General features: G+C 43.7%; 3 protein-coding genes across 7 annotated transcripts; 1 reads left to right on the top strand and 2 right to left on the bottom strand.

Moving 5' to 3' along the window:
• Window positions 1-81,070: 81,070 nt before the first annotated feature.
• On the top strand, window positions 81,071-82,021 carry LOC136521884 (glycine-rich RNA-binding protein 2). The gene is made up of 2 exons (XM_066515658.1): window positions 81,071-81,283; window positions 81,448-82,021. Exons 1-2 carry the CDS (start codon window positions 81,170-81,172, stop codon window positions 81,781-81,783), a joined length of 450 nt encoding a protein of 149 aa, XP_066371755.1. The 5' UTR covers window positions 81,071-81,169; the 3' UTR covers window positions 81,784-82,021.
• A 362-nt stretch (window positions 82,022-82,383) lies between these two features.
• On the bottom strand, window positions 82,384-87,245 carry LOC136521866 (ADP-ribosylation factor-like protein 2). Of its 4 annotated transcripts, none has more exons than XM_066515645.1 (5): window positions 86,484-87,100; window positions 86,203-86,313; window positions 84,566-84,728; window positions 84,031-84,111; window positions 82,384-82,666 (listed from the first exon to the last, which is right to left on the bottom strand). In XM_066515645.1, exons 1-5 carry the CDS (start codon window positions 86,546-86,548, stop codon window positions 82,529-82,531), a joined length of 558 nt encoding a protein of 185 aa, XP_066371742.1. In that variant the 5' UTR covers window positions 86,549-87,100; the 3' UTR covers window positions 82,384-82,528. The 4 variants fall into 4 exon arrangements, 2 of the variants coding, with proteins under 2 accessions (XP_066371742.1, XP_066371736.1); XM_066515639.1 differs by adding an exon at window positions 87,107-87,245 and having other exon boundaries at window positions 82,572-84,111; window positions 86,484-86,590; XR_010775703.1 differs by lacking the exon at window positions 82,384-82,666 and adding an exon at window positions 87,107-87,121 and having other exon boundaries at window positions 83,965-86,313; window positions 86,480-86,590.
• Window positions 87,246-101,253: 14,008 nt separating this feature from the next.
• On the bottom strand, window positions 101,254-106,303 carry LOC136521853 (ADP-ribosylation factor-like protein 2). 2 transcript variants are annotated; one of them, XM_066515619.1, is made up of 5 exons: window positions 105,475-106,303; window positions 104,855-104,961; window positions 104,574-104,684; window positions 102,546-102,704; window positions 101,254-101,542 (listed from the first exon to the last, which is right to left on the bottom strand). In XM_066515619.1, the coding sequence occupies exons 2-4, from the start codon at window positions 104,917-104,919 to the stop codon at window positions 102,590-102,592; spliced, it is 291 nt and encodes a 96-aa protein (XP_066371716.1). In that variant the 5' UTR covers window positions 104,920-104,961; window positions 105,475-106,303; the 3' UTR covers window positions 101,254-101,542; window positions 102,546-102,589. The 2 variants fall into 2 exon arrangements, with proteins under 2 accessions (XP_066371716.1, XP_066371724.1); XM_066515627.1 differs by having other exon boundaries at window positions 104,855-106,303.
• Between the last annotated feature and the right edge of the window lie 19,482 nt (window positions 106,304-125,785).

Raw genomic sequence — 125,785 nt, 5'->3', positions numbered from 1 at the left:
AAAGTTAAATACCAACGTTAAAGTGATATTTAATCCAAAAAACAAAGTTCATAAAATTAACAGTCATGGAGAGCGCGATGTCGCAGGCTCACAAACTCTACTGTATAGATCGTTCCGTGAAGCGACTAAGATAGTATTTTATATCGACAGAAAGAAATCTCCGATATCCATTTCTTTCGTGCACCATAAATCCACGAATAAGTTCCGCCGCATCTCCATACCATCCTATATACATGTAAATATAGTGCCTGTCACATGGGTAATTATGCGTGTCTTGAAAAATCTCACATAAAACCTTAAACAATGTTATACTCATCGTATAAATATGTGTGGCTTTAGGACTATTTCACGCAGACATATAATGTAGAATAAGGTATCCACTTGGGTGTCTGTGTCAAGATTCACCATCAGCAATATATAGAAATACTAAAATAGTAATATCATAGGTATTATTATTGCAAGCAACGGTGATTCTAACTTAGTTAACCATCTATATCATCTGTAATGTTTTTTCATGGATGAATTTCCATTTGAAGATATCCTCGTTCCATCTAGGAATATGTACATTCACTGCGGCTATGTACTGTAAGTTAAATCCAAGAGTGTGCCTAGCATACATCAGCACTGATGTGTCTTTACATCACTTTTCAACAGGTCTAGAGTCAGTCACATATGTTCTTGTGAGTTTAGAAACTTCTATTGTTATCTTTCTAATATTATGACAATACGAGAGATAGCCCCACACATGATTTTATTTCAACATACCAATATGGGGTAGCAAGCAAAAACATTTACAATGAGTACATGGCACAATATGCAAGTCCATTATATAGCGAGTCCATTACCAAATTAGGCATTAAAAAATCAATCCTCAACTAACATATATCGAGCAGGGTTTATAAACGTGGTTAAAACAATATAGTGGCTCATTGGATGATCTCCTTGTGCCAACCGTGGTAAAGGGTGAAGGCGGTGCAGTGGTGCACTACTATTTTTTCTCTTTCAAAATTGTCTTTCTGTCAAATAAGTGGTTTCATAGTATTATTTTAATTTGACAGGTAAGGTCATTGCCCCATGTTTCATTAATGGAGTTTGCTGGTCCTTAGGAGCACATCAGCTAGTCTTCATATACATGAATTAAACAAGAATAAATTTAACTCCAAATTTCCCAGTAGCCTAGTACGTTAGCAACACAGTTAGTCTTCGTATACATGAATTAAACAAAAATAAATTTAACCCAAATATCCCATAAGCACTGCTAGTTAATAAATCAATCTTGTAAGAACCAAATCTAGTTGGAATTTGAGTGCCACAACCACATACCTCACTGTGGAATTTGTAGGCTGGCGTAAATCCATAAATAACTTGCAATGCCTTGAAGCAGATTAAAACATTTGATTTGTGATACAATTTGATATGTCCGCCAGTGTGTCCGCATAGCTGGTCATGATCTGTCATTTTGACAAGCTTGACAAGCTTGCATAGGCTGCGGTTGCAATCGGCAACCTTAGTTTTAGAAAGGGATAATAGTAAAAATGGTTGCACAAGTAAAAACAAGGACATAACAGTGAGAAATTAATGAAACAAACAAAAGCAAATGAAAACCGAGTTAGATACATATTAGTAAATCTGATGATTAGCACATTTGTATTACTCTCAGTATGTTAAGAAGCTTCAATTTGACAATGAGAAAATTAATATACACCCTCTCCAACCAAACCAAATATATATAGCTCAATGCATCACAAAATTTCACCTCTACCGAAACAATGAATCATAAATAGTCAATCCATTCTCTAGTTAATTTTTTAAAGTTACTACCAAAATCAGAAGTACCTTTAGAGGTAGATTTCAATTTCACTCACAGGAACTATTGTGAGCTCATAGATTGGGTCCTAGCAAGGGCATCCTTGCTGCTTTATGATTGGAGATGTGAGCGACCTTGCTTGCAGGGTTGACCTCCTTCCAGGTTCATGCTGCGTTAGCCTCCTCGCCCAGGGCCACCTTCGATGCGTCCTCCCCGAGGTTACAGTTGCAAACATTACATATTACTTTTTTTATGGACACTAATGGCACTAGATGTCTGGACATTCTAGTAAAAAATGAAATATGTATTTGTATAAAACCAAAACCACTATCTAAAGCAACATTTTGAATTAGATCAAATTCAATACTTATCTTTGTGTATACGTACCTTTTCTGCGTACAATTTTCATATTCATTATACTAGGTATTAATAGAATAACCGACATCTTGACATGAAGTTTTAAAGGATAGCCACAATACAAGAAACTACAGATTCGCTAGTGTATTCCACGGCTGAACCATGTGGTGGAGATAGTAGTTAATGAGAGGGGTGAACTGGCATAAACATATGTTCTAAATCAAGAGGGCTAATTTAGCATCTAGTTATGGGTAGTCATTTTAACAAACACAGCAGGTAGAATGTAGCTTACACTGCACTTGGCCACGGCCGGGTTCATGCTGCAGCGGCTGCCCGCCTCCTCGTCCATGCGGAAGAATGGAAATGACAAGCCTGGTATGTGCCATGTCAGCACATGTAAACAATTGGTCTAGTACAAATTAAAATTATATATGACCATACACGTATAAGATATCATGAATATCTCCACAGGACACACTCCAAGCCAACGATAAAATCATCTAATGGCCCTGTTCAGCTTACCTTATATCCGGCTTGTTCGGCTTCTTTTTTCAGCCGAAACAGTGTTTTTCTCTCACAACATTTCAGCCAAAACAGTGTTTTCAGCCACTTTCGGTCAAGTTTCAGCGAGCCGAACGGGGCCAATGTTGCATAATCAGAAAGATACTGAGCATTCCTTGATTTCTTTCATTAATTTTCACATTTATGCAAAGCTGACAAAACAAGCTGCACACTTCAGTTTCATGATGATAAGATAAAAAACACTACGATTTTGCACTTTTTTCCTACTAATAACAGTAGGCGAACCACCTCATCAACAAACCTGCTCGAGTAAATCCCCTGAACTAAGAATGAGACTTAATTGGACATGGACATCGAATGGAGCCAATTCATTGTAAAATAGGAACATCACAAGAAAATAGAGGAAATTAAACTGAATCACTGTACCTTACCTTTGCCGACCTCAAGGTAGGCCCTCATGGTGCTAGGCTGCTGCTTCCCATCAACCATCCTAGGTAGGATTGGGAGCCCGCATGCTGCCGTGTGCTCTTCCTCACCTGCTGCTGCCTCGTCCTCCTCGATGCTGCCAATCTCTGGCGCTGATAGACTGACAGCTCCTCCTCTTCTTCCACCCGTGCTTGTCCAGTAGGTCCAAGTCGCCTTCCAGCATGGTTCATATACCAATTCGTCCAGCATGCCCGAGTCATCATCGTCGCTAGGTCCAGCCATGCCGCCGACACGATGAGCGCTAGGACTACGAGCAGCAGAAGCGCCCCAACCCACCGTGCCCACCTCATGCTCAAAATGCATGGCGCCGTAGCCTCCCTTCCCTCCTTGGATATCTCCTTTCCACTCCTCCGAGATATAGATCCAGTAGAGCCAGCCCGCACGAAGCATCACCGCCACAACGGTGATGAGGACATCACTCCTTTGGATGTACCAGCTGATCCTCCAATCGTCATGCAAGGTCCAATGACCCGGGCTCGAATGCGTCAACTCAATTTACAGGTGAGCTCGTTCTTAAGCGATCCTTTTCATACTTTTGAGAATAGACTACTACCTAATGATGTTATCTTGCTTAGGAACATTGGAGAGGGTCAAGAGGGACTAAGAGGACGTGGAGGAGGTGATGATGACCAGCAAGGACGTCCAACACAAGCCGGAGGCCCAGTCCAACACGAATTTGAGTCTGCCTCGGCCTCTAGGACCAGTCTGCCTTAAACTGGTCGGCCAGGACGCATCCGGACTCCGTTTTCGATGATCCACATATGGATGGAAAGCTAATTTGATAAGGAAGCCAATCCAAGTGGTTTCACATCAAAAGCTATTCGGAATCAACAGGAATCGTCGAAATAAGTCAGCATCCAGAATCTATCAGGGTGCTGCGACACCTTCTTTTGGGCCGTTGGGCCTTGTAACGTGTTGGGACACCTTTAGGACATGAAGAGGGATCCTTGAACGTCCCTTAGGCTATATAATCAGTAGCCACCACCTACATTAGGTTTTGGGTTTTGCTTAGATTAATCTGTTAAGAACAGTTTCGCCGTTCATCGGTTTGTGAGACCCCAACTTCATGAGTTTAATCATTCATCTGCAAATTGGTTGCGTTCTTTCTTGTTCTTGCTTGTGTTCTTCGTTGCGTAGGCAGGGATTAGCCTTCTTGGTGAGGGTCCGTGACTCGGTTGATAACTAGAGGAGCTGTGGTGCTAAGATTGCAGGGTTCGATCTTTTGATCTAAAGCCGGATCGGTGTGTCACTCTCCGCCACAATGATAGTTACCATCACCTGATGGAAGATCAGGATCCCCGTTCCCATTAAACGGGATCGAAGGGATCACAGCAAGGTGGACGGGAGGCATACGCCGTGATGCCATAAGTAGCACGGAGGCTAACGGGGCAGGGTAGGGTCAGGGCTCTTGGAGCGGTGGCTCGAGGGGAGGGAGAAAGCAGGCATCGATGTAGGCGATGGCGATGACTGCCGCCTGAGATCGATGACTGCTGCGATGCTGATTGGCCTTGAGGTTTCCTTTTGGGTGGCTAGGCATGAGGTTTCACTTTTGCGTGCTCCAACGATGGCGGTGTTTGCGCGAGCTTTCCTTCTACGTGCGCATGTGATCGCGGGATGGAGTCGTGGTATCGCACGTCGTCGATAGAAAGGCGACCCCAATAAAAGTCGCATGAAAAAATTGTCTTACTTTTATTCTTTTTAGTTGTAGGATAGTACATGTTGCGAGTAGACAACTTATAGTAGTGTAAAATTGGCGAGGGCAATTTGATGCTAGCTCCGGTGCTAGTAGCCTCACCATCTCCAGCAAAGAACCTACAAGACACCAATGTCAGTCTTCCAGGTGGCAAAAAAGGAAAACAGAAAAGACAAGAAAAAAGGGGAAAAATGGAAAACAGAAAAAACAAAAACAAAAGGAGAACCGGGACAACAAAATTACGCGCTAGGTAGGTGTCGAACCTATAGCCTTCTGCTTAGGGAACAGATGCTCTATCCACTGAGCTACAGGCGCTTGATGCTCATTGTGGTCACCGCAACGAGTAAAATTTATAACCTTTGACAATAGTAACTCTACATACCAATGTCTTTTTTTCTCGATCGGGCGTTTAACCCAATTTTCATTAAGAGGAAAGGAGGCAAAGTGCCAACGTTACACAAGCAATCCACAACATTGGTGAGGGTCCATCGTTAGTGAATCACAACACTCCTAACTACTAGGGTTTCAAATCAAAATTACATCTTAAACAAATTGCACGACCTAACACTAGCGGGACGAATGACACTAGAGGCCCATCGTTTCCGGCCCAAAAAGAGGACTTGCATCGCCTCCCACATCGACGGCGTCAAGGGCAAGGTGAAGACCGTCTGGAACTCATCAAATGACGCCTCGTAAGTGAAGGGTCGAGATGGCAACTAGAGGGGGGGTGAATAGTCTTTTCTAAAACTTAATCGCGTCGGCTAATGATGAGGACATCACTCCTTTGGATGTACCAGCTGATCCTCCAATCGTCATGCAAGGTCCAATGACCCGGGCTCGAATGCGTCAACTCAATTTACAGGTGAGCTCGTTCTTAAGCGATCCTTTTCATACTTTTGAGAATAGACTACTACCTAATGATGTTATCTTGCTTAGGAACATTGGAGAGGGTCAAGAGGGACTAAGAGGACGTGGAGGAGGTGATGATGACCAGCAAGGACGTCCAACACAAGCCGGAGGCCCAGTCCAACACGAATTTGAGTCTGCCTCGGCCTCTAGGACCAGTCTGCCTTAAACTGGTCGGCCAGGACGCATCCGGACTCCGTTTTCGATGATCCACATATGGATGGAAAGCTAATTTGATAAGGAAGCCAATCCAAGTGGTTTCACATCAAAAGCTATTCGGAATCAACAGGAATCGTCGAAATAAGTCAGCATCCAGAATCTATCAGGGTGCTGCGACACCTTCTTTTGGGCCGTTGGGCCTTGTAACGTGTTGGGACACCTTTAGGACATGAAGAGGGATCCTTGAACGTCCCTTAGGCTATATAATCAGTAGCCACCACCTACATTAGGTTTTGGGTTTTGCTTAGATTAATCTGTTAAGAACAGTTTCGCCGTTCATCGGTTTGTGAGACCCCAACTTCATGAGTTTAATCATTCATCTGCAAATTGGTTGCGTTCTTTCTTGTTCTTGCTTGTGTTCTTCGTTGCGTAGGCAGGGATTAGCCTTCTTGGTGAGGGTCCGTGACTCGGTTGATAACTAGAGGAGCTGTGGTGCTAAGATTGCAGGGTTCGATCTTTTGATCTAAAGCCGGATCGGTGTGTCACTCTCCGCCACAATGATAGTTACCATCACCTGATGGAAGATCAGGATCCCCGTTCCCATTAAACGGGATCGAAGGGATCACAGCAAGGTGGACGGGAGGCATACGCCGTGATGCCATAAGTAGCACGGAGGCTAACGGGGCAGGGTAGGGTCAGGGCTCTTGGAGCGGTGGCTCGAGGGGAGGGAGAAAGCAGGCATCGATGTAGGCGATGGCGATGACTGCCGCCTGAGATCGATGACTGCTGCGATGCTGATTGGCCTTGAGGTTTCCTTTTGGGTGGCTAGGCATGAGGTTTCACTTTTGCGTGCTCCAACGATGGCGGTGTTTGCGCGAGCTTTCCTTCTACGTGCGCATGTGATCGCGGGATGGAGTCGTGGTATCGCACGTCGTCGATAGAAAGGCGACCCCAATAAAAGTCGCATGAAAAAATTGTCTTACTTTTATTCTTTTTAGTTGTAGGATAGTACATGTTGCGAGTAGACAACTTATAGTAGTGTAAAATTGGCGAGGGCAATTTGATGCTAGCTCCGGTGCTAGTAGCCTCACCATCTCCAGCAAAGAACCTACAAGACACCAATGTCAGTCTTCCAGGTGGCAAAAAAGGAAAACAGAAAAGACAAGAAAAAAGGGGAAAAATGGAAAACAGAAAAAACAAAAACAAAAGGAGAACCGGGACAACAAAATTACGCGCTAGGTAGGTGTCGAACCTATAGCCTTCTGCTTAGGGAACAGATGCTCTATCCACTGAGCTACAGGCGCTTGATGCTCATTGTGGTCACCGCAACGAGTAAAATTTATAACCTTTGACAATAGTAACTCTACATACCAATGTCTTTTTTTCTCGATCGGGCGTTTAACCCAATTTTCATTAAGAGGAAAGGAGGCAAAGTGCCAACGTTACACAAGCAATCCACAACATTGGTGAGGGTCCATCGTTAGTGAATCACAACACTCCTAACTACTAGGGTTTCAAATCAAAATTACATCTTAAACAAATTGCACGACCTAACACTAGCGGGACGAATGACACTAGAGGCCCATCGTTTCCGGCCCAAAAAGAGGACTTGCATCGCCTCCCACATCGACGGCGTCAAGGGCAAGGTGAAGACCGTCTGGAACTCATCAAATGACGCCTCGTAAGTGAAGGGTCGAGATGGCAACTAGAGGGGGGGTGAATAGTCTTTTCTAAAACTTAATCGCGTCGGCTAACCGATACAAGTGCGGAATTAGAACTATCGGTCTAGCCAAGACTATACCCCACTATATATGTTCACTAGCACCTTGCAAAGATAACAATTATGCAACAAAGGTGCAGGGCTAGTTAGAGCTCTCTTAAACAATTCTAGGAGCAAGGTTACACAAACCTATGCCACTAGTACTTTAAGCAACAAGGGAGCTCCTACATATGCTAGTAAGCAAAAGCACAAAGCTAACTAAGCTCACTAGCAATGCTCAATAACAAGGCAACCAATGCCTAATTAGAGAGCGCAAATACTTAGCTACACAAACTAAGCAATGTGACTAACAAGGTTACTAAAACCAAATTAGCCACGTAAGGGAGCTACTTCTATGCTACACAAGCAAGAAGGTAATTAGCAAGCTACACAAGCTATCTAATTACAAGAGCAACTACACAAGCTTAATATGTATAAAAGTAATTGTAAGCTTGTGTAATGGGGATGCAAACCAACGGGAAGAACAAAGTTGACATGATGATTTTTCTCCCGAGGTTCATGTGTTTGCCAACACGCTAGTCCCTGTTGTGTCGACCGCTCACTTGGTGGTTCGGTGGCTAATTAGCATCACCCGCTAAGCCTGCACGTCGGGCGCCACAAGAACCTACCCCTTGAGTGAGGGTAGCTCAATGGCACGCTTTACTAAAGTTGCTCTTCGTGACTCCTACGGGGCGAGCACAATGCCCCTCACAAGCACTTCTCCGGAGCGCCGCACAAGCTTCTTGCGCGCTTCGATGGAGACCACCACCAAGCCGTCTAGGAGGAGGCAACCTCCAAGAGTAACAAGCACCACCGGCTTGCAACTCGATCAGCTAGTGCCACTCGATGCAACCTCTCGATGCAATCGCACTAGAATCGCCCACTCACACAATCGAATGATCACTATCATGTATATGTGTGATGGAGGACTCCCAAGCACTCACAAGCATGGACACTAAGTCCCTTGAGGAGCTCCACACCAGCCATGGCCGAATGCCACTTCTATTTATAGCCCCAAGGGCTAAACTAGCCGTTACCCCTTCACTGGGCAACGGTTGGGCCGACCGGATGCTCCAGTCGTGTTGACCGGATGCTGGACCTCAGCGTCCAGTCGCCCGCAGACGGCCACGTGTCCCGGTTCCAACGGTCACTTGACTTGACCGGATGCAGCAGCTTTCAACTGACCGGACGCTGAACCCCCAGCGTCTGGTCATTTCTAGTAAGGTACCGACCTCGACTGGACATGTCCGGTCACACTTGATCGGACGCAGCCAGCGTCCAGTCACACTCCAGCTTCTACATCACTGTACGTCAGACTGACCGGGCGCAGCCAGCCAGCGTCCGGTGCATTCAGATCCAGCGTCCGGTCAGTTGACCGACGCCAGCATCTTCGCGACTAACTCGTTTTCACTTCTAACTTCTTCACCCTTGCTCAAGTGTGCTAACCACAAGAATTTGCATCCGGCGCAATAGAAAGTAGGCATTCCATTTTCCCAAACCCATCTCACCCCTTCAAACACCACCTCCTTTGTAAATGTGCCAACACCACCAAGTGTACACCACCATGTGTATGTGTGTTAGCATTTTCACAATCATTTCCCAAAGGATGTTAGCCACTCAACTTGCCACGCCACTTGATCCTAGCGACAATGCAAAGTTAGATCACTCGAGTAGCACTAGATGACCGATATGCAAACAAGTTTGCCCCTCTTGATAGTACGGCCATCTATCCTAAACCTGGTCATAAACTTCTCTACACACCTATGACCGGTGAAATGAAATGCCCTAGGTTATACCTTTGCCTTGCGTATTCCATTCCATCTCCTTCAATGTCGATGCAACACATGCACCAACACGATCAACAATGATATGATCCACTTCATATCATCACATGATCATATTGGTTCATCGATCTTGACTCTACTTGCTCTTCACTGTTGCCATCGTCCATCGGCGCCAAGTCTTGCTCAAGCTTCACCGCCACGCGGTCCATCACTCCAAAGCCTTCGACTTGCCCTTCATGCTTGCAACCGGTCCATCAAGCCAAGTCTTGTCTTGATCTTCTCCACCTTGATCACATGACTCAATGTCATGTCTCATGTGCATTTAAGCTCCTTCATCATCACATGTGTGAGCTTTGCAACATCTCTGAGCCATTTTCACCTTCATGGCATATGTTGCTCACACACATGTACCTATGGACTAATCACCTATGTATCTCACATAAACATAATTAGTCTACCTAGGTTGTCACTCAATTACCAAAACCAAACAAGGGCCTTTTAGTAAGGAAGTTGCGTCTCCACCTCCACTTCAAGCCGCTTCATCATCACCTTCCTTGCTTGCGCCTTCGGCTTTGGCTCCCTAAACTTGCTCTTGGCAGCAAGCCGAGCGCTCCTCTTGGGGATCAGGTCCTTGTCCTCGATCGCCTGTGCCCACATAGCCCTAGTGATCTATAGGCGTGGTGGTGATGACATGATAAGCTATGACAAGGGTTTTCTGAAGTTGGTGATGAAGTTATCAATCGGCATCGCCGGTGCCTTTGGGGCTAGGGTGTCAAGCCCTACATCCACGAACTCAGAGTTCTTGGCAAGGGGCGAAGAGGAGAACCCAGCCTACTTCATCATGATGGTGGGTGGTGAGTGGGCTGGCGAGCTTTGGCCAGAGCTGCACTCATCACTACCAGGCGATGAAGAGGTGGTCGGGCCATTTGCTCGTGATACTGGAGGCATGACCGATGACCGAGCAACGAGCTCTATGTGATAGAACCATCCAATTTATACAAGATCAAGTACGGATGTCCCTGTTTAACATGTTGACGTGCACATACTTTCACTTAAATAAACCCAGTAGTCCACCGAGTGTCATGAAGGACCTCAGTAAATCCATATCACAACCAAGATCGCATGATTAAGCAAATACACATCAAATACACAGAGTTGCTGCAAAAATAATGGTTACAATGAGTTCATAAATAATAATACAAGTTTAGGTTTCAAAACCGATTAGTGAAAACAATATAGCTTTCAACTTATTACAATAATATAAGTTCCAAATATATTGCTATCATACGTGATATCCTCTGTCAAAAGCATATAAATAAGAACACTATATAGAGTCGCCGAGGCCACCGGTGGTTAGCCACCATCTTCGGCAGACCGAGAACTTAACCTACAACATGGTGGGATAAACCCTAAGTACTCGAATGTACTCATCTAGACTTACCTATCATAAACCAAAAATAAAGTGACACCAAGGATCATACAAGGCTATATAAGTGGAGCTAGACACCATTTTTCATAAAAGCCACTAATTAAGCTATACATTTTATAATTCAGTCACCAAGTTAATTATAGCTATTCATCTCTAGATTAGCAACTAACCTGTGCTAAATATGTGGTATATCATTTAGTAGCAAAACAATAGTAACCATAGCCGGTGTAAGATTTGCATATTCATTAGAACCATCATATTCCATAATCCAATTACTACGATGAAGAAGCTTCGTCAAGTTTCTCACTATCCGGGAGAGACAACGATTCGAATCGATTGCAACTAGCTAGGTAGTTATTCCTAACACAAACCCACACTTCCCCCATCGGGGTCATGTTGGGTCACCTTTGGTACAACTCAGGTCTACATTTCGTGGGTTCAATCAGCGCTGCACAACCAAGGACAATCAGCTGCTAGGATGTTCTGGCCCAGCCTGTCCTTGGGCTAACGTCTGGCTCCCCGCACATCCTTACTACCATCAAGAGTGCGCACTTTGACAGAACGAGGCCTAGCCTGAGTTGAGCTACTCAGCTTCGCGGTCAGAACGAGTTATCTGGCCAGCTAAGTGAGAGGCATGCATTCAAAATAACAAGAGGGCCTCCAACGATGCGGTCCTTAATCAACACAGACGAAATCACATGAGTCAACCTACACATAGACTCCACCCGACCTCTAGTTACATTACCCCATGGTTCTATTCCACGATAGCAAATATAGTCAACCGTGCTCTGATATCCACCTATATCTCGCAGGTGACAGGAAATCACCTGACTTCTACCTGTCTAAGCATTGCTAAGCATATATTCGATCTTGGACCTATATAGGGTTAAAGGTAGATATATCTAGACAAGGTAGTTCTATGCATTAAGTGTTTCCAATCAAGTCCTATAACCTGATGCATCAAACATAAAGGACGCAAGTTATATTTATAAAAACATAGGAGGCTTAGAATGCTCCGGGCTTGCTTAGGATCCAACACAAAGTCAGTTTAGTTAGCTTGCACCATCTTGAGGAACATCTTCCACTCTAGGCATGCACTCTAGGGGTCCTTCCATCTTCAGGATAGGTCCACCAACACCATCTTCTGGTTTGACTCCATTATCACATGCTTCACGTCCACGCGTTGTGCAGCTAGCGCACCTAGATGAGATGCAACAATGCCAGTGCATGAATGCAAAGAATTGTAACATTAGATGCATCATATAAAAACATTCAAGATAAGTATAAGATTACACCTCAAGACATATGCACTTAGAGAGCAAGTCATTTAACTAACTATCACTCAAGTCTAGCATAGGGGTAGCAATCATAACAAGCATGACACACCAGTTAACTCAAGTCAAACTATTATAAGCATTTAAAAATCAAGAACTAATTAAGCCTAGCATCACATAAGAACTAGGGCTACGGTGAATGACACCAACATAATTAAAGCTCTAGCAAAACATGCATCAAGATCATTTTATGGCAACATGCATACATGACCATTTATTAGTTACGTGCTCGACCAATATTATATAACACATTTATAAGATACCTAAGATAGATCAATTTAACTCTAGTAGTTTCATGAGCTAACACTAACAAGCATACAAAGCAATGCAAAGTGAAGAAAACAACTTTCGGTACATGCTCAGATTCTGGGCAGCAGCACAGCAGTCACTTATTTTAACCATAACTAGAGCTATAGGCATCAAACAAAGGTGATACTAGACATTTTGGAAAGCTTAGGAAATTGTCTACAACTTTATTATTTACACCTAGAGCTGATTCAAAGGTTAACAAGGGTGAAAACACTAATAAGTCAATCTGCTCAAACTAGGACAAAACTGACATGAACTTCAGAAATGCATAACTAGAGTTTTAATCATCCAACTATCAGTGCAGGACCCACGGGATACCCCGCAAGGAAGGAAGAAGACCTAGTCTAACTAGGATTCTTCCCCTATAATCTTAGTAGCAGTGTTACTCCATAATCCTACTAGGAATTCTCATTGTAAACTGACTAGGACTCTGACCTCCTGACTATATAAAGGAGGACAGGGCTTCTTAGATAGAGAGTTCAATAGAACAATTGTACGACACAACGCTTTATAATCAATCCAACGCAAAAGCTAACACCGACTGGATGTAGGGCTATTACTCGATCTGCGATCGAAGGTCTGAACTAGGATAAATCGACTGTCTCTTGTGTTAACCATCAAGTTCTACATACGCTGAAACCCGAACATACTGCCTCGAGTACCCCTGTGGCAGGCTATCGGTGGTCAAACATCGACAGCTGGCGCGCCAGGTAGGGGCTTTCGGCAACTTTGCATCCAAGAGCTTGATGGACCTTGACAACATGATCTTCTCGAAGGGATCGACCTTCATCTTCGGTTCATGGATCTGCAAGGCAGGCGATGATAGCAAGCTCCAAGGCCATCTCCTTGAAGATTCAGATCATCATCAGGACCATCCTATTTCGACGATAATGATAGATCAGCTTGCCGGAAGATTCGCACAGCTCAATCCGACTCAGTTCTCGCAAATTCACGTGTCCGATTCAAACTCAAGTTCCGCTTCCGAAATGAAGTCTTATTCGAGTTCTTTCAAAAAACCGAGTTCTTTTCTGACAAAGCTCTGGGACATGATGTCAACCTATCAAGAATACTACTCGGAGTACACCCAGAATACTTCAAAGAAGTCGGGTCTTTTTCTGTTCGGACTCCACAACATGGCAACATCCTATCAGACATGGCACGAAGGATCCACTTATCCCATGCTTAGAATGCCACTGAAGGGAGCCCAGGAAGGTCTCGTTTTAACCATAACATCTCAAGACTGCACCATTCACTGGCCAGGTACCATTCCTGAGGATGACAACGCCCAACTAGTCGATGACATGACAACATCAATTCTACCCTACCAAGAAGGAGATTCCATCTATGACTTTGAGACCTCTACTGAAGTCATCAATAGCTCTGCCAGTACGAAAATCAACGACGATGACAGAACAACTCATGCTAGAGAAGTACTCATGATTCACCATCCTCGATCACCATTGATCCCCCTAGAAGCACCCGACGTAAGGTCTTTAGATGAATCCAAGTCCAACATATCACCATTTATCCAAGGACACGATGGTGAGACTGAGAGCCAGAGGCAAGCAAGAGAAAGAAAGAACAAATTGAAACAAGGATGACAACGCCATGCGAAATAGAGGAAAGACACTTGGATCAAATATGAATCAGACCTAGCCGAGTACAATAGAAGAAAATCAGAATGAGAAATCAAAGAAGGACAAGTAGTGAATACACCCTATGATAAGATCCGGGAAGCACTAGAAGAACTCAGGGCGACCTCGCATCCTAATGAGAAACAAGAACAGCTTCGAGATTTCCTTCGATCAACAGTCTTTAAAATGAATGATGGAAAAGCAACATCTCATGAACAGTAAAATCAAAATCAAAGGAAGTCTGCTTTTGAAAGACTAGGACCAAGTGGAAGTCACAACGGAGGAAGCCGAAGAAATCACAGTCAAAATAACCGAGTCGAGCAACCAAGAAAGGACAGAAGTAGAGCACCTACTCGGACAGCCACATAAAACTACTCTCACCAAGACAACGGTTGGCAAGAAGGGGGCGCAGAATCAGAATATACAGAAGTCAGAACACACGATAGATTTCCCTGTTTTGCAAATAGACTCGCTTCGATTCGACTACCTCACAAGTTCAAACCATCCAACCACTCCAAGTACGATGGCAAGACTGAACCAAAGCAATAGCTCAGGATTTACTCACAATCGATTGAATTAGCCGAAGGAGACAATGACATCAAAACCTTGTTCTTCCCCATGGCCCTAGAAACCATGCCGCTTCAATGGTTTGACAAATTAAATCCCAGATCAATCAAAAATTGGGAAGACTTACAAAGAGCTTTCTATGAAAATTTTATGGGAATTATTACACATCCAACACCCACACAGAATTAAAAGGACTCAAACAGAAAGGGTGTGAAAGTCTCAGGAATTACTATCGACGATTTGGCAAACTACGAGCTCAAGTACATGACATCACACAACGAGAAGTAATTGAAGCTTTCTCTCACGGAATCGTGGCTAGGTGGCAATTCCAAGACTTCTGCAAAGAAAACCCAAGAAATAACGAAGAATTCAGAAGAACAGTAGAAAAGATGATTACTGCAGAAGAAAAAACAAGAGAAAGATTCCCGGAAAGGAACAACAGAGACAACCCGGATAGGCAAAATCCTCAAAACAATAGACATTAGGAGAGAAAGCGAGGTCTAGACAATATGGTAGCAATGGCTGACAAATCAAAGAAATTTACCAAGCCCAGAAGATATGACGACATCGAGAACATGCGTTGCCCTTTGCAGCCCAACGGGAGGCACACCATCAGAAATTGCTACACCTTCAATGAAAGGTACACTAGAAAAGATAACAAGGGAAACAATAAAGAAGACAATCAGAAAAAAGAAGGAGACAACCATGATGACAAGGGATTCCAAAAATCTAGAGGGACAGTAGCAGTAATCTTTGCCGGGATTCCAGACTCCAGAAGCAAACATCAAGAAAAGCTAGCGCTACGAACAATTATGGCCGCAGAACCCGCTACACCAAGATATCTCAACTGGTCAGAGTACCCAATCCAATTCTCAAGAGAAGACCAGTGGACCAACGTAAGAAACACAGGCCATTACCCATTGGTTCTAGATCCAACCATTGCCTACATGACTATTACGAAAGTACTAATCGACGGAGGAGCAGGACTCAACATCATATTTTCAGAAACTCTAAGGAAGATGGGACTATAACTCGCCGGGATGATCACACCAACAAGCACACCTTTTTATGGCATAGTACCCGGCAAGGCAGCAATGCCACTTGGACAAATCACTCTACCAGTTGCCTTTGGGACTCCCTCGAACTACCGCACAGAGTTCATCAAATTTGAAGTCATAGATTTCGATTCCTCATATCATGCAATTCTTGGGCGCCCGACACTAGCAAAATTCATGGCAATACCGCATTATCCGTACCTATTGCTTAAGATGCCAGGGCCTAATGGAGTTCTTTCTCTTCAGAGTGATTTAAAGTGCGCATTTGACTACGACATATAGGTGATCCAAATCACAGCAAAGGCATAGGCAAACGATGGAAGAAAAGAAATAGCCACTATCGCTGTAGAAACAAGCCAAGAAGAACTAGAGATACCGGCTAAGAGACCAAGCATCCTAGCACCACCAAAAGAAGCCAACGTGAAGCAAATCGACCTAGGCACCGGTGATCCCACAAAAATAGCAACCATCAGTGTCCACCTATCGGCAAAATAGGAACTCGCGCTCACCAACTTTCTTTGGGACAACAAGGACATCTTTGCTTGGAAGCTGGCCGACATGCTAGGGGTCCCAAGAGAGTTGGCTGAGCACAGAATTGATATCAATGAAGGCTCGAAGCCTAGTAAAGCAACGACTATGACTGATTCTCTCTCCGACTAAGAAGGCATCAATTAAAAAGGAAATTACAAAACTAATGGCAACTAGATTCATTCAGGGAAATTCTCCTATCCGGATTGGCTAGCAAATCCAGTTCTAGGTACAGAAAAAGAACACAGACGAGTGATGCATGTGTGTTGACTACACAGATCTCAACAAACACTACCCAAAAGATTCGTTTGGGCTACCATGCATTAATCAGATAGTTGATTCAACAGCTGGATCTGTCCTATTATCTTTTTTTGATTGCTATTCTGGGTATCACCAGATCACATTAAAAGAACAGGACCAAAGCATGACATCTTTCATCACTCCGTTCAGCGCTTACTACTATAGGACCATGTCATTTGGACTTAAGAATGCTAGAGCCACTTACCAAAGAGCCATCCAAACATGCCTCGGTGATCAGATCAACAAAAACGTAGAAGCATATGTGGATGACGTGGTTGTAAAAACAAAGAACCCAGATACACTGATTGAAGACTTAAAACAAACCTTCGAGAATCTAAAGAGGCGGAGGTGGAAATTGAACCCAAACAAGTGCATATTTGGAGTTCCCTCAGGACAACTACTCGGATTCTTGGTCAGTCATCGTGGAATCGAAGCAAGCACCAAGCAAATTCGAGCAATAATAGAGATGGGCCCTCCTCAAAACATCAAAGATGTACAAAAACTAATAGGCTGCATGGCGGCACTCAACCGTTTCATATCAAGACTCAGTGAAAAAGGGTTGCCTTTCTTTAAACTACTAAAGAAGACAGACAAGTTTGAGTGGACGGAAGAAGCCAATGAAGCTTTCAAAAAACTTAAAGCATACCTCACCTCCTCACCAGTCCTCACACCTCCAAAGAAAGACGAAGACATGATGCTATACATTGCAGCAACTACTACTGTAGTTAGCACGGCAATAGTAGTGTAGTTAGCACAGCAATAGTAGTGGAAAGGGAAGAAGAAGGGCGTGTGTATAAAGTACAATACCTAGTATACTACATCAGCGAAGTGCTATCAGAATCAAAAATCTGGTATCCACATGTGCAAAAACTACTCTACGCCCTACTGATCACTTCACACAAGCTTCGTCACTATTTTGAAAGCCACAAGATTACCGTGGTGATAGATTTCCCACTAGGAGACATCTTACACAACAAAGACGCAATAGGACGCATATCTAAGTGGGCAGTTGAACTCGGTGCTCTCAACATCGATTTCACCCTGTGGAAAGCAATTAAATCTCAAGCCCTTGCTGATTTTGTTGCCGAATGGACAAAAATTCAACAACCCATATCAAGCGCCATCCTTGATCATTGGAAGATGTACTTTGATTGATCACTTAAGCTAGGCGGAGCTGGTGTAGGCGTCCTCCTAATTTCTCCAAACGGAAGACAACTAAAGTATGTCCTTCAGATATTATGGCAAGCCACCAACAATGAAGCAGAATATGAAGCTCTCATACATGGGCTAAGAGTGGCTATTACCCTCAGAATCAAGCGACTACTCATATATGGCGATTCAGCAGTAGTCATCAACCAAGTCAACAAAGATTGGGATTGCACTAAAGAAAACATGGGTGTTTACTGTGCTAAAATCTAAAAACTCGAAAAACACTTCCAAGAACTAGAAATTCTACATGTCCTACGGGATTCCAACATTGCAGCAGATGTTCTTGCCAAGCTTGGATCCAACAGGGCAAAGGTCCCACCCGGCGTATTCATAGAGGAGTTATCAGCTCCTTCTATCAAACAACCCGGTGAGACAACCACAGAACTCACAGCCAAAGGCAACCAGATTCTGGTGATCAACACTTCATGGACACAGGTTTTTATTGATTACATCAAAGAGAATAAGTTGTCGGCAGAAAAACAGCAAGCCACACAAGTCACCCGCAGAAGCAAGAATTGCGTCCTAGTAAGAGACAAGCTATACAGAAGAGCCGCATCATCAGGAGTACTCCTAAAATGCATCTCATTTGAAGAAGGCAAACAAATCCTAGACAAAATATACTTAGGCTATTGTGGAAATCACGCCGCTTCAAGAACACTAGTCGGCAAAGCATTCCACACTAGTTTCTACTGGCCAACTGCTTTGAAAGACACAGAAGAACTTGTCAGAAGATGCAAAAGTTGTCAGATGTTCGCAAGACAAGCTCATGTGCCAGCCCACAACCTCATCTGCATTCCACCCGCTTGGCCTTTCTCCTGCTGGGGGCTGGATCAAGTGGGACCTCTCAAGAAAGCAAAGGGTGGTTTCGAGTACATCTTTGTAGCAATCGACAAGTTTACCAAGTGGATCGAATACAAACCACTCACAAAATACAGCGCAACCAAAGCGGTCGAGTTCATCCAAGATATTATGCACCGCTTTGGCATGCCCAATCGAATCATCACAGATTTGGGTTCTCCCTTCACAGCTACAGAATTCAAAAGTTGGGCACAGGATTATGGCTTCAGTATAGATTACGCATCAGTCGCACATCCAGAAGCCAACAGATAGGTAGAAAGGGCTAATGGACTCATACTAGCCAAATTAAAACCAAGATTATATGAAGAACTAGTAGACTATGGATCAAAATGGATCGAAGAATTACCCAAAGTTGTATGGGGGCTACGGACTCAAATAAGCAAAGCCACCGGAATACTCACCTTTCTTCCTGGTATATGGATCAAAATCCTGTACTACCCGCTAGACCTGATCTGGACATCACCAAGGATAGAACAATACGACAAAGGAGAAGTAGAACACACCCGAAGACTAGAACTCGACTAGCACAGAAGAAGTCAGAGTAAACTGCTACCCTGCAATCAGTGAAATACCTCTAAGGACTAAGGCGCCACTACAACAAGAATATACAAGTCTCGATCATTACAAGTCGGAGACTTAGCACTAAGAAGAATACAAAAAACCGACGGACACCACAAGCTACTCAGTCCATGGGAAGGTCCTTTTATCGTCACAAAAGTCATCGGACCAGGCACATACAAGCTCATAACTGAAGATGAAAAAGAAGTCAACAATACATGGCACATGAGTCAGCTACGAAGATTCTACGCATAAAAACAACTCAAGGGAGAATATGTATACAAGACACAAGAGATCAACGTTCATGATCAACAAAGATACCGCAATGTATCATTGTAACACATCAATATTCATGATCAATAAAGATGATTATCTCTCGACAAACATGTCTCATGGCTCTATCAGAGTTATTTCTTAAATGCAAAATGGCTGAAAATACGCCTAAGCATCCCGGCCGAGAGCAAAATAGTTGAAAAGACACTTGAGCCCACCGATGAGGGTAGCTAACAAGCTAACACCCTGAAATAAAATGCAAAATGGCTGAAAAGACGCCTGAGCATCCCGACTGAGAGCAAAATAGTTGAAAAGACACTTAAGCTCGTCGATGAGGGTAGCTAACAAGCTAACACCCGAAATAAAATGCAAAAATGGCTAAAAAGACGCCTAAGCATCCCGGCCAAGAGAAAAATAGTTGAAAAGACACTTGAGCCCGCTGATGAGGGTAGCTAATAAGCTAACACCCGAAATAAAATGCAAAATGGCTAAAAAGACGCCTGAGCATCCCGGCCGAGAGCAAAATAGTTGAAAAGACACTTGAGCTCGCTGATAAGGGTAGTTAACAAGCTAACACCCGAAATAAATTGCAAAATGGCTAAAAATACGCCTGAGCATCCCGGCCAAGAGCAAAATAGCTGAAAAGATGCTTGAGCCCGCTGATGAGGGTAGCTAACAAGCTAGAACCTGAAATAAAATCAAAACGACTAAAACTAAGCCTAGGCATAGACCAGAGCAATATCAAAAGCAAGACCCTCCAGCTACTTGTACCAAATAGCAAGAGGCTTGGGGGCTACACTAGAGATACCCAAGAATGCAAAGATCTACATATAACGAGTTGTTTATAACTCGATGGATCAAGAAAGGTCGTCAACACAAAGATCTACATATAACGAGTTGTTTATAGGGCACAAGAGAAGGCTAGACAAGCACTCGACAGATCAAGAAAGGTCGTCAACACAAAGATCTATATATAACGAGTTGTTTACTTGAACAGAAAAGTACTCGACAAATCATCCGAAGAATAGGCAGGGCATTTAGGCAAAGAAGACATCAACAAAAAAGACCTTCATTCAAAAAAGAAGTATAATGTCATATTACAAGGCACGGGCATAAAAGTCAAATACATCAAGCCTCATCATTAGGAGAAGGGAGAATGATATTAAGATTATCTACTATCCTACTAGCTAAGTCTTCAACTTTAGGCTCCATCCTCTCAACAGCATCGATGTATTCTTGACTATCAGCTTCCTCTGCTATCTTGGACAAAGGAGCCGCTTGGAGCAAGAACCCGACTTGGGCCAGAAACATTCTTGGTACACAGTTGAGCGCACCTCTTCACAAACTCTTGGAAACAAGTCAGAATTCGAGGAATCAACTGAGCCCAAGATTGCCCAGTCATCCGCTGGAGTTTGAAGAACATTGGCTACTGAATGAAAGGATTTCCACAAAGCCTTCTAGTTTTCAGTAGCCATCGCCAACCTGCTAGACAAGTCTTCAATGGTTTTCTAGGCCTACACAAGATCTCTATCAGCTCCACGCCTAATCAACTTAGCAAGTGCAAGTTCCTCTTCAGCATGAGTAATTACCTCCTTAGCCTTGTTATGACTTGTACGAACAAGAGTCTTCATTTCTTCAACGCCCTCTGAGAGCTTCTGCTTTTCAACCCAGAGAGCTGGATGAAGCAGTAGACAACAAGTCAGCAGAAAGGAAAGTTTGAATACAAAAAGAAACAAAAATATCCCTCAATGCCGTTGCACTCCTTCATGGCCTCTAAGTCCTTCACGGCCTCCGAGTTCTTTCGAGCCTCCTAAAGAGCGGCATCCCTCTACTTCTCGATTTCAACAGCCTGGGCATGAAGAGATTTTTCTTCATCCTGATGCGTTTGATGCTCAGCTTCCATCTCAGCCTAGAGGAGATCAAGATCAGCTTTCAGGGTGCTCACTTCTGAAGATAACTTTTTCTCGTTTTCAGACAAGAAAAAGAAGCCGGTATGATCATGAGAGAAGGACCGAGCAAAAAGATACAAAGAAAAACAAAGAATAAGGACCAAAGAAAAGTGAACATGCAAAGAAGGAACAATGAAAAAGCTTACCTGGAGCTTTTCTCCAAAAGAAGTCGCAAGGGACGACAAGTTTCCCCAGGCAGCAGTTAATTCCGATAGCCGATGAGTGGCATCGAACTGCTGCACCACATCATCAGCAAAAGGCGAACCGCCGGAGGCAAGAGAAGGAGAAGGAGAGGCCAGTCGAGGCGAAGAAGGAATGACCAAAGTGACCTCCCGAGAAGTCAAGGCCAATCCCTCAGAAGGACCCGACGCAATGGCCACGGTCACCTCCAGGTGGCCAAGTCTGCGGCGGCACCGTCACTAGAAAGCTTCGTAGCACCCGTAGCCACCTCACCAATAGTATGCTATGAGTCTTGAGGCTCGGTACTCGGTGGCACGATGGAGGGCTGAGAAGAAGTCGATGAAGAAGCAAGAGAAGACAAAGGACTGAAAATTGATAAAAGAAATCGCCGATGAGAACCAGAAAAAAGGAGAACAGAAGCAAAAAGATGAAGCCAGAATCTACTCACCCAGCCACCTTCTTCCTTGCAAAACCAAAAGAAGACCTCGTAGGGGGGACCATGGTGGCAAAAACATCCCCGCCACTTGGCGATAGGAGTGGTATAGCCGATACTGGAGCCCCGGAAGAAGCTAGGGCTGGAGCCGCAGAAGAACTCGGCACCGGAGCTATGGAAGAACTCGGTACCAAAGCTACCAAAGAACTTAACACTGGAGCTTCAGAAGAAGCCGGCGCGGGAGCCTCAGAAGAACCCATACCCAATGTCCGGTTACTTCAAAAAGATCAAGACTAAAAGTCAAGAGAAAGATGAGAAATTCAATGGAAGGGGAATATGAAAACAACTCACCGCCGCATGATGAGGGGTACTTCATCATCCTCTCCCCCCTCGGTCTCAACCAAGGCCACCAGAGCACCTGCTGAAAAAAAGAATAAAAGAACTCGGTTCAAGATAAAAACAAGAAAACAAAGGGACAGAGAGTATAAAATATGCTCACCTAAGAGCATGCTAGCTACAACTGGAGTACCTAGAAGAGTACTTGGCTTGCGAGACTTCTTGGAAGCAGGCAGGCCAGATGAAGACCCATCCGTTCACCCCCTCTTTAAGACACTATGAGGACCACGGGGGACTAGACGAGGAATATATTCTTCATATACATCAACAAATCCAGAAGAAACTCTAGGAAGCGCTGTGGAGATTGGGAACTTACTGGTTGTGAAAGCTCTAGCAAGTTTCTCCCCAGTTTTCACCACGGCAGGGAGAACATCAAGAGGGATCGGGTCAACAAAGTTGCGCCCAAACTCCTACGAAAAAGAATAAAACAACAAGACAGGGAAAAGTTAAACAAAAATGGATACAACAAGAATACATAAAGTACCCAAACAAAGAGAAAAACAACTTACAGCTGGAGGCGGGTTGTTGGCAGAAAACTCAGAGACAGTAAGCAGGACAACGCTTGCTCCTTTCAGCATCTTCTAGAGATGCTCGAGTACCTCCTCATCGGTCAGCTCAAGAGCTAGGACCATGCGTGAAGGATCCTCAGCCCTAGAGTACTCGAAGCCAAGGTGCTCTCGCTCCTTTAAAGGCTGAACTCGGCGACGAAGAAAACTCGAGACAATACCGAAACCGGTTAAACCCTGCTGTTTTCAGCATACTAATCCTATCAAGGAATGGCTAGATTGCCTGAACCTCAGTAGGCAACATAGGGTTCTTATCCCATCGGTCATTAACCATGGGACCAGATCTAGAGTGGATAGCAAGGGAAGGGATTAGATTGGTGGCATAAAACCAGTCGGCATGCCAATCTCTTACAAAATCGACCAGGTCATAGTCAAAGAACTTGCTCTTAAGACCCTGGCGAAATTGAATCCCACAACCACCAAGAACACTAGTTTCTTCATGGCAGGGTTGGGGTTTCAGGCAAAAGAAGTAGCAAAATAGAGAAAGAGAAGGGGGGATTCCAAGGAAAGCTTCGCAAAGATGAACAAAGATAGAGAGGTGAAGAACTGCATTAGGAGCAAGATGGTTCAAGCAAATCCCAAAATAGCTGAGAAATTGATGAAGAAAGGTAGAGGCGGGAAGGCAAAGTCTAGCACGATTGAAAGAGACAAAAAGAACAATCTCACCAGGACTTGGAGCAAGGACCCGATGCTCGCCTAGAACTCTCCATTCAGCAAAAGCCTTGCTCTAGATCAAGCCATCGCTGACAAGCTCGCGGAGCTACTCTTCGGTGGTTGTTGGAGTCGACCAAGACTTCTGGGCGGCCCTTATGGCAACAAACTCCTGATTCTCAATCACGGAGAGTGATGACTCCTCGTCCATGAAAAAAGACTAGGACTTACTTGCAGTTTTCTTCTTACCCATGTACTAAGAGAGGCAAAAAGCAATTAGGGGAAAAGAAAGCCTAGACAGCGGTGCTAAAGACAGCGGCAGCAATGGCGATGGCGGAGGGCTAAGAGCTAGGGTTTGAAGGCTAGAGAAAGGCAGTAAAGAAAAAGAGGATGAAGGGTCTTTAAATAGATTTTACAGCATTAAAAACAGCCCACCAGGCTCGTTAAAGCACCGTGTGAGAACGCAATGGTCCATTTACTGACACAGCTAAAATGACAGAGGGCACAAATCCACACAATGGTATAATTCAATGGGCAGATTTCAGACTTATCCATCCAGCACTATTGCGGAGTTATCAGATAACTGCAAGAACAACCTATCAACAAAGAAGAAAAGAAGGGCAACTTCACAAGGAACATAAGAACTCGGTTCTTACGGAAAGAACTCAAGAATATCATGAACAACCGGAACTACAATAGAAAAGTAAATAACAACTCAGAAGACAAGAATCTTTCCATTACAAGCGATTTCAAAAATAGAAGATTACAAATCTTACAAGACCCAACGTACTCGGTACCACGAAAAGCAAAGTAGCAAAGAAGAACACAGACATGGCTGGGCTCTGGAACAACTATGTGTCCCAAATTTCTACTTAGAAGGACAAACTGCCATCGGCTACACTGTTTTCTTCAAAGGACGGATGCAGTGCATCCAAGAAGGAAATCAGCACCATGGTAGGACAACATGGAGCAGAGAAGGCCGGCAAGCATCTGTCTACCCAAGACCAATGTGATGCTGGATATGGTGTTGATCTGCACTGGACAGTCTTAAGACAGGCGACGAGGATCAACCCAGAACTGCTAGATGAAGGAACGAAGTCCACATCACAAGACTTCCTCCAACTACCGCCACGTACATCCTGGTACATTGCTGCCGTGGGATTAGCCTACCTCTAATCCCTATCACAAGACTTCCTCCAGCTATGACAAGACACACATGAACTACGAAACACGCCCGGGGGCTGCTCTACTTCACAAACTACCATGTTAGTGATCACAAAGGTTTCAACAGAATGTTCAATGGATGAAAGCAAGCACTCCGAGAGGGTGTGGTGCACATGGACTAGGAGTACCAACAAAATAAGCCTAACAAAGGATATAGTGAAAAGATAGGACTCAATAATGGAAGACTCAGGCGAGAGGGAATAGTACTCGAAGACGGGCATATTTGGAAGAATATACCGACACAGTACAACCCATGAACAAAAGGCATTCACACTCAACCACCACCATACAACTACATTTGACAACAGTAGACTACCAGAGAATATGCCAAAACCCTGCTTCCAAGTTCTTCCTGAACAAAACAACCCGGATATATGCTCGGGGGCTACAAAAGGAGAGGTATACAGTTTTATCAAACAACTCAGTTTCAAGATCCTCCAACTTTTTGTTCCAAATAGCAAGAGGCTCGGGGGCTACACTCAGTGAGTGCACTTTTTTCTCCAAAAAAGCGCACACCACTCAGAATGCTTCTTCAAGATAGACACGTCAGGGCCACAAGACAAAAAGAACCCGAACATAGCTAAATCAGAGCCCCTTTTTCAACAAAGAAGTCGGGGAGCCTTTTGATGAAGAATCAGGAAGGTTACAAAAAAGACCCTCAAGCTCTATGTGCCAAACAGCAAGAGGCTCAAGGGCTACATCCATATGGGAGTACTTTTTTTCAAAAAGGTACACACCATGCAAAGATCTCATGAAGTGCTACATGGTTTCAATCAAGAAAGCACTCGAACGACGCTTGTTCCTGCTCAACAAGACTTGAAGGAACAAGACGAGGCTTCCAGAACTCAACCATGAAGTGCTTAGGGGCTTATTAGTGCGGGACCCATGGGATACCCTGCAAGGAAGGAAGAAGACCTAGTCTAACTAGGATTCTTCCCCTGTAATCTTAGTAGCAGTGTTACTCCATAATCTTACTAGGAATTCTCATTGTAAACCGACTAGAACTCTGACCTCCTGACTATATAAAGGAGGGCAGGGCTCCTTAGATAGAGAGTTCAATAGAACAATTGTATGACACAACGCTTCATAATCAATCCAACGCAAAAGCTAACACCAACTGGATGTAGGGCTATTACTTGATCTGTGATAGAGGGCCTAAACTAGGATAAATCGACTGTCTCTTACGTTAACCATCGAGTTCTGCATACGCTGAAACCCGAACATACTGCCCTGGGTACCCCCGTGGCAGGCTATCGGTGGTCAAACATCGACACCAACAAACATGATTCTTAACTTTATTTAAATCTTATTAAGTTACTTATAACTTTCTTATTATTATCTTAAGATGATTCTATAGCTAACAAGGTTAAACAACCCAATAAAGACATCTCTGTCCAGATTTAGACAGAACCTATCATTCCACTTTGAATAGCAATAACTAGAGTTCTATACCACTAAAAGTAGTGATCTTAGATATTTTAGAAATATTAGGAAAAGCACTACAACTCTACTATTATCACCAATACATGATTCTATGTTTAAATAAGTCAAACTAATACAATCATTCAGATCTGTTTAGAGGACATGCAAAAGCTGACAGCAAACTTGTAAAATCTATAACTACTAAACCTAGCAGGCCTAAAATCATGAAATTTTAGAAAAAAGCAAGATAAGTAAATTATATGCAACTTTTGTATTCAACATATCTATAGAAAACATCATTTGCATCACGAAAATATCACCACCATAGAAACTATACATGCAGTCATTTTCAGCACATAAGCAAAAATGGATTTTCACTTGATTCTATAACAAGGTGACATAAAAGCACATCCAACACATAGATCTAAGCCATCATGAGGAACCCATACAACCTCATCTCAAACCAACACATTACATTAGCATCACAAGAACCATGTATAAACATCTAATAAGAAAAGCACATGCTCCTTCAAAGTTTAATTAACATGCAACTAATAAAAAGGTGATGTTGCAAACATTCTAATTTGGAGACTAGGTTTTTATGAGAGAGATATTATAACAAAGCATGGATACTATAATTTTACATGCTCAAGTTTTATAAATTAATTATTACATACAAAACAATTTTTAATTGCAAATAAGCATGTGAGAGCAAGACAAATCTAAACCTCCACATTTTCTATAAACACACGACCAAATTAGATTTGCTTAGGTTACCACCACACTATGCAAAGGCAATGAAACAACACTTTCCATTTTTTTACAGCTTTATGATATTTATCAAGCATTTACAACTACTTATCAAGCATCTAGCAAGATAAAATAATAACTCAGTAATACATGCACAAAAAATCATGAAATTTTAACCAGAGCTCATGCATCACACACACACACACACACACACACACACACACACACATATATATATATATATATATATATATATATATCCTACAATTAAAATTTCATGCCATTTGGATCACTACAACTTCAGATATGAGAATAACAAGCAAAACAAGCTAAAATTGCCTATTTAACAAGATTAAGTCAAAACATTATAAAAATAGTACACAATTAGCATGTTTAATATTTTTATTAGCTATAGTATGTAATCACAAGATTAACACAACTATAATTACCATTTTTGGACTTCTATAACTCAAGATATGCATCCATCCAACTTAAAAGCATTTTTAAAAGCACTTTTCAAGAAAAAATAAAAACAGCTAGAAACTTTCTAATAACACATATCATATTATGACTCTATTATGTAGATCTACTTTCAAGGATTCCAAAAAGTATTCATTTGCTATTTTATGATTTTTCTACAGTTTATTATGATTTTCCAAAGTTTTAGCTCAATTAAAAGCAACAAAGGAGAAACACATTTGCATCAAAGATCCTGAACTTTCCTCAAATACCGATTCCAGCGAATAGGTCCTTCTAGGAACTATTCATATGAGTCATAGACCTTGCAAATAGGCCCTTTCCTTTCTTCGAATTCTTGCATGAGGTCCTTCTTCTTCTATCGAAGAACAGAGCAGAGCGGGCGGCCGTGGCTTTGGGATTCTGGCCTGTGGAAAGGCCGACGACGGTGAGGAAGGGGGCGGCTGGGCTCTGGCCATGGCTAGCCATGGCCATGCCTAGCCCTAGCCTTGGTCGGCTATAGCCAGGAGCTGCTCGGCTGCGGCAGCAGGCAGTGGCGACGGACATGGCTTTGGCGGCGGCTGTGAACAATGGCAACGAGGGATAAGGGAGGACGCGACGATGGAGCCGGCAGTGGCCTTAACTGGGCATGGCTGCATTAGGGTGCCCAGTGGTGGGAGGAGTGAGCAGGGTTGATGAGCTCTGCTCGATCGGACCGTCTAGTGGTGAGACCGAGAGAAAGAGGGAGGGAGAGCGAGTGAGCTAGAGAGAGAGAGAGAGAGAGCTAAGGGCGCTAGGTCTCTGTTTTCTCGAGCGGGGGGGAGAGGTGGTGCACATGCGAGAGCACAAGGGAGCTATGTGGCCTATGGCACCTGCATGCGGTAGGACGACGGTGCTGCTTCCTACTAATCCAAACAGTCAAGGGATTAACTAAAACCGCCAACTTCGCCATCTTCTATCTCCCAGGCATATGCAAAAGTGCATGCTTCAATCATTTGCGCGAGGCGAAATCCGTAGCATGTGGCGGCCGCCCCGGATGCTGTACTTGCATAGGTTTTCTTTCACCGCCTCACATGCAGAAGCGGAATAAAAATCAGGAATCTTGCCATCGAAACCCAATAGAAAATGGGGGAGCGAGCTGCGCGCATGCGAGGCTGGCTGATATGTGAATATGCGCCTCATGCAAGCTGTAGGGGTGGGTGATCACACAATCTCGAGGGTGGACAGCGCCGAAGATCCCATGCATTACCAGCGTCAGAGGCATCATTCCATGTCCGAGCGTAACTTATTAGGGTTGATTTGCAATGCGGAAGAAATTATTTGGGTTAATTTGATGCATGGCGAAAGGGCATGTAGCTCAGGGGTTACAAGAGCTACAGTAACATGCCCTGGGTTCTATTCTCAGTGGGAGCGAATTTTTTAGGATTCTCCTGTGATCACGGCGCAAGAAGCAAAGTTGTAGATCTTTGTGAGGTGAACACCATTAATTTAAGGATCAAGAGCTAACTCGGTCTAGATTTGGAGATACGGAATCTTGAAAGGAGGATACCCAAAAACAAAACTCTAAATTTTGGTTCTAGGCCGACTGAAACGACATTCTTCTCCCTCTTCCAACTCCTAATTCGTTTAGTTGTGACACAAGCTGTAGTAACCAAAGTTGTAGAGCTACGCGAGATCAACAACTTTGCTTAAAGGGTCTTGGGCTGGTTCGGCATGGTTACGAAGATACAAGCCTCCAAAGTAGGGTATACAAAACTGAAAATTGAATTCAGTTAAGGGCTGAATTTAAGAAACTTTTTGCTATTTTTGTAATAACTTTTGAAAGTCCAAACGTGCTCCAAAAGTGATGAGACTTATTCTGTTGTTTTCTTCATGAAGTGTACTTCAACTAATATTAAGGAATCCAATTGAGCTATCACACAATTCTAGAAGATAAAAATTCACAAACATAACATCTCGCTGCTATCAATCAGGGACTTACGAAAAATCCTGGAGGGACCAAAACAACACTGTATCCCAACTTGAGGCCACTATTTGAGCCACTTAGAAGTTGAATTAGGGCTTGGTCCAAAAATAAAGTTTGTTGTATTCCACTTAAACTTCAACTTTTATGTAAGGTCAAACTTCATATCTGGTTCCAAGATCATTGTTTCATCTTGGTCAAAGCAGTATCACGATAAACCCTAAATTATAGTTTTAGACCGATTGAGGCATTTTCTTGGCATTTGCTCAATATGAACCCTGCATAACTTTTGTTATAGAGTTCAATTAGAGTCATTTGGGTAAGGTAGAAAGGTTTGGTTGATATCCCAAATTCTCATTCACCTGATGAAGCAATTCAAGAAAGTTATAACTTATTATTTCATGTGACTTTTTGATTCCAAACTTCATGAAACTTTTCTAAAGTTCACTATAGATGCATGTTGATGTAATATATATGAAATAAGCATGTTTTAACATTACTCATGCATAATCTTAACAAGGGTCCACATGTAAGCAATGGTGTGTTGTCCTAAATTTAAGTTGGGCTCATTTTCATTGATTTGACCTCAACACCTTCATCACCAATTTCAGAGATAAGGAACTAAAGCTCCTGATTATCTCTTGATCTGTCATGTTTGAGCTCAAACCCACTGCCTAGCAAGTGGCTAACACATGGGGTGTTACACTCTGCCTCCAACATCATGGGGTCCTGGCATGAACTCAATGCTGCACGTGTAGTCAGGCACAAGGAGCTCGGTCCCATCGGCACCACCAAAATCATGCCCATCTACAGCACCTATTGACCTGACCCTAGTAGGCATAATGGATCTATGGCAGAATTGTCTGAAATAACATGCTTATGGAGTTGCTCATCTTCCACCAGATACTAAGCACCCTGAAAGCATGCTACAGCGGGCGGTATCCATCAGGGCACACCCCAAGGGAGAACCTGAAAGATCCACATTTTTCTCAAGGATCCAATAATGAGAATGAGTTATAATATAGGTCCAGTTTCATACATTAGAGTTTCTTAAAAGTACATTATTACAATACCAAATGACAGAGTGTAGAATGATAAACAGCGGAATTTAAAGTAAACATCTAGCGATAAGAATGAGGATTCGTCTGAGCCCACCTGAAGAATCCTCCACACAAGGGTACTTCTCATGCATCACCTACAATAGGGGTAAATAAACCCTGAGTACACAATGTACTCGCAAGATTTATCCGACTAGTGGGAATAATTTTCTGACTCCAAGGAATATGATAAGCTTTATGGTTTACTGGTTTTCTTTTAGCAGAAAGCCATACTAATAATGAGTCCTTATTTATGTTATTATCATCAGCTATATTAAGTTATTATCTATCTAGTCTATATAAGCACATGTTATACTTTCAAGCAAGAGTTGAGCAATCAGTTCCATTTCATCACCTTTCATCTTTCAGTTCTTACTACGGTGCTAAACACGAAACAAGCCATACCGGATCACAAGGCAATTCACGAATCAATGTGTCCAGCTAGGTGCCTTGAAAACACATGCTCCGCTTGTACCCTAGGCACAAGCAGGACTAACCCATCGTGCTCCTATCCTGGGTGTCTAGGTCCCTGTCCAAACTTGGACTACAAGCCCCCACTCCTGAGTCCCAGACTTAGTGCAGTTCAAGGACCTCTACCATCCCCGCCTCCCATCAGTCGGTCCGAAAAGAGCTGGATCCACGACAAGAGAGCAACAAGTCTTCCCTACGCCCATACCCAAGTATGTTCTCAAGACAATAAATCTGTGACTTGCCCATGATGTCTTATGCAATGACTGGTCCTTAATTGACATAGACAGGGAAAAAGTGTAACCGAGCTATGCCCTGTTGGCCGCAGGACACAACCCCTTACATCCCACCAGTACGTAAACCATATCTCTACCCGGTCACCATTTTTCTTTCCACTATTTTATCATGAGTGATCATATTTATCACCTATTTGCGAGTAATGGCAGGTTACTCACGCTACCGATATCCTAATCATAGCATCTACTCGACCTACACTAGTAGGACTCATGGGTAGATATATTTATGCATGTAGTTTCCATAAAATGCATGTAACTTAAATGCACATCATATATATATATATATATATATATATATATATATATATATATATATATTCAGTGATCATAAAAATAAGGGTTATGCACCGAGGCTTGCCTTGGGTAGGCGACTGGGTTAGTAAGGTGAGCACCAAATGGCTTCGGGGCTCCCTCCTGCATGAGGATCTCCTTCCTCGTACTCCTCAATGACTTCATCATACTCCTATTCATCGATGGGCATGAATTCTATCAGCTCGTGATCTGCATGCATGAAATGATGATGCAATACTTAGTAATCTAGCAACAGCAACTCTTAAAATAAAGTACCTCTGTCTAACTACTATGCAAGTGCTATCGACCATGGTACTAAGTTATCTATTGCTATCAATAACAAGTATGAAGCATGACATTCATTATTATAGCAACTACAGCTATCCTTACTCCTAATGTTGATTTACTGCTATATATAATAAAGTAAGGATAATAGCTACTCTACTTATCAACCTACCCTAGGGCTACAAAATTTATAGCAAGCAAATAATAATCTAAGTGAGCCTACTATAAAATTTTCATAGCCATATTTATCACCAATCTACCACAAAAATTCCTACAATTATTAATCCACATAATATTAGCTCTCTAGTTTTGAATTTATGACCCAATCCTTGTCATAAGCTAACTGTAATCTAACTATACTAACAAGTAGATGGTATTTTTGTGAACCTAACAAAATTAGTCTCACTATTTTTGGACAACTACACTATTTACTACAATTTATCAAAGTTTAGCTAGAAATTAAATTGAATAAACGTTCGTGATTCACTGAAGAATTGAAAAATGATTTCCCGCACGGCCCAGTGAGCGACAGCTTGGCCCACCCTGGCTTCTCGCCCACGTGCACACATAGCCATTGGCGCGGCCCACTCAATGTCGCGCAACATGGCCCAACGCAGGTGGCCCACAGCGGAGCCACACGCGTCTGGTGCATTAGCGAAGAAGCCCCCGCTATTTCCCCTATTTGCACAATTAACTTGAGCACTATTACGCCGAGTCATAGGTTTTTCACCTACCACCCTCTCCTTTCCCTTCTTCTCTACGACGGCGTCCCCTGGCACCCATGCGTGCACCGACACGATGGCACAAGCATTGGGCAGCTATGCCTGCCCCACTCGACCCTCAATTCCTATCTAAGGGGCCAATAACCACCTTGATGTCAACACGCAGCAGTTGGAGGTGATACAGTGAACGATGACATTGTCCCAAGCTCCCTCCCCGGCAATGGTCCTCTCCCTACGACGGCAGATACGTTCCCGTGAGCCACAACATCGACAGTGCGAACTAACTCACGGATAGGCAATAGAGACTCACCCTGAGCTTACCGGCCATGGTGTCTTGACCGAAGGCTGCTCGAGTGGACCTGGCCATGCACACCCAATGGGCCTTGCAATGGTGGCGATGCGCACGACTGCGGTGGCAACACTAGGCAGGCCGCAGCAGGGCGAACAAGGGCACGCACGTGCCCAAATTCGGATAGCGATTTTGATTACCCGAAATTAGTTTGGGTAATTCGGGTAATATCCCCCGATACCCAAACTACCCGAACTACCTAAAGATTTATTGTCTTTGTATTCATCATGTGTTGTTAGCTGAACCATTTAACTTATCACTTTATTAGAATATAATTCTCTCTATTTGAATGAGTGACTGTAATATATTATTCTCTACAAATTGCTATTGAAATTCTATACAAATTGCTGCTGAAATTATGTATAGATCGTTACTGAAATTCAGTAGAGTGGACTGGACGAGCTTCAGTGTCAAGGAATTGGACAGCGGTGGACGTGGTGGTAAGGGGAATTTCATCGGCGTGCTGTGGGTCCTTAAAATGGCCGACGATTGACAGAATCGTACCATATTAGGGCTTGGCATAGCCGGCAACAGCAGTGGATGCTTTCGGCATGTGGACTAATGTACTCACTCTATCCCAAGGCATAAGCAATCTCACTGCTTTGGGCCAACGCTTATTGGTTGTTGTCACGGTGCGGGCCCCAGCGAACAAAGGAGCCGGGGAGAAGTAGGGCACGGTTGGTTCGACACCTATTGCCACAGAGGCTGGTGGGGCAGGGAAGATCGTGGCGTAGCATGGCAGCGGACACGGATGCGCTAGCGAAGTAGGTAGCCACCCCACGTGCGTGCAGCCGTGGCGGGTCATAGGAGTAGTGTCGGGCGGTGGTGATGGATGGCGCGAAGCACGATCTAGGTGTCGTGCGACGTGACAACAAGACAAAGCTGCTAGGACCCAGGTGCAGTGTGCGTGCATGCGTGGTGAGTGCCGGGCAGATACGACTACCCGAGCTACAGCATGGGACCTGGCGGCAAGTCTGGCAAGTGCATGGCAGGGCATGGGCGGCATCCTAGACACGGCGCGTCAGCAGTGGTAGTGCGAACTGCACACCAACGTATGGTGGCATGCGGCCGTGGCCAGCAGTGCAAGGACCACACGCACATACATTGCTTGCACAAGGGCGTGTGAGGTCGAGATGGCGGACTAGAGGGGGATGAATAGTACTTTCTAAAATTAATCGTGTCGGCTAACCGAAACAAGTGCAGAATTAAAACTATCGGTCTAGCCAAGACTACACCCCTTTATTTATGTTCTCTAGCACCTTCCAAAGATACTAATTAAGCAACAAAGGTGCCAGGCTAGCTAGAGCTCACCTAATCAATTCTAGAAACAAGGTCACACAAACCTATGCCACTAGTACTTCAAGCAACAAGGGAGCTCCTACACAAGCTAGTAAGCAAAAGCACAAAGCCACCTAAGCTCACTAGCAATGCTCAATAACAAGGCAACCAATGCCAAATTAGAGAGTGCAATTACTTAGCTACACAAACTAAGTAATGTGACTAACAAGGTTACACAAACCAAATTAGCCACGCAAGGGAGCTACTTCTATGCTACACAAGCAAGAAGGTAACTAGTAAGCTACACAAGCTAACTAATTACAAGAGCAACTACACAAGCACAATGTATATGAAATATAAATACAAGCTTGTGAAAGGGGATTGCAAACCAATGACAAGAACAAGGTTGACACAGTGAATTTTTCTCCCGAGGTTCACATGCTTGCCAACACACTAGTCTCCAGTTGCGTCGACCGCTCACTTGGTGGTTCGATGGCTAATTGGCATCACCCACCAAGCCCACACGTCGGGCACCGCAAGAACCTACCCCAAAAGTGAGGGTAGCTCAATGACACGCTCAACTAGAGTTGCTCTTCATGGCTCCCTACGGGGCAAGCATAATGCCCCTCACAATGTTCTTCTCCGGAGCACCTGCACAAGCTTCTTGTGGGCTTCGACGGAGACCACCACCTAGCCATCTAGGAGGTGGCAACCTCCAAGAGCAACAAGCACCACCGGCTTGTAACTCGATCACCTAGTGCCACTCGATGCAACCTCACGATGCAATCACACTAGAATCACTCTCTCACACAATCGAATGATCACTATCAAGCATATGTGAGATGGAGGGTTCCCAAGCACTCATAAGCATGGACACAAAGTCCCCCAAGGTGCTTAGCACCAGCCATGGCCTGAGACCACCTTCTATTTATAGCCCCATGGGCTAAACTAGCCGTTACCCCTTTCACTGGGCAAATTTCAGGGATGACCAGACTGCTCTGGTCAGATCGACTAGATGCAGAACCTTAGTGTCTGGTCGCCCGATGCTTGCCACATGTTATCGGCTTCAAATGTTATTCACCCAATCTCAATGGTCAAGTGATGACCGGACGCAGCTGCTCAAAGTGACCAGACACAGCAACTCCAGCGTCTGGTCGTTTCCAGTAAGGTACTAGTCATGACCAGGACGCGTCTAGTCAGTCATGATCAGACAGTAGCGTCAGCATCCGATCCTTCTCCAACTTTTCTATGTCACCTACGTCATCAGTACGTTCAGCCTGACTAGACGCACCCTGTCAGCATCCTGGTCACTTTCAACGCCAGCATCCGGTCAAAGACCGAATGCCTAGCATGCTCTCTGTAGCCACTGACCGAACGTAGGACCCCTAGCGTCTGGTCACCACATGACCAGCATCTGGTCCACTCTGTGAGACCCTATGTTTTCTATATAGGGCATTGATGGCACCAGTCGGACTGTCCGCACTACATATGATTTTGGACAAGTACCATAAACCCAAAATGGTAGTATTAGCTCCCCCTACATATGTGCTAGAGTGTTTGTTTTGAAGCTCACACATATGCATAGATTGAAATTGTGGGAGAGTAATTACTACTAAATGATGCTAAGGTGTATAGAATAAACCTTTGAAGCATGATACCAATTGGAGTTGCACCTTTAAGTTCATCCTTAGCACCATGGTTAGCTAGATATCACTTGGAAATAAAAGCACTAGATACCTTGTGAGATCAACATTAAAAGCAAGGTACTAGCATTACTTGAAAAACATACCAAGTGTCTAGCTATCATCGTATGCATGCTAGTTATCATTTCATCAATCAAATTCTACAACTAGCATACACCACACAAGCATACATATTGAATTTAAGAACTTATGCAATGCAAGCAAGCACATGAATATGCACATAACAATTGCAATCAATGAAAGTTCATGAGCTTGCTCCCCCTAGTTGTGTGCTTCTCTTGTCCAAGAATTTTGATCCATATCTTTTCTTCAATGTTGCTCCCTCTTTCTCCATGTCCATGTCCTACCTCTACTTTTTTGAGCTTTCATATCTTATATCTCCCCTTTGTACAATCTTAATCTCAAAGCTTTCATATCTTTGTACAATCTCTCCCCCTTTGTCATCAATTTCTATAAAAGGTGTGCTTCTTGTTGATGCAAAGGTATGCATTTGAGGTAGATGGTTGAGGCTTGAATCTTGCATTTTTATGGACATCACTTGATTGTTGGAATGACACCATTTGTAAATACCACTTGTAACTTGTACCACTTGTATCTTGTGTAGGGCTTCTTGAGATACCACACATAAGATTTTTGATCTTGAGATCAATTTATGGGACACCTCCCCCTATGTGATAGCAAGAGTCATCCATTTGATACACTTGAGCTCTTGTAGGTGAAGGATGCATTCTTCATTTGATGATCACTTAAAGTTGGGGATCACTTGTGGAACCATCGTCTTGCATGATTGATACCATGTGTAGATATGATATCACTTGAAATAATTTTCTAGTATGGAACCACTTGTTGGATTTATCAATAAAAACCATTTCTTGAACATTTGCTATCTTCATGAGTACCACTTATAGGATATCACTTGTGAGTTGATCTAGACATCATTTGTAGATTCTTGATGAAATGCTTGAGTCTAGATACCACTTGAAACAAACAAACTAGATATCCATTTGTATTGTTGTCTTGTGCTTGTACTCTTATCACTATCATGAGTTTCTATGGTTGACTTGAACTAAATTGATTTGCTTAAGCTTCCAAGTCTGGTTTGAACCAATAACAAGCTTCTTCACACCTCTTGCAAGGGTTATCTTGCCAATGTTGTACTTGTCACTTGTTAGCAATCCAAATTAAGTCAAGTAATTAGTTTTACTAGCTCATGAACAAATTCATATACTAACCACTAGATCAATTTATCATTCAAGCAATAGTGGTAGTCTATAAATTTAAATATTTCATTTGTTATGCATGATCCTATGAAGCATGTACTATATGCACTAACTGCATACTAGTAAGGGATGAAATGATCATGCACATTACAATGATACCTTTGCTATGTTGGAGTAGAGGATAGTCACATAGATTCCTAATTCATTACTCCAATAGCAATGTGAAGTCCAATTATAAGCCTGGTGAAGACCAATAGACACCATTTGAATTTCACTCTTCACCCATATGAAATGAATACCACTTATGATCAAGTGCACTTTCTTGTTGTGGTTGGGTTGCCTTTATCTTTTGATCAATGCTTGCATGAGAGCATCAACGTGAGAATACCACTTGAAATATTATGACTAGCTCTCTTTTGGGTGTTGCTTGCTTTTCTTGATCAACCCTTTTGATTACTTCAACTAAGCATCTCAAATGTTACTCAAATCATCACTTCCATGTTAGCCTTTCAAGTACCACACTTGGTTCACCTACACATAGGCGGCAAGCCCCTACACTAGGAAGAAGTGACCTCTCTCCAAAAACCATCCTTGATACTCACTTGAAATAACTTGATTGATTGATCCAAGTGATGGACTTAACTTGATGAGTAACCTTGATTCCTTCTTTAAGTCCTTTTCTTTCTACCAAATGATCTCCAATCATATCTAGAATTTAAATTTCATCTTCAACTTGAGTTTGATCTTGATCTTCATCTTGAGTACCAAAAGTGTGCAAAGTACACTCTACAATCAAATGGCCTTGTACTCTTTTCTTTTCATGCTTCTAGATGATCTCAAAACCAAACTTAGGTGCCTCAATTACTTATAAACATGTTTCCAACTTGAGGACCTTTCAATCAAAGTGACTCTAGATCAATCCAACATTTGTCACTTTTCTGACATATTTTGTACCCTTCAAAGGAATAAGCATATTTCCCAAAGTACAAATCCAAATATCACAAAATTTGGTGGAGGTCTGCATTACTAAGTTATCTAGTAGCTGTAAAAATTTGAGATTCATTTTACTTCTAGATTACTACCAGATTTTAATTCTTCCACCACTGCTACATGCTGAAAACCGCTGCACTATAGCTGACAAGATCCACTCCAAAACTGAAGCATTTCTTATCCAATTCTCATGAAAATTTTACAGCATATTATACCATAAGTCTAGAGCATGTATACCAATTTTTATGTCAATCCAATAAGTTTTGTTACTCAAATATGGCTAAGATCACAGCTAACTCAGATTTTCAATATAGGACAGATTTCAATCACTTGAGCTATACTTCATCAAATATGAATCAAACTTGAAACTAACTCATTTGAATACTTTCACAAGGCATAAATCCATTCAATCCACTTACTAATTATCATCTTATGAACTTATCCAACACAAATCAATCCAAACTTGACTACTAATCAATTATCCATTCAATCATCTCATAGCAAGCAACATTGCATATTTATCCAATTCAATCAACTCATATGCACCCAAATGAAATGATCAACAAGAGATATACCTTGGTTAGCTCATGATCATCCAACTAGCAAGCCTCAACTCAATTATTTGCAAGTCATCAAATATATCCAATGAATCACCAACAACTTGAATTATAGCACTTGTATGTTGATAGCACTTGGACTTCACTCAATTTTCACTTGGCATTGGGTTTGGATGCGCACTAGGCTTCATATCTTGACTCAACATATGATGATCAATATGAAATCAATTGAATCAAGTCTCCAATGCTGATGGTACCTACAATCTATCATCCACTTTTTGATGGTACCCAAACAAGTTTAGGGTCCTCTCAAGTTAGGAGCAACATACTTAGGTATAGCCTTAGTATGAATAGTGGGATGTTCTGCAATAGCAACCATAGAGGTACCATTATCATCCTTCCTAAGCATATAATCATCATCAATTGAAATAGGCTTAGAAGTTTTACCGAGGGGACATGAATGTGCCATGTGTCCCCTTTCTTGGCATGAGTAGCACTTTCTCTTTGATTGAGCCTTCTCTTCCTTGCTCATATGGTGCTTCTCATTGCCTTACCTCTCATGGATTGCTTGATCCTTCTTCTCAAGCTTGGTAGGACACTTAGAGGCAAAGTGTCACAAACTTCCACACTTGAAGCACTTGATGTGAGCATAATCTTTCTTCTCATCTTCATTCTTGCTCATCATCTTGGTATCTTGAGTTTGCATTGGATGCCTTGCCTTTCCACCCCTTCTTGTTTTTTCTTCTTTATCATCAAATCACCACCATCTTCATGGTTGATTTTGATTTGCTCTAGGGGTGTCTTCTCTTGCTCAACTTAGTGGCTTTAGGTTGGGGCTTCACTTGTTGCTTCACCAATTGCTTGGTTGGGCACATTGAGGTAAGATGACCCCAAGTGTGGCACTTGAAGCACTTCACATGCCTTAGCCTCTCTTCTTCTTTCTTCAACTTGAGCTTTTCTTCATTGGGGCAACCATTTGCAAGATGTCCCACTTTATGGCACTTGAAGCACATGAAATGAGAGAGCTTCTCTTGTTCTTGCTTCTTCATCTCTCTTTCATATCTTCTCTTGCCCCATCTTTTGCCCTTGATCTTGCTCTTGTTGAAGCCAATGCCACTTATGTCATTTTGGCTTTCTTGATGATTGACTTTGCTAGTCTTGAAGCTGACTCCACTCTTGTCACCAAAGTTTCTTTGAGTCTTCAATATATGCTCAAAGGTGACTTAAGAGTTGTAGCACCTCTCTAATTTGTTGCTCAATTTCTTCACTTGTTCATTGAGCTCATTGTTCTCCTTCAAAAGGTTAGTCTCACAAGACATAGAAGTAGAACAAGCATCTATATGCGAAGAACATTGCATTTCTAATAAACCATCACAAGAGGTGGATACATGCTTCTTGCCTACATCACAAGGGTTAGCAACAATTTTTTTATTGATCAATTGATCCATGTGATGAGCTCTCACTATTTTTAAGTTTCTTTGTTAACACTTTAATGAGAGAATCATGTTGTTCTAATAATTCATCATGAGATTCAAGTAGTGTCTCATGATTCAATTTTAGCTCATCATGTGAAGATTTGAAAGCATCAAGTAATTTCTTATGTTCTTCATAAGAGTTCTTTAGAAATGAGTTTTTCATTTTCTAATTTCAACGTTTTAGCTTTCTCATTTTCTAAAGACATGGTCATGCTAGTAAGTCTACTAACAAGCTCATCATATGAATCAACATGATCAACCACATTATCATTTGATACCTTAGTGTCACCTTGTGACATGAAGCAATGTGGTGAAGTAGGAGATCTTGTAGTAGCAATGTCATCCAGGCATGATCCATCATCATAACCATCAAATGTGCATGGGGTAGCATCATCATTTGCAACACTTGTGGCATCATCATCATCCTTGTCAAGTGAACTTGTAGTGAATCGATCATCATCATCATCACTTGACCATGAGGTGGAGCAATCTTTCACAATCACCAAATTGTGATCATGCTTGACACACTCATGCGTCTCCTTCTTGGGCCTATCCTCCTTCTTGAATTTGCCATCATCCCATGTGGAGGACTCACCGAAGGTGTCCTTGATGGACTCCCATATCTTCACTGAGCGGTTCCCTGTATAGTTTACTTGTTTCATCAAATCAAAACTCAATGCATCCATTAGAAAACAACAAGCATGTGCATCAAGTTTATAGAGAATTCTTTGAGCTTTGGTGAGATTTCTATGGTCCAAGACATGAGTGAGACCACTAGTGACAATCCACCAAAACTTAGGTCCCTTTGCATGAAAATGATTACGCATGTGATTTTTCCAAAGTGCAAAGTTTGTGCCATAAAAAATGTGTCTCACAAACATCTAGCCCACTAGACGCCATCCTCTTGGGTCGGTGAAGACCACAAATGAGAGACCTAGCTCCGATACCACTTGTGAGGTCGAGATGGTGGACTAGAGGGGGGGGTGAATAGTTTTTCTAAAATTAATCGTGTCGGCTAACCGAAATAAGTGTGGAATTAAAACTATCGATCTAGCCAAGACTATACCCCTTTATTTATGTTCGCTAGCACCTTCCAAAGATACTAATTAAGCAACAAAGGTGTCAGGCTAGCTAGAGCTCACCTAACCAATTCTAGAAGCAAGGTCACACAAACCTATGCCACTAGTACTTCAAGCAACAAGGGAGCTCCTACACAAGCTAGTAAGCAAAAGCACAAAGCCACCTAAGCTCACTAGCAATGCTCAATAACAAGGCAACCAATGCCAAATTAGAGAGTGCAATTACTTAGCTACACAAACTAAGTAATGTGACTAACAAGGTTATACCAACCAAATTAGCCACTGCAAGGGAGCTACTTCTATGCTACACAAGCAAGAAGGTAACTAGTAAGCTACACAAGCTAACTAATTACAAGAGCAACTACACAAGCATAATGTATATGAAATATAAATACAAGCTTGTGAAAGGGGATTGCAAACCAACAGGAAGAACAAGGTTGACACAGTGATTTTTCTCTCGAGGTTCACGTGCTTGCCAACACGCTAGTCCCCGTTGTGTCGACTGCTCACTTGGTGGTTCAGTGGCTAATTGGCATCACCCACCAAGCCCGCACGTCGGGCACCACAAGAACCTACCCCAAAAGTGAGGGTAGCTCAATGACACGCTCAACTAGAGTTGCTCTTCACGGCTCCCACGGGGCGAGCACAATGCCCCTCACAAAGCTCTTCTCCAGAACACCGTACAAGCTTCTTACGGGCTTTGACGGAGACCACCACCTAGCCATCTAGGAGGTGGCAACCTCCAAGAGAAACAAGTACCACCGGCTTGCAACTCGATCACCTAGTGCCACTAGATACAACCTCACGATGTAATCGCACTAGAATCGCTCTCTCACACAATCGAATGATCACTATCAAGCATATGTGAGATGGAGGGTTCCCAAGCACTCACAAGCATGGAAACAAAGTCCCCTGAGGTGCTCAGCACCAGCCATGGTCACGACCACCTTCTATTTATAGCCCCATGGGCTAAACTAGCCGTTACCCCTTTAACTAGACAAATTTCAGGACGATGGGACGCTTCGGTCAGATCGACCGGACGTAGGACCTCAGCGTCTAGTTGCCCGATGCTTGCCATGTGTTATCGGCTTCAAATGTTGTTCACCCGATCTAAACGGTCAAGTGATGATCGGACGCAGCTACTCAAAGTGACCGGACGTAGCAACCCCAGCGTCTAGTCATTTCTAGTAAGGTACCAGTCACGACCGGACACGTCCGGTCGGTCACGATCGGACGTAGCGTCAGCGTCTGGTCCTTCTCCAACTTTTCTGTGTCACCTATGTCACTGTACGTCAGCCAGACCGGACGCACCCATTCAGCGTTCGGTCACTTCCAGCGCCAGCGTCCGATCGAAGACTGACGCCTGCATGCTCTCTGCAGCCACTGACCGGACGTAGGACCCCAGCGTCCGGTCACCACGTGACCAGCGTCTAGTCCACTCTGTAAGACCCTATCTTTTCTATATAGGGCATCGATGGCACTGTCAGACTGTCTGCACTCTACAGACGAACACTCCACCGGTGGAGTTCAAACCCTTTGCCTCCGTTCCTTCGTCGAGTTGATCCACATCAACTCCAACTTCATCTCCTTTATAAATGTGCCAACACCACCAAGTGTACACCACCATGTGTATGCGTGTTAGCATTTTCACAATCATTTCTCAAAGGATTAGCCACTCAACTTGCCACGCCACTCAATCCTAGCGACGATGCAAAGTTAGATCACTCGAGTGGCACTAGATGATCGATATGCAAACAAGTTTGCCCCTCTTAATAGTACGGCCATCTATCCTAAACCTGGTCATCAACTTCTCTAACACACCTATGATCGGTGAAATGAAATGCCCTAGGTTATACCTTTGCCTTGTGCATTCCATTCCATCTCCTCCAATGTCAATGCAACACCTGCACCAATATGATCAACAATGATATGATCCACTTCATATCATTAAGTGATCATATTGGTTCATCGATCTTAACTTCACTTGCTTTTCACCAGTTGCCTTTGTCCATCGGCACCAAGTCTTGATCAAGCTTCATCGCCACGTGGTCCATTGCTCTAAAGCCTCTGACTTGCCCTTCATGCTTGCAACCAATCCATCAAGCCAAGTCTTATCTTGATCTTCTCCACCTTGATCACATGACTCAATGTCATGTCTCATGTGCAATGAGCTCCTTCATCATCACATGTGTGAGCTTTGCAACATCTCCAAGCCATTTTCACCTTCATGGCATATGTTGCTCACACATATGTACCTATAGACTAATCACCTATGTATCTCACATAAACACAATTAGTCTACCTAGGGTTGTCACTCAATTACCAAAACCACACAAGCACCTTTTAGGGCGGCAGTGAGGACGTGACCAGCGTGATGGCACACGCTGGGTAGGCCAGCAGTGGCGGTGACCACGGCCAGCGCTGGCTCTGTTCAAAATATGTGACTTGCACACTTTTTAAAGCTATCAAAAAATCCTACCCGAAGGTCCAAACGCCAAACCACTTCTTCTATACTCTAGTGGGTACATAGAGCTATCGACCTAAGCCACGACATCTTGCCACTTCTTAAGCCTATTGTGTAACACCCCAGGTGTTTGTCACTAGTTAAAAAATGGGTTTAAGCTCAACCATGAATGTTAAGTGGTGTTGGAGATGTCAAGGTCAAACCTATGGAAATAAGCCCTAACATAAACTCGGATATTGCACCCTTGCTTTACATATAGGCCCTTTTAAAGATATATGCTTGGCTGGTGTTATTGGAATATATTCATGTGTCTCACATCAATATCCATCTATATGGATCATTGGAAAAGTTTCATGAAGTTTGGAATCAAAAAGTCACATAAAATGATGAGTTATATCCTTATTGGAATGACTTTACTAAGTGCTTGAATTGCACTATTAAGTGAATGGAAATGTAGGTCATCAACTAAACCTTGCAACCTTGCCCAAATGACTCTAGATGAACTCTACAACAAAAGTCATGAAAGATTCATGTTGAGCAAATGTCAAGAAAATGCCTCAATCGGTCAATAACTCTAATTTAAGCTTTACAGTGATGATACTTTGACCTATATTGACCAACCACTTACAGTGATTACATGGAGTTGCACCTTAAATAAAAGTTGAAGATTGAGTAGAGTAGAACAAACTTTGTTTTTGGAACAAGAGCCAGATCAACTTGGAACTAAGTCAAACAGAGGCTCGAAAATTGAATCAGTGGCTGTTTTCAGACTTAGAATTTTTCTAAGTCTGGAATTCATCGTCGTCGCCATTGGCGTCTCGCGTTCTCTGAAATTCGTTAAGCAAAGTGAGCAGGTCCCAAAATAAAAGTTGGAGTATACATGATGGAGAAGATCATGTATGAAGATGACACTCAGTTGATTTCATTTTGCCCATCAATTTCTGGAGGTTGTTAATCGCCGTTAATGCACTAACACTGCCATCTTGGAGTGATGTTAACCACTAATCTATTGCCCCAATCGCTATGATCCCTTAATAAAGTTTGTAGATTGTTAGAAGTGGAACAATTTTTATTCAAGGGTCATAGCCCAGTTCAGCACGCAAGCATCCCTTTCACGGCCTCCAAGTCGAGCACCGCGACGCGCGCCACGTGTTCGACGAAATGACATCGTGGCAACCATGCATAGAGCACGCCCCGCCATGGCTACCGCATGTCCAAGCTCTGCGCCATGCATTGTCTCACGCCTTGCTCCTCCAAACTGAGCGCCCGAGCTCTCCGCGTCCACTGGCTCTCTCTAGAACTCCCTCGCGCACGCCTTCACCCCCTCCGCTCTGCTGCCGCGGGCGCCACGGCCTTGGCTGCCATTGCCAAGCGGTAGAGCTTCTCCCAACCACCGCCTAGCCCCTTTGTGGTGCCATGCCTTGATGCTCGCTCCACCCCGTCGCCCCCTTCTCCCTTCTCCACCATGGCACGCGTGCTCGTTCGACCCAACACTGCCGACCGCTCGTCGCCGTGGGCAGCCATGGGCGTAGCCCTCCCTGCGTGTGTGGCTAGGCATAGCAGGTCCCTGCTAGCCGAGACCAGGCCAGGGTGTGGCTAGGGCATGGCCACGGCCAAGCTGGCCAGCCCCCTTGCCGTGGTGCCCTTTCCCTAGTCGACCGGTGCAGCCGCTGGCTGGTCCGACGGCCGCAGCACCCCTCTGCCTCTCGTCTGCTCGATCTGTAGAAGAAGAAGGGTCTGATCATAAATAGAAACTTTTTAATGTGTTCACTTTGTAAAATAGCCAGACACAAGAAGTTACATTTACGGGCTTGGTTGATTTGAGTAAAGTCCAGGGTTCCCAACGCAAAAGCGTTTTCTTTTCGGTTTAATCTTTTAATGGCAGATTTTTGTGCTGAACTTTGAAAATTCATAATAATTAGTATAAAAATCGTAAAATAGTAAATGAGGACTTTTTGGAATCCTTATAAAATTTTCTATGCATTAGATCTATAATATGACATATTTTAGTTTAAATATTTTGCTGTACTAATAGATCTAGACAGTTAGGTTCTTAATACTAGCTATGTCTTGTCTTTTTCATAACTGAAGTTTTGGTGCTCAAATAAATGTGAAATTTTTATGGGGTGTTACTCTGGTGATGTTTGATGTCTGGTAAAAATTTCAGAAGTTTAGGCTTGATGGTTTAAGAGTTATAAAAATGACAAATTCCCTGTGTTGCTTTGCTCCTATCCTGAATAAGTCTGCATGTTTGAATTAATTGGCCCAGTTAAGTTGTGAATCGTGTCTGGGTGATAATACATGAGTTGTAGTACTTTTCATAAGCTTTTCATAAAGATAAATATCATGATTTTTGGTTAAGTAGATCTTGAGTTATACTTGCTTAAATCTCTGTGGCTGTTTCTGCCCAAACCCAGAGAGGGTTTCCTTGCTCTTACTGGGGGGCCTTCTTAATAGTAGAATTAGCTTTAGGTGTTTACAACAAAGTTGTTTAGAATTTGATAAGCTTTCTAAAAAGTCTAGAAACATATTTATTGGACATGTATAACTCCATTTATAGCTGTTTAAAATGGCATGTCAGTTTTTGTCTATGTTTTGGACAGAGATGCAATTATTGGATTAATTGACCCTTCTAACTGTAGAATCATTTTAATATGAGAATAATAAAGTTGTAGGTAACTTCCTAAGCTTTTCAAAAAGTTATGGTTCATGTTTGTTGGAGATCTAGAACTCCAGTTATGCTTCTCTGAAGTTCCTATCAGTTTTCTATACCACTGTTGTTGGATTGCATTTGCAATTTTGCTTGTGCAATTAATTTCGTGGTGTAAATGATGTTTGCTATGGTTGTAGTGAATACAAAAGTTGTAGCAAATTCCATGGTCTTGCTTTTGTTCAAATTGTAAGGCCATAGGACTGATAGTGTAGGAGTTACATGACCTTTAAGTCTTTGGTCAGGTTTTGATTGTATTCTGAGCAGATCTGAAAGATGCTAGTGTTTGATCTAGTTAGGATTTGAATGAGCTTTTGGTGATAATAACAAAGTTGTAGATAATTCATGTATCTAGCTTATGTTAAAATTTGGTGGTATTTGGCCTTGTGGTTTGTGAGTTATGCCTGTTTAAATTTGGGTTTTAGAAATGGCTGCTCTCTGTTAATTGTGGGCCAGTTTCTGTAAATGGGTATATTTGACTTAGTTAACTTGAGAATAATGCTAAGATGATTAAAGATGAATTGTATAAAATTCCATAAGATTTCCAAAATGTCTTTTTGCAAGTCATTTGGATTTGTGTAACTCCAGTTATAGCTAAATCTTGTAGCTGTTGTTTGTATGTCCAGAAATTGGCAGATTCCAATTATAGTGTTTGCTTGTATATTGTTAAGTGTGACTTATGCCTTGAATGATGACTGAGTTAGAGCACCTGAGATCTTGGGAAACTTGTGTCATGCTTGGTGTGGTCGTCTTCTTTGCCATCTTAGCATGATAGAGTGTGTGATGTTTAAGTTAAGCATCGCAAAATCTTAAGTGTGTTAGTGTAAACTATGCTTGTCTTGCTTGCTATTTTGTGATGCGTCTCATGGTACTATTCTTCATATTTATGCACTTGTATATTGCATCTCATCTAGGTACGCTAGATGCACCACATGAAGGATGTGATGTTGGAGCCAAACCCGAAGAATTGGTTTCGTGGATATATCCCGAAGATGGAAGGACTAAGCAAGTGCTAGGACCAGAGATGTCACCATGACGGTGCAAGCTAACTAAATTGACTTGTGTCGGATCCCAGGCAAGCCCCAGAGCATATTAAGCCTCTTAATTTCTGAAATGCAGTTAAAGTATTATTGTTACATATATATATTGTTGCATTAAGTTTAGGTGTTGGATGCAAACACTTGCTGCATTGGTTATCCAATCCTTGTCCAGATATTGATACCCTGAATCCTATGTAGCTCAAGTTTGTGTAGTGCTTAGCCCTACTTAAACGCGGTAGAAGTCAGGTGATTTCCTGTCACCTGTGAGATATAGGAATATACATATGGCACGGTTGGCTATATTTGCTATCGTGGAAAACAACCTGGCTTAATTTGAAATGAAGACCGGGCGGAGGCTTACCGGTTTGCAGTGACTCCGTCTGTGTCGCTTAAGGACTGAATCTTGGAGCCTTTCCTGTTCATGTTGAACGCATGCCTCTCTCTTAGTTGGCTGGGTCTGGAAACCGACCATGAAGCCAAGTAGCTCACCTCAGGCTGGGAGTCGATAAGTATAAAGTGCGCCTCGAAAGGAGCCGTAGGCGTGAGTCCAAGGGCAGGTGATTTAAAAGTCCTAATCGTCCTGGCAGAAGGGTAATCCCTGAGAGTGCTGGCGCTGATCGAACCTGCGAATTTGGTTCCTGAGTTATCCCAAAGGTGACCCACGGCTACCCTTGCAAAGTATGCCAGGGTGAGAGTTAGGAATACCCCCTCAGCTGAGTTGTAATTCGATTCGAGTCGCCGTCTCTCCCGGTTAGTGAGAACTTGATGGGCTTATCTCCAAAGTAGATACACTAAATAACATAATGGTTCAGAAATGATGATATGATGATGACAACCTGATTATACCTGCTATGGTTAATATTGTTTGCTCCTAATAAGTGAGTGCTCTAGTACAGGTGCTAATCTAGTGGATAGGTAAATGATGATAAACTTAATGCAAAGTTTAAATTGGTCACTATATTCATAAGCTCTTTTATGCAACTGTGTCTAGCTAGCCTACCTCATAAGCCTTGCATGACCCTTGGTGTCCTTTATTTCTGGTTTTGACGGGTAAGTCTAGCTGAGTATATTCTCGTACTCAGGGTTTATCCCACCATGTTGCAGGTGGAGTTCTCGACCTGTTGATGATGGTGGCTAACCACCGGTGGGCTTGGTGATTCTATACTTACTTCTCATCTATATGCTTTTGTCGGATGATGTCACTTATGCTAGCAATGTATTGGGAACATATATTAATGTAATCTTTAGAAAGCTATATTGTTTTCACTAATCGATTTTGAAACCCAAACTTGTACTTTTAATTGTGAACCCATTTGTAATATTATTTCCGCTTCAACCCTGTGTATGTGATGTGTATTTGCTTAATCACACGATCTTGGTTGTGATGTTGATTTACCGAGGTCTTTCGGGACACTCGGTGGACTACCATGTTTATATGAGTGAAAGTATGCGCGTGTCAATGTGTTAGCGGGGATAGCCGTACTTGATCTTGTATAAATTGGGCGATTCTGTTACATATTGCTCTACAAAAATTGCCAAACATGGCTTCATCGACCCATTTATAGACTTACATAGAATGGCTAAACCTCGAACAGTTTCACGTTGAATTCCAATTCTGACCTACTTGATATACTAGCTAGCGAACCTCGTCCTCGACCGCACATATTTCATCGTCGACTATGAAGTTTGGGCTACCCAGTTTACTACGTTCCGCCGATGCGTTCCACAGCATTTCTGTCCGATAAAAATTCATTTAAAATCCTAAGTGATAATACGAGACACAAAATATAATCTTTGTTTCATGTTTCAACTGAACGTTTCAAGCTCCAAATATTGATTTATACTCTATATTACACACATTTACACACAAGTTGATGCTCATGCAGGGTTTTTAGTAAAAAATGTACAACGTAACACCGAGAGTGTTACAAATCTACCCCCTAAAACAAAATCTCGACCCAAGATTTCCTGTGCCTAGTGTGAGAAGGAGATATGAATTACATTTTGATGCAGCAACTAACTATCTGAACCAGATAGGAGGTGGGGATAATGCTTCAATAGGTAACTCTCTTGCTCCCATGTGGCCTCATCCTCTAAATGATTTTGCCATTGCACTTTGTAGAACTTTACCACATTGTTTCTGGTTACTCTTTCTTTTTCATCTAGGATTTTGACAAGGTGCTCAACATAAGTCAAATCTGGCTAGTGGGGAAGCCCTTCAATTTCCACAGCTTCATCTAGAACCTGTAAACATCTCTTCAACTGAGATACATGAAACACATTGTGTACCACAGATAAGATATCAGGAAGCTAGAGATGATAAGTAATAGGGCCACACCGCTCCAACACCTGATAAGGACCCACATATCGGGGGGCTAGCTTGCCATGGATACCAAACCTGATGCATCCCCCTCATAGGAGACACCTTGAGGTACACATAATTCCCAACTTCAAACTCCAAAGGCCTTCTTCGCTTGTCTACATAAGCCTTCTATCGGCTTTGAGCTGCCTTCAAGTGACTCTCAATAATGCCTACTTGCTCTTGAGCCTCTTTGATGAATTTAGGCCCAAAGTACCCACAGCCTCCCACTTCAACCCAGTTGAGTGGTGTCCTACACTTTCTTCCATATAGAGCTTCAAATGGTGCCATGCGGATGCTTTCTTGGTAGCTATTATTGTAAGATAATTCAGCTAACTTTAGACATTCATCCCACTTCTCAGGAAAAGAAAAGGCACAAGCTTTCAACATATCCTCGAGCACCTAGTTCACCCTTTCTATTTGGCCATCAGTCTAGGGGTAATAGGTTGAACTACGGAGGAGACTAGTCCCAAGACACTCCTGGAGCTACTCCCAAAAATAGGAGACAAAAACAGATCCCCTATTAGAGATGATTGTAAGAGGAACTCCATGTAGGGTCACAATCCGATCAAAGTATATCTCAGCATACTTCCTGACTGTATATGAAACCTTCACCAGAATAAAATGAGTATACTTTGTGAGATGATCCACAATGACCTAGATAGAGTTATAGCCCTTGGTTGTGTGGGGTAAACCCACAATGAAATCCATGGAAATATCTTTCCATTTTCCACACTGGAATGGGCAAGGGATGCAAATATCTTAGAGTATGCATGTGATCTGCCTTAATTCTACCACAAGTGTCGCACTCTGTGATGTGCCGAGTGATGTCCTGCTTCATGTTGGGCCACCAGTACAAGTGGTGCAGATCATGATACATCTTGTTGCTGCCAGGATGAATAGATAGCTTTGAATAGTGAGCTTCATTCAAGATCTTTCTTCTCAGCTCCTCACTGAATGGAACCAACAGCCTATCCTTGTATCTTAATACACCATGCTCATCAACACTAAAGTGAGGACCATGCCCTTCGGCAATCAATTTCCTGATGTGGGGAATTTCTTCGGGGTCTTCCTTTTGCTCCCGAATAATCTACTCCCGCAATTCTGAGGTCAATGCAATGTGAGCCAACACCTCTGTGTGGTTGAGAGACAAAGGTGTTTCCTCAACCTGGTGTGACTTTTGGCTTAAAGCATCAGCCACTACATTGGCCTTTCCTAGGTGATAATGGACTTCCAAGTTGTAATCCTTTATCAATTCTAACCATCTCTGTTGCCTCATATTTAGCTCAGACTAAGTGAAAATATACTTGAGGCTCTTGTGATCTATGAAAATATGCACTTTATTGCCGAACAGATAGTGCCTCCAAATCTTTAGAGCGTGGACAACAGCAGCCAGCTCTAAGTCCTGAGTGGGGTAATTCACCTCATGCTTTTTCAGTTGGCGCCAAGCATAAGCTATTACACGCCCATCTTGCATAAGCACACACCCCAACCTTGTCTTTGAGGCATCACAATATACATCAAAGGGTCTATCAATGTCTGGTTGGGCCAACACAGGAGCAGTAGTTAGAAATGTCTTCAGAGCTTGAAAGGCTTCTTCATAGGTTGGGCTCTAGTCAAACTTAGCTTCTTTTTAGAGTAGCTTTGTCATTGGCTGGGCTATCTTAGAGAAATCCAGGATGAAACGCCAATAGTACCTAGCTAGACCAAGGAATTGGCGAATCTGGTGCACAGACTTGGGAGACTTCCAATCCAACATATCTTGCACCTTGCTAGGAACTACTGAAACGTCGTCAGGTGTCAACACATGCCCAAAAACTGCACTCGATCTAACCAAAATTTACACTTGCTAAATTTAGCATAAAGCTTGTGTTCCCTTAGTCGAGACAGTACTATCCGAAGGTGTTGGGCATGCTATTCATCATTCTTGGAATAAATCAGTATATCATCAATGAATACTACCACAAACTTATCCAGCTCTGGCATAAAGACTGAATCATTAGGTACATGAAGAAAGCAGGAGCATTGGTGAGACCAAAAGACATCACTAGGTACTCATATAGCCCATACCTAGTAGAAAAAGTTGTCTTTGGTATATCCTATGGTCTGATCTTGATCTGATGATAACTTGATTGGAGGTCAATCTTCGAGAACACCTTGGCACCAGCTAGTTGATTGAACAAAGTATCTATGTGGGGCATAGGATACTTGTTCTTAATTGTTACCGCATTAAGAGGGCGGTAATCCACACATATCCGCAGAGTACCATCCTTCTTCATAAAAATGGCTAGGCAACCCCATGGTGAAGAACTAGGACGGATGATACCTTTTTCCATCAACTCTTCTAGCTACTTCTTCATCTCAGCCAATTTCCTTAGAGCCATGTGGTATGGGCATCTAGAGATAGGAGCAGTGCCGGACTCTAGCGTAATGGAGAATTCTACCTCTCTATCTGGTGGCAACCCAGGTAGATCTTCGGGAAAAATATCTGGGAACTCACACACCACAGGGATGGGGGTAAGATCAGGACAGGCTTTAGTATGGGCAGCAACAGGTAAGACTAGATCTGAGGGTACAAATAGAGACATCCTATCCTTAGAAGAAGGAAGCCATAACTCGACACTTCTCCACTTCATATCCAATACTACCCCATACACCCACAACCAGTTTATTTTAAGAATAGCATCAATGCCTTGCCTTGGTATTACCATGAACTATAGGCGGTAAGTGTGGGTGGCTAATACCAAGCTTACTGTGTCCATTTGGGTATTGATGAACATTTGTGAACCTACAGTACAAATTCTATAGGCATATGGTATAGCCATAAGTGGTAAGTTGTGTCGATCCACAAATCCCATGCTCATAAAGGAATGCGATGCACTAGAATCGAACAACACATAAGCTAGAAGGGAATCGATGGTAAACATACTAGCCATCACCGGTTTCTGCTGCAATATCTGCTCAGCATCTATGAAATTCACCTGTCCAGATCTGCTAGGCACTTTCCTCTTGATCATGGCCTGCTTCACTAGCCTAGAGTTTGTTGATGGTTGAGTAGACTGAGCTGACTGATTCTGGGGACACACTCAGGCATAGTGGCCATCTTTGCCACACTTGAAGTAAGCACCAGGCTTGTTTCTAAATCCCTAGTGAGGTGGAACCTATTGTCCCTGAGGCTACTAGGGCTGCACCTACTGAGTGGGTGCACGGTGCTATGTGGAAGAAGTCTGAGAAGTCTATTGGGGCTACCGAAATAAAGGCCCGCTAGATGATTGATAGGGCCCCCGCCGGACAACCTATACCTTCTAAGCATGAGCGTGGCTAGAAGACCCTGCAGCTACCCGCTTCCTCTTCCACTATGCCTAGGACTCTCGCTGAAAACCCTCCATGGTAATGGTCGCGTTCATTAGTGCCCCGAAGGTCTGATAGTTCACCGTGTACAGCTTCTCCTGAAGGATGGAAGAGAGACCACGAAAGAAGCGATCCTTCTTCTTGTCGTCAGTGTCCACATGAATGCCAACATATTGGGATAGGTGACTTGAACTTATTAACATAATCCATCACTATCATACTCCCTTGACGTAGCTCTAGGAACTCAGTCAGCTTCTGGTTGATGACACCAGCAGGAATATAGAACTCTCTAAATGCTATGGTGAACTCCTAGGTTGCCAGATGATCTGGCTGCTACATGGCATGGAAGGTATCCCACCATGCACTTGCGGACCCCAATAGCTACTGTGCTTGCAAAGCACACTTTATGCTCGTCGGCCACATTAAGCAACAGAAACTTCTGCTCTAGGATGCAAAGCTAGTGCTCCACATCTAGGGGCTCATCTATCAGGCATGAAGGTGGGCAGGTGGGTCTTGAGGAAGTCTTAGTAAGAGGAGGGCCCCTCTAGGACGGCGGGCACCACCCTCGTTCCCACCATTGCCCCTGTGGCCTCCATAGGTAAAGCCCGTGATAGCTTGTGCCATGATCTCCATGGCATGGGCTATCTCTCGGTGAGTAGCTAATAGCTCCGCCATCATCTCTGCGTGGGTCATCGGAGGCGGTGGATGGCGGAGGAGGAGCCAGAAGTGGAGCCCTATGGCTCTCCCCATTATGCTCATGGGCCTAGCCACTCTCGCCTTGACCCTCGTCAAGATTGTGAGCCACCCCAATACTAGTGCTCCCACGTCCTAGACCTTAGATTCATCTGTAAGAGATAGGAATCATTCATTTAGAACATCCTTCCTAATCAGAATAAGGAATTGGAGAAATGGCAGCACATTTAATTAAAGCATTCTTTTCATAAATTCTATCACTTTACTAATCCAATTATACGTGTAGGGGGGATTTTAGTTTAAGTAAAATGCTATTATCATGATACATGTATCATCCTATACGTTCACTCAAGCCGGAATATAGCGGCATTCGTAAAAAAATTTGGCACATCGCACACTCACTTTTCGTATGCTAGACTGATTTCTTACGCAACATAAGTTAGTGTACCTATAGAAAATTGATTAGATAAGACCAATGCCGCTATCCTAGATAGACCATATTGCTAGGGCTTATACTTATTTAACCAAATTAATCGTATCCTACTTTTCACAAAACTTTTGTTGGTCAAAATTTTAAGTAATGAAAAAGAATGATGAAACTCATAACCATTATTGACTCTGGTACCATCTATGGAAGAACCGCCCAAAATAACATGCTTACAGAGTTGCTCGTCTTCCGCCAGACACTAAGCACCCCGAAAGCAAGATACAGCGGGCGGTATCCGTCGAGCACACCCCAAGGGAGAACTCGAAAGATCCACATTTTTCCCAAGGATCCAATAATGAGAACTGAGTTATAATATAGGTCAATTTCATACATCAGAGTTTCTTAAAAGTACATTATTACTAATACCAAATGTCAGAGTGCGGAATGATAAACAACGGAATTTAAAGTAAACATCTAGCGATAAGAACGAGGATCTGTCTGAGATCACTAGAAGAATCCACAACACAAGGGTACTTCTCACGCATCACCTGCAATAGGGGTAAATAAACCCTGAGTACACAATGTACTCGCAAGACTTATCCGACTAGTGGAAATAATTTATCGACTCTAAGGAATATGATAAGCTTTATGGTTTGCTAGTTTTCTTTTAGCAGAAAGCAATACTAATAGTGAGTCCTTATTTATGTTATTATTATCAGTTGTATTAACTTATTATCTATCCTAGTCTATATAAGCACCTATTCTACTTTCAAGCAAGAGTTGAGCAATCAGTTCTATTTCATCACCTTTCATCTTTCAGTTCTTAATATGGTGCTAGACACGAAACAAGCCATACCGGATCGCTCAGCGATTTGTGAATCAATGTGCCTAGCTGGGTGCCCCAAAAACACACGCCCCTGCTTGTACCCTAAGCACAAGCAGGACTAACCCATCACCCTCCTATCCTAGGTGTCTAGGTCCCTGTCCAAACTTGGACTCCAAGCCCCCACTCTAGAGTCCCGAACTCAGTGCGGTGCAAGGACATCCACCATCCCCACCTCCCATCAGTTAGTCCGGAAAGAGTCGGATCTATGACAAGAGAGCAACAAGTCTTTCCTGCGCCCATACCTAAGTATGCGCTCGGGACAATAAATCTATGACTTTCCCACGATGCCTTATGCAATGACTGGTCCTTAATTGACATGGACAGGGAAAAAGTGTAACCGAGCTATGCCCTGTTGGCTGCAGGACACAACCCCTTACACCCACCAGTATCCAAACCATATTCCTACTCGGTCACCATTTTCCTTTCCACCATTTTATCATGAGTGATCATATTTATCACCTATTTGCGAGTAACGGCAGGTTACTCACGCTACCAATATCCTGAGCATAGCATCTACTCGACCTATACTAGTAGGACTCATGGGTAGATATATTTATGCATGTAGTTTCCATAAAATACCTGTAACTTAAATGCACATCATATATATATATATATATATTCAATGATCATAAAAATAAGGGTTATGCACCGGGGCTTGCCTTGGGCAGGCGACGGGTCAGTAAGGTCAGCACCAAATGGTCTAGGGCTACCTCCTGCATGAGGATCTCCTCCTCGTACTCCTCAATGACTTCATCATACTCTTGTTGGTCGACGGGCATGAATTCTATCAGCTCGTGATCTACATGCATGGAATGATGATGCAATACTTAGTAATCTAGCAACAACAACTCTTAAAATAAAGTACCTCTGTCTAACTAGTATGCTAGTGCTACCGACCATGGTACTAAGTTATCTATTGCTATCAATAACAAGTATGAAGTATGGCATTCATTATTATAGCAACTACAGCTATGCTTACTCCTAATGTTGATTTACGCTATATACGATAAAGCAAGGATAATAGCTACTCTACTTATCAACCTACCCTAGGGCTATAAAATTTACAACAAGCAAATAATAATCTAGTGATCATACTGTAAAATTTTCATAGCCATATCTATCACCAATCCACCACAAAAATTCCTACAATTATTAATCCACATAATATTAGCTCTCTAGTTTTGAATTTATGACCCAATCCTTGTCATAGCTAACTGTAATCTAACTATACTAACAAGTAGATGGTATTTTTGTGAGCCTAACAAAATTAGTGTCACTATTTTTGGATAACTACACTATTTACTATAATTTATCAAAGTTCAGCTAGAAATTAAATTGAATAAACGTTGGTAATTCACTGAAGAATTGAAAAATGATTTCCCGCACGGCCCAGCGAGCGACGGCTCGGCCCACCTCGGCTTCCCGCCCACATGCACACATAGCCACCGGTGTGGCCCACTTGGCGTCGCGCGACGCAGCCCAACGTAGGTGGCCCACAGTGGAGCCGCGCGCGTCTATCGCATTAGCGAAGAAGCCCCTGATATTTCCCTTATTCGCACAACTAACCCAAGCACTATTACACCCAGTCATAGGTTTTTCATCTACCACCCTCTCCTTTCCCTTCTTCACCACAGGCGACGTCCCTCGACACCTGTGCGTGCATTGGCGTGATGATGCAGGCATCAGGCGGCTACGCCAACCCCACTCGACCCTCCAATTCCTATCTTAGGGGCTGATGATCACCTTGATGTCAACGCGCAGCGGTTGGAGGTGATACGGTGAATGGGGACGCTGTCCTGAGCTCCCTCCTCGGTGATGGTCCTCTCTCCTACGACGGCGGATGTGTTCCCGTGAGCCACAACATCAACAGCATGAACCAACTCATGGATAGGCAATAGAGACTCACCTCGAGCTGATTGGTCGTGGTGTCTTGATAGGAGGCTGCTCGAGCTGGACCTGGCCACACACACCCGGCAGGCCTTGCGATGGCGGCGATGCTATGACTATGGTGGCAATGCTGGGTAGGCCACAGCAAGGTGAACTAGGGCATGCACATGGTAGAGTGGAACGGGGCGAAGCTTCAGTGTCAAGGAATTAGACATCGGTGGACGTGGGTAAGGGGAATTTCACGGCGCTGTTGTGGGTCTTAAAACAGCCACCGCTGACAGAACCATCCAAATTAGGCTTAGCAATGGCTGACAACAGTAGTGGACGCTTTCGGCGTGTGGCTAAGTACTGACTCCATCCTAAGGTATACATAATCTCACTACTTTGGCTGACGCTGCTTGTTGTCACGGCATGGCCCGACAACAGAGGAGCAAGGGAAAGTAGGCACATCGGTTCGGTGTTGTCACCGCAGAGGCTGGTAGGGCAGGTGAGATCATGCCGTAGCGTGGCAGCGGACACAGATGTGCTGGCGAAGTAGGTAGCCGTCCCACGTGCGTGTAGCCATGGTGGGTCAATGGGAGCAGTGCCGGGCGATGGCGATGGACGGCGCGTAGCACGACCGGGGTGTCATGCGACGCGACGGTGAGGCAGAGCTACCAGGACCTAGGTGCAGTGTGCGTGCATGCATGGTGAGTGCCAGATAGATATGACCGCCCGAGCTATAGCGCTAGACCCAGCGGCAAGTTCGACCGGTGCATGGCAGGGCACGGGCGGCGTCCTGGGCACTGGCGCATCAGCAGCGGTGGTCCAAACCATGTGCCAGCGCCTGGTGGCAGGCAGCCATGGCCAGTAGTGCAAGGACCACATAGTGGACATTGCTTGCACGGGGGCGGCTATGAGGATGCGGCCAGTGTGATGGCGTGCACTAGGCGGGCTAGCAGCGGCGCTAGGCCAAGCAGTGGCGGTGACCATGACCAGCGCTAGCTCTGTTCAAAATATGTGACTTACATGCTTTTTAAAGCTATCGAAAAATCCTACCCAAAGGTCCAAACGCCAAACCACTTCTTCTATACTCTAGTGGGTACGTAGAGCTATCGACCTAAGCCACGACATCTTGCCACTTCTTAAGCCAATCGCTCTACAAAAATTGACAAACATGGCTTCATCGACCCATTTACAGACTTACGTGGAATGGCTAAACCTCGAACGGTTTTGCGTCGAATTCCAATTCCGACCTACTTGATATACTAGCTAGCAAACCTCATCCTCGACCGCACATATTTCATCATTGACTATGAAGTTCGGGCTACCCACTTTACTATGTTTCGCCGATGCGTTCTATAGCATTTCCGTCTGATAAAAATTCAATTAAAATCCTAAGTGATAATACGAGACACAAAATATAACCTTTGTTTCATGTTTCAACTGAACGTTTCAAGCTCCGAATATTGATTTATACTCTATGTTACACACATTTACACACAAGTTGATGCTCATGCAGGTTTTTTAGCAAAAACTGTACAACATAACACCAAGAGTGTTATAGGATCCAAGCATTGACGCTGGTCATGCCCTCTGAAATGCAGTACACCGAGGAAAGGTGCGCCCAAACCTCCACCAGCAAGACAACAGTCTAATTCATACTGACTAGCGCGACAATAACAAGGGAGAGGTCCGCATCAGCCGGAGTGAGCTATGCATTTCTTGAGATGATGAAGACCTCGATCTTGGGATGATTGTCAGTGTCACCCACGGGTGGTGAAGGCTACAGTGTGTCATTGTGGTGCTACGGCAGCGACGGTGGTAGCGTGGTTGATTTCTACACGCAAGGAGGCATCAATGGAGCTGGATCTAGGTTTGGCATAGCATGATGTTCTGGCAACATGATGGGTTGCTTATGTTCAGTGAGATGACACATCATTAGGGCACCCTAACTGTCCTCGATCACCAAGGATGAGGACCTACATGGCGGCTACCGACCTTGTCTGCACGCCCTAGCCCGATGCTTGGTATCCTGGCAGCAGAGACAGTAGGATGGGGAGCGACACTGGGTGGTGATGTGGTCATGCATAAGGCAGTTGAAGCAGAGACCCACGAGCGCCGGTGGGATAGGGCTATAAAAATAGATGATCTGAAGTTACTAGCTTTTACTTGAGACCGAATTCTTGTCAATACACCGAAGGCAAAGTACTTTAGATAATGCTACTTGGATTCCTCCCAAAGTAACAATGTTGTCTTGGATCTTCCCTAGAATATACAATACCTTGTGGGAGCCAATAAAGGAAATTCTCCATATAAAGTCAGCCACAAAAGGATGTGAAAGTTTAGAAAGTTGTCCTGTTTCTAATAATCTTGTGTGCTACTGCTATTTACATTTTATTTGGAATCAAGTAACAACTTACATATGGCATTCTTGTGGAGCTGTAAGAAGCTAAGTGCTATCTTAGATATTAGAAAAACTAACATGCTTATCTCCCCTTGAAAAGTCTTTCACCCTGAATCTCGGGACGAGATTCTGTTAAGGGGGAGGGTTGTGACACCCTAGGTGTCAATTTCAAGTTAAGCAGTGAATTAAGTCTAATCTAAACAAGTCAAAGGATGATTGTGAGCTTTAGTTTAACACCTGACAAGTGGTGACAGAGGTGGAGTCAAATTCTTTCAAATATGACCTAACTTAAACTTTTCAAAGGCAAAGACAAAACTCTTTTGTTTAAAAGTAAATTTTATTTGAAAATGTGCATGAGTAGTTTTAATCATGTCTTCTCATGTGCATCACCTAATCATGAACATATCCTGGTCACATGAGAAGTGCATGTTGTTTTGGATCAAAAAGTTATAAGAAATGATAATTTCCGCTTTGCTTAAAACACTTTTGTTAATTGAGTAGAAACATGTGATGTCAACTAAACCATGCATTCATGTTTAAACAACTTTAATTGAACTCTTGAACAAAAATTAGTTAGGGTTTAATTTTGAAAAATGTGAAGAAAGTGCTTAAAAATATCTAAAACCCTAGCTTAAGCCTTTCTCATGATCCCTTTTTGCTTAATTTGTAACTTTGCTTTTTATTCAAAATATGAAAGATTTGTCTAAATAAAAGTTGTAGAGTAGGTCATGTTCTTGAAACTTTGTTTCTACATCATACTCTGTTTCAGCTTCTAAGTGCTTCAAACAGTGACTGAGTTGAATTCAGTGCTATTTTGAACCTCCTAATTTTTTTGTGAATAACAGTTAGCAAGTTCAATGTTTGGGAATTTATCTAATCAATTTTCATAAATAAAATTTGTGCAACTTTGCTTCTATGAGTTGGTGTGATGTTTGTACTTTGATATTGAGCTAATGGTTGGATTATTTGATCAATGTTTAGCCACTAATTAATTGCTCAAAGTAGTTAATCAATTATGTTTTGTAACTGAATTTGCATTCAGTTTCAACTTCCTATTTTCAAAATTCAAGATCTTTCAAACCAGTGAGAGTTTGAGGGTGATCCTTAAAGAAAAGTTGGAGATCAGAGAGGGATGATCAACTTTTATTAATGGAGATCATCAAGTTTATATATGGAATCCACAGATAGAGAGGGAGAAAGACATGCTATCATTTTGCTATAGTAACACCGGTGAAAGGTCCTAATGGCTAGAGGGGGGTGAATAGCCTAATAAAAATTTCTATAACAACACTTAGCAAACCGGTTAGACAATTATGAGGCAAAGCAAGTATTGCGCTAGCCTACTAAAAAAGCAAGTCACCTACCACAATTCTAGTTTATATAGTTTCTATCCACACAATAGCTATGACACTACACTAAGTAAGTGTGCTCTGAAAAGCTAACTAAAAAGCCACACTAACCAAACTAACAAGCACTCACAACTAGCTACACTAAAGAGCTTGACAACTAGTTTGCGGTAATGTAAAGAGAGTGAGCAAGAAGGTTATACCACCGTGTCAAGGAAGGAGCCAATCAATCACAAAAATGAATCATAATGAAGACCAATCACCTCGAAATCAAATGATGAACATAATGATTTTTTTATCAAGGTTCACTTGCTTGCCAGCAAGATACTCCTCGTTGTGGCGATTCACTCACTTGGAGGTTCATGCACTAATTGGCATCACACGCCAAACCCTCAATAGGGTGCCGCACAACCAACACAAGATGAGGATCACACAAGGCATGAGCACTTCACTAAAGTACCTTTTGTCTCTCCGCCGTGGAAAGGTCAAGAACCCCTCACAATCACCACGATCAAAGCTAGAGACAATCACACCCTCCACTCGATGATCCTTGCTGCTCCAAGCCATCTAGGTGGTGGCAACCACTAAGAGTAACAAGCAAATCCCACAGCGAAACACGAACACCAAGTGCCTCTAGATGCAAACACTCAAGCAATGCACTTGGATTCTTTCCCAATCTCACAAAGATGATGAATCAATGATGGAGATGAGTGGGAGGGCTTTGGCTAAGCTCACAAGGTTGCTATAGTTAATGAAAATGGCTAAGAGAGTGAGCTTGAGCCAGCCATGGGGCTTAAATAGATAGACCCCCACGAATAGAGCCATTGGGCTCCTCACTACACTAAACACAGGACTGACCGGACACGTCGGTTAGATTGACCGGACGCTGGACCTCAGTGTCCGGTCGTGCAATGCATGCCACGTGTCCCCTCTCTTCAAATACTGAGTGCCCGATCCCAATGGTCAAGAGATGATCGGACAGCGCTGCTGTGAAGTGATCGGACTGCTGGACCTCAGCGTCCGGTCGTTTCTAGTAAGCATCCAGAAATGATTTTTCACGACCGAATGCGTCCGGTCATGCTCAACTGGACTCACTCAGCAGTCCGGTCACACTGGCGTCTTCCATCTGCACTGCCACATTAGCATGACCAGACGCAACCCTCCAGTGTCCGATCACTAAGTGACCCAGCATCCGGTTAGAGACCGACGCCAGCATCTTCGCAGCTTCCACTGATCGAACGCACGACTCCAGCGTCTGGTCACTGCGTGACCAGTGTGACTAACTCCTTTTCAACTCTATCTTCTTCACTCTTGCCCAAATGTGCCAACAACCAAGTGTATTACCTTGTGCACATGTGTTAGCATATTTTCACAAATATTTTCAAGGGTATTAGCACTCCACTAGATCCTAAATGCATATGCAATGAGTTAGAGCATCTAGTGGCACTTTGACAACCGCATTTCGAATATGAGTTTCACCCCTCTTAATAGTATGGCTACCGATCCTAAATGTGATCACACTCACTAAGTGTCTTGATCACCAAAACAAAATGGCTCCTACCATTTATACCTTTGCCTTGAGCCTTTTGTTTTTCTCTTTCTTCTTTTCAAGTTCAAGCACTTGATCATCACCATGGCATCACCATTATCATGTCTTGATCTTCATTTGCTTCACCACTTGGAATGTGCTACCTATCTTATGATCACTTGATAAACTAGGTTAGCACTTAGAGTTTCATCAATTCACCAAACCCAAACTAGAGCTTTCAATCTCCCCATTTTTTATAATTGATGACAACCCTTTCACAAAGATATGAATTGAAATTCATTTGAATCCATGTTGCTTGCCCAAGCATATTTACCATGTGTAAAAAGATATGGACAAGTTTCATGAATCCCATATGGTAGCAATTGCTCCCCTCTACATATGTTCTAAGAGTTTGGATTGTAGCTTGCACATATGCTTAGATAGGAAATATAGGAGTCAATGTCTACCAAATGATGCTAAAGTATAAAAGATAGACCTTTGAAGTATGATACCAATTAGAGTGCATCATTATATCATCCTTAGCACCATGGTTAGCTCGATACTACTTGGAAATGAAATCACTAGATAACCTATGCATGCTAGATTTTCATTTCATCATTCAAACCTATAACTAGCATACACCACATAAGCATGAATATTGAAATTTAAAACTTGTGCCATACAAGTGAACATATGAAATGCACATTCAAATGCACCATACAAGTTCATGAGCTTGCTCCCCCTACTTGTATGGTCAAAATTTTAATTGACCCCTTTCCTTTGTCATATTTCTCCCCTTATGTCAAGTTCTCCCCCTATCACTTATATCTTTATTTCTCTCCACTTGGTTGTCTTTTCACTATCTTTGTGCACTATTTCTCCCCCTTTGTCATCAATGACCATAAAGGTTTAAAAAGTAGATAGGTTAAGATTATCAATGTCAATCAATGGGGTGAGAATCATATTCCCAAATTTGGTCCAATCTAGATCATTTACCAAAGATATTTAACTCAGTTTGATCTAAGGACAAGCTTCTTCACATCTCCAAATAAGGGTTATCTTGTACCATGTTGAGTTAAACACTTAGAGCTCATTTTTTAGATTAAACACTAGGTTTACAAGCCCACAAACATGTTATATGCTACCACTAGATCAAAATAGGCATAGAAGCAATAGTGGTACCATACAATCATCAAATTCATTTGATTTTCATGAATGAGCCTATTAAATATGAAAGATGTCTAGATACACTAAACATGTCCTTAGCAAGGATGTATGCCATGCCAATCAATTTTTTACCTTGGATTGCTCGAAGGAGAGGCATGTCATATAAGTAGGGGGTGTATCAACACATATTTGAGAAATCCAATATGTTCAACTCATTCCTTAGCTTGCAAAACATTTTCTCATCCAATGGCTTGGTGAATATATCAGCAAGTTGATCTTCGGTGCCTACACTCTCAATGCAAATGTCCCCCTTTTGTTGGTGATCTCTTATGATATGATGGCGGACATCAATGTGCTTTGTTCTTGCATGTTGAACCAAATTGTTGGTCAACTTGATTGCACTCTCATTGTCACATAGCAATGGCACTTTCTTGAACTTGATTCTAAAATCACTCAAAGTGGCCTTCATCTAAAGTATTTGTGTACAACTACTGGCAGATATGTATTCGGCTTCGGCGGTTGATAATGCAACACTATTTTGCTTCTTTGATGACCTTGAAATAAGTGATTTTCCCAACAATTGACATGTGTCTGAGGTGCTTTTCCTTTCAATCTTGCATCCCACATAATCCGAGTCAGAGTAACCAACTAGCTCAAACTTTGCTCCTTTGGGATACCACAAACCAACATTTGGTGTATGCTTCAAGTACCTCAATATTCTCTTTGTAGCCTTCAAATGACTTTCTCTTGGTGAGGCTTGAAATCTTGCACACATGCATACACTAAACATGACATCCGGTCTTGATGCGGCCATATAGAGTAGGCTTCCAATCATAGACCAATACAATTTTTGATCCACCATATTTCCACTTGCATCACTATCTAAGTTGTCATTTGTTCTCATTGGTGTGCTAATGGCTTTACTATCATTCATGCCAAACTTCTTGATTATGTTCTTGATATACTTGCCTTGACTCACAAATATACCATTCTTCAATTGCTTGATTTGAAGACCAAGGAAGTAGCTTAACTCTCCAATCAAGGACATCTCAAACTCATTAGCCATCATCTTTCCAAATTCTTCACAAAAGTCTTGATTGGTTGATCCAAATATGATGTCATCAATATAGATTTGCACCACAAATAAATCTTTTCCAATCTTCTTGATGAAAAGAGTGGTGTCAACCTTAGCCATCATGAACCCTTTAGAGAGTAGAAAGTCCCTCAATCTCTCATACCATGCTCTAGGTGCTTGCTTCAAGCCATATAATGCCTTCTTCAACTTGTACACATGGTTGGGCTTCTTGTCATCTTTAAAACTAAAAGGTTGCTCAACATATACTTGTTCATTGATGTAACCATTGAGAAATGCACTCTTGATATCCATTTGATAGAGCTTGATGTTGTGGGCACAAGCATAGGCTAGCAAGATTCTAATTGCTTCTAATCTCGCAACTGGGGCATATGTTTCTCCAAAATCAAGACTTTCAACTTATGTATAGCCTTGTGCTATCAATCTTGCTTTGTTCCTTACTACTATCTCATCTTGATCTTGCTTGTTTCTAAAGACCCATTTGGTTCCAATCACATTGTGTCCCTTTGGTCTCTCTACTAATTCACATTCTTGATTTTTTGTGAAGTTATTCAATTCTTCATGCATAGCATTCACCCAATCAATATCCTTCAATGTTTTATCTATCTTCTTTGGTTTAATGGATGACACAAATGAGAAATGCTCACAAAATGAAGCCAATCTTGATCTTATTTGTACATCTCTTGAAATATCATCAATGATAGTGTCCAATGGATGATCCCTTGCAATATTGGTTGGTTGGAGGATTAGAACTTGACTGCTTGCACTTGCTTGATCATTAGGTTGAGATGATGTACTAGCCACTTGATCTTGTTCATTATCATGAGAGCCACTTGTACTAGCTTAATTTGTATCATCTTGCATATTTGAGTTGGAGAGCACTTACACTTGATCATCTTCATCATCATTCACTTGCCTAGGCCTCAATTCACCAATATCCATGTTCTTTATGGCATTTGAAAGTTGAATGCCTCTAACATCTTCCAAGTTCTTATTCTCTACTTGTGAACCCTTGGTTTCATCAAATTCAACATCATGAACTTCCTCAAGAGCACCGCTATCCAAATTCCAAACTCTATATGCTTTGCTTGTAGTGGAGTAACCAAGTAGGAATCCTTCATCATATTTCTTATCAAACTTGCCTAATCTAGTGCCTTTCTTCAAGATGTAACATTTGCAACTAAAGACCCAAAAATATGCAATGTTGGGCTTTCTACCATTCAAGAGCTCATATGGTGTCTTCTCTTTCAATGGGTAACAATAGAGGCGGTTGCTACAATAGCAAGCTGTGTTGATTGCTTTGGCCCAAAAAGATTGACTTACATTGTACTCACTAAGTATAGACCTTGCCATATCAATGAGTGTTCTATTCTTCCTCTCAACAAGGCCATTTGATTGTGGAGTGTACTTGGCTGAGAATTGATGTCTAATTCCAAATTCATCACACAACTCATCAATTCTAGTGTTCTTGAACTCACTACCATTGTCACTTCTAACTCTCTTGATGGTTGTTTCAAACTCATTGTGAATGCCCTTGACAAATGATTTGAATGTTGCAAACACATCACTTTTGTCCACTAGAAAGAATAACCATGCGTATCTAGTGTAATCATCCACTATCACAAAGTCATATTTGTTACCACCGATGCTAGTGTATTGTGTTGGCCCAAATAAGTCCATGTGTAATAACTCAAATGCTTTACTAGTGCTCATCAAGCTTTTCTTAGGATGGGTGTTTCCAACTTATTTGTCAGCTTGACAAGAGCTCCAAAGCTTATCCTTTTCAAACACAATATTTTTCAAGCCTCTAACCAACTCATGCTTAACCAATCTATTCAATTGTTTCATTCCAACATGACCAAGCCTTCTATGCCATAACCAACCCATGCTAGACTTAGTGAATAAATATGTAGATAATTTAGCTTCACTAGCATTGAAATCAACCAAGTATAGATTCTCATATCTAAAGCCTTTGAAGATCAAGTTAGAGCCATCTACACTTATGATCTCTACATCATCTACCCCAAATATGCATTTGAATCTAAGATCACACAATTGAGCCATGGATAGCAAATTGAAGTTTAAACTCTCTACTAGCAACACATTAGATATGCTCATATCATTGGATATTGCAATCTTACCAAGCCCTTTGACCTTGCCTTTGCCATTATCACCAAATGCAATACTATCATAACCATCATTGCCATTGGTGTTGATTGAGTTGAACATTCTTGCATCACCGGTCATGTGTTGAGTGCACCCACTATCAAGAACTCAATGCCTTTCTCTAGTTTTGTAATTGACCTACAAAAGAAGATTAATTTTTTTAGGTACCCAAACTTACTTGGGTCCTTGAAGGTTAGTCACTAAGCTCTTTGGTACCCAAATGGCTTTCTTCTTTGAGCCCATCCATGGTTTACCAATGCACTTAGCCTTCACACCATTTATACCCTTAGTAAGCACATAGAAGGAATCAAGCTTAATGGAGGATACATTAGCTTGTGACTTCTTGTTCATGCACTTTTGCTCTACATGACCAACTTGCTTGTAACTAGTGCAAAACCGACCATTATTCTTCACAAAACTAGTTTTGTGATGAGTAAAAGCCACCTTTCCTTTCTTGGGGGTATAGCCCAATCCCTCTTTATAGAGAGAAGCTCTTTGGCTACCCAAACACATAAGCATGTGGTCCTCACCACTATAGGCCTTAGCCAAGGTGTGAGTGAGCTTATTGACCTCCTTCTTGAGGTTCTTATTCTTAACCATTAGTGAGGCATCACAAGTGAAACCATCACTACTAGATGAGGTGAAAGTAGAAGTACTACAAGAAGGGTTAGTGGGAGGAACAATGATAGGCATAGATAATGATTCATCAATTATATCACAAGTTAAACCTACATCACAAGTCTTAACAAGCTTCTTTTATCTTGTTCATTAAGCAAAGAGGAATGAGCCTTTTCAAGCTTTTTATGAGCCTTGCCAAGCTTTTCATGGGCTTCCTCTAGCCTCTCATGAGTTGCTTTGAGCTCATCAAGGGCTTGCTTAAGGACTTTTACCTCCTTATTCAAGCTCTTGCATTCCTTCTCTTAATGTCAAAGTGTTCTTTGGCATCTTCTAGCATGTCAAATAATTCATCTTTAGTAGGTTCATCATCATCACTATCACTATCATTTTCATTATCATATTTATCATCACAAGTTTGTACCTTAGTGGCCTTAGCCATGAAGCATGATGGAGTGTAGAAGAGAGAAGGCTTCTCATTGATAGCAATGCATGCAAGTGCCTTCTTCTTGGTGATCTTGTCATCATCACTATCATCATCATCACTTGAGAAAGCATCACTATCCTAAGTGACCACATATGAACCACCCTTCTTCTTCTTGAAGGTCATCTTGTCCTTCTTCTCTTTCTTTTCCTTCTTGTCCTTCTTCTTATTCTTCTTGTTGTCATCATCATTGTCACTATTGTATAGACATTGAGCAACAAGATGATCTTTGCTTCCACATTTGAAGCACCTTCTTGACTCTTCCTTGTTCTTGGATGAAGATTTCTTTCTTCTAGCATGATACCCTTTCTTCATCATGAACTTGCCAAATTTCTTGATAAAGAGAGCCATCTTCTCATCATTATCATCCCATGAGCCATCATCTTCACTTGATGTATCTTGCTTTGCCTTGCCCTTGGATGATGTGGCCTTGAATGCCACGCTCTTCTTCTTCTCATCCTTCTTCTCATCTTTCTTCTCCTTCTTTTCTTCCTTCTCATCATCATCTCTATATGTATCATTGGTCATTATGTCTCCCAATACTTGGTTTGGTGTCATGGTGTCCAAACCAGTTCTCACTAGAATAGTGACCAATGTACCAAATCTTGAAGGTAAGCATCTCAAGAACTTGTAGGAGAAGTCCTTGTCCTTCACCTCTTCTCCAAGTGCTTTGATATCATTGACAAGCACTTGAAGCCTATGGAACATCTCTGGCGTACTCTCACCCTCCTTCATCTTGAAGCTTGTAAACTTCTCTTTGAGAATGTATGCCTTCGCACCCTTCATGGCTTGAGTGCCCTCAAATGATTCTTCCAACTTCTTCCAAGCCTCATGAGCCATCTTAATATTCTTGATTTGCTCAAATGTTCTCTCATCAATTGCATCATGAATGGCACTTAGAGCAATGTCATTATTTTGGAGAAGCACTTCTTCGGATGCGGTGGGATTCTCTAGATCACCAATCTCAATTTTGGTTTCTACCACCTTCCACACTTTTCTATTGATTGACTTGATGTGTGTGGTCATCTTTGATTTCCAATATGGATACATGATGTGAGTGGGAGAGCTTTGGCTAAGCTCACAAGGTTGCTATGTCAATGAAAATGGCCAAGAGAGTGAGCTTGTGCCTACCATGGGGCTTAAATAGACAGCCCCCCATGAATAGAGCCATTGGGCTCCTCACTGTACTAAACACGGGACGACCGAACGCTGGACCTCAGCATCTAGTCGCATGATGCATGCCACATGTCCCCTCTCTTCAAATACTGAGCGCCCGATCCCAACGATCAAGAAATGACTGGATGCGCTGCTATGAAGTGACCGGACACTGGACCTCAGCGTCTGGTCGTTTCTAGTAAGCATCCAGAAACGATTTTTCATGACCGAACGTGTCTGGTCATGCTCAACCAAACTCACCTAGTGTCCGGTCACATGGTGTCTTCCCTCTGCGCTGCCACATCAGCATGACCGGACACAACCCTCTAGCATTCGATCACTAAGTGACCCAGCATCTGGTCAGAGACCGACGCCAGCGTCTTCGTGGCTTCCACTGACCGGATGCATGACTCCAGCATCTGGTCACTGTGTGACTAGCATGACTAACTCCTTTTCAACTCTATCTTCTTCACCCTTGCTCAAATGTGCCAACAACCAAGTGTATCACCTTGTGCACATGTGTTAGCATATTTTCACAAACATTTTCAAGGGTGTTAGCACTCCACTAGATCCTAAATGCATATGCAATGAGTTAGAGCATCTAGTGGCACTTTGACAACCGCATTTCGATACGAGTTTCACCCCTCTTAATAGTATGGCTATCGATCCTAAATGTGATCACACTCACTAAGTGTCTTGGTCACTAAAACAAAATGGCTCCTACCATTTATACCTTTGCCTTGAGCCTTTTGTTTTTCTCTTTCTTCTTTTCAAGTCCAAGCACTTGATCATCACCATGGCATCACTATCATCATGTCATGATCTTCATTTGCTTCACCACTTGGAATGTGCTACTTATCTCATGATCACTTGATAAACTATGTTAGCACTTAGGGTTTCATCAATTCACCAAAACCAAACTAGAGCTTTCAACCGGCAGCAGCTTGCTTGCCGCATCACCGCCATGCACCGTTTGGTTGCCTTCACGTCGCCTCTCGTGCATGGACGCGTGGCCATCCGTGTGGGCGCACTCGAGCAGCTACTAGCATGCCTAGAGGCTTCGTCCTCGCTCTGTAATCGCTCAACGCCGACGCCGTCTTTCTCTTTTTCCTCTCTACTCCGCTCAGCCGAGCAGAGCTACAGCGGCCCTACTCGCTCAATCGCCGCTCCCTTCTCCATCCTCCTCCACCCCTTGCTAGGCACCTCCCTTTCTTCTTCATGCCGTGATGCCTCTCTCGTGCCTCCTTTTTAGCAGCACCGCTGCCTACTGCCCTTGGCCGCCGGAGCAGCTGCTGCTGCAGCCACCGGCACCCATGGCTAGGCCATTCGGGCTGCCTACGGGCCAAGCTATGCCTCCCTTGTAGGAGAGCCAGGCACCAAGAAAGCCTCAGTGCTGCCCCTCGATGCCAACGTGGCCGCTGGCTGGTCGGAATTGGCATGGCCATCGCCTACTATGTTTCTGCTGGCCGACGAGCAAAGCACACGATGAGCTACCTCCCTGTTCCTTCTTCACCACACCAGGGCTACCCTCGAACGCGATCGAGACCATTGTTGCCCTTGCGTCGGTCGACCTCTACCACCATGCCCCGTAGCGCCGCTATCGTTAGCCGCCGTGCCCGTCGCTGCGTGTGGCCACGTCCCTACGGGCCATGGTAGGGCAAGCCGCGGCCACCCCATGCGTGTTTGGAGTTTCCCGCGCCACACCACCACCCCTCACCACCGAACATGGCCTGCACTTGCTGGATTTGGCTGCTGGCCATCGCTCCTCTACTCTACCAATCAGGGAGAAGAAGAGGGAGCTAGGAGAGAGAATAGAGAAGAAGGGAAGGGTCTAGATGTGAAATCCTTGACTCATGTAAATAGTACTAAACAGTGGCCGGATTGCGGATTGGTTTGAGGAAAGTCCGAGGGCCTTTTTTTGAAACCATCGGGCCAGGCCTGTCCTCCCTGTGTGGGTCGGCCTGCTCGCGCTATTGGGCTGAGCTAGGCCACTTTGGGCCCGAAGCCCTTTTTCCTTTTTCAGTGTTTAATTAATTTCTATAAATGTGCTGATTCTTGTGAAATGCATAACTAAATGTAGAAAAATGCAAAAATATGAAATTTGTTTTTTTGGTTTTGTGATAATATGCTCTATGTGATAAAAAATAATTGTTGCCATAAAACAGTAATTTTTGTGTGCTCGAAAATGCAATAATTAATCTAATTGAGTTTTGTTGCAAGATTGGTGTGGCCAAAAATATAAGCCCAAAAAAATAATGAAATTTCCTATGAGTATCAATTATGTTCTATTATGCCTCTACAAAGAGTTTCATTCTGTTTTGATCAAGTTAACTTAATTAATTTAAGTATTTTTATACCTTTTATATGCTTTATAAATGTTAAAATGACTTAATTATTTGTTTGTTCAGTTTTTATAAGTTCTCTAAGGTAAAAATGAGTTAAGAAGAATGTTAACCTCCTGGTGATCCATGTTAGATTAATTACTTTCATATTGAACATGTGTTTCTTTATAATTCAATTATAGGAGTAACTATTCCTTATAATTGAATTATAAGAGTTGTTTTGAAATGATGATGGCTTGTATGCTTAGGTGACTTAGAAACTTTGCCTTTTCTACCGAAGAAGAGATATACACCTACTTGATTAAAAGAATTAAAAGTTGATTACCATCTTGCCATTTCTATGATGTTTGTCTAGTTTTAATCTTTTCTATAAGTGCTCAATGGATTATGTGTTGCTGAATTGCCATGCTTTATTGTTTGTGAGTTAGAGCTAGGTTTAGGAGTAGATTACTACTCATATCATATGAAATGTTTTCTTGCAAAACCATCCATGCTCTTGTACTCCATAAACGGATGTCCAATAGAAAGTAATGAAAAGATAAAACATCACCCCGTCACTCTATGTTTGTATGCCTAGTTATACTTGTCATAAATTGTTAGATGTGTGTTTGACTTCTCTAGTGCTGCATCATATCATTCATATATTGCATCTTTGCATATATTATATAGGTACGCTAGATGTATGACGAAAGGGTGAAGAATGTGGTGCTGAAACCAACCAAAAGGCGATGTTGGTGAATGGATCCAGAAGATGGGAGGACCCTAGGAATACATGTCAGGAAAGAGATGCTTGTCAAGCAAATATCATCTAACAAACACTGACCTAGTGTTGAACCCCAGGTAAGCCCCAGAGCATTCTAAGCCTCCTACCTCTCTTTTAAAATACACTTGAATTTATATTTTGTCTTGTGCATTAAGTATAGGAGTTGAATGGAAACCCATTGCTGCATGTCTTACCTTGTCTACAATATATATACCTGTATCCTTACTAGTATGTATAGGTCACTCTATGCTTAGCTATGCTTAGACTGGTAGAAGTTGGGTGATTCCTATCGCCTACGAGACATAGGTGGCTACTCTAACATGGTTGGCTATATTTGCTATCATAGAAAAGAACCAGGTGATAATGGATAACTAGAGACGAACGGGATCGGGTGCTATTATGGTTGTTGTTGATGCTGGCTAGACATATATTCTTTGATCCCATTTGTGTCATTTGAGGACCGCTTCGTTGTCGGACCTTGGTTGAGATTGAAGGTACCAAATACATAACAGGGGCTTGAGTTATAGTTGACCGTGAAGCTAATTTTCTTATTTGAGCTGAGTATATTGGACCATTAGCATTGCTGGGAGGAGAGCCTGAAGGAAGGGGACTGGTCCAAGACCATGTTTGCTATGGGCTTTGAGCTTCAGGCAATTCATGTGAGTATGCAGGATCATGAGTTTTGCGAAATGGTCTAGACTTATCGCCGAATGGAGTGAACGGTGACCCACGTGAGCTAATGTGGGTTCGTATGGGTGTGTGTTTGGGATTATCCAGCTAGATGTAATCGATTCGAATCGTCGTCTCTCCTGGTTAGTGAGAAACTTGGTCATTGTCCGGCTGTCGTAGTAACTGATGAAACATGATGGTTCCATGGATCATGATAATTAAATATGATTACTACTATGATACTTGCTAATCAAATGATTGTTATAGGATAGATGCAAACTTAGCTATAATTGGCTTCACTGAACTTGATGCTAAAATATTGAAACTAAGGACTTACATGGTAAGCTCTTTTGCAAAAGATTATGCTATCAGCTTCACCAAATAAACCATGCATATCCTTAGAGTCTTCATATTTCTCTTGTCGGGTAAGTCTTGCTGAGTACAATTGAGTACTCAGGGTTTAAGTGAAGTGCTATGTCTGCTGAAGGTGGTGACTAAGTGTCGGTGGGCTCGGCTATTCTGTATTTTCTTCTCCTCTACTTTTGTTGGAGGGTGTCATCAGAGCTAGTAATATGATTCAAAATTATGATTTTGTAATCATTACAAAGTTATGTTGTTTTAACCTAATGAATTTGAAACTAAACTTGTATTAATTAATTGTGACCCTATTGTAATATTATTTCCGCTGCAAACTCTGTGTATGTGATATGTATTTACTTAATCAAGTACAATCTTGGTTGTGAAGTTGATTTATCGAGGCCTTCGTGGTACTTGACGGACTACAGGGTTTATATAAGTGATGGTATGCGCGTGTCAACTTATTTAATGGGGACAATCATACTTAATCTTGTATAAATTGGGTGGTTCTGTCATAGTGGAGGCATGGTCCAGAGAGCCTTGCGAGTAGCTTCCAGGCACGAGCAGCGCGTGGCAGAGGCGAGCTCGTCATCGGAGCTACCCGCGCAGAGATCTTCCTCTCAATGCCTAAACTTGCTCCTGCTAGCCGACTAATAGGCAGGGAAGAAGGGGGCATGCGGGGAGAGTGAGGGTGGCGAGACCCTACCCAAGCTTGCGACCGTCGCTGTAGAGGTGGCTACCGGTGGAGGTGTGGTCACCCGTGCCGTGGCAAACGGTGTGGACGCCCGCGCGGCTGCAACATCGTCGCCATTGTCATCATCAGCCTCCTCTTCATCCTTGTCTTCCATGACGTCCTCAACGACAACTAGCGTGTCATCCTCCAACCATCCATCGTCGTTCGGTCCTCCCGCACAGGCACCATCCCCCACCTTCTCAAGCGACGATGACGAAAGCCTAGGATGTGCGGCGGATGTGCCAGGGAGCACGGAGACATCAGCAGCTTCGATAGCCGTGGCTCCGCCCTAAGCTAGAGAAGGCGGCACAACCGGCGGCGGCTTCAGGTTGCACGCCAAAGATGCGCCACCCCCACCGTAGCTAAGCCCGAAGCAAAAAGACCCACTAGAAGGTAGATCAGGAAGGGGTGATACCGGATCCGCAGCTGGGGGGAGGGATTTTGGTGGAATTGAGGAGAGATTTTGGTGGATTTGGTAGATTTGGTGGAGAGGGGGATGAGAGCCTGAGGGGAGCGGGTTGGGCTCTAATGGCTCCATCCCCCATGGCCTTCGAGCTGCATAATCTACCCCCTACGTACCCATGTCAAAGTTTGGTTCGAATGACAAAGATCTGATATAGTGATTTTCTCTCTCACTCCAAATCACCTTCTCTGTGGAGGCCACCAAGGACCCTACAATTGGGTACATGTACACATCTAGTTTTTTTTAACGAACCGTAAAAGTTTTGCACGACATATACATTAATAGAGAAAAAAGAACAATAAAATACAAAATTGTGCACATTTCATTTGAATGCTCTCTCTTTTGAGTTGATCTTCTATATAGGGATTGCGCTTGTACTAGGTGGCACCTATGCTAATCTTCCTGCAAGGTTGGGGAACATCCTCCACCTTCCCTACCTAATCTCCTACCACCCATGGGCCGGTGGCGATATGCCACTGTTCACCTCCTATCCGTGTCTTTCTTCCCTAACATTTCGTATCATATCCTGCTACTAGCCATCTCTATTGGTTTTCCTCTATTGTCTTTCCTACGGTGCACTCATTGCCTAGACTCTCTCACAATGCCTATCACCACAACCACCACTGTGCCACCCATAGCCCAATTCTTAAGCCCCTATCTCTTCTTCTTCCCCTCCATTAGTGCCACCAATCCTCTAAGATCCTTCTCCTCTTCCTTTTGATCGAGTCACCACAAGAGCATTGGTGTTGCAATGGGAGCCGACGCTCACGTGCAAAGCTAGACTTCTGTTTGAGAAGTTTGTTGGCATGTTCTTTAAGCTCATACAAAAATACTTAGATCTAGATTGATCTCCAGCTTTTAAATGGCGGGGTCTGACATTAGGGAATCCTTACAGGACATGACAAGTCTTTTTGGCTTTAACCCAACTCAAACCAAACATGTTTGGTCTATCCTTGAAGGATATCTAATGTTATAGACAATAAGTCTATCCTTGAAGGATTCTCTAATGTTACAGTTACTATTTGACTACATTTACACACATGATGTAATGGTTTTACGTACCCCAGGACTAAGCAAGGAAATGGGCGGGTAGCTTATCAAGATGCTCAGCTTGAGTGATTTGTCAGCATGACCTACTTCCATTTCCTAGTCTTCTTATCATGTTTAAGTTGTCGCTTAAGGTGTAGTCTAGTTGGTCTGAATAGGGGCGGGATCCGATCTTTCATGATGTTAATGGATCGCTATTAGGGCATTTGGTTTAAGGAATCAAATCATTTTAAATGTGATGGTGTATCATGAGTTCATTATTCAAATATGATGAAATGACTCTATTTTTCATAATAGTACTAATTACTACTTTCTTTGGTTCTAAATTGTAAGGTATTTTGGCTTTTCTAAATTTATAGATTTTATTGTATCTAAACACCTAGCAAAAGATATTAGGCCACCTTTAGTTTCAAAAAGTTTTCCAAAAAGTGCTACAGTAGCCATCACATCGAATCTTGCGATACATGTATGGAGCATTAAATGTAGACAAAAAAAATTAATTGCACAGTTTAGTTGAAAATTACGAGACGAACGTTTTGAGCCTAATTAGTCCATTATTAAATACTAATTATCAAATAAAAATAAAAATACTACAATAGTCAAATTTTTAAATTTCACCCAAAAGACCTTAGCCTCGCGCTCTCAAGGCACGTCATAAATTATGGTCGTAGGTGCGAGAATACGGCGACGACCACGTGACGTTCACGATTGACGTTGACCACAGAGGCAGTGACAGTTGCGAATGCTGCAAATGAACGTGGGCTTGTTTAGTTGGCGAAATTTTTGACGAAATGTTACTGTAGTACTTTCGTTGTTTTTTAGTAATTAGTGTCTAATTATAATCTAATTAGGCTTAAAAGATTCGTCTCGTGAATTTCGTCTAAACTGTGTAATTAGTTTTATTTTTTATTTATATTTAATGCTTCTTACATGTGTCTAAAGATTCGATGTGATGAGAAATCTTGAAAAAACTTTGGGAACTAAACACTACCCAAAAATGCTACTAGTACAATAACTGGGACCGAAGGTGCTCATCAAACTTCAAGGATACGACTGCACCTGCCCATAGCAGTAGCAGATCGAGGGTAGTGCGCTGTGCGCATGTTGGGAGGAGTTGCGGTTGCGGGTGCCCAAGCAGAAACGCCGCCGGCGGCGAGGGATCGGAGATGAAAATCTTGCGCGTGCACTGTTCTGAGGATTTTCGACACTACATTTTAGGCTGTTACTTTGTTAGACTACTGGCTTTGTTTGAATAGCACAAGTGAAGACAAATTATTTTACAGATCTGAAATAAATTAAGGGGGTGTTTGAATTCGGCTACTAAAATTTATAGGAGGTGTGTCGGGAGAATGTTGCATGGGGTGTTCGGATACTAATAAAAAAATAAATTACATAATCCGTCAGTACTCCACGAGACGAATTTTTAAGGCTAATTAATCCGTCATTAGCACATGTTTACTGTAGCAAAACATTGTCAAATCATGGACTAATTAGGCTCAAAAGATTCGTCTCGCAAATTAGTCGCAAACTATATAATTAGTTTCATAATTAGTCTATATTTAATACTTCGTGCATATGTCTAAACATCCGATGGGACAGCGACTAAAATTTAGGAGGGGGCAACCAAACACCCCCTGAAAAAGCCCTAGCAATAAATCTTGATATCAATCGATTCCCTAATCACACAGGACAAGAATGGGGAGAGACCGAGACACAGAACGTGAGTTGAGAAAGGGTTGTGAACAATTTAATGAATAAATAGTTTAATAGGAAACCATTCCCAACACAGGTCTTATGGTCTATGGGCTAGGACATTGGACTCTGAATCCAATGAGCATAGTTCAAATCTCGGTAAGACCTACTTTTTTTGTTTCATATTTCCTGAATCCTTTTCCTATTTTCTGTTTTATTATATCATTTTATGTTTCACTTTCCTCTCCCCTTATAACCATCTTCCAATTTCCTGAATCCTTTTCCTATTTTTGTTTAATTGTATCATTTTATATTTCACTTTTCTCTCTCCTTATAATCATCTTCCAAGTTACTAGGTCATAGCAGGCTTCGTTCTAAATGACCATCTCTCATGTAAAGAATCGTTCCGTATGCTAAACTGTACCATGCAAGTACGTTCTCGTTCTATGTCAAAGTTTCTCCATTTGAGGTTCTCTCAAGAATGCAAGTAACACATGTTTTCCTTTTAATTCTTTTATATTTTATTGGGAATTTAATTCTTTTATATTAACAAAGGTAACGATAACACGGGTATGCTTAAATGTCACTTTGGGCCCATTGTAATTTTGTATACCAACAACAACAAATGAAGGTTATAGGAAGTGGGTTTCCTACAATTTGTAAACCTTTTATTATACGCTTTGTTCGAAAAGAATGTGAATCTCATTTTTCAGAGGAGTAAAATATTATCAAAATTAACTAAATTTATAGAAAAGTGTCAAGATAGTTATAATGATAGTGGGTCGCTGGGCCTAATGTGCCATGTATAGGGTGAAGCATGCATGCCCCAGCGTGGAACGAAGCAAGAGAACATGTGTTAAGGCCAAACAGTCTGTTTCTCTATACATGGCCCCGCCGGCTCTTTGACGAGCTGACGAGTGACGAGGCACGACGAATCAACGACCAATCGCAACTCCAAGTCGCGATAGACGACGGGCAATGGCCACGCCCACGCTCGAGGGGGAGCTGGCAATAGCGTAGGCGATACTAGTGCCGCTGCATTATTATCACTCTTGTTTTTCCATATGATTCCTTTGTAGTATAAATTAGCGCTATAAAGTTCACCCGAGGAGGATTTTTATCTTAAATCTGCCACTAGGGCTAGATCTAGAGCCGTCTAAGGGTATTTTTAAGACATTATCGGAGGGGTAAGCGTCCCACCTAAATATTTCCCATTGATACTTGCAAGCTGAGAGATGGAGGGTGCTTTGCCACCTCTCTCTCTCTCTCTCTCTCTCTCTCTCTCTCTCTCTCTCTCTCTATATATATATATATATATATATATATATATATATATATATATATATATATATATATATATATTGGGGGGGGGGGGTTTGGGATGTTTGGCTCTCAGTCGAAACTCGCCATGCACGTTGTGGAGTCGCCACACTTTGCCGCGCAAAAAACGATGTGCACACCTATGTCGTGGTTTTACACTAGGAAAAGTCATGGCTGCCACACCTACATGCTGAACCAAACAACAGGTTTTCAATGCATGGCGCGCCACAAGTGAGGCGTGTCAACATGCGGCGGGGAACCAAACACAACCTTTCACCCCAAAGAGTTACAAAAGGGGAAAAGTCCTTTCGACCCCTTCACCTTTTGCTGTCGTCCGATTTACCTCCCTCGTTTATAAAACCGGTTGTTTGACCTCTTCAACTTTCAAAACTATTTGATTTTGCACCCTGGGCGGTTTTGATGGTGGTTGTACTGACGTGATGCCACGTCAGAGCGAGGTAAATTGGACTCATTTACCCTGTTCGCTTGTTGGTTTTAGCCAGCCCAAACCAGCCAGCCAACAGTGTTTTCCTCTCACAACAAACCAGCACCAGCCAGCCCAAACCAGCCCACAAACCAACCAGCGAACAGGCCGATTAAAAGTTCACGGAGGTAAATCGGAGTAGGAATATTTTTAAAAATATATCAAAAAAATCTAAGAAATACATTTTCAAAATTTTATCTTAATATTTTACATGAAAATAATGCAATTAAAGTTCATGAAATTTGGCTAACTCTTATAGAATTTATAGAAATATTGTTTTAGCTTGGAAAATTATGAAACTAGTTTAATTTTTTTGTAAAATCATGCTCTATCTTATGGTGTCTAGCTTGAAATAGTTTATATCTTGACGGACTCATTTTGATGCTAATTTGCTATTGAAAACTTCTGTTATCTATTATAATTTCACGACTGTTGTCTGTCCGGGCTATGTAGAAGCACCGTGGAACTTCACTAAACTCAATGGTTTGTAAAACTCAATTAAATATATTTAAATAGAGGGTGCATGCATCAACGCAATCTAACAGAACTACTTTGGAAAATTATCCAGGACAGGGACCAGCGCCCACTACGGTCGTATGCTATGTTGGTGCTTCAACGTAGTCGGGACGATCAACATTGTCTAATTATAACAAGAGCTTCTACTAGCAAATATGCACTAAAATGAGTCTATCAAGATTCAAACAATTTTAAACTAGGCACCATAAGATAGAACATGATTTTAGAAAAAAGTTGAAACTAGTTTCATAATAAAATAAATTTTTTTATGAATTTTATAAGAGTGAGCCAAAAAGTTTTACTTTTAATTGCATTGTTTTATATCATGTAAAAATATTTTTATATATTTTTTGATATTTTTAAAACATATTAGTCCGATTTACCTTAAAAAACTTTTAACTAGGCCGATTACCTCCTCCAACGTGGAGGCACATCACCAAAACTACTATCAAAACCGATCATGATGAAAAAGCAAACGGTTGTGAAAGTTGAAGGGGATAAAGAACAGTTTTGTAATTGTTTTTTGAAACTAGTTTTATAATTCAATTTTGTTAGACTCCACATGAGTAAATCTGCACACGGTATGCTTTAGTACAAAATTTTTGCTGTAACTTTAGATTTATACTTTTCTGTAATTAAATGAAATAATTCATAGCTGCAGCTTCTATGGTCTAATTGTGGTGAAATTTTTATGATGGGCTAATTATTGTATGATTAAACTGTAATAAAAATTTCATATTCATTGGATCATGTATAACTTAGTTATAGATTTTATTTAGGTTTATGCTTGTTAAATATAAATAAATCTATAACTAAGTCATACATGATCCAATGAGTATGAAATTTGTACTATAGTTAAATCATATAATAATTAACCTAGCATAAAATTTCATCACAATTGGACCATAGAAACTGCAGCTATGAATTATTCCAATTAATTACAAAAAAGCATAGATACAAAGCCACAACAAAAACTTTATACTAAAGCATACCATATTATATGTTCACTGTGTAGATCTAATCATGTGGAGTCCAACAAAATTAGATTTTCCTATTTTATGGCTTTTTTATGATTTACTATGATTTTTCAAAGATTCAGCCGAAATAAATAAAAAAGACAAAGACAAAATCGCCTTCAAAACTGCTTATAACAGGGCTAGGGAGGTAAGATGAACGGTTTTAAAAGCTGAGAGAGGTATTTTGCCCGGTTTTGGAGTTCAGGAGGAAAAACGGACTTTCATGTAAATATTGAGGGAGGTAATATAGACTTTTTTTTTCTGGAAAAACCTTATTTCGGGACAATACAGCCATGTAGGGGACTAGGGGAGCGGCACCTTCTGGATTGGGCCAGTCAAGCGCTATGGTGGTGTAGCCAGGCCCAGCTCGGTCCATGAGCAGCATTCCGGTCGGCTTGCAGATCCATCACGCCATCGGCGAAAATATCTGGCTCTCGCGAACCCTCCCGCTCCCGGTGCGGTAGGCCCACCTCGGGATCCTTATCCTCCGCTCGGACCGCTCCTTGCGCGGTCGCCGCCCGATCCGATCATGACGGCGCCCGTCGCGGCCGTCGCGCTATAAAGCCGCGGGGTAGGGCATCCGTGTTCCCCCGTGCTCTCTCAGAGGTGGGTTGGCTTCTCCTCCCCCTCTTACCAAGTCCTCGTCCTCGGTTTAGGGTTAGTTAGGGTTCTGTGGAGGGGAGATGGCGGCGGCGGACGTGGAGTACCGTTGCTTCGTCGGCGGGCTGGCCTGGGCCACCAACAACGAGTCCCTGGAGCAAGCCTTCGCCTCCTACGGCGAGATCCTCGACTCCAAGGTCCGTTTCATTTCGTTCTCACTGGGTTTTGTTCCGTGGTCGCTCTGTGCTGTTGTGAGGCTAGATCCGTGTCGTGGTTCAATAGATCTGCTATGTTTTGGTCCGGATCTGCGTTCACTCGAATCGAACATCCAGTCTGATGCCGCCGTCATGTGATTTTGCAGATCATCACCGACCGGGAGACGGGGAGGTCCCGCGGGTTCGGCTTCGTCACCTTCTCCTCCGAGCAGTCCATGCTCGACGCCATCGAGAAAATGAACGGCAAGGAGCTCGACGGTCGCAACATCACCGTCAACCAGGCCCAGTCCCGCGGCGGAGGCGGCGGCGGCGGCGGCTACGGAGGCGGCGGTGGCGGCTACGGCGGGCGCCGTGACGGTGGCGGCTACGGAGGCGGAGGCGGAGGCGGCGGCTACGGCGGGCGCCGTGACGGTGGCGGCTACGGCGGCGGTGGCTACGGCGGTGGCAGCCGCGGTGACTCCGGCGGCAACTGGAGGAACTGATGTGTGGGCTCCACCCTGGCTTCGGCCAAGTTATCCTAGCTATCTATCTATAGTATCGTGTTACCGTTGGATTCTGAGTTACCCATGTGTTAGTGTCCGTTCTTTGGATTAGGTGGTGTTGGTACCCCATGATATGTTATCGTCCGCTTTGGTTACTTCCGCTATGAGAGCAAAGGCAGAGGAAGTGAGAGGTCTGCTATGAAACGAGATGAGTGAGCAAGGTTTTTGTTCGCGTCTACTTTTGTGCTCTGAAATTGCTCTGTTATCCGTGATTGAATTCGTCTCTCACTGATGGCTGTGGCTATACAAATATCAACTGCCTACATAGACAAATATCTTCTGCTCCGATAGGCATAGGACGCTGCAAATATACGGAGGACGCAACAAATATACGGATAACAGATTTAAAGAATTCGCTTCGATACAAAGAATGTGATATCCTAAAATACACTATGCTTTATGCTCCTAACACACAATGCTCTCCCAGTCCTAAAATACACAATTCTTTCAGTCCTTAAAATTTTGTAAAGCAATCTAGAACTGCTAATAGACTTCTCTTTGCTAATATGGAGCGAGAAAAATTGCCACCAAACAACTGCATCAGTTTCGAGAGCATGGCAACTAGCAGACAGACTTTCTGCACTCACGCTGCTTGATACGCAGCATGACAAAACTAGCATCGACGCGCTAACAAACTTTGACGATGCTTGATACAGGCACCACAACATCGACGCTACAAATATCATCAGTCCAGGACGTAGATCCGAGAAGCGACGTCCTGGACCAGCCAGTCGAATCCCTCGAGAAGCCCCTCTCCTGTGTAAGCGCTGCAGCCCACAATCTTCCAGTGCCTGCTGCTGTTCATCACTTCCAGATTCAGAACCTGAAAGGGAGGAAGGTGAGTCAAGTCTGCCGTGGAAAAAAAACTATAACGAATTCAGATGGAGAACTGCACTTTCTGCATTCGCAGCACAAACACATTAGTATAAAAAACAAATGCTATCAACTATATGATGGAAATCTCAGGCCCTGTTACCCTTTGGCTACGCACAAGCAATTTGTTTTTACGGACTGTTATCACAACAAGAATGTAAGGTCTAATTATGGAATGTAGCTGCGCGCCACACCATAACCCTATCATTGGAAACAACGGCGTGAAATGGCCCGTAAAATAACTAATCTTGCTGAATTTAACCACATACAGAAGGGCGTACCCAGTGCAAAGAGCTCCCACTCTGTGCGGGGTATGCGGAAGGGTGTCAGTGACAAGCCTTACCCCTTACCCCCGCCTGTGCAATGCGAGGAGACCGCAACTTGAACCCGGGACCTTCCGGTCACAGGCGGTAAGACTCTACCGCTTGCACCAGGCCCGCCCTTCAACCACATACAGAAGGAAGCTGTAAAAATAGAATGGCTCTACTGTGGTGCACGGAGAGTCCTCTCCATGGCACTTGAGGTTTTGTTAGAGGTGACTTAGGTTGGATGAAACCAAAAGGCAAATTTGTTGATCTCAGTTGTTACAAGTCACGACTAAGACTAACCTTACCTACTCCCTATTTGATGATAAAAAGGCCATAGGGCCCTAACTGAAGGCTGCTTGATGGAATAATGCTATCAGTTTCTCCATGTCAACATCTCCAACAAAAAACAGAGCAAATCAATTATTGCTTATAGCTGGGGCAACATAATGCCAACTATAGCACATGCTTATTTCTAGAGAGCAAAGATGTATTCATCCAATTATGCTATATCGATTTGATACTTTGCCCAATGACAAATCCTAATTTTGGTAACACTACAGCTGCTTCTTTTACACCAATTTACACACAGAATCTGCTTTTCATACGAGTGTTTCGATTCTGTCTGAGTCTGACTACATGACAATTTCCATCTAATCAGTGGAAATGATGGGGGTGACTCTGTTCCAAGAGAAAACTATACACTGGAAACCAAATCTAATTTATAAGAAAAACAAAATGCAGAATATTTACAAAGTACAAGTGTATGCAACTATCGTAGTACACACTGAAATTGGATGCTTCAGAACATCCATAATTGAGCATAACTGATGAAACTAAATTCAATTTGGCATATCCTTTTGCTAACACACGGGAGTAAGTAAAATCTTGTCAAACATGAGGACCGGGAAAGTGCAGTACAAGTTAAAATTGATTTCACACAGTAAATAACCATAGGAATATAGGAAAACATGTCTCTAATACATATGAACGACTGAAGTTTGCTTACCTTCGCAATTTCAGCTGGTTTTAGAGCTCCCTGTATGTCTTGCTTATTTGCAAAAACCAACAATGAAGCTCCAGCTAGTCTCTGTTAAATCAATATCGTAAGGATCAACGATTGGAACACTTTCTGAACAGGTAAAATTTTAGCCTACGGTGGCAAAGAGACAGTATTCTTTACTGCCAAACACATGGCATTGTACTTCCTTAGTGGTTTGACCCTCAATGTTTGAAATGCTATTTCAGTACAATTTCAAACTAAAAACAAGGATATTCACAAAGGCATAGAGTTTGATACCATTGAGAGAAAAATATCCATTTTCCAGTTCATTAACCAAGATACCTCTATCATTAAGTAAATAGGCATTATTCATTTATATCAATTATAGGACCTCTATCATTTCGATCCAAATACCAAACAGTAAATATCAGTCATATTCCCATGGCATTGAAGGACCAAAATGTTTTTAATACAACAGTATTATAGAACTACGAAATATCCAGTTCATCACCATTGCTTAGGAGGTCTGGTAATAGCATACCTCTTCTTTCAAGAGATTGTGGAGTTCAGCACGGCAATCATCAAGCCTCCTTATGTCTGAACTATCAACAACCCAAACTAATCCATCAGTCTGCTCAAAGTAATTTCTCCAGTAAGACCTGATCGTCTTCTGTCCTCCAACATCCCATATATTCAAAGAGTATCTAAGATAATCAATAAATTTAAACAATTAATCAGACCCACCAGCAGTAACATGGAAAAAGCATGATTGCCAGATTTGCTATGCCTGGTATTTGGAAAATGACAGGGCTGCAATCTCCATTGATTGAAAATTGCCTATGCTTCTGCTGAACTGAATGTTCCTAAAGTTCAACACTGTGCACTGAAAACCTATAGTAGTTCAACACTTCAAATGATGAAAATGCACCTGCAGCAGAACTTTTAGGTAGCTTGACAAGGAAGCTTCAAAATGCCAACCAATCTCCTTTTTGCATGAACCGACATGAAAAACTGGACTATCAACTTGCTACCAATGCAATTTTTATTTCCCTATCACTATTCTACAAACAGAGAAGTAAAATGTTCAAATTGTTTGTCAATGATGGCAGAACATGTGACGGCTACAAAGAAGGAATGTTGAATTTTGTCTTCACATCTTTATAAACCCTTTTATCACATAAGTTACTTCACACAGTGCTCTACTGTAATATTCCACTTAAATACTTAATATATTAACAGCAACCAAATCAGCACTAAAAAAGGGCGTACCCAGTGTAGAGAGCTCCCGCTCTGTGCGGGGTCTAGGGGAAGGGTGTCAGTGGCAAGCCTTACCCTCGCTTGTGCAATGCGAGGAGACCGCGACTCGAACCCGGGACCTTCCGGTCATAGGCAGATAAGACTCGACCGCTTGCACCAGCAACCAAATCAGCATAACGAAAGAAAATGTTTTGGTGGGTTCTCACTGCATTTATCAGATAAACACACACCTAAATGAGTCTAGGTTATCTCAACTAAGTTGGAAGTGATGTAGGTTCTAAATTCCAAGACACAACTGATGGCACTTGACTGGAAACTCTCGACATGCCAACCAGTCTCCATTTTGTATGTACCAAGATGCAAAACTAGATGTCAACAATATTGCTGGCCTATGCAATTTTTATTTCTATACAAAAAATTGAAACTGTTTGTCTGATGTTGAAACTGTTCATCTGATGGCAGAACATGTGAGGGATATACAGAAGCATAGATGAATTTTGGCCATAATATTTTAATAGACAATTTTATCACATGATTTACTCTTCGCAGATTGGTCCCACTATAATATGCTGCTTAAGAAATTAACCATAATGTAGTAGACAGGGCGAGAAAAATGTGTCGCTATGATTCTTACCATGTTATATCAGACGTACGTGCACACGATAGTCCACTAAACAAGCAAACAATCGCAACTAAGGTGAAAACTTCTAAAGGTTCTAAACTCCAACAGACAACTAACGGCATTAACCCGCATCAACTAAATCAATGTATAGCCTTTATATGTAAACCATGATGTTCCATTTGGTATTTAGCCTAACATCAAACTCCACTCTACTCTAAATCAAGTAACTATATGTCACTATGCATATGCATCGGAGCCAAACTGGACTAAACAGGAAGCGGAAGGAAGGGGGAACATACTTGTGGTACTTGATCGTCTTGATGTTGAATCCAAGGGTTGGGCTAATGACGCTGGTGTCCTCCCCGTTGATCTTGAGAACGATGGTTGTCTTCCCCGAGTTGTCCAGGCCCCTGAGACAAACACCGCAGAACACAACATAGAATCAGCCATCATGAATCAATGCAGATGCCAGCCAATAGAGGAATCCGACAACACGAGCACCAGATCCGAAGGAAAGCAAGAACCATGGGGAACAAATGCATAAGGGATCAGACGGAAAAGGAGGCTGGAGGGAACCTACACCATGAGGATGCGCATCTCCTTCTCCTTGCGCTTGATCTTCCGGATGATGCTGAGTAGCCCCATGATCAGTGGTGGAGCGTGAGGGGGAGGGGGGATTCACCAAATCTGAACAAAGATGTACACGGCTTTTAGATTAAGTCAAATTTAATAGCAAAGCATCAAGAATCCTCTCAAAAAAAAAAATCTGGATTTCCTTTGACAACAAATTATCGATCATATATGTATTGACAATTTCACCCCCCCGGCATATAGAATCATCTGGGGATCCCAACTGTTTAACCTCCAACATATTCAATAATACATACATCAATAACATCTTGAAAGTGTCATAGTTCTTCACATAACAATTTAACATTATAGATTGAAATGAAGTAATACAGTACAAATTGCTTGGATGTGGAGGGTGGGTGCAAATTTAACATTTGGTCTTAAGGATTGAAAGCGCTTAAAATGTTTTCATCTTCAATGGATGCAAACAAATCCCGCTCAATATAGCATATCATGCTACTATTCATCCATTCATCACCTAGCCTCCTATGCCATACGGTATGGATATTGCAATGAGATTACAAGAAACTAGCCATTGGCATTCATCAAACAAAACATGATGCAATGACTCACTGTGCAGCAAGCCGGCGAGGGGCTTGCCGGCTGGGGGACGACTCCGGCACTCCGTGCTGTGCTGGCGGTCAAGAGACGGGCACCAGCAGCCCTGCCGTGCTGACTGGCAGCCGCCGCGGCCGGTTGGCAGGGGAAGAACTGGGCAGCGCCTGGCGCCCAGGGGCGGGCGGATCTGTGCGCCCAGCGCCCCAGCAGGGGCTACCCGAGGAAGAGGAGGCGAGGTCGGCACTTGCCACTCGGAGAAGGATCAAGGAGGAGACGACGGGGAGGACGGAAGGGCGCCTGCGCGCCGCCACGGAGGAGGAGAACGGTGGGGCTGATCTGCGCGGCCGCCGGTCGGGGCTTCGGCCGCTCAGGAGTGGGTGGGGGCGAGTCAGGCAACTGAGCCGAGCGCTTCTCTGTCAGAGTGGGCTGCCGGCGCTGGGTGGGCTGGACCTTGGAGGCCTCTTTTGCTGTGGGCTGTACTTAGGCTAGATTGAAGAGGGGTACTCGATTTGTTTGGGCTCGCCCCGGCATACAGCCCACCCGGGTCGCTGGCTGCAACTACGTGGTCCAGATAGGAATATATGGTATTGGATGCGCGTAGGTATCGGATATGTTGATATGATTCTTTTAAAATAAGAAAACATGGACACAGATATACAACTAAAATATTGTTAATATCACATGATTTTAATATAAATAACATAGTACTAGTAAATAATTGGGATTTAACCAGTGGCGGATCTACAAACGGATTGCGCCCAGGCTAACTAATACTACCTCCGTCCACAAAATAATGTAATTATAGGAATCATACCGGTCAAGATAACTTTAGTTTGACCAAGTATATAATAAATAGTACTAGCATTTATGTCTTCAAATAAATTTATTGTAAAAATATATTCTATAACTAATCTAATGGTATTTATTTTATCTCATGGATGTTAGTACTTTTTATATAATTTTATTTGACTCATCGAAAGGTGAGAATTACATTCACTACAAGAAATACCCTTATATGTGATGGTTCACCGGTGACCTTACGAGAAATCATCATAGAATGCTGTAATTTGTGACGGATTATTTCTAAAGTGCTAAATCTATGACGACTTGTTAACATATCGTCATGGTTTGACGTCACAGACCCACAGCACTCTGTGTCTAAATTTTTGTCGCTTCGCACCATATAGTTTCGCACGCCGCGCGGCAACAGACCTCAAAACCGTCCTGCCTCTAAAAATTTCTCAATCTTATCCTCTCTTTCACCACATCTCCCTTATCCTCTAGTTCTCCCACGCACGAACAGGAGGGTTTCAGGCGACGGCACATCCACGCAGGCTCGCTGCTCCCGGCTCCCCAATCCCAAATCTCGCCTCTTCGTTCTTCAGCCCAGGCGAGCGACGACGGCAGGGGGCGGCGCTCCACACCCGGCGAGATGAGGCAGGGCGGGTGCCGAGGACGCGGTCAGCGGCCACATGGGACTGCTGCGGCCCTGGGGCTCCTTGCCGCTACCGGATCTACAAGGCAGTGGCAGCCTGCTACGGCCTGGGGCTCCTTGCGGCTGCCGGATCTATAGGGCGGCGACGGCGGCCGATGGCTACTGCATCCAACCACTAGGGCCTGGCACGGTCGACCGAGGGAGGTCGGGAGGGTCCGCCGTGGGCGCTCGTCGACTAGATGCACAACGGGGAGGTGGATGCCGCCCACGAGGAGTAGCTCTGCTGCATCGTCACGCTCTCCCTCATCCGTGTGAGGTTTGCCCCAACCCCAATATGTAGGTATCCTGCCTCTTCTTATCTCAGTTGTGCATCCACAGATTCTTTGTGGGTCAAGCTGATTTTGGTGGCCCTTCTTTTTGCCACCGTAGGAGAAACTAACAAATGATAGGAGGATGCTGTGGTGGAGGGGCAGTTGTCAATATTGAGTGTAGCTCTGCTGTTTCCTCTCTCTACGCTTTAGATAAGATTAATTAGGATTTGGAGCTGCTTTAATTTGTGTAGATCTGTTCTCCTGCTCGTTCATGATGTTCATATGTTCTGTTGTGAATTTACCTGTGTGTACCAGAGAAATTTTGTGTATTTTACAAATGTCTCTTAGCTTCTTAGTTCAAGTAGGAAGTAGGTTTACTAATTAGCAATTGAATGTCTTGTCAGTTAATTTCACAATCGATCAGTACTGTCTTTTTCCATGTGTAAGAGTAAGACTTGATTAATACTGGCTTTCCTTAAATGCTTAAGTATGGGTATGGATGTGATGTTTGCTGATTGCTAATTACCATGACTTTGACAGGTACAAAATAGTGATAGTTGAAGGGAATTATCTATTGCAAATTTTTTAGACTGAATATCATTTTTGCAAGCTGCCTAGTAAATAGTAATATTCTGAATTTTTTTCTTGCTCATGAAAGTAGGTATGAATCAAATTTTGTACTGAATTTGTTATGTAAGTAGGTTTAATTCACTTTCAAAGCAAAGAGCGTGCCTCTCTATTTTTTCTCACTGCTCTACAGGTATAGTAAGTTTTGAGAGTGTGGTTTACAGTTTTGGCACTGTCTTGCTGAACCCCTGAGTAGAAAGCACATTCCACCTAGTCATGTAAGTTTTCCTGCTCTGTGTACAGTTTTCGAAAAGCAGAGTGCTCTGTTTGCTCTTGCAGTTTTAGACATTGTTATGATAAATTTGTGAGTTTCTATTCCATATATTACTGCTTTATTGAAACTTAAAATTTTAGTGAGCATAGAAATATTTAATTATCATACGAGCTACAGGTGGTGTCATGACATTGGGTGAGAGCATGCTGCTAACAGGCCTCTTTTGAGAACAGTATTTTAGGTTTGTACAGTTCAGAGACTCAGTCTAGTTTCTTTCTTTCTGCAGTTTGATACTTGTACCTGTTTTCCAAATATGAACTGTCTTTTGCAGCATAAGTCCTTTGTAACTTATCTGATGTAGTGCTCAACTAACTTGCCCTTGATCTCACCATGTGTCTTATGTGATTATTTGATTGGGCCTCTGGACTCTAGCGATTCATCTGTGTTGATCTGAGTCCTAACCTGTCAACTTTCTTGTAGTAATATTCAACAAAATATTTCATGCATACAAGTGTTACCATTCAACCATCTAACTGAAAGTTATTTGTCAATTTAATTTAATTTCTAGAAACTTAGGTTTTTTGTTTGACACAACCATCATTTGCTAAAATTAATTTCTGATGTCATTCTATAGGATTGTAAGTTCTATCGAAATTACCATGGTTTATTCTGCTGGTTGTGTGCAGTTCAGCCTGATTGACTGACACTGACATAGCTGTAGCACTGGGTTGGATCTTGTTTCTATCTACGTGCTGTTCTAAATTGACACTGACATGTCTCTTATATGGTTTGCTAATCAAAATGTCTTTCTTTGATGCAGTAATATAAGGAATAGAGTACTTCTATCTCTGTCCAACAATCCAATGGAAGGGCTCTTATGTTTTAGAGTACTGGTTTTAAATCTTCTTTAAAATTGATGTCATTTTTTTAGAAACCTTGCTCAAAATTGACTTATCCCATATTCATATTGATTTTCAGGTAGCACCTTCTCGACATCAAGCCAATTAAAGTTCCCATATGTTTATTTATTTAGACATGAAATCTTTATATGCAAACTTAGTTGTTATGAGAGCTTAGATCTAAAATGACTGTCCTCAAACCAAATGGTTATGAGCTGGGTCAATTTGTACTTTGATGTTCAATGTGACTGTTGTGGATATGCTAATACATGAATGAATCAATGCTTGTTTATACGATTGGTGTATCTTATGAGTTGTGATGCATGTTAATGCAGTGATGATTTGGCATAAATTTCTGATGTTCTTTTTTGTCACTGTGGTTTGAATTTGGGCTTGGATATGGGCTGGTTATAGGAGATAGACAATAATCCATGACGAACAAAAAATCCAATCTGTGACGGTTCATTTCGGTCCAGCAAATGTATGACGCGGGATACATGACTTTTTTTTATCGTCATGGTAAGTTAACTGTGACGTATTTTCGCTTGTCTGTGACTAAAGTAAACCGTCATGTATAATGATATTTTTTTAGTGATTCTTTTATGGACGGAGGGGTATGAGCCTATAAATCTTACTAGTTGTACACAATTAGATATAACATATTTTGAAAGAAGACAAATAACGATATTGATTCAAAGAGCTCAAATAATAGGTTCAAACAATACGTAGAACATTGATACGGAGACTGGAGTTATCGATCTCGTTTCACCTCAGTCACCTGTGAGTTGTGACCTGCCGCCAGGGGACTGCCTCCCACAAAGTAGGGGGTGCTGGCAGCCGGGCCAGGCGCCGACCGGGGACTGCGGTGGTCGCTGGCTGGGTCACGGGGTGGTGGGCTGCGCCGCAGCCAGCAGGGGCAAGCGGGCAGCCACGCTGTCTGGGGCTCTAGGCTGCGGCCGGCGGGTGTAGCCACGCGGACGGGGTCGCGGCCGGCTGCTGGCGGGGGCAGGCCGCAGGGGCCGGGACGCGGGAGCTGGACGCCAGACAGATAACACATGAGAAGGAGGGCGCGGAGCGGTTGCCATCTCGACTCAAGCGGTCGCGGTCTTCGTCTCTGCGTCTGAAGCCGACAGCTGAGATGCCGAGTCGAGGTTGCGTGTACTTGCGCTTGCGGCCAGGGCTAGGATCGAAGCCTGCTGGGCTTTCCTTGCGTCGGGGTGGGTTATTGGGCTGGCCGGGCTTTTTTTTTGAGGTTTTCATGAAACTTGTTCCTAGAGTTTTTGGGCCTCGCCCCGGGCTGCAGCCCGACCAGACCCGGGTTAACAACTTAATAAAACCAAAGTCTGCACATAAGACATAAAAAAGTGCACAACTTAATAAGACCATAGCCAAATGACATATGACATAAGAGACAATTTTAGAACAAAGTATCAGATCGAAGCACATGATGATATTGATGATGGTGAACAAAAACTACAAACACAACTCGATGGTGGATGCACAGGCAGAGAGCCAGAGACTAACAGCCTGTTCGTTTGGCTATGGCTTGTCGTAAACGATCGTAAATTTTCAGCCGAAACAGTATTTTTCTCTCAGTAAACCAGCCAGCAGTACTTCTTTACGAACCAGCAACAAAACGAACCAGCCAACCGAACACGCTGTAAGCGCAGAGAAGACTAGGGTAGTGGACCGAAGGAGCTGACAGATGAATGGTTTTTACTTTGTTTTTTTAAAACTTTCTTGTAAAATCCATTTTTGTTTGTATAATTGTACTCATATATACCATCACCAGTTCATATGGCGATATATAAATATCCCCAAGTAAAATGACAGAACTTCTCTTGCGGTGGATTTAAACCGTGATTTTTTTTATTTTAAGCAACATATGTTAAAAATTTCATAACCTTTTATATGAGCTACGATGACCAGGAAATATAGAGGTCAACAAGATTTATACTTGTATATATTATATATATCATAAATATTCTGTTTGACGTCATCTTAATTATTACCAAATAATGAATACAATGCTCAGATCCAAACCGGGAATCTTTGTCGAATGACGCATCCAAGCCACAGTTCATCGTGAGTTGCATATTTATGTTACTATATTGTTACCAAGGACTAAACAATACAATATGCTTTATGAGCAAATAAAATCCAAGAATACTAATTAGAAAAATCACCAATAAGCATTTAAGCTAGACTAAGATCATTAAAACTATAATCCATATTCTAATGAATCAATTAAAATAGATGGTTGTATTTTAATAAGTTTAGTGCTTACTCCCTGAGTGCTTGGTAGGCTCTTTTAAACCCTTTCCTTTTGTTGCTTTTGAGAGTTTCTCTTCTGCCGAATCCTAAAACTTTGTAATTAATAATGAAACTCTTGCAATGGCTAGAATAAAAATGCCTTTTTTTTCTAAAAAATATATTTTAGTTTAATCCATCCTCAACTTATTTTGGTGTGGTGCTTTTTTCACAAGGGTATAATATAACAGGGGATACGTACATAGGAGAAAGATGAACTGCACACCAAAACGAATTTACATATACAATGCGTGCACGTGTGCGCGCTAGCTACTCTAATGATTGGCAGCCTGTTCGGTTGGCTAGGCTGGATCATGAATTATTTACTACTGGCTGGTTTGGCTGATTTGGTGTGAGAGAAAAATATTGTTCTATCTTATAATCCACGATCGTATACGATCGTATAAGCCCAGCCGAACAGGCTATGGGACAGCACTGGTAGCAGCATAGCAATCACCTTACACACATAGAAACATGTACAATGAAGAGCCAATACAAGACATTTTCTTAAAAAGCTTCTCCTCATCAATACTTAAAAACAGGATTATTACTAAATAAGCATCTGAATATGACACGGAAGTTGATCTTGGTTGCCCATAATATACACTTCTTCGGTCGCACGAAACATCATCTTTTGGGTATAACCAAATGGGGTTTCCGATTCTCGATGCGTTTATAATAATACACTTATAGAAACGGGTCCCACATATAGCCATATATACATAATTCACTACGTGAAAAACAGTTTGTAGCAACGGGACAAATTTTTTTAGGGATGACTGGTGATGGAGCCGCCCCTACAATGGCGTGCTCGGAATCCACGAGGCCAGCCGCCCCTATGTGGTAGAACCGCCTAATCTAATGCCTCCCAGGAGTGCTTGTCTTCCATTAGACACTAAGCACCCAAAGGAGAACACTAAATTACTCGGTTCCGTCGGGCACACCCTAGGGGAGAACCCGAAAATCCACATTTTTGCCATCAGGATCACAGATGAGAGAATAAAGCTTACATCATTTAACCATTTCTTACATCACTTTACATGTACATCAGAGTATAACATTTATTATTATAATAGCATAATGTAATCGTATTATTAGAGTTATGAATCATTTAATTAACCAGCGGAATATAAACATGTGAACAGAGTTACAGCGGAAATAAACATCTATTAATGACATGATGAAGTATTGATATATAAACTACAACAACAGATTATGCAACTTTCATTTATAAAAGCTTTTGGTGAGAGTATAAATAACAACTACGATCGTAGCGTAAAGGAATCCTCGCTGAGCCCACCAGGAGGAATCCACACACAAGAGTCAGCTTTAGCATCCACCTGTCACCTGCAACAGGGGGAATAAAACCCTGAGTACTCAATTGTACTCAGCAAGACTTACCCGACAGGAGAAAATAAAAGACTCCAAGGATATGCAAGGCTATCTAGCTTGTGGGTTGCATTTGCAGGAAGCATTACTAAGCGTGCGTCCTTATATTTGATTTTTATTAATAGCCGCATTGGTTCATTAATTAACCATTCTATGTAAGCACCTGTGCTACTTTCAAGCAGGTGATAAGCAATTAGATTTCCTTTTTCATCTTCCATCTTTCAGTTCTTACTACGATGCTAAACACGAGACAAGCCATACCGGATCGCCCGGCGATTCATGAATCAATGCCCCCAGCTGGGTACCACAAAAACACACGCTCCGTTTGTACCCCAGGCACAAGCAGGACCAACCCATCACTCTCCTGTCCCGGGTGTCCAGGTCCCCGTCCAAACTGGGACTCCAAGCCCCCGCCCCTGAGTCCCGGACTTAGTGCGGTGCAAGGACCTCCTCCACCAAAATAAAACCCTGACAGTTGGTCCGGAAAGAGCCGGATCCACGACAAGAGAGCAACAAGTCTTCCAAGCGCCCATACCCAAGTATGTGCTCGGGATAATAAGTCTGTCACTTGCCTAGATGCCTTATGCAACGATCGGTCCTTAATCGACCAGACAGGGAAAGTAGTGTAACCAAGCTATGCCCCGTGTCCACGGCGACACAACTTCTTACACCCACCAATACCCAAACCATATCCCTGCCCAGTCACCATTTTTCATGTCCACCATTTATATTTTCCAAATGGTAATGATATAGTAACATATTTCCTATAGCTCACGAGTGACAGGCAATCACCCGACTTCTACCGGAGTCCTGTAGGCTGTAGCATAGCAATCTACACGATCCTGTAATGCTAGTAAGACTCACAGGATAGAGATATATATGTGGTTTCATTCAACACCTTAAAACTTAATGCACAAATATAATTTAAACTACAGAAAGTAGGGGTTATGCACCGGGGCTTGTCTGGGTAAGATATATATTAAAAAGTTAGTATCTGCATCTTCGGATCATCCATCATCAACTGGATAGAAGCTCATTGCCTCATCTTCTGGAGAGAATACCCTTACACCATCTTCAGATTCCCAATCATCCTTCAATTGATCCGTTGCTTCATCATCGTACCTATATGGTATGCATCGATGCAAATGCATAAATGTAAATAATCAACGACAGCCGGAATGCTAGAAACCCGATCGCGTCTCACAAGCTAACGATATAGTTCTAACGCGCTAGTCTACGTATCCATGTTGTCGAATACGGCGTTACTTCCCAACTAAAGTTTTAGTTATCCAAACCAAATGTGTTTCCATATTTCATTTATTCGATTTACTATATTCGAAATAGGACATCATTGTCTATCTAGCAACTAATTATTTCAGAGCTACAAAAATTACAGTGAGCAACTAATAATGTTAGTAATTTATGGTAAAATTTTTAGAGTCAATACCATCATCGATTTATCGTGGAAATTCCTACAAGTTCTCATTTTAACACTATTAAGTATGTTAAAATAATTAGAGAAATTCTAAAAACATACCGAACCTATGCGAACAAAATACACTATTAGATAGATCATGATTTTATGAACTCAACAAAACTGGTTTGACATTTTTATGATTTTTCTACATTTTATTATCAATTTCGGAGTATTCAGACGCTTGCTGAAATTAACAAAACACCGAAAAGAAGGAAACAGGTCCTTGGGCCCAAAGCGGCCTTGCCAGCCAGCATGGCCTGGACCAACGGCCAGGTCGGCCCAGGCGGACGGCGTGCGCGCGGTGGCCTAGACAGCCTCAGGCCGGCCCAGCAAGGCGCTGGCACCAGGCCCAGGGGCATGCGAGCATTGCCCAGCAGGCTGGCCCACGCGCGGCGCAGGCACGGCCCAGGCGCGGCGGCAGGCCGGCCCAGCGCGGCGGGTGGCGTGGCATATTTGTGAAACGGCCCTTGAGTTATCCTCAAATCAACCCGCAGTACGATGACACTATTTCTGTGAGTCACATATTTCGCAAATAGAACCTCGTATAAATTTTTGCCTTGGACTTTCACCCATCTCACCTTCATTTCGTCTCCTTCATCCAGAGAAGCAGAGGAGCACCGGTCGGCACCGCATGATAGCACGACAGCGGTGGCCGAGGAGCGGGGAGGGGAAGCGGCGTTGCTGGCACGGGCAGCGAGGACGCGGCCGCGTTCGGCATGGGCGCGTAGGGACTTGGCGTGGGACGGCGTGGCAAGGATGATGCGGAGCGGAGCTCCACGACGGCGAATGCGCCGGCACGCGGGCACTGGGAAGCTACGGGGGAGCCGCCACCGGCGATGTCCAGCCGGCGTGGGACGTGATGGCGAGCAGGCGCTGTGGCCGTCACGGCCGCAGTTGCGGGCTGATGCGGCAATGGGCGCACCACCGGCCACGGGCAGAGGCAGCAAGGGCGTGGCCACGCCGGAGTGCAGGGCGTGCGAGGCAACAAGGGGAGCCGGGCGCAGCCGACGGCGGAGCGCTACGGCCCAGGCGCGGAGCTGGAATGGCGGGACAGCGCGGGGCCAAGGGCCGCGCAGGTGCGGCAATGAGCAGCGAGGTCGTCGTGGCTCAACTCAGTGGTGGCGGCGCGGACGCCGGCGAGACTGCGGCTGCGAGGGCAGGAGCGCGGCCTCAATGGCGCTCGGTGGCTTTGCGAGGACAGGGGCGCGGCGCACGGAAGGGAGAGTCGAGTGCGGGGGGAGGCGCTGCGACTGCGGACGCCGCCTAGACGGGTGCTCGGCTCAGAAAAGCAACGAAGACGGAGGGGAAGGAGAGGGGTGACGTCGCGGGCACGCGGGCACGGACACCGGTGCCGGTAGCTCGCGTGCGCGGCGGAGTTGCGCACGGACTCGGCGTGAGTAATGCGGCCAGCAGCGCGAAGGGAGGAGCTAGGAGAGCGGCGAAGCTACGCGCGGGTCGGGGCTCGCTCGCGGGGAGGGCCGGTACCGGTGATGTGAGGCGAGGTGCTGCGGGAATGGTGCCGATGCGCGGTAAGCAGCAGCGAGAGGAGTTGGGATGCACGGGGCAAAGAAAAAAGAAAGAGAGAGAAGCATGCTGCTGACACGGAGTGACCCGGTTTGACTTTGCCCTGGCGCGACGTGGTCTGAAACGGACAGCAGGACAGCGGCGGAGCGTGACCCAATAATCCGCTAGCTTACTATTCTACGCAACCAGTATTTTATAGAGTGCAGACTAATACAACTTTGCACTAGAGAACTGAGGGCCTATTTAGATTCAAAAAAAATTTGCGCAGTACCCGTCGCATCGAATCTTGCGACACATGTATGGAGTACTAAATGTAGACGAAAAAAAACTAATTGCACAGTTGGGTGAGAAATCGCGAGACGAAACTTTTGAACCTAATTAGTCCATAATTAGACACTAATTGTCAAATACAAACGAAAGTGCTACAGTGGCCAAAATCCAAAAAAATTTGGATCTAAACGGGGCTGAGTACAAGAAGCTAGCTAGAGTAGGCAATACAATAAAAATAGGTCCCGGCGATTGTGCACATGCTGGACGTAGCTAGTTGGAGGCTTAGAGCTCAGCTAGGCAGATGCAGAGAATACAACTGTTCTAGTAAAGGCAGACAGGGACAACACTGAGGTAGGCAAGGTCAGAGACAAGACAGGGACGTGAGAACTCATGAATTGGAGCTTTACTTCGCCGGCCACGGAGACAACAGAGGCAGCACGACGTGGTTGCATGTGTGCATGCACTTGCTTTATGTAACTTACATATACCTATATATATTCATTAATGGATTTTAGTTTATTTATAAAAGTTGCTTTTCCTGCTTAATCTAATAGAACAAACCGTTTGCTAGAATCGTCGTCGGACATTCATAAATATTCCTACGTACGACATAGTTTAACTTGAGCGCTTAATTCGAGTCCGCGAAACTAAGTCACACAAGATTCGCTTATCGCTTCACGTATGTTTTAAATCAAAAATTCGAGAAACCCGTTTCGAAAGTTTTACTTAGGCCTAAATCACGGCGCTAAATAAGATCGTAACACTGGGGTGTTACAACCAACCCCCCTTAAAAAGAATCTCGTCCCGAGATTCAAAACTGGAACCAGAAAAGGGGAAACACGATTACATTTCGTAGATCAGGGATTACACGAAAGGTTAGACGACTTCGAATACTAAACCACACAGGGATTTAGAGATACATGGCTAAGAGCAACCTAATACAATCGAGACTTACTCTAGAAGTCGGGATAGACAAGGACAATGGAGAAACAACGAGAACATGATTATCCAAAACATGGCGTAGCACCAACAGATCCAGAAACAGTCGACTGAGAAGTAAAACATCGTGAATCCTTAGACCAAACTAACTAAGATAACTTGAACTTGTTCGATGAAACCAGATCGTTTCTTCTTCTCAGATCACACCATCGCCTCAAACTGATGAACCTAGCTTCACAACGTCGACTGGATTTCGTAGCTCTGCTGTGAATGCGAGAGGAATGGGGATGAAGAAGAAGAGTAAGGACCAAGGGTATTTTATAGAGGCGAACAGAGGTGGGGCACAACACACAGGAAGTGGAGAGGCATGGAGGAGATACACAAATGGTTCATGCTGTGGGAATAAGCACAGCCATGGTGCGCTTTTCTGCGCGAGTGGGCAGAAGATAAGGGAGAGGAGAGGAGAGGGGGACGGGTCCGCTCGACGAGGCAGGCGTGCGGGCGGTCGTGTCCACAAAAAGAAGAACAAAAGGAAGGGGAAATGGGGGGGGTCCGGTACGAGGATGAAGGCGCGGGAGCCGAGAGCCGATCGAACGCCAGAAAAAGGAAAAGCGTACAGTGCTCAAGGACAGCGAGTGCGGCACGATGTCGCGACCACGCGAAAATAGAGTGCTACACGCCCGATACAGACAGCGTTCGCAGGGCACGTAGCGAAGTGACCCAGCATGCGTAGCGCGGTCAACTAAACACAGGGTTGGTGACATGACGTCCACTCAGGCTTTTACAATTACTCCCGACTATCCACCGCTAACTTTCCTTACTACTCTTCTTTTTCTTTCCTTTACTCGAACACATCCGCCTTTCGTGTAGCCTGAGACCATGTCATACTTTCTTCCTCCAAAACCATCTCCTCTTGGTTACTAAAGAGAACACTCCTGTATCACCCCTTGTGGATTTCCTGTTTGAACACATGAACATTTCCAAGGAGAAATTTTTTTAAACAAAACGGTACGACGGTGTAACTTGGTAAAGGTACTTGGTTAACAACCTCGATACCAACGCGTGCCGAGCAGCGTCACATGTGGCAGCTGTCCCACAGGGAGCCCTCGGTTTCGTCGCGGCACCATAAGCCATTAACCAGGCAACTACTACCAACTTACACGCCATGAAGGCAGTGGGGTCATAGACCACATAAGAAGGGGAGTATTGCAAAGAAAAATTCAAACAACAAAGGTTCCCTTCACAACAAGGGACAAGGAATTCAAATCCAACGGTGGATTTGTTTTAAAGAGATTCAAGTGTTCTACTGGGACATCCGCAATTAGTCGATACAGTGTCTTCTCCAACCACGACTGGTCTACCGGTATCTGAATAGCAACTTCCCTTGTAACCCGCTTAATATCGCCCATGAAACTCTTAAGCACATCTAACGAACTTAAGGTAGATGAACGCAATAAACACAACGAAATAAATAAAATGCATGTTCCAATGGTCTTATACGGGTACAACATACGGGCATTCAGGCTCCCATTCACGATACATCGTTCACCTTCCCTACTGGTGGACAATCTCAACAACTACGGACGAACAACAACGGTAAGAATACAATACCGGAGGACAACGACAAAAAGCACTACTACTACAGGTACAACATCCCAAGGCAACTAGTCTACATCCTCTCGGGGCAACGGCTGAGTGAGAGGAATCAATGGCTCTTCTCCTGACACTTCCGAGGGTGGAGGTGCTGGCGGTGCTGCCACACCAGTTCTTCTTTCTGGCGGTGGTTGCAAGGAAGGCTAAGCGAAAAGCTGACTCAAGGAAAAGCTAAGCGAGCTAAAGTGCGCCGAGTGATGATACCAATGGCTAAACCAGGCTCTACTTATAAAGGCGGAACGTTCAGTGGTCCTGGCGCGGTTCACCAGTGTTCCTGCGCGGGATCACTACGATGAATCGACCAAATTCCGCGCGTTCGAGGCGAGCGACGTCCGAGACCATTACTGACTAGTACGACTTCAGGGCATGGGTCCGACAAGAGCGCAGAAAAGAGGTACGGTGAGACGTGGGTCACGACCGGCGTGAACCACTGGCGAACGCGAAACACGAAGCCACCGTGCAGACCTAAGTCTAGGACAGGAACGAGTCAGGCGTGCTCAATATGACACGCGTGATACCTATGGAGGGTGTGTCTACAAGCAATACGAACGCTACACTGCACAAACAGGATATGCATGAATGCACGTCCTATACGTCCTTCCACTATTGCCAACATATAGGGTAACCGTTCTCAGATTTTTGACACATCGTTCTCTCCATGTAACTAGTCGAGACTATCAGACAATGCTCGAGTCAGTGTACCTACAGAAAACTTGATTAAGTCTACCTAAGTCAGTAGAGTGCCGTCTATCCTAGATGCATAACCATAGTAATAGGGCTTCTTATATAACTTTGCATAAAGACGCCCTAACTTTTTAAAAAGAGTTTGTTGTCAAATTTTAGTTTAGAAAAGGTTTTCGAAGCCTTATTTCCGCATTTGTGCTCTGATACCACTTGTGGCAGAACCGCCTAATCTAATGCCTTCTAGGAGTGCTTGTCTTCCATTAGACACTAAGCACCCAAAGGAGAACACTAAATTTCTCGATTTCGTCGGGCACACCCCTGGGGAGAACCCAAAAATCCACATTTTTGCTATCAGGATCACAGATGAGAAAATAAAGCTTACATCATTTAACCATTTCTTACATCACTTTACATGTACATCAGAGTATAACATTTATTATTATAATAGCAGAATGTAATCGTATTATCAGAGTTATGAATCATTTAATTAACTAGCGGAATATAAACATGTGAACAGAGTTACAGCGGAAATAAACATCTATTAATGACATGATGAAGTATTGATATATAAACTACAACAATAGATTATGCACCTTTCATTTATAAAAGCTTTTGGTGAGAGTATAAATAACAACTACGATCGTAGCGTAAAGGAATCCTCGCTGAGCCCACCAGGAGGAATCCACACACAAGAGTCAGCTTTAGCATCCACCTGTCACCTGCAACAGGAAGAATAAAACCCTGAGTACTCAATTGTACTCAGCAAGACTTATCCGACAGGAGGAAATAAAAGACTCCAAGGATATGCAAGACTATCTGGCTTATGGGTTGCATTTGCAGGAAGCATTACTAAGCGTGCGTCCTTATATTTGATTTTTATTAATAGTCGCATTGGTTCATTAACTAACCATTCTATATAAGCATATGTGCTACTTTCAAGAGGGTGGTAAGCAATTAGATTTCCTTTTCCATCTTTCATCTTTCAATTCTTACTACGATGCTAAACATGAGACAAGCCGTACCGGATCGCCCAACGATTCGCGAATCAATGCCCCCAGCTAGGTACCCCAAAAATACACGCCCCGCTTATACCCCAGGCACAAGCAGGACCAACCCATCACTCTCCTATCCCGGGTGTCCAGGTCTCCGTCCAAACTGGGACTCCAAGCCCCCACCCCTAAGTCCTACACTCAGTGCGGTGCAAGGACCTCCTCCACCAAAATAAAACCCTGACAATCGGTCTGGAAAGAGCCGGATCCACGACAAGAGAGCAACAAGTCTTCCAAGCGCCCATACCCAAGTATGTGCTCGGGATAATAAGTATGTGACTTGCCTAGATGCCTTATACAACGATCGGTCCTTAACCGATCAGACAGGGAAAGCAGTGTAACCAAGCTATGCCCCGTGTCCACGGCGACACAACTTCTTACACCCACCAATACCCAAACCATATCCCTGTCCGGTCACCATTTTTCATGTCCACCATTTATATTTTCCAAGTGGTAATGATATAGTAACATATTTCTTATAGCTCACGAGTGACAGGCAATCACCCGACTTCTACCAGAGTCCTGTAGCATAGCAATCTACACGATCCTGTAATGCTAGTAAGACTCATAGGATAGAGATATATATGCAAGTGGGTTTCATTCAACACCTTAAAACTTAATGCACAAATATAATTTAAACTGCAGAAAGTAGGGGTTATGCACTGGGGCTTACCTAGGTAAGATATATATTAAAAAGTTAGTATCTGCATCTTCGGATCATCCATCATCAACTGGATAGAAGCTCATTGCCTCATCTTCTGGAGAGAATACCCTTACACCATCTTCGGATTCCCAATCATCCTTCAATTGATCTGTTGCTCCATCATCGTACCTATATGGTATGCATCGATGCAAATGCATAAATGTAAATAATCAACGACAGCCAGAATGCTAGAAACCCGATCGCGTCTCACAAGCTAACGATATAGTTCTAACGCGCTAGTCTACGTATCCATGTTGTCGAATACGGCGTTACTTCCCAACTAAAGTTTTAGTTATCCAAACCAAACGTGTTTCCATATTTCATTTATTCGATTTACTATATTCGAAATAGGACATCAATGTCTATCTAGCAACTAATTATTTCGGAGCTACAAAAATTACAGTGAGCAGCTAATAATGTTAGTAATTTACGGTAAAATTTTTAGAGTCAATACCATCACCGATTTATCGTGGAAATTCCTACAAGTTCTCATTTTAACACTATTAAGTATGTTAAAATAATTAGAGAAATTCTAAAAACATACCGAACCTATGCGAACAAAATACACTATTAGATAGATCATGATTTTATGAACTCAACAAAACTGGTTTGACATTTTTATGATTTTTCTACATTTTATTATCAATTTCGGAGTATTCAGACGCTTGCTGAAATTAACAAAACACCGAAAAGAAGGAAACAGGTCCTTGGGCCCAAAGCGGCCCAGCCAGCCAGCATGGCCCAGCCAGCCAGCCAGCAGAACTTTTAGGTAGCTTGACAAGGAAGCTTCAAAATGCCAACCAATCTCCTTTTTGCATGAATCGACATGAAAAAATGGACTACCAACTTGCTACCAATGCAATTTTTATTTCCCTATCACTATTCTACAAACAGAGAAGTAAAATGTTCAAATTGTTTGTCAATGATGGCAGAACATGTGACGGCTACAAAGAAGGAATGTTGAATTTTGTCTTCACATCTTTATAAACCCTTTTATCACATAAGTTACTTCACACAGTGTTCTACTGTAATATTCCACTTAAATATTTAATATATTAACAGCAACCAAATCAGCACAAAAAAGGGCGTACCCAGTGCAGAGAGCTCCCGCTCTGTGCGGGGTCTGGGGAAGGGTGTCAGTGGCAAGCCTTACCCTCGCTTGTGCAATGCGAGGAGACCGCGACTCGAACCCGGGACCTTCCGGTCATAGGCAGTAAGACTCTACCGCTTGCACCAGCAACCAAATCAGCATAACGAAAGAAAATGTTTTGGTGGGTTCTCACTGCATTTATCAGATGAACACACACCTAAATGAGTCTAGGTTATCTCAACTAAGTTGGAAGTGATGTTGGTTCTAAATTCCAAAACACAACTGATGGCACTAGACTGGAAACTCTCAACATGCCAACCAGTCTCCATTTTGTATGTACCAAGATGCAAAACTAGATGTCAACAATATTGCTGGCCTATGCAATTTTTATTTCTATACAAAAAATTGAAACTGTTTGTCTGATGTTGAAACTGTTCATCTGATGGCAGAACATGTGAGGGATATACAGAAGCATAGATGAATTTTGGCCATAATATTTTAATAGACAATTTTATCACATGATTTACTCTATGCAGATTGGTCCCACTATAATATGCTGCTTAAGAAATTAACCATAATGTAGTAGACAGGGCGAGAAAAATGTGTCGCTATGATTCTTACCATGTTATATCAGACGTACGTGCACACGATAGTCCACTAAACAAGCAAACAATCACAACTAAGGTGAAAACTTCTAAAGGTTCTAAACTCCAACAGACAACTAACGGCATTAACCCGAATCAACTAAATCAATGTATAGCCTTTATATGTAAACCATGATGTTCCATTTGGTATTTAGCCTAACATAAAACTCCACTCTACTCTAAATCAAGTAACTATATGTCACTATGCATATGCATCGGAGCCAAACTGGACTAAACAGGAAGCGGAAGGAAGGGGGAACATACTTGTGGTACTTGATCGTCTTGATGTTGAATCCAAGGGTTGGGCTAATGACGCTGGTGTCCTCCCCGTTGATCTTGAGAACGATGGTTGTCTTCCCCGAGTTGTCCAGGCCCCTGAGACAAACACCGCAGAACACAACATAGAATCAGCCATCATGAATCAATGCAGATGCCAGCCAATAGAGGAATCCGACAACACGAGCACCAGATCTGAAGGAAAGCAAGAACCATGGGGAACAAATGCATAAGGGATCAGACGGAAAAGGAGGCTGGAGGGAACCTACACCATGAGGATGCGCATCTCCTTCTCCTTGCGCTTGATCTTCCGGATGATGCTGAGTAGCCCCATGATCAGTGGTGGAGCGTGAGGGGGAGGGGGGATTCACCAAATCTGAACAAAGATGTAGACGGCTTTTAGATTAAGTCAAATTTAATAACAAAGCATCAAGAATCCTCTCAAAAAAAATCTGGATTTCCTTTGACAACAAATTATCGATCATATATGTATTGACAATTTCACCCCCCGGCATATAGAATCATCTGGGGATCCCAACTGTTTAACCTCCAACATATTCAATAATACATACATCAATTAACATCTTGAAAGTGTCATAGTTCTTCACATAACAATTTAACATTATAGATTGAAATGAAGTAATACAGTACAAATTGCTTGGATGTGGAGGGTGGGTGCAAATTTAACATTTGGTCTTAAGGATTGAAAGCGCTTAAAATGTTTTCATCTTCAATGGATGCAAACAAATCCCGCTCAATATAGCATATCATGCTACTATTCATCCATTCATCACCTAGCCTCCTATGCCATACGGTATGGATATTGCAATGAGATTACAAGAAACTAGCCATTGGCATTCATCAAACAAAACATGATGCAATGACTCACTGTGCAGCAAGCCGGCGAGGGGCTTGCCGGCTGGGGGACGACTCCGGCACTCCGTGCTGTGCTGGCGATCAAGAGACGGGCACCAGCAGCCCTGCCGTGCTGACTGGCAGCCGCCGCGGCCGGCTGGCAGGGGGAGAACTGGGCAGCGCCTGGCGCCCAGGGGCGGGCGGATCTGTGCGCCCAGCGCCCCAGCAGGGGCTACCCGAGGAAGAGGAGGCGAGGTCGGCACTTGCCACTCGGAGAAGGATCAAGGAGGAGACGACGGGGAGGACGGAAGGGCGCCTGCGCGCCGCCACGGAGGAGGAGAACGGTGGGGCTGATCTGCGCGGCCGCCGGTCGGGGCTTCGGCCGCTCAGGAGTGGGTGGGGGCGAGTCAGGCAACTGAGCCGAGCGCTTCTCTGTCAGAGTGGGCTGCCGGCGCTGGGTGGGCTGGACCTTGGAGGCCTCTTTTGCTGTGGGCTGTACTTAGGCTAGATTGAAGAGGGGTACTCGATTTGTTTGGGCTCGCCCCGGCATACAGCCCACCCGGGTCGCTGGCTGCAACTACGTGGTCCAGATAGGAATATATGGTATTGGATGCGCGTAGGTATCGGATATGTTGATATGATTGTCTTTTAAAATAAGAAAACATGGACACAGATATACAACTAAAATATTGTTAATATCACAAGATTTTAATATAAATAACATAGTACTAGTAAATAATTGGGATTTAACCAGTGGCGGATCTACAAACGGATTGCGCCCAGGCTAACTAATACTACCTCCGTCCACAAAATAATGTAATTATAGGAATCATACCGGTCAAGATAACTTTAGTTTGACCAAGTATATAATAAATAGTACTAGCATTTATGTCTTCAAATAAATTTATTGTAAAAATATATTCTATAACTAATCTAATGGTATTTATTTTATCTCATGGATGTTAGTACTTTTTATATAATTTTATTTGACTCATCGAAAGGTGAGAATTACATTCACTACAAGAAATACCCTTATATGTGATGGTTCACCGGTGACCTTATGAGAAATCATCATAGAATGCTGTAATTTGTGACGGATTATTTCTAAAGTGCTAAATCTATGACGACTTGTTAACATATCGTCATGGTTTGACGTCACAGACCCACAGCACTCTGTGTCTAAATTTTTGTCGCTTCGCACCATATAGTTTCGCACGCCGCGCGGCAACAGACCTCAAAACCGTCCTGCCTCTAAAAATTTCTCAATCTTATCCTCTCTTTCACCACATCTCCCTTATCCTCTAGTTCTCCCACGCACGAACAGGAGGGTTTCAGGCGACGGCACATCCACACAGGCTCGCTGCTCCCGGCTCCCCAATCCCAAATCTCGCCTCTTCGTTCTTCAGCCCAGGCGAGCGACGACGGCAGGGGGCGGCGCTCCACACCCGGCGAGATGAGGCAGGGCGGGTGCCGAGGACGCGGTCAGCGGCCACACGGGACTGCTGCGGCCCTGGGGCTCCTTGCCGCTACCGGATCTACAAGGCAGTGGCAGCCTGCTACGGCCTGGGGCTCCTTGCGGCTGCCGGATCTATAGGGCGGCGACGGCAGCCGATGGCTACTGCATCCAACCACTAGGGCCTGGCACGGTCGACCGAGGGAGGTCGGGAGGGTCCGCCGTGGGCGCTCGTCGACTAGATGCACAACGGGGAGGTGGATGCCGCCCACGAGGAGTAGCTCTGCTGCATCGTCACGCTCTCCCTCATCCGTGTGAGGTTCGCCCCAACCCCAATATGTAGGTATCCTGCCTCTTCTTATCTCAGTTGTGCATCCACAGATTCTTTGTGGGTCAAGCTGATTTTGGTGGCCCTTCTTTTTGCCACCGTAGGAGAAACTAACAAATGATAGGAGGATGCTGTGGTGGAGGGGCAGTTGTCAATATTGAGTGTAGCTCTGCTGTTTCCTCTCTCTACGCTTTAGATAAGATTAATTAGGATTTGGAGCTGCTTTAATTTGTGTAGATCTGTTCTCCTGCTCGTTCATGATGTTCATATGTTCTGTTGTGAATTTACCTGTGTGTACCAGAGAAATTTTGTGTATTTTACAAATGTCTCTTAGCTTCTTAGTTCAAGTAGGAAGTAGGTTTACTAATTAGCAATTGAATGTCTTGTCAGTTAATTTCACAATCGATCAGTACTGTCTTTTTCCATGTGTAAGAGTAAGACTTGATTAATACTGGCTTTCCTTAAATGCTTAAGTATGGGTATGGATGTGATGTTTGCTGATTGCTAATTACCATGACTTTGACAGGTACAAAATAGTGATAGTTGAAGGGAATTATCTATTGCAAATTTTTTAGACTGAATATCATTTTTGCAAGCTGCCTAGTAAATAGTAATATTCTGAATTTTTTTCTTGCTCATGAAAGTAGGTATGAATCAAATTTTGTACTGAATTTGTTATGTAAGTAGGTTTAATTCACTTTCAAAGCAAAGAGCGTGCCTCTCTATTTTTTCTCACTGCTCTACAGGTATAGTAAGTTTTGAGAGTGTGGTTTACAGTTTTGGCACTGTCTTGCTGAACCCCTGAGTAGAAAGCACATTCCACCTAGTCATGTAAGTTTTCCTGCTCTGTGTACAATTTTCGAAAAGCAGAGTGCTCTGTTTGCTCTTGCAGTTTTAGACATTGTTATGATAAATTTGTGAGTTTCTATTCCATATATTACTGCTTTATTGAAACTTAAAATTTTAGTGAGCATAGAAATATTTAATTATCATACGAGCTATAGGTGGTGTCATGACATTGGGTGAGAGCATGCTGCTAACAGGCCTCTTTTGAGAACAGTATTTTAGGTTTGTACAGTTCAGAGACTCAGTCTAGTTTCTTTCTTTCTGCAGTTTGATACTTGTACCTGTTTTCCAAATATGAACTGTCTTTTGCAGCATAAGTCCTTTGTAACTTATCTGATGTAGTGCTCAACTAACTTGCCCTTGATCTCACCATGTGTCTTATGTGATTATTTGATTGGGCCTCTGGACTCTAGCGATTCATCTGTGTTGATCTGAGTCCTAACCTGTCAGCTTTCTTGTAGTAATATTCAACAAAATATTTCATGCATACAAGTGTTACTATTCAACCATCTAACTGAAAGTTATTTGTCAATTTAATTTAATTTCTAGAAACTTAGGTTTTTTGTTTGACACAACCATCATTTGCTAAAATTAATTTCTGATGTCATTCTATAGGATTGTAAGTTCTATCGAAATTACCATGGTTTATTCTGCTGGTTGTGTGCAGTTCAGCCTGATTGACTGACACTGACATAGCTGTAGCACTGGGTTGAGTCTTGTTTCTATCTACGTGCTGTTCTAAATTGACACTGACATGTCTCTTATATGGTTTGCTAATCAAAATGTCTTTCTTTGATGCAGTAATATAATGGGAATAGAGTACTTCTATCTCTGTCCAACAATCCAATGGAAGGGCTCTTATGTTTTAGAGTACTGGTTTTAAATCTTCTTTAAAATTGATGTCATTTTTTAGAAACCTTGCTCAAAACTGACTTATCCCATATTCATATTGATTTTTAGGTAGCACCTTCTCGACATCAAGCCAATTAAAGTTCCCATATGTTTATTTATTTAGACTCCCTAGAGATGAAATCTTTATATGCAAACTTAGTTGTTATGAGAGCTTAGATCTAAAATGACTGTCCTCAAACCAAATGGTTATGAGCTGGGTCAATTTGTACTTTGATGTTCAATGTGACTGTTGTTGATATGCTAATACATGAATGAATCAATGCTTGTTTATACGATTGGTGTATCTTATGAGTTGAGATGCATGTTAATGCAGTGATGATTTGGCATAAATTTCTGATGTTCTTTTTCGTCACTGTGGTTTGGATTTGGGCTTGGATATGGGCTGGTTATAGGAGATAGACAATAATCCATGACGAACAAAAAATCCAATCTGTGACGGTTCATTTTGGTCCAGCAAATGTATGACGCGGGATACATGACTTTTTTTTATCGTCATGGTAAGTTAACTGTGACGTATTTTCGCTTGTGTGTGACTAAAGTAAACCGTCATGTATAATGATATTTTTTAGTGATTCTTTTATGGACGGAGGGGTATGAGCCTATAAATCTTACTAGTTGTACACTATTAGATATAACATATTTTGAAAGAAGACAAATAACGATATTGATTCAAAGAGCTCAAATAATAGGTTCAAACAATACGTAGAACATTGATACGGAGACTGGAGTTATCGATCTCGTTTCACCTCAGTCACCTGTGAGTTGTGACCTGCCGCCAGGGGACTGCCTGCCACAGAGTAGGGGGTGCTGGCAGCCGGGCCAGGCACCGACCGGGGACTGCGGTGGTCGCTGGCTGGGTCACGGGGCGGTGGGCTGCGCCGCAGCCAGCAGGGGCAAGCGGGCAGCCGCGCTGTCTGGGGCTCTGGGCTGCGGCCGGCGGGTGTAGCCGCGCAAACGGGGTCGCGGCCGGCTGCTGGCGGGGGCAGGCCGCTGGGGCCGGGACGCGGGAGCTGGACGCCAGACAGATAACACATGAGAAGGAGGGCGCGGAGCGGTTGCCATCTCGACTCAAGCGGTCGCGGTCTTCGTCTCTGCGTCTGAAGCCGACAGCTGAGATGCCGAGTCGAGGTTGCGTGTACTTGCGCTTGCGGCCAGGGCTAGGATCGGAGCCTGCTGGGCTTTCCTTGCGTCGGGGTGGGTTATTGGGCTGGCCGGGCTTTTTTTTGAGGTTTTCGTGAAACTTGTTCCTAGAGTTTTTGGGCCTCGCCCCGGGCTGCAGCCCGACCAGACCCGGGTTAACAACTTAATAAAACCAAAGTCTACACATAAGACATATAAAAAAGTGCACAACTTAATAAGACCGTAGCCAAATGACATATGACATAAGAGACAATTTTAGAACAAAGTATCAGATCAAAGCACATGATGATATTGATGATGGTGAACAAAAACTACAAAACAACTCGATGGTGGATGCACAGGCAGAGAGCCAGAGACTAACAGCCTGTTCGTTTGGCTATGGCTTGTCGTAAACGATCGTAAATTTCTAGCCGGAACAGTATTTTTCTCTCACGTAAACCAGCCAGCAGTACTTCTTCACGAACCAGCAACAAAACGAACCAGCCAACCGAACAGGCTGTAAGCACAGGGAAGACTAGGGTAGTGGACCGAAGGAGCTGACAGATGAATGGTTTTTACTTTGTTTTTTTAAAACTTTCTTGTAAAATCCATTTTTGTTTGCATAATTGTACTCATATATACCATCACCAGTTCATATGGCGATATATAAATATCCCCAAGTAAAATGACAGAACTTCTCTTGCGGTGGATTTAAACCGTGATTTTTTTTTTATTTTAAGCAACATATGTTAAAAATTTCATAACCTTTTATATGAGCTACGATGACCAGGAAATATAGAGGTCAACAAGATTTATACTTGTATATATTATATATATCATAAATTTTCTGTTTGACGTCATCTTAATTATTACCAAATAATGAATACAATGCTCAGATCCAAACCGGGAATCTTTGTCGAATGACGCATCCAAGCCACAGTTCATCGTGAGTTGCATATTTATGTTACTATATTGTTACCAAGGACTAAACAATACAATATGCTTTATGAGCAAATAAAATCCAAGAATACTAATTAGAAAAATCACCAATAAGCATTTAAGCTAGACTAAGATCATTAAAACTATAATCCATATTCTAATGAATCAATTAAAATAGATGGTTGTATTTTAATAAGTTTAGTGCTTACTCCCTGAGTGCTTGGTAGGCTCTTTTAAACCCTTTCCTTTTGTTGCTTTTGAGAGTTTCTCTTCTGCCGAATCCTAAAACTTTGTAATTAATAATGAAACTCTTGCAATGGCTAGAATAAAAATGCCTTTTTTTTCTAAAAAATATATTTTAGTTTAATCCATCCTCAACTTATTTTGGTGTGGTGCTTTTTTCACAAGGGTATAATATAACAGGGGATACGTACATAGGAGAAAGATGAACTGCACACCAAAACGAATTTACATATACAATGCGTGCACGTGTGCGCGCTAGCTACTCTAATGATTGGCAGCCTGTTCGGTTGGCTGGGCTGGATCATGGATTATTTACTACTGGCTGGTTTGGCTGATTTGGTGTGAGAGAAAAATATTGTTCTATCTTATAATCCACGATCGTATACGATCGTATAAGCCCAGCCGAACAGGCTGTGGGACAGCACTGGTAGCAGCATAGCAATCACCTTACACACATAGAAACATGTACAATGAAGAGCCAATACAAGACATTTTCTTAAAAAGCTTCTCCTCATCAATACTTAAAAACAGGATTATTACTAAATAAGCATCTGAATATGACACGGAAGTTGATCTTGGTTGCCCATAATATACACTTCTTCGGTCGCACGAAACATCATCTTTTGGGTATAACCAAATGGGGTTTCCGATTCTCGATGCGTTTATAATAATACACTTATAGAAACGGGTCCCACATATAGCCATATATACATAATTCACTACGTGAAAAACAGTTTGTAGCAACGGGACAAATTTTTTTAGGGGTGACTGGTGATGGAGCCGCCCCTATAATGGCGTGCTCGGAATCCACGAGACCAGCCGCCCCTATGTGGTAGAACCGCCTAATCTAATGTCTCCCAGGAGTGCTTGTCTTCCATTAGACACTAAGCACCCAAAGGAGAACACTAAATTACTCGGTTCCGTCGGGCACACCCTAGGGGAGAACCCGAAAATCCACATTTTTGCCATCAGGATCACAGATGAGAGAATAAAGCTTACATCATTTAACCATTTCTTACATCACTTTACATGTACATCAGAGTATAACATTTATTATTATAATAGCATAATGTAATCGTATTATTAGAGTTATGAATCATTTAATTAACCAGCGGAATATAAACATGTGAACAGAATTACAGCGGAAATAAACATCTATTAATGACATGATGAAGTATTGATATATAAACTACAACAACAGATTATGCAACTTTCATTTATAAAAGCTTTTGGTGAGAGTATAAATAACAACTACGATCATAGCGTAAAGGAATCCTCGCTGAGCCCACCAGGAGGAATCCACACACAAGAGTCAGCTTTAGCATCCACCTGTCACCTGCAACAGGGGGAATAAAACCCTGAGTACTCAATTGTACTCAGCAAGACTTACCCGACAGGAGGAAATAAAAGACTCCAAGGATATGCAAGGCTATCTAGCTTGTGGGTTGCATTTGCAGGAAGCATTACTAAGCGTGCGTCCTTATATTTGATTTTTATTAATAGCCGCATTGGTTCATTAACTAACCATTCTATGTAAGCACCTGTGCTACTTTCAACCAGGTGATAAGCAATTAGATTTCCTTTTTCATCTTCCATCTTTCAGTTCTTACTACGATGCTAAACACGAGACAAGCCATACCGGATCGCCCGGCGATTCATGAATCAATGCCCCCAGCTGGGTACCACGAAAATACACGCCCCGCTTGTACCCCAGACACAAGCAGGACCAACCCATCACTCTCCTGTCCCGGGTGTCTAGGTCCCCGTCCAAACTGGGACTCCAAGCCCCCACCCCTGAGTCCCGGACTTAGTGCGGTGCAAGGACCTCCTCCACCAAAATAAAACCCTGACAGTTGGTCCGAAAAGAGCCGGATCCACGACAAGAGAGCAACAAGTCTTCCAAGCGCCCATACCCAAGTATGTGCTCGGGATAATAAGTCTATGACTTGCCTAGATGCCTTATGCAACGATCGGTCCTTAATCGACCAGACAGGGAAAGCAGTGTAACCAAGCTATGCCCCGTGTCCACAGCGACACAACTTCTTACACCCACCAATACCCAAACCATATCCCTGCCCGGTCACCATTTTTCATGTCCACCATTTATATTTTCCAAATGGTAATGATATAGTAACATATTTCCTATAGCTCACGAGTGACAGGCAATCATCCGACTTCTACCGGAGTCCTGTAGCATAGCAATCTATACGATCCTATAATGCTAGTAAGACTCACAGGATAGAGATATATATGCAAGTGGGTTTCATTCAACACCTTAAAACTTAATGCACAAATATAATTTAAACTGCAGAAAGTATGGGTTATGCACCGGGGCTTGCCTGGGTAAGATATATACTAAAAAGTTAGTATCTGCATCTTCAGATCATCCATCATCAACTGGATAGAAGCTCATTGCCTCATCTTCTGGAGAAAATACCCTTACACCATCTTCAGATTCTCAATCATCCTTCAATTGATCCGTTGCTTCATCATCGTACCTATATGGTATGCATCGATGCAAATGCATAAATGTAAATAATCAACGACAGCCGGAATGCTAGAAACCCGATCGCGTCTCACAAGCTAACGATATAGTTCTAACGCGCTAGTCTACGTATCCATGTTATCGAATACGGCGTTACTTCCCAACTAAAGTTTTAGTTATCCAAACCAAATGTGTTTCCATATTTCATTTATTCGATTTACTATATTCGAAATAGGACATTATTGTCTATCTAGCAACTAATTATTTCGGAGCTACAAAAATTACAGTGAGCAGCTAATAATGTTAGTAATTTATGGTAAAATTTTTAGAGTCAATACCATCATCGATTTATCGTGGAAATTCCTACAAGTTCTCATTTTAACACTATTAAGTATGTTAAAATAATTAGAGAAATTCTAAAAACATACCGAACCTATGTGAACAAAATACACTATTAGATAGATCATGATTTTATGAACTCAACAAAACTGGTTTGACATTTTTATGATTTTTCTATATTTTATTATCAATTTCGGAGTATTCATACGCTTGCTGAAATTAACAAAACACCGAAAAGAAGGAAACAGGTCCTTGGGCCCAAAGCGGCCTAGCCAGCCAGCATGGCCTGGACCAACGGCCAGGACGGCCCAAGCGGACGGCGTGCGCGCGGTAGCCCAGACAGCCTCAGGCCGGCCTAGCAAGGCGCTGGCACCAGGCCTAGGGGCAGGCGAGCACTGCCCAGCAGGCTGGCCCACGCGCGGCGCAGGCACGGCCCAGGCGCGGCGGCAGGCCGGCCCAGCGCGGCGGGTGGCGTGGCATATTTGTGAAACGGCCCTTGAGTTATCCTCAAATCAACCCGCAGTACGACGACACTATTTCTGTGAGTCACATATTTCGCAAATAGAACCTCGTATAAATTTTTGCCTTGGACTTTCACCCATCTCACCTTCATTTCGTCTCCTTCATCCAGAGAAGCAGAGGAGCACCGGCCGGCACCGCATGATAGCCCAACAGCGGTGGTCGAGGAGCGGGGAGGGGAAGCGGCGTTGCTGGCACGGGCAGCGAGGACGCGGCCGCGTTCGGCATGGGCGCGTAGAGACTTGGCGCGGGACGGCGTGGCAAGGATGATGCAGAGCGGAGCTCCACGACGGCGGATGCGCCGGCACGCGGGCACTGGGAAGCCACGGGGGAGCCGCCACCGGCGATGTCCAGCCGGCGTGGGACGTGATGGCGGGCAGGCGCTGTGGCCGTCACGGCCGCAGTTGCGGGCTAATGCGGCAATGGGCGCACCACCGGCCACGGGCAGCAGGTGGACCATGCGGATGACGGCGAGCGGAGAACAGAGGACCGCGGCGTGCTCGGGCGCGCTGCGTGCGCAGAGGCAGCAAGGGCGCGACCACGCCGGAGTGCAGGGCGTGCGAGGCAACAAGGGGAGCCGGGCGCAGCTGACGGCGGAGTGCTACGGCCCAGGCGCAGAGCTGGAATGGCAGGGCAGCGCGGGGCCAAGGGGCGCGTAGGTGCGGCAAAGAGCAGCGAGGTCGTCGTGGCTCAACTCGGTGGTGGCGGCGCGGACGCCGGCGAGACTACGGCTGCGAGGGCGGGAGTGCGGCCTCGGTGGCTTTGCGAGGACAGGGGCGCGGCGCACGGAAGGGAGAGCCGAGTGCGGGGGGAGGCGCTGCGACTGCGGACGCCGCCTAGACGGGTGCTCGGCTCGGAAAAGCAACGAAGACAGAGGGGAAGGAGAGGGGTGACGTCGCGGGCACACGGGCACGGACACCGGCAGCTCACGTGCGCGGTGGAGTTGCACACAGACTCGGCGCGAGTAATGCGGCCAGCAGCGCGAAGGGAGGAGCTAGGAGAGCGGCGAAGCCGCGCGCGGGTCGGGGCTCGCTCGCGGGGAGGGCCAGTACCGGTGATGTGAGGCGAGGTGCTACGGGAATGGTGCCGACGCGCGGTAAGCAGCAGCGAGAGGAGTTGGGATGCACGGGGCAAAGAAAAAAGAAAGAGAGAGAAGCATGCTGCCGACACGGAGTGACCCGGTTTGACTTTGCCCTGGCGCGACGTGGTCTGAAACGGACAGCAGGACAGCGGCGGAGCGTGATCCAATAATCCGCTAGCTTACTATTCTACGCAGCCAGTATTTTATAGAGTGCAGACTAGTACAACTTTGCACTAGAGAACTGAGGGCCTGTTTAGATTCAAAAAAAATTTGCGCAGTACCCGTCACATTGAATCTTGCGGCACATGTATGGAGTACTAAATGTAGACGAAAAAAAAACTAATTGCATAGTTGGGTGAGAAATCGCGAGACGAAACTTTTGAACCTAATTAATCCATAATTAGACACTAATTGCCAAATACAAACGAAAGTGCTACAGTGGCCAAAATCCAAAAAAAAAATTGGATCTAAACAGGGCTGAGTACAAGAAGCTAGCTAGAGTAGGCAATACAATAAAAATAGGTCCCGGCGATTGTGCACATGCTGGACGTAGCTAGTTGGAGGCTTAGAGCTCAGCTAGGCAGATGCAGAGAATACAACTGTTCTAGTAAAGGCAGGCAGGGACAACACTGAGGTAGGCAAGGTCAGAGACAAGACAGGGACGTGAGAACTCATGAATTGGAGCTTTACTTCGCCGGTCACAGAGACAGCAGAGGCAGCACGACGTGGTTGCATGTGTGCATGCACTTGCTTTATGTAACTTACATATACCTATATATATATTCATTAATGGATTTTAGTTTATTTATAAAAGTTGCTTTTCCTACTTAATATAATAGAACAAACCGTTTGCTAGAATCGTCGTCGGACATTCATAAATATTCCTACGTACGACATAGTTTAACTTGAGCGCTTAATTCGAGTCCGCGAAACTAAGTCACACAAGATTCTCTTATCGCTTCACGTATGTTTTAAATCAAAAATTCGAGAAACCCGTTTCGAAAGTTTTACTTAGGCCTAAATCACGGCGCTAAATAAGATCGTAACACTGGGGTGTTACAACCAACCCCCCTTAAAAAGAATCTCGTCCCGAGATTCGAAGCTGGAACCAGAAAAGGGGAAACACGATTACATTTCGTAGATCAGGGATTACACGAAAGGTTACACGACTTCGAATACTAAACCACACAGGGATTTAGAGATACATGGCTAAGAGCAACCTAATACAATCGAGACTTACTCTAGAAGTCGGGATAGACGAGGGAAATGGAGAAACAACGAGAAGATGATTATCCAAAACATGGTGTAGCACCAACAGATCCAGAAACAGTCGACTGAGAAGTAAAACATCATGAATCCTTAGACCAAACTAACCAAGATAACTTGAACTTGTTCGATGAAACCAGATCATTTCTTCTTCTTCTCAGATCACACCATCGCCTCAAACTGATGAACCTAGCTTCACAACGTCGACTGGATTTCGTAGCTCTGCTGTGAATGCGAGAGGAATGGGGATGAAGAAGAAGAGTAAGGACCAAGGGTATTTTATAGAGGCGAACAGAGGTGGGGCACAACACACAGGAAGTGGAGAGGCATGGAGGAGATACACAAATGGTTCATGCTGTGGGAATAAGCACAGCCATGGTGCGCTTTCTGCGCGAGTGGGCAGAAGATAAGGGAGATGAGGGGAGAGGGGGACGGGTCCGCTCGACGAGGCAGGCGTGCGGGCGGTCGTGTCCACAAAAAGAAGAACGAAAGGAAGGGGAAATGGGGGGGGGGTCCGGTATGAGGATGAAGGCGCGGGAGCCGAGAGCCGATCGAACGCCAGAAAAAGGAAAAGCGTACAGTGCTCAAGGACAGCGAGTGCGGCACGATGTCGCGACCACGCGAAAATAGAGTGCTACACGCCCGATATAGACAGCGTTCGCAGGGCACGTAGCGAAGTGACCCAGCATGCGTAGCGCGGTCAACTAAACACAGGGTTAGTGACATGACGTCCACTTAGGCTTTTACAATTACTCCCGACTATCCACCGCTAACTTTCCTTACTACTCTTCTTTTTCTTTCCTTTACTCGAACACATCCGCCTTTCGTGTAGCCTGAGACCATGTCATACTTTCTTCCTCCAAAACCATCTCCTCTTGGTTACTAAAGAGAACACTCCTGTATCACCCCTTGTGGATTTCCTATTTGAACACCTGAACATTTCCAAGGAGAATTTTTTTTAAACAAAACGGTACGATGGTGTAACTTGGTAAAGGTACTTGGTTAACAACCTCGATACCAACGCGTGCCGAGCAGCGTCACATGTGGCAGCTGTCCCACAGGGAGCCCTCGGTTTCGTCGCGGCACCATAAGCCATTAACCAGGCAACTACTACCAACTTACACGCCATGAAGGCAGTGGGGTCATAGACCACATAAGAAGGGGAGTATTGCAAAGAAAAATTCAAACAACAAAGATTCCCTTCACAACAAGGGATAAGGAATTCAAATCCAATGGCGGATTTATTTTAAAGAGATTCAAGTGTTCTACTGGGACATCCGCAATTAGTCGATACAGTGTCTTCTCCAACCACGACTGGTCTACCGGTATCTAAATAGCAACTTCCCTTGTAACCCGCTTAATATCACCCGTGAAACTCTTAAGCACATCTAATGAACTTAAGGTAGATGAACGCAATAAACACAACGAAATAAATAAAATGCATGTTCCAACGGTCTTATATGGGTACAACGTACGGGCATTCAGGCTCCCATTCACGATACATCGTTCACCTTCCCTACTGGTGGACAATCTCAACAACTATGGACGAACAACAATGGCAAGAATACAATACCGGAGGACAACAACGAAAAGCACTACTACTACAGGTACAACATCCCAAGGCAACTAGTCTACATCCTCTCGGGGCAACGGTTGAGTGAGAGGAATCAAGGGCTCTTCTCCTGACACTTCTGAGGGTGGAGGTGCTGGCGGTGCTGCCACACTAGTTCTTCTTCTTTCTAGCGGTGGTTGCAAGGAAGGCTAAGCGAAAAGCTAAGCGAGCTAAAGTACGCCGAGTGGTGATACCAATGGCTAAACCAGGCTCTACTTATAAAGGCGGAATGTTTAGTGGTCCTGGCGTGGTTCACCAGTGTTCCTGCGCGGGATCACTACGATGAATCGACCAAATTCCGTGTGTTCGAGGCGAGCGACGTCTAAGGCCATTACTGACTAGTACGACTTCAGGGCAAGGGTCCGACAAGAGCGCAGAAAAGAGGTACGGGGAGACGTGGGTCACGACCGGCGCGAACCACTGGCGAACGCGAAACACGAAGCCACCGTGCAGACCTAAGTCTAGGACAGGAACGAGTCAGGCGTGCTCAATATGACACGCGTGACACCTATGGAGGGTGTGTCTACAAGCAATATGAACGCTACACTGCACAAACAGGATATGCATGAATGCACGTCCTATACGTCCTTCCACTGTTGCCAACATATAGGGTAACCGTTCTCAGATTTTTGGCACATCGTTCTCTCCATGTAACTAGTCGAGACTATCAGACTATGCTCGAGTCAGTGTACCTATAGAAAACTTGATTAAGTCTACCTAAGTCAGTAGAGTGCCGTCTATCCTAGATGCATAACCATAGTAATAGGGCTACTTATATAACTTTGCATAAAGACGCCCTAACTTTTTGAAAAGAGTTTGTTGTCAAATTTTAGTTTAGAAAAGGTTTTCGAAGCCTTATTTTCGCATTTGTGCTCTGATACCACTTGTGGCAGAACCGCCTAATCTAATACCTCCTAGGAGTACTTGTCTTCCATTAGACACTAAGCACCCAAAGGAGAACACTAAATTTCTTGGTTCCGTCGGGCACACCCCAGAGGAGAACCCGAAAATCCACATTTTTCCTATCAGGATCACAGATGAGAAAATAAAGCTTACATCATTTAACCATTTCTTACATCATTTTACATGTACATCAGAGTATAACATTTATTATTATAATAGCAGAATGTAATCGTATTATCAGAGTTATGAATCATTTAATTAACTAGCGGAATATAAACATGTGAACAGAGTTACAGCGGAAATAAACATCTATTAATGACATGATGAAGTATTGATATATAAACTACAACAACAGATTATGCACCTTTCATTTATAAAAGCTTTTGGTGAGAGTATAAATAACAACTACGATCGTAGCGTAAAGGAATCATCGCTGAGCCCACCAGGAGGAATCCACACACAAGAGTTAGCTTTATCATCCACCTGTCACCTGCAACAAGGGGAATAAAACCCTGAGTACTCAATTGTACTCAGCAGGACTTACCCGACAGGAGGAAATAAAAGACTCCAAGGATATGCAAGACTATCTGGCTTGTGGGTTGCATTTGCAGGAAGCATTACTAAGCGTGCGTCCTTATATTTGATTTTTATTAATAGCCGCATTGGTTCATTAACTAACCATTCTATGTAAGCACATGTGCTACTTTCAAGCAGGGTGTAAGCAATTAGATTTCCTTTTCCATCTTCCATCTTTCAGTTCTTACTACGATGCTAAACACGAGACAAGCCGTACTAGATCGCCCGATGATTCGCGAATCAATGCCCCCAGGTAGGTACCCAAAAACACATGCCCCGCTTGTACCCCAGGCACAAGCAGGACCAACCCATCACTCTCCTATCCCGGGTGTCCAGGTCTCCGTCCAAACTGGGACTCCAAGCCCCCGCCCTTGAGTCCTAGACTCAATGCGGTGCAATGACCTCCTCCACTAAAATAAAACCCTGACAGTCGGTCTGGAAAGAGCCGGATCCACGACAAGAGAGCAACAAGTCTTTCAAGCGCCCATACCCAAGTATGTGCTCGGGATAATAAGTCTGTGACTTGCCTAGATGCCTTATACAACGATCGGTCCTTAACCGACCAGACAAGGAAAGCAGTATAACCAAGCTATGCCCCGTGTCCACGGCGACACAACTTCTTACACCCACCAATACCCAAACCATATCCCTGCCCGGTCACCATTTTTCATGTCCACCATTTATATTTTCCAAGTGGTAATGATATAGTAACATATTTCCTATAGCTCATGAGTGACAGGCAATCACCCGACTTCTACCAGAGTCCTGTAGCATAGCAATCTACACGATCCTATAATGCTAGTAAGACTCACATGATAGAGATATATATGCAAGTGGATTTCATTCAACACCTTAAAACTTAATGCACAAATATAATTTAAACTGCAGAAAGTAGGGGTTATGCACTGGGGCTTGCCTAGGTAAGATATATATTAAAAAGTTAGTATCTGCATCTTCGGATCATCCATCATCAACTGGATAGAAGCTCATTGCCTCATCTTCTGGAGAGAATACCCTTACACCATCTTCGGATTCCCAATCATCCTTCAATTGATCCGTTGCTCTATCATCGTACCTATATGGTATGCATCGATGCAAATGCATAAATGTAAATAATCAACGACAGCCGGAATGCTAGAAACCCGATCGCGTCTCACAAGCTAACGATATAGTTCTAACGCGCTAGTCTATGTATCCATGTTGTCGAATGCGGCGTTACTTCCCAACTAAAGTTTTAGTTATCCAAACCAAACATGTTTCCATATTTCATTTATTCGATTTACTATATTCGAAATAGGACATCATTGTCTATCTAGCAACTAATTATTTCGGAGCTACAAAAATTACAGTGAGCAGCTAATAATGTTAGTAATTTACGATAAAATTTTTAGAGTCAATACCATCACCGATTTATCGTGGAAATTCCTACAAGTTCTCATTTTAACACTATTAAGTATGTTAAAATAATTAGAGAAATTCTAAAAACATACTGAACCTATGCGAACAAAATACACTATTAGATAGATCATGATTTTATGAACTCAACAAAACTGGTTTGACATTTTTATGATTTTTCTACATTTTATTATTAATTTCGGAGTATTCAGACGCTTGCTGAAATTAACAAAACACCAAAAAGAAGGAAACAGGTCCTTGGGCCCAAAGCGGCCCAGCCAGCCAGCATGGCCTGGACCAACGGCCAGGACGGCCCAGGCGGACAGCGTGCGCGCGGTGGCCCAGACAGCCTCAGGCCGGCCCAGCAAGGCGCTGGCACCAGGCCTAGGGGCAGGCGAGCACTTCCCAGCAGGCTGGCCCACGCGCGGCGCAGGCACGTCCCAGGCGCGGCACCACATGATAGCCCGACAGCGGTGGCTAAGGAGCGGGGATGGGAAGCGGCGTTGCTGGCATGGGCAGCGAGGACGCGGTCGCGTTCGGCATGGGCGCGTAGGGACTTGGCGCGGGACGGCGTGGCAAGGATGATGCGGAGCGGAGCTCCACGACGGCGGATGCGCCGGCACGCGGGCACTGGGAAGCCGCCACCGGCGATGTCCAGCCGGTGTGGGACGTGATGGCGGGCAGGCGCTGTGGCCGTCACGGCCGCAGTTGCGGGCTGATGTGGCGATGGGCGCACCACCGGCCACGGGCAGCAGGCGGACCATGCGGATGACGGCGAGCGGAGAACAGAGGAGCCACAGCGTGATTGGGCGCGCTGCGCACGCAGAGGCAGCAAGGGCGCGGCCACGCCGGAGTGCAGGGCGTGTGAGGCAGCAAGGGGAGCCAGGCGCAGCCGACGGCAGAGCGCTATGGCCCGGGCGCGGAGCTGGAATGGCGGGGCAGCGCGGGGCCAAGGGGCGTGCAGGTACGGCAAATAGCAGCGAGGTCGTTGCGGCTCGGCTCGGTGGTGGCGGCGCGGACGCCGGCGAGACTGCGGCTGCGAGGGCGGGAGCGCGGCCTCGGCGGCGCTCGGTGGCTTTGCAAGGACAGGGGCGCGGCGCACGGAAGGGAGAGCCGAGTGCGGGGGGAGGCGCTACAACTGCGGACGCCGCCTAGACGGGTGCTCGGCTCGGAAAAGCAACGAAGACGGAGGGGAAGGAGAGGGGTGACGTCGCGGGCACACGGGCGCGAACGCCGGTGCCGGCAGCTCACGTGCGCGGCGGAGTTGCGCACGGACTCGGCGCGAGTAATGCGGCCAGCAGCGCGAAGGGAGGAGCTAGGAGAGCGGTGAAGCTACGCGCGGGTCGAGGCTCGCTCGCAGGGAGGGCCGGTACCGGTGATGCGAGGCGAGGTGCTACGGGAATGGCGCCGGCGCGCGGTAAGCAACAGCGAGAGGAGTTGGGATGCACGGGGCAAAGAAAAAAGAAAGAGAGAGAGAAGCACGCTGCCGACACGGAGTGACCCGGTTTGACTTTGCCCTGGTGCGACGTGGTCTGAAACAGACAGCAGGACAGCGGCGGAGCGTGACCCAATAATCCGCTAGCTTACTATTCTATGCAGCCAGTATTTTATAGAGTGCAGACTAGTACAACTTTGCACCAGAGAACTGAGTACAAGAAGCTAGCTAGAGTAGGCAATACAATAAAAATAGGTCCCGGCGGTTGTGCACATGCTGGACGTACCTAGTTGGAGGCTTGGAGCTCAGCTAGGCAGATGCAGAGAATACAACTGTTCTAGTAAAGGCAGACAGGGACAACACTGAGGCAGGCAAGGTCAGAGACAAGACAGGACGTGAGAACTCATGAATTGGAGCTTTACTTCGCCGGCCACGGAGACAACAGAGGCAGCACGACGTGGTTGCATGTGTGCATGCACTTGCTTTATGTAACTTACATATACCTATATATATATATATATATATATATATTCATTAATGGATTTTAGTTTATTTATAAAAGTTGCTTTTCCTGCTTAATCTAATAGAACAAACCGTTTGCTAGAATCGTCGTCGGACATTCATAAATATTCCTACGTACGGCGTAGTTTAACTTGAGCGCTTAATTCGAGTCTGCGAAACTAAGTCACACAAGATTCGCTTATCGCTTCACGTATGTTTTAAATAAAAAATTCGAGAAACCTGTTTTGAAAGTTTTACTTAGGCCTAAATCACGGCGCTAAATAAGATCATAACACTGGGGTGTTACACCCTACAAATGAAACAGCAGGGGCGGCTGGTGATACGAGCCGCCCCTACAAATGGGTAAAATTTGTAGGGGGCGGCTCACTCACCAGCCGCCCCCAGTGTTTCTATTTGTAAGGACGGCTGGTGATTGAGCCACCCCTACAAATGCCCCACGTACTGTCAGTATCCTTCCAAAATATCTGCTCCCTCCTCTCTCTCTCCGTCTCGACTCCCCCTCTCTCTCCCTCGCTCTCCCTCTCCTCCAAGCCCCTCTGTCTCTCCCCCACGCCGCCCCTCCCTGCCGCGCCTGCCCCCCGGCCACCTCCCGATGCCTCCCGACGCCGTCGGGAAGCCGCGCCTCCACGTCTCCGCCGCCGTCCCCCCACTGAGTCCCCATCCGACACCGTGTGGTGTGGGCGCCAGCGCTCTTAGTCTATGGCTCCTCTCCCGCATGGTGGAGAGGCTATGGCTCCTCTCCCTACGTGCTCCCATCTCACACTCCCAAATCTCGATCGGTTCCTCCCTCCCCCGTCTCTCTCTTGCCTCTCAATCTCTCCCTCCCTTGGTCCCGGCTCTCTCGGACTCTTCCTCTTCTGGATCTGTGAGGAGGAGCGGCCCACTCTACCTCTGTCGGATCTGTGAGGAAGAGCAGAAGGGGGTGAGTGGCGGCAGCAACGCACAGTGGAGGAGGGCGGTGGAGAGGGCGAGGCAGCAGCAGTGCGCGGGGTGCGGTCGTAGCGGATCTCACGCATCTTCTCCCTCACCCCCGCTGTAGTGGACGAGGGGCGGCAGCGCATGGTGGAGGGCGGCGGCGGCGCCGCCGTCCCCCTCTTCTCTCCACGCACCCCCTTGCCAAACCCTCTCTCAGCCCATACTTCTCCCAATCCTCTAGTGTGGAATGCGAGAGCGGAGGCGGTGCTAGATGCGGCACTAGCGCGGGCGGTGGCGCTGGATACGACACCGTGGAGGAGGTGGAGGCCGAGGCAGCGCCCAAGGTGGCGACGGGGCCGAAGTTAGGGTTCTGGAGGGGTCTTCGTCTCCCCATCCGTCCTCCACGAGGCCAGGAGGATCATCTAGGAGTCCGATGTGAGCTCACACAATCCCTCTCCTTATCCTTATCCTTATCCTTCGATTCGATTGCGTTCCATTCGCTTTCTGATCTGCTTGTTCGGGTTTCACAGCTGCGGAAGTAGGGGAGGGACAACGCGGCGATCTGGAGTTGTAATGTGTAAAATTTGATTAGGGTTTCGTAAAATTTTACTAGGGATTCAGCTTATCAGGCTAATTAGAAAGCACCAAAAATACTTAGATAGTCTACTAGATGTCGATTGAATGTAGTAGGCAGAGCATTTTGTGGATTGTCTCTGTTGTGCCTTATAGCTTGATTAATTTGGTGGATCACAGAATATGTTTTTGAACCAAGTTTCAGATGAACAAATGATACTATTTTTGCTGTATACACAACTGTATCATGTACTATTTTAGCGCAGCCTGAAGTTTATCGGTTGTTAAATTGTTCCATACTTATCTAGTCTAGTTTGTTGAATGACAAGTGCAATCGGCTGCAGAACCAAGTACTCGCAAGTTGCAACTCAGTAGTGCAGTACGTAGTTAATGAATTAGATGAAGCTAGTTACAAGGTGTCCATGCTAGCTCATGCATGATTTGAGTAATCAGTTGCCTCACATTCTTTGTTTTTATTTTTTCCTTGCTTTTCGGTTAATTAGCATGGCATTCTACTTGCTATCGGTTTTGGTTTACGCCACATAATAATTAAGTTAGGTTAGCACTTCTAGGGAGACTGCAAGTGCAGCATCACAACAGCAAGTGCGGGGCTGGCGAATCCCGTTGGCAAGTGCAGCACCAAAGCACTGCAACTGCAGGGTAGTAATGTGAGTGGCTTATCTCTGTTCAGCTATATTAGTAATGTGAGTGGCTTATCTCTGTTCAGCAATATCAGTTCGATAGGAAAGGTATTTTAGTGCAACTTTGCAGTTTCAACAACACTATGTTCTTTTTTTATGGGTTTCCCTACTGTCTTTTTCAGTAGCAACAGCTCGAGCCTGGCTTTTTCTATTGTGGATGACAACAGTAGCTGGCAGCTGTTC

This window comes from Miscanthus floridulus, chromosome 2 (genome assembly GCF_019320115.1).
Source record: "Miscanthus floridulus cultivar M001 chromosome 2, ASM1932011v1, whole genome shotgun sequence".
NCBI lineage: Eukaryota > Viridiplantae > Streptophyta > Magnoliopsida > Poales > Poaceae > Miscanthus > Miscanthus floridulus.
Note: the sequence above shows the minus strand (reverse complement) of the source record. Positions and strands in the feature narration are given on the sequence as shown.

Bases quoted from the DNA above. Each gene is read 5' to 3' on its own strand.
- LOC136521853 (XM_066515627.1), bottom strand. From the start codon at position 104,919: ATGGGGCTACTCAGCATCATCCGGAAGATCAAGCGCAAGGAGAAGGAG. The intron at 104,685-104,854 runs GTAGGTTCCCTC...TGTTTGTCTCAG, and splicing joins GAGATGCGCATCCTCATGGT to GGGCCTGGACAACTCGGGGA. The intron at 102,705-104,573 runs GTATGTTCCCCC...CATACCATATAG, and splicing joins AAGACGATCAAGTACCACAA to GTACGATGATGGAGCAACAG.
- LOC136521884 (XM_066515658.1), top strand. From the start codon at position 81,170: ATGGCGGCGGCGGACGTGGAGTACCGTTGCTTCGTCGGCGGGCTGGCC. The intron at 81,284-81,447 runs GTCCGTTTCATT...GTGATTTTGCAG, and splicing joins GCGAGATCCTCGACTCCAAG to ATCATCACCGACCGGGAGAC.
- LOC136521866 (XM_066515639.1), bottom strand. From the start codon at position 86,548: ATGGGGCTACTCAGCATCATCCGGAAGATCAAGCGCAAGGAGAAGGAG. The intron at 84,729-86,202 runs GTATGTTCCCCC...TGATTATCTTAG, and splicing joins AAGACGATCAAGTACCACAA to ATACTCTTTGAATATATGGG. The intron at 84,112-84,565 runs GTATGCTATTAC...TTGATTTAACAG, and splicing joins ACAATCTCTTGAAAGAAGAG to AGACTAGCTGGAGCTTCATT.